At 40.4% G+C, this 144,179-nt stretch overlaps 6 protein-coding genes and 4 non-coding genes across 14 annotated transcripts; 5 read left to right on the top strand and 5 right to left on the bottom strand.

Moving 5' to 3' along the window:
• Positions 1-46,798: 46,798 nt before the first annotated feature.
• On the bottom strand, positions 46,799-46,883 carry LOC128851935 (small nucleolar RNA SNORD100). The gene has a single exon (XR_008449465.1). It is a non-coding gene; the product is annotated as a small nucleolar RNA SNORD100 (small nucleolar RNA).
• A 321-nt stretch (positions 46,884-47,204) lies between these two features.
• On the bottom strand, positions 47,205-51,134 carry RPS12 (ribosomal protein S12). Of its 2 annotated transcripts, XM_054061950.1 has the most exons (6): positions 51,072-51,134; positions 50,882-50,933; positions 50,418-50,534; positions 48,647-48,749; positions 48,057-48,158; positions 47,205-47,291 (listed from the first exon to the last, which is right to left on the bottom strand). In XM_054061950.1, the coding sequence occupies exons 2-6, from the start codon at positions 50,893-50,895 to the stop codon at positions 47,229-47,231; spliced, it is 399 nt and encodes a 132-aa protein (XP_053917925.1). In that variant the 5' UTR covers positions 50,896-50,933; positions 51,072-51,134; the 3' UTR covers positions 47,205-47,228. The 2 variants fall into 2 exon arrangements, with proteins under 2 accessions (XP_053917925.1, XP_053917924.1); XM_054061949.1 differs by lacking the exon at positions 51,072-51,134 and having other exon boundaries at positions 50,882-51,065.
• LOC128851932 (small nucleolar RNA SNORA33) lies at positions 47,614-47,748 on the bottom strand. Its single transcript, XR_008449462.1, has one exon. It is a non-coding gene; the product is annotated as a small nucleolar RNA SNORA33 (small nucleolar RNA).
• On the bottom strand, positions 48,228-48,314 carry LOC128851934 (small nucleolar RNA SNORD100). Its single transcript, XR_008449464.1, has one exon. It is a non-coding gene; the product is annotated as a small nucleolar RNA SNORD100 (small nucleolar RNA).
• LOC128851923 (small nucleolar RNA SNORD101) lies at positions 49,633-49,707 on the bottom strand. Its single transcript, XR_008449453.1, has one exon. It is a non-coding gene; the product is annotated as a small nucleolar RNA SNORD101 (small nucleolar RNA).
• Positions 51,135-58,114: 6,980 nt separating the features above from the next.
• Positions 58,115-76,587, top strand: SLC18B1 (solute carrier family 18 member B1). Of its 2 annotated transcripts, XM_054061816.1 has the most exons (14): positions 58,115-58,270; positions 58,774-58,913; positions 59,974-60,069; positions 61,722-61,795; positions 62,559-62,706; positions 65,105-65,261; positions 66,708-66,844; positions 68,504-68,605; positions 69,467-69,558; positions 71,948-72,043; positions 72,805-72,879; positions 74,352-74,445; positions 74,549-74,595; positions 76,064-76,587. In XM_054061816.1, the coding sequence occupies exons 1-14, from the start codon at positions 58,234-58,236 to the stop codon at positions 76,134-76,136; spliced, it is 1,368 nt and encodes a 455-aa protein (XP_053917791.1). In that variant the 5' UTR covers positions 58,115-58,233; the 3' UTR covers positions 76,137-76,587. The 2 variants fall into 2 exon arrangements, with proteins under 2 accessions (XP_053917791.1, XP_053917792.1); XM_054061817.1 differs by lacking the exon at positions 74,549-74,595.
• Positions 76,588-77,261: 674 nt separating this feature from the next.
• Positions 77,262-85,096, top strand: LOC104058238 (pantetheinase-like). The gene is given in 11 exon segments (XM_054061818.1): positions 77,262-78,330; positions 78,426-78,560; positions 79,354-79,454; positions 79,457-79,498; positions 79,501-79,525; positions 80,054-80,140; positions 80,142-80,224; positions 80,227-80,331; positions 81,982-82,157; positions 82,160-82,369; positions 83,247-85,096. Coding segments are annotated over 11 exon segments (1,338 nt in total). The 5' UTR covers positions 77,262-78,121; the 3' UTR covers positions 83,412-85,096.
• A 148-nt stretch (positions 85,097-85,244) lies between these two features.
• LOC104058237 (pantetheinase) lies at positions 85,245-94,603 on the top strand. Of its 2 annotated transcripts, none has more exons than XM_054061814.1 (8): positions 85,245-85,382; positions 87,113-87,344; positions 87,444-87,574; positions 88,643-88,835; positions 90,274-90,565; positions 91,741-92,114; positions 93,822-93,992; positions 94,250-94,603. In XM_054061814.1, coding segments are annotated over exons 1-8 (1,536 nt in total). In that variant the 5' UTR covers positions 85,245-85,380; the 3' UTR covers positions 94,391-94,603. The 2 variants fall into 2 exon arrangements, with proteins under 2 accessions (XP_053917789.1, XP_009558013.2); XM_009559718.2 differs by lacking the exon at positions 85,245-85,382 and adding an exon at positions 86,992-87,009.
• Positions 94,604-96,345: 1,742 nt separating this feature from the next.
• Positions 96,346-106,654, top strand: LOC104058236 (pantetheine hydrolase VNN2). 2 transcript variants are annotated; one of them, XM_054061815.1, is made up of 8 exons: positions 96,346-97,184; positions 98,551-98,667; positions 98,767-98,897; positions 99,997-100,189; positions 100,779-101,070; positions 102,095-102,468; positions 102,635-102,805; positions 106,245-106,654. In XM_054061815.1, exons 1-8 carry the CDS (start codon positions 97,083-97,085, stop codon positions 106,362-106,364), a joined length of 1,500 nt encoding a protein of 499 aa, XP_053917790.1. In that variant the 5' UTR covers positions 96,346-97,082; the 3' UTR covers positions 106,365-106,654. The 2 variants fall into 2 exon arrangements, with proteins under 2 accessions (XP_053917790.1, XP_009558012.2); XM_009559717.2 differs by lacking the exon at positions 96,346-97,184 and adding an exon at positions 97,962-98,097 and having other exon boundaries at positions 98,436-98,667; positions 106,245-106,651.
• Positions 106,655-121,776: 15,122 nt separating this feature from the next.
• Positions 121,777-122,976, top strand: TAAR1 (trace amine associated receptor 1). The gene is given in 1 exon segment (XM_009559699.2): positions 121,777-122,976. A coding segment is annotated over 1 exon segment (1,071 nt). The 3' UTR covers positions 122,848-122,976.
• Positions 122,977-144,179: the final 21,203 nt, after the last annotated feature.

The raw sequence follows: 144,179 nt of genomic DNA, 5'->3' as shown, positions 1-144,179 counted from the left end.
TGGGAAGGGCTGATGGTGGCACTTGAAAAAATCTACGCTTAAAGACTCTTGGGGGAAGAAATCTATAGCCCTTGGAAAAGATTGACGCAGGGAGAGGATTTGTGGAGAGAGAGGGTGGTCCCTGCAGAGCAGTCATGAGCTGTGCAAATCCAGTACCACTGGCTTGCCTTGCAAAATGAAAATGTTCCAGCTCCCTGCCAAAAAATGTCATGTGGCAGCACACTGACATCCTATTTTTAGCTGCAAAGGCAGCTATGAGTTCAGTTCTTTCTTAGCTGAAGCAAGGCTCTTAAATTGCTGTGCCATGAGCATGAAATGGTGCATGTTGGTGAAGACTGAAGGCACATTATACAGAGGCTAAATCTCTGCCCTAGTGACCTTATTTTAAGTGACCATATTTTATTTAATACCAATCCTATTTTAATCTCTTGCATATTTTTTATTCATGAACCTCAAATCTACCCATTTCTGTGCTGGTCAGGCAATAGCTTCTCTTCTCCATCATGTTTCTTCATCTGAGCAAGGAAAAGAAGGGAAAAGGAAAGGATAGAAGACGATCTCTCCACATAATGATACACAACAATCTTCTTCCAAGCAACTGTTTCCATCATGCTGCCTTTATGGTTATCTAGACCTTTTAGAAGAATGTCCTTTGCATAGCAAAACAGAAAGAAAACCAATAACAAGAAACAGGACTCCAAAATTTCCAGTTAGAAGCTAACAAGTGAAAGTCGTTAGCTTCATAATACTTTCTAGTTTAGGTTTGCTAAGTTGTCTTGCCTGGGAGACTCTTGCTTTGGTGATACTTTACTAAGGTGTGATCTCTCCTTGTGCTTTTCAAACTTCCTGCAGTCAGTGGATGCTGTTCCCATAATTTCCACATTTACTGTTATTCTCAAATTATATTAGATGTTTTCCTCCGTTTATTGTTGCAAGCTGCATTAAAAATCAAGAATCATGAAGCTGAGACTGTAACTCAAGTCAGGATGAAAAGTCTGACCACAGTGCTTTAAATATCTTCCATCTTCTAGTCAGTAGACTTTTTTCCTCTAAGGTAAAAAGCCAGTGAGAAAACATTGATCAACTACAACAGTGTCAGATGTTGGGACAACACAAGACAAAAGAGCAAATAAATTCTTGTATCCAGTCCATCACACCTGGTAATCAGTGCCACTATCAATTCAGTCTTGCTTCCCTTCTCCTAGCTTCTTAATAAATCTGAAACTATTTAGAAGAGAAACAGACACGTAACCTGGCTGGAACATCTCCTTTGCTGTCACACTTCTAGAAATAAATGTACATGTGTTGTTTTGATTAAGCATTTTCAATTAAATAATTTCATTTCTTTTGACAAAAATATCTCAGGGAATTATGGCAACTCAAAGCAGCTGAGGATTTTCCTCCCAAAACGGTCAGTAGGAGCCCATATGTACAGGTACGCATGTTTAAGAGGATAAAGAAAGTATATTTGGTGGGCTTTCCTTTAAAGAACAAATATAATCGTGGCCATTTTACTTTCAAACGGGTGAAGTTAAACCTGCTGCATTGCTGCTGGAATATAACATTCTCTAGAAATGAAGACTTTCTATGCTTTTATAAGTTATTAAAATAACAGAAACTGTACCCAGCAAGATACGGTAAGTTAAACTTCCTGTCTGAAAGTTGTTGCATGCATATCTTTTGTACATGTTTTGGCTAATTAAAGAAATAGAATCAAATTAACCTTAACATAAATCCTTAAGAATATTACCATTGCAAAAACTGTCAGGAAAAGATCCTTGTTTAAAACACTTCAGTCTTCTGCAGCACAGGTATTTTTAGAAGCATTTTTACATTAAACACAGTTCTATGTTTAAAATTTTTTATGTGGTTTTAATTCTGAGTTTTGTAGGACTTAAGGTAAGGGAATGGGGTTTGTTTAATTTTTTAACTACACTGCTTATTTATTGATTTCTGATAGAACCTGAAACAAAACAAAAATTAGTGAAGTTTTAAAGACTTGTTTAAAATGTTTGTCAGATTTTAGGTTAGCAAATTAAGAACACATGGCAAAAATGTTAAAGTTAACACATAAATTAGCTATGACATATAAACATAAATCCTTCTATATATTTCCAAGTAGATTTAATTATTTTATTTCCAACTGGATTTTCCTTGAGATCTGCATCCAGAGAGTCCATCAGCTGCAGCTGGAGTTTAGAGTGGTACCTTCTGGTGTGATCATTTCTTTCTGCTAGTAAACTCTGCAACACATGCCTTTATTGCAGAAGCAGGGCCAGCTCAGCTCCTCATGCTCTCAGCTCCTAGGCAGTGGTATTCATACGCCTGCCTCTTCTCCAGTTTGCTTCAGTAGCAACAAATGGGAGATTTCAAACAATATCTCAAGGGTCAGCCACAATTTGAAGGCCAAACCACTACTGAAAATGAGCTCAAGCTATGCCACTGTCTTGGTGATGTGGTGGCTGAGCTACAGCTGGTGATACTGTTTAGCTACACTGTGTATGGAAAAAAAATTACTTGGTATTTCTCTGCCCTGTGCAAGATCTGTGGACTCACAAAGCAGAGTCTGAGGAAAAGATGAAGAGCGACATTCAGACTGCTTCCTGCAGTGCACAAAGCAGGACCAAAAGGTTTTAATCCCTCCAAAATGCTAGGGAATTATTCAACCAGCTCCAGAAGTCCTTCAGGACTGGTGCCACCCACGCTCATTAGATGTAGCTCATTCTGGACACAGAATTCCTGGTGGCTGTGCTTAAGCTCCCAACCATGCACAAAAACACTTTTATATGGACCACATACAAAAGTTTAGCTTCTGCATAAGCAACAGCACTGTTAGAATCTGTGCAGGATAAGGCCTCAACTCTGCCTTATCCTGGCTGCTTGGTAGATTGCCTTGGGCACAGCTCATGCACAGTACAAAGGAAAACAGTTATTGCTGCCTTTGTTCAAAATCACAAGAGAAAAAAGTCGATCCATGCCTGGGATTTTAAAATACTGTAGAAACTGCCATTTCAAAGCACCATTAGGCTCCAATCGATGCTCAGCATCAGTGAAGGACATCAGGCCAAGATGAAAGCTAAGGAAAAAGGGATCTCAAAACCAGGGCACTCAGAGAGCAGAGCTAGATCTGTACCTTTTCTCTTGCCTCCAGAAAAGCCTCACAGAGAAAAGGATGCAGGACAGAACCACAGGCAAACTCAAGGATTGCCCCAACTCCCCCATCACGTGTTTAGGTGATATATAGTCACATCCCAACTCCTTGCCCTGGAAGGATGAAAGTGACCCTCAGCAGGTACCTCCAAAGGTCAAAATATGAGCAAATATGAAGCTGTGACGTAGAATTTGCTAATGGTTATCTCCTATTTATTTGAGATATCTCTTCAAAGAAACTCTTGCACTGTCCGGTGTAAAGTTCTAAACTGAAATTCTGGTGGAGGAATTCTAAATCCAGGAGTGAGGCTGGAGATGAAAGTTCACCAGTTGAGTCCTAGGCAGATAGAGAGAAATGAGGTTATTTTACAAGCAACCTATACTTAAGAACATAGAATAGAAAAAACAGTCATCTAACCCATCAGATACAGCAAGTTTTCACTCTGTCATCTCCCTCCACTCTATATGCTTTCCTAACTCATTCTTAATGTATTTTCTTAATGTATTTTCTTAATGTATTTTCATTTGTCTATTTCATAGAGTACACCAAGTGCTGTATATATTTCTCTAAAATATGACAAATGATGAGAATGCAAACGCATTGATTCAGATCAATATCTACTTTTTGACTCAAATACAAAATGAACAAAGGAAGCATCAGGTTCTCCTGATACTCCTTGTCATATTATACCTTCATAACAAAATGGCAAAGTCTGGAAATAGCATATAATCAAATGTTCACAGTATGACAAAAAAATGGTGAAGTAGCAAAACACAGCTATGATGAGGTCTGGTTTGCAGCATTCAAACTGTTGTTAGTGGATCTTGGGAAGAAGAAAAATCTTGCTTTTAACATGTTGGAAAAGCAGCAATCTTAAATCAACTCTGCTAGTTTTGTCTGAGAGTTGTCATGGATTTACTCAGATAACTTCATCCAAGCTCTGTTGATTGGCCAAGGAGATCTTAAAGTTAAAAACCAGATAATCTAGTAAAACAAAATAAAAGGCCTAATTAGTGATGGTAGCTCTGGCCTCATAAGAAATAATGTGATGGATTTGGAACACAGATCAGAGCACTGGTTCCACAGAAGTGTTATTCCAGCCACAAAAGGTCTTAAATACACCTTTTAAAATATATAATATAATGCCAGATGGTTGAGCCACATCTGAGTTTTTCAGGGCATTCAGTATGCAATCAAATTTATGAAATCACTGCAAGAGAGTAAAGTTGCTAAGGACCTGTCATTATAGTTAATGTGAGCATGCATATACTGATTCTTGATCTTGTTCAGAAAAACTCTTAGTGGGTGGCATTTCTGTGGAATAGGTGTTAACTGGAACAGCCCAGTTTCAGGTCATGTTTTTCAGCTGAAAACATAGTTCTTTCTAGTACTTTAATAAACTAAAATTAATATAAAGCAATAGTTTGTCTGACTAATAGCCAAGCTTCTGATTTGTCTTATTATAACCAAAATTAGAACCAGCTCTGAATGAAAATCTGGACAGTTTCTCTCTTGAGCACTACTAGTCCTGGGATGGACGGCCTGTCTGCATCTACACACTCTTTTGACATTCTTGACAATCCTCTATATGCAGGCTCTCAGATTGTATTGTACCCCATACGGCTCCTTAACAAACAAATCCTACAAAAGTAAGTGTAAACACAGAGGCAGCAGAGCCAGATGACAAACAGCTGTCCATCCAAAGGATGTTCAAACCAGCACTAGGGGCCAATGTGGACCGAGATCACAGACTCTTCCCCTCCCCATGGGCTTTGAACAGCCCATGTCTGAACAAGTGCACCCATATGGCATGAAGAGTCTTCACATGGACGGAAGCCCAAGCTCATTCTTGTTTCCCAAGATTATTTATTCCTCAGTCCCAGAAATCCACTGGTTACATGCAACACTGTAGAATGGAAAGAAAATTCATGAAAAGCAAACAGGACTGCCATGGTATGATGGTGACCACGGACCATGTCCTTGCTCACCACATTAGTGCAACAAAGCAGGAAGACACAGGAATTGTCTGGAAAAAAAATCACTTAGAGCATGGGCATTATGAATACCTCGCCAATTGGCTTTAGGTAGTCCCAGTTAAAATTGCCAAAAGAGTTATCCTTATATAAAAGTCATGTAAATAACAGGAAAAACACCTACATTTTTGAATTAACAGTGAAAATGAACAGGTATATTAAGTAACAGGGATACAGGTATGGATATACCATTCACAACAATAGCAGAATTTTCCAAGTCAAGAGTTTAAAAAAAAAATGCAAAGGAATTAACTGTTTTGTCTTTGTGCCTTTATCCTTCCTTGACCATGGTTCAGGAAGGAACTAATGAGAAGCATTATTGGGCAAGGAAATAGTTTGACAGTATGTTACTTATTTATTGCCCCTGCCTCCCTGGTATTCAGCTTGTAAACAATAGCAAGCACAGACTGATCAGCAAGGGCAAAGATCAAATGTTGACTCCACAGCCCAGAGGCTGGGTATATATATATTTCAAAGAGATGTTCAACTGGATCCTCAGCAGGTGTTCTTCACAGTAGCTCCATTAACGGCCCTGCTAATGCCTAATTAACCCTCTCTATATGTCTAATCCTGATGTGAACTTGATTGATTGAAGATTTTTCTGGGTTTATCACATGAAGTCATGACTTGTGGTTCTTTCATACAGCCCTAACATTCTGGTAGTTCATTAGTAGTAAATACAATTGTTATAAAGATGTAGAAGTTATAGCTTAGGGCATGAGAAGCAATTTGGAAGGATCTTCTGTTTATATTTCATTCTGTTTTTAATGAGAGGCTTACACAAACCCTTAATATTAATTTTCCCCATGACTTCCAGATTTAAGTCATGCAAATGTGTCAAACATAGCTAGGACTTTTTTATTTCTTTCCTTAATAGAAAGCTTTATTTTTAAATAGATAGTAATGTACAATGTTTAATTTACAGAGTACAGATTCTGTTTCTCCCTCTAAAAAGCATTTCAACTTTTCCCAGAAAACAAATCACGCATTAAAAAATCATGCTGTTAAGATTTGAAAATATCTTTACATTTTTAGTGAGAAGGAGGAAAAAATGGGATTTCCTCCTGCTCTCGCAAATAAAGCTAAGTTGCTTTATTATTAAAGGCTTGAGTTGACTCTGCTTCCCACTCCTAGTAAGAATTCTTAGGTAACTAGGTGAGTTGCTCTGGACATGTCTAGACTGTTACCCTCAGCAACACCGAGCAGCTTGGCACCTCTGTCAGTGATATCTGTCGAGACCACCCTACAAGATCTGACCAGCTAGATGGTCTCACAGCACACCTCAGATTGGTCCCTCAAAGCACAGAGAATTGGGTAGCTGCTGCCTCACTTATAGCTTCTGATGGAAAAGCTCCTTACCTGCAGTATAGGAAAGTCGTTCCAGCTCTGTTTCTCCCAAGTTCTACAGTTTCCAGGGTTATGTTCCTCCCTGTCTGTCCTCCTCAAGCTGTTAGACTTTTCATTGACTAAGTCATCAAGTAGTCACTGAAGAAGGGACATGCAAAGCCCTAGCTTCAAGATGAGTCACTGGGGCAAACACTTGGGAGAAGTGAGACCTATAATGTTTTGAGCTGACTGATGATCAGCTCTCCTGTGTATCATCATGATTAGGTTTCCTAATTACTGCATTGAAACACAATAGCAGGAATTAAAAGAGATCCCCATCAGAATGTTGTTGGGCATTTGGAGAATTTGTCGAGGTTGAGGGAGATTCAGCTTTACATGTACTCCTATGTCCATGGAGGGCCAGGACAAAAGGGATTCTTCTCCCCTTTGCTGTCATTACCAGTGGCAGATCATACCCTCGGTCAGGAACTCAGGACCAGAGACAGACATACGTTCCACACACAGCAGAGAGGACCAAGTCCTTGAGATGGAAGTCTCTTCAGAAAGACCATGTTTCACAGTGCCTTTCCCCAATAGAGCCTCAACCTTAGCCACTGTGTGGTAAGCCTGCTCTCAGCACACCCCAACATTCCATTTTCCTGGATCCAGCAGGTCTCTGGTTGTCTTCAAAATGTGTAGTTTTACTGCCAAACCCTGCTGTTTTTCCACAGTGTTCTGCAAGCAGGAGAGTAAACTATGTGCAGCACTTCAGCTCCTTCAATCACACTCTCATCATCTCTGTGCCTTGGTCCATGCAGCAATGTGCTACTTTCTCTGCCTCTCTGGAGAAACCGTTCTACAGCGTAGTGATACAAGGATGCAGGTCAGCCTGGGTCTATATAATTTGCAGATATCGCTCAACGGTTTTCTTCCTTGGGGCACTGCAGTGTGTTTTAACGAAGTCTGCAAACTTGCCAGCTGCCCAAGCCTCCCTAATTAGGCACTTGCGATATGACAAGCTTCTTAGCATTACTATTTACTTTCCCTGAGACATAGCAAGGCAAGGATATGTTTCCCTCCCTGTAGCATGAAACCAGTAGCATGATGGATGAAACTTGAGGAAATAGTATACTGGTTGGTTGTTTAAGTCTTAATATAAAACACACTTTTGTCTGGGCTGGACTTGAGTTTTTCAGCAACCTGAATTCCTGTAAGGATATTTTAATTTTCTCCCTTTGAAGAAATAAGGTTTTAAAATCTTTCAGCTCTTCTGTTCTTCTAAGAAAAAAAAAAAGTAATTTTAATTCACATAGCTCCTTTTGATACTAAACTAAGATGTAAAATGGGAGCCCTCTACTCCATTGCTGGTGTTTTACCTCCAACAAAAGGAAAAAAATCCCAAACTGATTCAACTAGCTTATCAGCTGTGTAGACAACCATGCACACAATAACCAAAGGGGAAAGAGGAGAGTGCAGGTACCAAGGTGAGGAGAGAAGCACCTCCAGGGGTGCCACCATCTGCAGTGTTTTCCTGTGAGGGGAGTAGAAATCCCCCAGCTCTTCCAGCACTCCCTCTTCTGCCCCCAGCCAGAGCATGGCCTTATCATAGAATGCTTTGGGTTGGAAGGGACCATAAGGATCATCCGTTTCCAACTCCCCTGCCATGGACAGGGACAACTCCCACCAGAACAGGCTGCTTAAGGCCCCATCCAACCTGTCCGGGTCCCTCTGGATGACATCCTGTCCTCCTGCTGTGACAACCGCACCACTCAACATGGTACATCAGCTTAAATCATAGAATCACCAGGTTGGAAAGGACCCACTGGATCATCGAGTTCAACCATTCCTAACACTCCCTTAAACCACATCCCTAACTTCATCAACCCGTTCCTTAACACCTCCAGGGAAGGTGACTCAACCACCTCCCTGCGCAGCCTGTTCCAGTGCCCGATGAGTCTTTCTGTGAAGAATTTTTTTCTGGTATCCAGCCTGAACCTCCCCTGGTGGAGCTTCAGCCCATTCCCCCTTGTCCTGTCCTCAGTCACTTGGGAGAAGAGGCCAGCTCCCTCCTCTCCACAGCCTCCTTTCAGGTAGTTGTACAGAGTAATAAGGTCTCCCCTCAGCCTCCTCTTCTCCAGGCTAAACAACCCCAGCTCTCTCAGCTGCTCCTCGTGAGACTTGTTCTCCAGCCCCCTCACCAGCTTTGTTGCTCTTCTTAATGTAGAACAAAGTCATGTTTTCCTCAAACTGAGAGAAACAGTGCACTTCCCTGCAGAATCTGTTTTCCTTAAGACCTCTTCAGCAAAATTAAACCAAACAGCATTTGGAGATTTCCTGGGATAGAGCCTATCAGTCTTCAACATCAAGTCCCTGAAATGGCAATAAACACAGATACAGCATCTGAACTACTACTCCCCAGTAAAGTCTCTGGGAGCAATGTAGAGCTGCTCCTTGCTTACCAAGGAAGCTAGAAATACTCTGCTGATCACAGCTCTGCTACAGCCTTTCCAGGACTTCAAGTATCTAGGCATCACCTTTGCTATGCTACTAAGATGTTTTCATGACTAACAGTTTTTCCAATAGTCTTTTAATCTCAACCAAATTAGTAGCCTCAGAAAAAATATTTAAAAAAACAAACCGATGGTCGCATTTCGTAAACCTCAAAAAAGAAAAAATCTTCAGCTGATGAAATGCATAATTTTACATCTGTGGATCAGCATTAAAGTCAGGAGGTGCTGGAAGATGTCTTTTCTTACATTATTCCAATGGGCAAGAAATATATCCCAAGCAAATTTAGAGAGATGGATGGATGGATGGATAGATAGATAGATAGATAGATAGATAGATAGATAGATAGGAATTGCAGGGAACCTAGCACTTTTCAATACACACTAATAAACCACCAGCCAAACCAATTTAGTTATGTAACAATGCTTGATTTCTCTCCTCTGCAGCACTTCATGCCAATCAAGGATTATAACAACAGCAATTTGTTTCAGATTTACTCTGTCAGATCAGCTGCTGATAGCTTCAGACCACCCTAATCTGGGAGAGAAAATGAAGATATCTGTTGACAGAAGAGCTGTTTGTGATTTTCCTGAGGCATTTTATTGTTTATGTAAAACCATTAAGGAAGCTGGGGGTGATATGAGTTCAAATTCCTTTCTGAAAAGATAACCAAAGAGACTTCAGATTTACAATTCTCTCAGTTTTCCTCATGAGATGCTGCAATCTTCTTGACTCAGTTGAAATACAAGTCTAAATACCAACTGGGACCGCAGTGCCTGCTACTACAAAATATTTGGTTTCTTTTCATAGAACACGAAACAGTGGCTTAGCTTTGGGGGCTGTAAATAAATTAATTGCATTTTGAAAACAACCCCAGAATTTACATCATCTTAACTATAAACTCCAAATTAGGTGCAATAGAAGTTACATTATATCTTTATATGCTATTTAGAGGTAAAGCTTTCAAAGATGTTTAAGGAATTTGAATATCCAATTCCTATTAATTTTAATAGCAACCTACGCTCAGTTCCCTCAGGTAGTTTCAAAACCTTCATCTTAACAAACTGTGTTGTAAACCCTAAACTTATTAGATCCTTGGAGACATTCCAACTGAGTATAGGAGATTCGGATCAGGCTCTCATTGCCTTTCCAGGCCAGGGATCTCCTCCTTGGGCATCAATTGTAATGACAATTACAATCTCCTAGTCTGTCATTGCAACTCTTTTTCCCTAGAAACAGAGTGAAAAAGGCAGTGTGATGCACAAACAAACATAGAAAGCTCGCATACAACTCCTGCACCCAGATAAAGCCTGTTAACGTTTGAGGAAGCCGGCAGGTGCTGTAGCTTCTTTGCATGCCTGGAGAAAGGAAACCAGGTGATCTTATCAGGTAACTTCAATGCTTGAAGAGAGACCCAGAGGAAAGTATTACATTTTATACCAAGTTTGGCAAGAGTGTCAAACAGCTTACATCAATGACAAAACTCCCATTGCCTGTGGTGGCACCAGATTTACCCCACCTGAGCGCTGAGGGGAATTGCAAATCCCCCGTCACTGCACACTCTCTCAAGGCTGAGGTTCATCTCCACATCTTCTTACTGTAAACTCTGACCAACCTGGGGAGGGCACGTCCTCAGGTCCAAGCAGTGCTGATACACTGTAGATGTGTTACCTCAGGACCAAGCCTTGGCTGAGCAGCGTGTGTCCATTACCTACAGCACTGTTTGAGGGAACTAGCTAATCCTCCATCTTTCCAGGACCGTGCTCCTTTTCCACAGGACTCACTGAAAGCATAAGATAAAGTGAAGTTTCTTTCATACATGGGAATTAATTTTGCTTTTTCATCATAAGAACAATGCTTTTTGAGGATCCAGATGACATAATGCTGTGTATTGAAAAAATTAGAAAATAACCACAAGTAATTTTAAACTAAACACAAAATTATATTAGTTGCACTTGAATTTAAAGCCAAATTTTGGATTAGGGCTCCATTTACTGGCAATTTGGGGAAAAGGTTTCAGTATAATCCCCAGTTAATGAAACCTTTGCTAGTGAATTTCCTTTGTCAACACTGCATTTAATGTGAGAAGTGCTTATACCTGCTAGGTCATCAAAACCTGCAAAGCTAATAGACTCAACTGGAATGTAAAAAATAGGGAGGATTTTCATAAAACTTTAATAAAAGGTTTTGGCCTAGAATGGTGTAGGATGATTCCTTTAAAAACAATTCTACTATTACTATTCTCCAGTTTCCAAATACTTTTTTACCATGAAAACTGACAGACAGCTATGCTAAAAAAATACATATTGTAAAGTATTTCTTGGAAATACTGCATAAATTAAAAGAAAAAATTTAATTGTAAAACCCTAGAAACCTAGCCAAGCTGAGCCTGAGTTTTAGAGCCTTTTGGTCTTGTGCACTGCCTACAGAGTCAGAGAGACGCCACGACCCAAATAAACTGGTCAGAGAGAAAGGCAATCCTGATCACTGCTAGCAAGAAGCAAGAGAAGAGGCTGATTTAGTTCAGTGAAATGCCATGTCTGCCCTGCTGCAGTTCCAGTTGCCTTCAGTGTCAGGACACACAGTGACTGACAGGAGTGTGACAAACAGGAGATCTAATCCAATTGCCATCCAGCACATCCATCCCACCCTGCTGCAGGGGCTGTCTGGGTTTAGCTAGGTAGGGATAGCCACATGGGAGGCATTTTAGAAAAGCTGCTTTTCATGTAAGAGCTGTAGGGTGCTATTTTCCTGCATATTTTTGTGAGACTTCTGTGTCAAAGGTGAAGTCGCTGATTCTGTTTGCATGTCAGTCAGAAATGCTCAAGGGGTGTCTCTTGCTGGTAGTATTACGGCATAGGAAAAGTGTTCCTCTTTTTCACAAATTCAGAGTAAAAATGCTTTTGAACACCACTACAAGACTCTCTTTCCCACAATTTGGAAAACCGCAGTTTTGTAGTTAGACCCAACACTATTTTGTTTCCCTTTGTCTGATGAAACGCCTCTTGTGCTATAGCATCATTCCCATAACTGTTTATCCACCTGAATTTTAGTACTCCCTTCCTCCTCCAGTACGAAGCCACCTGCCACAATGACTTGGGATACAACAGTAAGAGACCTTTAAAGAATCCTTCCCTCTGCAGGTAGCATGTGCTGAGACAGGACTTCGGAAACTCAACTAATGCTTCCATGAACACAAGCAATGTGTGAACGTGCCTGTGGCTGTGTACTTCCCTATGAAACCTTAGAAGAAGGATTAAAGTGACTTTCGGGTCAAGTTGGATGATTGCACTAAAAAAGTAACACTTTATTTTTCCTTTAAAATTTTAAACTCTTCATTTCAACTGTGTTGACTTTGTGTTCACAAAAACAGGAATGCTCATGGAAACAGTATTAAAATATTTTTAAATACTTGGCAAAAGCAAATTTTGAAGTCCTACAAAAAATATTTGCAGTGGAAATCTCATTCCCATCATCCAGTCAGGAAACACAAATACACCATAGACACTATAGAGCTCTTTGAAGTGTGCCAAGAACTACTCATAAATTAACTACAGACATAGGATTTTGTAAATAAGTTTGATTAATAACTAATCAAATTCTTCTCAATGGCAACTCAGCTGAAAAAAGTGGAAACATTTGTTGGAAAATAAGGTATTACATACTGCCTCTCTAGCTTGACTGCCTAGTTATATGAACAACTGTGTTACTTTCTGCTAAACATAGACCAGCTGATTGGTAAGAAAACTGTTTGCTTTATTTTTCTTCCCTTTTGCTTGCCTTATTGCTACCTGAGTTTCTCACTACAGTGCTGCCCGAGTGGGATCCATGTGTCTGCACAAAGAAGATCCTAGGAAAACTGGGGAACTGCCCTTCAACGAAGTTATGTCCTTGGGTACAATCGTACATCAGCATACAGACCTCATTCTGACTTCTTGCCAAATTCCCTTCTCACATTTATGCTTGAAGTCTCCATTTTGAAAAACACCTATTTGCGTGCTTAAGTTTCTCTGTTTTTGAAATGTGTTTTAATGTGGTGCAGACCTGTGACTAATGTTAAGCATGCTGTAAGCTTGCTTTCCTATAGAAACACTTTCTTGAATATGAGCTTAAGCACCCAGTTACCAGAAAGATAAACACTTTCATAATCTTTTCTGCTTCTGGTTTATTATAGCCATGATCACCACAGTGCTGTATTTTCTAATACTGTACAACAAACCATACCCTGAAAAAAAACATATCATTAATTCGATATCCAACATTAGGTCAGAGAATGTCAAAGGCTGGATGTCTGCAGTTGGAGTGCCATTTAAGCATAACATCACCACTCTTTTCATTCTTCTAGCCATGGGTGGAAGACATGCAAGAAGAACAATGGAGTTCAGTGATGGACGATGGGCATATGAAACTTCATACACACTCCTTGAAATATGGTCTTGTCCAAACCTCACTGCAAACAGTTTGATGTCAATGAATTAGGGGGTTGAATTCTTCTTCAGAAAGATTTTCTGGTTGGTGAGGTGAAGCAAGCATTACACCTGACAGCAGCCAGTGCTACTTAAGTGAGCAAGATTAAGGGCAAATTATTATCTATCTATATTTGAATTGTTCTGAAACCCCGAGGTTTCTAAGTGCACAGTTTTTGTTCCTTTCTCATGTAAGCAAAGCTTTCTGTGATGCAATACAGTTATTTCAAAGATTCTGTATAGGATGAAAGTTTAGCAATAGTGTAAAACTCTATTATGAGCTATATTCTGGTGAATAAAGGTAAATCAGTTACTGGGCTGAAAATGACGACTTGTCTCAGATTACTTTCCACAAACAGATCGAGTTGGTCCATCAGAAAGACTGCTTTTCAGAAGTAAGAAACGCTCTACTGGCAGGAGAATAATAGATGGTAAGACCTAGAAGTGCTTCTTAAAAATATTACATTATGAGAAAAAGGTCCATGAACACTATTGCACAACCAAGGATAACAAATTTGGCTACAAATGCATTTTGACTTTACCAAAATAGTAGCAAAGAGGAGGAAAAATCCAGAAGTAGAATCATAAAGAAATCCAAGACAAAGACACAGCAAGCAAAACACACTACAAAGTGTGGAATATTGATAGAGAAAATGATGCTTACCTGACTAGGCCGGCGATAAAAGCAATTGTAATAAAAGCAAAAGCAAACATAACATAGAATGAGATAGAAGGGGTTAGAATATGTAATAGAAGTGCTGAAAAAGCCAAATAAATAATACTTTTTCTCTATTTAAAGACCCAGAAATATGCAATATCAATACAAATACAGATACCAATACAAATGCAGTGCATTTGTAACTCAGAACATCTCTTACAGAGAAGCTGTTTATTCTCAGACAGCTTGTACCCCTTTTCTCAAAGGAGACATTTTAAGTGGCCACACGTGAATGGGTACATCTAGAAATAAGGGGTGCAGGTCACAGATAGCAACGTGGGACTCGTGATCCTGGAATAAACTGATGTTTGTGGAAGCCAAAGGGTTAGTGTGGCTGATCCTGCATGGGCCTCATTAGAACCACAGCATCAGCTGTCAGCCTGATTTTCTAGGAAAAGGGGTGAATATGGGGGTGCAGCATAACAGGGTGAATAAAAAAGACAAAGGACAATGTGAAGGGACCAAAGCAGGAGGTACAAAGGAACTGGGGAGTAGGAGGAGGGAGTCTCAAGCTCTCTCATAAGGCAACCATGTTCCACCAGGACAGTAAGCCAAAGTGCGGGCCTCCACCTTCTACTTCTTGCTGAGGACAGGGACCTCACCTGTGGACAGAGGAAATTGGGGCCGGGGAGTCCTCTGCTAGGTACTGTACTGGTTTACAACAATGACACATTGTCTTTCCCATACAGGTCACGATCCCGATACTGTCCTGATATTTCTTTTAAGTATTTACCAGTCAGTCATTTTACTGCATTTGTAGAGCCTACAAATCCATTTGTACCTCCAGCAGGATCCCTGTGCACCCTAACCCTGGAGGGGCTCACAGATTTTCTCCACTCCCCCATGAAGGAGGCTCCTCCAGTCCAGTGCCTTTTTGGCTAAGGGAACAGACCCCTTTGATTGACTTTCTGAACACTGGGATTTATTGTGATTTGCAATGATTCAGCTCTCAGCACTTGAAATGTTTATGACATTTTAAAATATTAAGAAATATAATAGTCACAAGTATAACATAAATAAATTTAAATATAATAAACTTCTCTTGCTTCCAGCCAACGCAAACTATGAAATAAGAAACTTGAGGACTGTCTGCCTGAGGAAAAAGAGACTAAATACACTTATACACACATGGAAGCCAAGGGATTTCTCCATCCTGGGAAATGTTTTGAGGCATAACCCCACATGCCAAGAGAAGTTTCTTGCTGTTGGTTTAAAGCAATATTCCTTAAGGCCCTCTTTCAGAAGCCCATCACGGTTGACTCAGTTGAAGGACAGCACACCCTCATACAGCCCAGTAAACCACTGCTCAAAGCTTGGACAAGGAAGAGCCTTTCCTAAGCCCTGGATTTTAAGCATTGACGACTCATCAGCACTTCCCTTTCTCTTCTGGTATTCCCCATGTTGGAGTCTGTCTTCTCATTTTATGTCCAGTTTGCAAATTCTTCACAGCAGCTATGGTGCCTTGTTTTATGTTGGCATCGCATTTAGTGCCGCGGGATCATGACCCATGACCACACTCCCCAGATGCTATTGTAAGACTGGAAAGTAAAGTCTGCAGGTGTAGAAACACTACTAGCATGTACAGGTGATAAACATAAAGAGCAAAATGAGTATAATGTAGCTACTGCTATTTCAGAGATAAAAGTAACTTAGAAATATTTAAAAGATCTGCTACATCTCTGATAAAAAGACATTATATGTAAAAATACACAACACTGTATCAGTGAACAAGAAAGGGGAACACTAGAGCAAAAACTGGGGAAAATATACTCCTCAGAGGCTAAGATATTAGTGTACAAAAGAATTTTCTAGGAAAGTAATATTGTCTTCAGCTTATAGGATGTTAAGTACTGTATTGGACAAAACCATTTATAGATATATAATAAAGAACAACCTAGCGCTGTCAAAAAACCAGAAGAGATGACGGAGAATCTTCTTCCTCTGCAACTGATAAATGTAAACAGCTATGTTCTTTTTCCTCTTACGTATAATATAATATGAATATAACTTTCTTTTAAATTCTTCAGAAATATTGTCAAAATAGTCTAGAAGAATTTTCAGCACAAACCTTGCTTGTTAATATTTCACATTGACTGAGTGACACAGTGACTAAGCCACTCTCCATGATATTTGGAAAGCCATGGCAGTCAGGAGAAGTCCCTGGTGACTGGAAGAAGGGTAACATTGTACCCATTTTTAAAAAGGGTAGAAAAGATGACCCTGGCAACTACTGACCTGTCAGCCTCACCTCTGTGCCTGGGAAGATCATGGAACACATCCTCTTAGAAGCTATGCTAAAGCACACGGAAGTCAGGGAGGTTATTAATGGCAGCCAGCATGGCTTCACCAGGGGCAAGACCTGTCTGACCAGACCAGTAGCTTTCTATGATAGGGTAACCACAGCAGTGGACATGGGAAAACCAACGGACGTGATCTATCTAGACTTCTGTAAAGCCTTTGACACAGTCCCCCACAACATCCTTCTCTCTAAATTGGAGAGATATGGATTTGATGGGTAGACAGTACAGTGGATAAGAAACTGGTTGGATGGTCATATTCAGAGAGTAGTGGTCAATGGCTTGATGTGCAGATGGAGATCCATGACAAGTGGTATCCCTCAGGGGTCCGTACTGGGACCAGGACTGTTTAATATCTTCATCAATGATGTAGGCAGCAAAATTGAGTGCACTCTCAGCAAGCTTGCAGATGACACGAAGCAGAGTGGTGCCCTTGCCGTCCTTCCAGGATGGGATGTAATCCAGAGGGACCTGGACAGTCTGGAGAAGTGAGCCTCTGAGAACCTCATGAGGTTCAACAAGGCCAAGTGCAAGGTCTTTCACCTGGGTGTGGGCAACCTGCGGTTTCAATACAAGATGAGGGATGATGTGATTGAGTACAGCCCTGTGGAGAAGGACTTCAGGGTGCTGATTGATAAGAAGTTTGACATGAGCTGGCAATGCGTGTTTGCAGCCCAGAAGGCCAACTGCATCCCGGACTGCATCAAAAGAAACATGGCCAGCAGGTCGAGGGAGGTGATTCTGTCCCTCTACTCCTCTCCTGTGAGATCTCCACTGGAGTATTGTGTCCAGTTCTGGAATCCTCAATACGAGAAGGATATGGAGCTGTTAGAATGGATCCAGAGGAGGGCTTCAAGGATGATGTGAGGGCTGGAGCACCTCCCATATGAGGACAGGCTGAGAGAGTTGGAGTTGTTCAGCCTGGAGAAGAGGGGTAGTACCTGAAGGGGGCTTACAAGAAAGCTGGGGAGAGAGTTTTTACAAGGGCATGTAATGATAGGATGAGGAGGAATAGATATAAATTGGAGAGGAGAATATTTAAATTAGACATTAGGAAGAAATAAGGATGATCCAAGAGCTGGAACACCTCTGTTATGAGGACAGGCTGAGAGAGTTGGGCTTGTTCAGCCTGGAGAAGACTCCAAGGAGACCTTATAGTGACCTTCCAGTACCTGAAGGGGCTACAAAAAAGCTGGGGAGGGGCTGTTTACAAAGGCTTGTAGTGATAGGACGAGGGGCAATGGGTATAAACTGGAGAGGGGAAGATTTAGACTAGACATAAGGAAAAATTTCTTCACTATAACAGGTCACCCAGAGAAGCTGTGGCTGCCCCATCCCTGGAGGTGTTCAAGGCCAGGTTGGATGGGGCCTTGGGCAGCCTGACCTAGTGGGACATGTCCCTGCCCATGGCAGGGGGGTTGGAAATAGATGATCTTTAAGGTCCCTTCCAACCCGAACTATTCTATGAGTCTATGACTGATCTGTGTTCAAAGATAACAAGAAATTTCTTTGCCTCTTCTTCTATTTATGGAAAACATTTTACACTTACAAAAACAATATATAAGAAATAATTATTCTTGCTTAGCTGAACACTCCACTGGATTTTTCACCCTTACATCCATGAAATTTGCAAGAATCACTGACATTTACATACATATTTTAAGGCACAGTTTGGCTTCATGAAAAGGGCAAAGAACGCTATCTGTTCACATGACATCATTCACATTTAAATATACTTTGAATTGTAATTTTTATTTTCTATAATCATGATTTTTCCATCACAGAGAATTTAAAAAGAAAAATCTCAATAACTGCACTCACTGTAACAAGAAACAGAAAACTGGAGTTAAACCAAGGATTTTCTCACTTGAATATTCAGATTTCTTACTTATGGATTAAATTTGCATAGTACTCAATTACACCCAAGTTCATATTAAGCTTTTTTCAAAAAGTCTAGTTTTAATGTTTGACAAGAACAATGCCACCATTAGACTAGACAGGGTTAAACTTGTCTGTGAGCACAGGACTAGCAAAGAGGCTAAATCCTTCACCATGCTCTGAAATCCTCTGAAAGGGCCAGATTCTGCATTCAATACCCATGTATCACGGAATTACATTTTATTTGAGTATTTTTAAATTTGCTGTCTTTAAAAAAAACAAACACCAACCCTTTATTACTTTGAAAAATGAAAGCTTTTGTTAGTAAAATATCTTCTTGCAGTGCTCAAGCTCTTGAGTTCAACAACCTGAACTAAAGCTGAAAGCTAAAAATGTTCTTGCAAACACATGAAGAAGTGGTTCGTGTCTCTGCTTGAAAAGAACCCATTTGGTAGAGTGAAACCTTAGCCAAATTTGTTTTCTTCTCCAGCAAAGAGAAATAAAAATTAATCCTTGTATCCCTTTCTCCCAGTGCATAACAATCTGTAAATAAGTTCTCATCACTTTATTTTGCAGAAGTACAAATAATGCTTCATAGATGAGTTTCCCATTTATATTCACAATTGTATAGTGGCCCCACTCTCTTTCATGCAGCTGTTAGAAGACTGAATCAAGTTATTGTCCAGTATTTAACATTTCAGAAAGAGTGTGAAGTATTGCCCAGTTCTTCTAGACCAGGCTACCTGGCAAAACTGGCTTAGAATAAAATAAAAAGAAATACAAACAAATCCTGGAAAATAAGATTGTGTAAGAATTTTAAGGAGAGTTCAGAATAAAATTACTTGCTTTTTGTATTCCAGAAATTTTTTCAATCAAAAACCACGGGAGCTTCTAGTCTAGAAACACATTCAGAACAAAGATGACTTCACATTGCAACAGTAAATATATAAAAATATTGATAAAAATGATAGAACATGTTAATAATCGCTACATAAAATTTCGTGCCTGTGAAGACAAGACCTTCTAAAGAAAATAACTTGCATAAGGTAAAAATACTTCATTTACTTAGCTAAAATAGAAGGTAAAAACTAAGGCATATTGCATTACATCTGCTATGCTTATTAACAGCCAACCTCTCTGTCACTTTGGTCCCATCAGGTAGTACCTGAATTCCTTAAGTAATCCCACCAAATCCAATGGGAAAGCTCACAGAGTAAGGTACAACTCTTGTGATTAACAGTGGCAGAATCTGACCTTAAGGTCATTTTAATAACCATTCTGGTGACTTGCTATTTCCTAAGGACCTGTTTTCATAATACGTTTCATAAAAATAAGCTCTCAAAAGATGCAGTTTCTCCTGCTCCAATATTCAAGACATTTGGAAATCCTGGTGAGAAGAAAATGCCATCTGCTTGTTACAGGTATGGAAATGCCCAGCAAAACACCTGTATGCCAAGGGCCATGTAAATGATAATGTTAAACTGTCCCTGGGGGTCTATCCTGGAGCTGTTCTGTTTTTTTCACCACTGCCAAACCACGTCCATAGGTCTGATGCTGAGGGTTTTTTTTTCGCAAGACACAAAAGTCCTTACCTGGACAGTATCTACTTTAGAGAAAAAGGAAAGATAAAACCTAAAGATAAGGAAGCTTTATTAGATAGTTTTGTTCACCATCATCCCAGGGCAAGATTATTCCCTACAGGACAAGAGGGAATGGCCTGAAGCTCCGCCAGGGGAGGTTCAGGTTGGATATCAGAAAAACATTCTTCACAGAAAGAGTCATTGGGCACTGGCAGAGGCTGCCCAGGGAGGTGGTCGAGTCGCCTTCCCTGGAGGTGTTTAAGGAAAGGGTGGATGAAGTGCTTAGGGACATGGTTTAGGGAGTGTTAGGAATGGTTGGACTCGATGATCCAGTGGGTCCTTTCCAACCTGGTGATTCTGTGATTCTTTAGTACTGTGGTTTAAAGCCTCTATGGCAGAAGGAATATAGTCCAAGACCGAGCAAGCCTTGCAAAACTGCATGGGGAAACACGTTATCCCAGCTGCAAGCCAAAGGGTATTAGTCTATCACTTTTAAGAGCACAAAACTTACTGACATTTTAAGCATTTGATTCACATCAGCCCTCAGCATGGCTGCAGCTGCACCAGGGCCACGAATAACACGTATACCTTCAGGACCAGAACAGGGCTGGGGAGAGTGACCACACAGAAAGCAGAGGAGAATAAGTTGGGTAAAGCTTTTAGAAAAGGACAAAATAAAAGTGTTTAATCTTCAATATCAGGAAGTAAAGAGACTGTAAAACACACACTTAGCTGCAGAGCAAGCTATATGGCTGCATTACCGAGGTACTAATTAGGCTGGCAGCTAGAGAAGTGATGAAGCTGCAACTGTTATGAAGCTTCTCTACAGCAAGCAAATGCTCATAATGTAGAGACTTATTTCCATCTCGGTGCTACCTTACTGGGTGGAAAATATGCTGATAACATTGTTCACTTTTCCAGGGCAAAACCACCTAACTTAGGGACTATTGCAGGGAAAGAACCACATGATCTCAGAGCAATTGCTGCCCTTGCAGCTTCCCACTGTTGATGGATGGCTCCTGCAGCTGGCAGGCTCTGCTGGATTAGGTACTCACAATGGAGGACACTCATAGAAAGTTAAAGATGACACCCAAACATATCCATTCCCCTCCAGTATCTTTATTAATGTGTCTAACCCAAAATACTGAAGTTTTAATTTGCTCCTGGTTGTCAAGATACTTCAATTTCACGATAAATTTATACTCTGAGGTAAAGGTTACACACAGAAGTGTCAGACTGTTCCTGAAGAACCGATTTAAAGTTCTGGCATATCAACAAAAAGTGTCTTCCACAGTGTAGAAATATCTTATTTAAACAGAACTTACCGATAGAATTCCAAAAGTAGAAAATATAAATGTGGCCTATTCTCTCTCTGCATTACCTTCTAGTTGTCTCTGAGCAATAAGAAAACAGCACATGGTTTATGTACTGACCTATCTAGTACAGAAGAAATGGAAGAGGCACAAACCAACCAGTGCGTTGCTGAACAAAATACTTCAGGTCTTGAGTGCAAACTGTAATATGCTACCAAGATTAATATAAGCATGTCAGGTTTATGGTTATTCATTATTAAGCTTCTGGGAAAACTGAACAATATATCCTGATAGTTTTAAATACATATGAGATCTACTGAATCACTGCTGATTATTTAGCCCATATTTCTGTCACTATACTTCAAAATTACCTGAGAGAGAGCATTCTGAATTTGTGAAGCTACAAGAAAAATTGGCAAAAATAATATTTTTACCCTCAAAAAGGACACTTAAATGCTGCTCATATCAGATTCTCATCAAGAGACCAGCCAGAAAATGGAAGGCAAGAGCAGGAGACAGCTAACAATAACTTCGAACTGACCTTAAACGTCCGCTACCAAACGACGCCCTCAGGATCGCATGGATTGTATTTCCCATAATGGGAAATAAAAGCCCATCATGTTCTGCTCAAGTGAATGATTTGCTTTGGTCACAGGACTAAGCAGCTAAATATTTCTAGCAAACATAGGTACTTACAAAGTCCTGTTTTAAAGTCTGCTCTTATATTGGCCTTGGGAGGGCAAGAGTAACCTGGCCCACTCCATTTCAAGTGTAAACAGATCTCTCCTCAGCTGCGGGGAAAGGGTAAATTAATTAGCCAGCTTTTCTTTTGTCTTACAAAGCTGTTTGGGGGGGGGGGGGGGGGGGGGCGGGGAAGGCGCTGGAGAAATAGAACAGTCCTTGCATAAGGGCCTTCAGCAATACACCTGAGTAAGGGAGGAAGCCAACTGAATTCAGAGAAATAGCCGACACACAAATCCTGAGCAGAATTACAGCAGAATTTCAGTAGAATTTATGTTAACTGAGAATGATTTTTTTTCATATCAAAGCAGCACGTCATGGCCTGGCTTGGATCAGGCACTATCCTGGTAAGTACAGAAAACACTGCTGAAGAATTCACCATTTCAGTAGGCAAGACAGAGCAAGAGTGCGGGAAAATGAGTGTATATAATGAATATTGCAATGATAAAAAGGGGATTAGGTAGACCATAGACGGGTGGTTCAGAGGAAGATACAGAGACTCACACTGGCACATGTGATTTCCCAACACACTCTCTTATTGTGCAATTTCGGTGTGATAGGTTCAGTTGGGGGAAACAAGTGTTAGTCCTTCCTATGGACCCTGGTCTAGTGAATGGTGAAGCCCTCTGGGCACGTAACCACCTCTGAAAGCCTGAGCCTGTGCTACCCACAGACCACAGACGTAGCTGCGGAGAAGACTGAGGAACAGGCTGGTAACATCCGCAGTGAAAAAGTAAAACTTTCATAATCTGTTGCCTTCATTTTGCTCTCACCTCATCTAGCCTGTCTTCCTTGTTTCCTGATGAAGATGTATCTGTGATCATTAAAAAGCTGTTGATTATTTTGTTCACTACACATAGTAGCTCTGATTGTAAGGACATATCGAGCATCCCTTAGCTCCAGTTTTCCCAGGATTTGTGCTGCTTTTACAGCCCTGAACCTCTCCTCTTCCTTAGAAGACTGAGAAGGACTGTATGTTCTATACGCAACATTGAGGTTGCTAAAACAATCAATCCACCACAGTTTTCCTCCCTAAAGTACGCAGTTCTTTAACCCTCGCTTTAGGTTGATAATTCAGCAATTCTACTGGAAAACAACCCAACCCAAAACCTATATTAGGTTAGAGGGCCATACTCTGAACTCAGTCAGTGGAACACATCCAGTTTTATTAATATATAGCTGGATGCAAGACGAGAATTTGATTCCAGCATTACCTTAAGTTTAAACAAAACCTCGAGCTGTTAACAATGAGGGCTGAGACATGCAGGTGTGCTGCATGTCCCCCTGCAGCACACCTGATGTCCTTGGCAGTTCCTATCTGGAACCTTAGATTCAGATGTTACCAACAAATGCTCAGAACTTCTGAGTGGATATCTTGTGGGAACTCTTGATAATCACTGATGTGCTAGCCCCCAGAGAAAAGACAAAGATGAATACTAAGAAGCAGAAGATGAATGAGACAAAGATGAGGACAAAGCAGACAGAGATGAAGAAGCAGAAGACGAAGAAGATGAAGACAAAGATGAAGAAGCAGCAGCAGCAGAAGCAGCAGCCTTGGATTTAAAGTTTCTCAATATTTCAGCCTGGAAATCGCACAGGGGTTAAGGAGTCTGCCCAAACTCCCCCTCCATCTGCATCCGCATCCAGCATTCCTCTCTCTGTTTACAGCTGTGTAGAAATTGAATTACCTACATAGTATTATTTTAGCATAAATGGACAGGAAGCCTGCACCAAAACTGATGAGCCAGCGGGTGTTGCCCATCCCTGATTGTACCGTATATGCAGAGCTTTCTAGACTCCAATTTATTGGTTTGTCAGAAACTTCAGTTATTTTCATCAAGTTTAGTTTAACATTAAACATTCCTCCACTTAATTGGAACCATGCGCATACATTTGGGCAGCATCCATATTCCTGCTCAAATAAAAGGGGTACTTTGTTACAAATTCAGCATACTTTGCTGTTAAATTATATTTTGCTAGCAATTACAATTAAATACGAAGTTCACACTTAATAGCAGACCTTGTAATCATGTGGGAGCAGTTCTCCTTCCGTGAACATCATGCGTGGGTGGGACAAGGGAGAGCTCTGCAGCCTCATTTTAATAATGAAATAAACAGTTCTGCTGGTGAGTAATTTGGGGATTTTAAAAGAGGGCAGTGGCAGGATGGAAATTGTTTAAGAAGCTTGTTTAACCCTCTCACCTGCTACTTCTTGCTCTCTCAAGAATTACCCACCACCCAACTGTAGGCAGGCAGGAGCAGCACCAGGAGATTTGGGAAGGGATCAGGAAGAAAGGCAGGGGATTGTGTCATGCCTGGTTTTATTCTTGCTTTTCGTCCTCTTGTAAAAATTGTTCAGGATAGCAAAGCCATATTTGCAGAAAGCTTTTAAAGTTCTATTTTTTCCCACAAATGAATTCTGAATTATAACAGTAATGTTTCTCTAAAAATATTCTGCTTTTCTGGCATTTGCCTTGAAAAACAGGTAATATTCTTGTGCAAATTGAGATTTCATTTCAAATTTCATTTGTAGTTTCATATTTTTACACTTTTTCCTGTTAGCAATAAATGTTCCTGTTATGGAAAGGTATCAAGTGATTTCATTAGAAGATGAAGAGGAGACATTTGCCATGGAAAAGAGGGTTTGATACTTCAGCCAGTACAAAGCAGGCTCTTTCAATTTTAAAAAGGGAATATGAAGTGCTGCAACTATTACATTTTATGGTGGCATTTCTACTACCCTGAAACATGTTTCTACTGACATGTCATAAAACTATAGACTACTAATTACAATGAAAAATACAAAATATAAAGCTTACAGGAAAACTTTCATTCTAAATCCTTTTTTTTCTGAAAACAAAGCTTTAAATATAGATTTGTATGTGAAAAAACTTATTAAAGAATCTAGCAGACTAGGTCTGAGGACACACTGGGATGAGATCTGCTTTACTAAAACAAAGAAAAAATAAGATTAACCTGATGAAAATATTTCTGTCCAGCTTAAGTTAATTTCCTAGTCTTTGCTCTTAAAATATCTTTTGTCTTGCAAATTAACCTAATTTCCATACCACTCATTTAGAAGCAATTAGAGCTTGTCTTCCATGTACAGTTGACACTGCTCAGTTATTATCACTCATCATTCAACTCAAGACATGCCCTGCTTTCCCTCTAAACCAGGTTCAGTATGTTTGAAAGACAGCTCCACACACATTCAACTAAGAAGAAAAGCAGATGACAAGATTGCTGCTGGGCCAGCAGTTAAAAGAAACTGCCCTTGCTGATGACAGCAGCTGCTCACATTCATGGTCACATGTTAGTGGCCAACTGGAGAGGCGCATGTATCATGGTGGCTGTGGGGACACAATTTATGTCCCCTGATGCATAACTTTCACACCAAGACTTGCTGCACATACTGCAGAAATCTGCACCAAACATCTCCTAGCTACAGCATGGAATTTAAAGGAGCATGCATATCCTGTTTCTTTCTACCATAGTTGTTCCTGAATAAAGTACACTTGGAGAAGTCAGCTCTGTGGAGGCGTAATTTTTTCCGTTCCTTAGGATGGGGGAATTAAACAGCTGTGAAAACTACCGAAAGTACCATCCTACAATGTTGTCACCCTATTTCTGTTATCACACCAAGGAATTAAATCAACATCACTGTAATGCCCATCTTACCATTCTCCTGGAGTGAACGGCTGAACTCTTCTGGCTGTCTTTTATTTGGTAAAATTTAGCTCCATCTTTTTCTCATAGCACTGCTTTCCAGTCGTGGTTTCATTTTAAGCTGGGAAAAAAATTTTTTTATACCGGGGATTTTCTAAAAAGGTGACAAACATGAGTGCACAGACAAACTCATCAAACATTGGAATCTGTGATGTTTGACTTCTTTTGAAATTTTAGAAAGCAATGATACTTAAAACATCCTAGAATTGCCCTGCTTTGTTAAAAGCCCTGATGGCTCCCAAAGTACCTCCCTAGCCAGCACCTCATGTCTTAATTCAGTGCTGTGCTCCAGCTTATTCTTCAGAGGTGGCCAGGTTTCCCTGAAAGCAGACAATGGGAGAAAACTGCAGCTGAAGAGAAAAACCCAGAAATTTTCTACTGAGCCCAAAGCACTGTTTCCATTTCAGAGCTTGAATCCAAGTTCCAATCATCCTGCAAAAATGCCTGAAAAGGTACTGCATTGAAAATTACTCTGCTTTGCAGTGACAAATGCCTCCTGCTCTTTAAACAAGTTCCCTTCAACAACACATATTCTCATCTGTACATTTTTAATAGAAGTATAATTTTTATCATATGTTATAATGAATAGCATACAACTAAACAGTGCATACAAGACTGTAATTCCATCTGGGAGTTTGTTGACATTGACAAACCACTTGGGTTTTGCTTTTGTGGTTCATGCCAGTACAACAACTCAACAGGATCACAGTCCTGTTAGGTATAGCTGGTTATAGGGATCATATGAAAATAACTGCATGCTTTACTAAATAAAAATTTAGATTTAAATGTGTAACTGAAAATTCTCATCAGTGGTCTGATAATATTGTGTTAAAAAAAATTATATTATTTTATGGTTATTTTATTTTAAATTCCTCATCTCAAGCAACAAAAATACTTTAGTTGGATTTAATTATACCTATACTGAGGGACCAGAGCATTTCTCTTGTAATTTTGTGGCATCACTACTTTTGTAAGATACGAAAAGCAGAACATTGCAGTGCCCATAAGGGAAAGTGAACAAGACAAGTCTAGTTATTTCATAGTCTAAACTAAGAAAAACAGATAGACAAGCAGATAAACAGTAAAAATTGCATGTTTACTTTTTTCATTAATGTCTGGACACTAACAATAATAGTAGTGGCACTGCTAAGGACTGTTTAAAATATATATCAACATTATCCTTTTTTTTGAGTATAATTAATAGATTGGCCGAACCATGCGTGCATTTCCCCCAAAATGAAGCTTATGTTAAGACACTTTTCCCTCTTGTCTGTGAGTAAAGCTATGAAATCTGTGTGAACAGCAGCTTCATTCTTTTCCACTTTACTTCCAGTTCGTCTAGATGGCTCTGGGTTTTAAAAATTTCAGTCATGCATCCTGTTTCTAGTGTGTTCTCACTATGCTAATTGCCATTAATGACTTCAGCAAAGTCCAGATGTTCTAGGTTGGACAGAATGGAAATGTATTTATCCAATTTCTCCTACTTACAGAAATCACTGGAAATGGCCACTCACTGCCTGACAGAAGACCGGAGGCTCCAAGTCTGATGTCCTGCTAGTTGGGTCTGTCCAGTGTGCTCTGTAGAAAGGTTATTATCTGTAACATCCCCTGTGTTGGATTTCCAGATTTCACTTTTTGCCTCAAGTAAACAAGTAGAAGCACCAGCAGGAAAATCACCAGGACAGGTCATTGCAGCCCATAGGCGCAAGGCACACAGTACAAAGTGCAGCTGCACTTCTTCCCTTTCCCACCTGTGATCTTATCAAGCTGCTGCTCATCTAATGCCCCACACCAGCATCAAGTGCCTGGTCACTGCTCCCAGATGTTCTGTTCTATCACAGGCAGTCTTGTATACCAGGAGAGAACAGAGATACTTGTACAATCTTCAGTCAGAAAAAATAGGGGAAGAAACTCAAGGGCAAGAGCGCCCAAAGAGTTGGTGGAAATTCTCCTGCTGGAGCCTGTGTGCTCGGAATCTGAGTCCAGAGGCTCTGCAGGTGATGAGAAGCTCCCAGGCAGAGCCAATGTTAACAAAGCATCTGGTCTGAAGGCCAAACTACTGTTTAAAGTATTAAGAGATATTGGAGTACATTTGCCCATTTATCCCAATTTCACACAGTTTCAGAGTCCATTGAGAAAAAAATGAAACTTAACTTTCAACACAATGGTTCTTCTACCCTGTGGCTAAGGTTGCCTCTGTAGTCCAAGGTCTTTGCAGACCTGGATTTCACAACAAACTTGGAGTGGTGTATACCGGCAAGAGATTTTTGCTAGCAGTGGTTATACCAGCTACCCAAATGACTTAAGTTATACCTCTCAACAGAGCCTTTTGCTGGTATAAGAACATTTACCAGAAGTGATGATTTAATTACTGGTATGTTTCTTTTTCTCTCTTCCCGTACTGTTAGCTGACAAAGCTGTATATGTAAAATGTCTCAATGCAGACAGACTTATTACTTCTAGGGAAGCTGTGCAATGGCCAGCAAATGATTCCAGCATTGATAGGGGAGTGGAAGGGGCTGAAGAAATACAGCCATGATGTGCAATGAAGCAGCTTTCTCATGGATCCTGGGCAATGTCCAACAGTAACACACAAAAATCTGGTATGGGATTTAGGGCTGCAGGTTGCTTTCAACAGAAGTTCTCTAGAGCCAAGGTGGAAGGAAACAAGGCAACCACCAATGAAGCTAGTTTCTTAGTGATTTAAGACATCTAAATCCTCTCACTCAACATGTGTACTAAATTCTCATTAGTCTTAAAATACCACAATGATCAGAAAATCTTCAGTATGGCACCTTCCCACAAAATGCTGTCTTCGTCATCCAGTTATAACTCTGCACTCAACCAATGCTGATTTTGCCTATGTTAACATTCAGGAGAAAGGGATGGAAAGGGAGAAAGGCTTGTGGGGCCAGATTCTATTCTCACTTGCACATCATTAATAACATTGTCAGCTAAGTAATTAAATCATCCTCATTATAAATGCAACACAAACCACACAACTTGATTCCAGGTGTATTAAGAACACTTTCAATTTTTATAAATATTGTTTAAAGTAGGCAAATTCGATCTGGAGTCATTGAAAGAATAAATCTGGAAGACCACCAGTGAAGTTTTACAAAATCCCTTTTGTAAATGGAATGGCACATTAATGCAAGTTACACTATATACACACATAAGAGAAAATTGGTATATGTCGCTATGATAATGTTTTTTGTTGAGTACTGCAAAAATACTGGAAAGCCACTTAATAACTATGTAATGTTTTATACTACTGTCAGCTACGTGATTTCCTGCTCCAAGGAGAGACATGGCCCTGCAGTTAATTTCACCGGGTTGCACTCAGGGACTGTTCCTGGGCGTGCAAGTTCTCTTAGTAGCTACCCATTTCTGATGGCATAAACAGAAGTACAGAACCCACTCTCTGCTCTGCCAAAATCCAGAGGCATGAGATAGTTTTGGTACTACACATAAATGAGAGGAAAACCCATCAAGAAGGATTGGGTATTTAATTTTGAAGCTTTACTTTTATCCTAGGATGACGGAGCCTGAGCACCTTTGCTGCAGCAGAATCAGGAGTACTCCAAGCTTTATTGACAGCATCGCTAGTGTAATACAGCTGCTAATAATTTGCTTACCTCAGGACTGACAAAAGCTTGTATGCTGAGAGCAAAACTGCAACTTAGAACAGTTTTTAGGTGGTTGTGGTCAGGGTAAAGCGGTCATTTGGTACTGTGTACACACTACTTTTAAGCACTGACCCTGACTTTGATCCTCTTCCATAGCCCTCCCCCACATACAGCTCATGAATTCCTGTAATTTTTAGTTCTTAAGGACCACGGCAGAAAAAAAAAAAAGGAAAACAGAAAACTAAGTCATTCAACTCAGGCTTTATCTGTAACTTATTAAGTCAGGGCTACTTAAATGGGAGACTGACCCAGATCTGGCCTGAGGTAGTTCTGCTCACAGAACCACAAGGACCCATGCACCAAAGATATGTAGAGATCTGGATCAGTTGTCAAAGGTTCCCTTTCCAGTTCTGGAGGAGTAGGTGCTTCATGTCACTCACCATTTTAAATATCTAGTATAACACGAGAATAAGAGACCATCATATTTTGTTTTCCATTAGCAATAAGGAGACATGGGGTAATAACTTTACCTTGTAGATACATTGGTTTGATAGACCAAATCAGTAGAAATCACTGCTACAGAAACTTGCTGATACAGGAAACAGCTAATAAAATGGACATTCATTTGCTAGAATAAAAATATACCTTGTTAGACTATTGCACATTTAAAAATTCCTAAAACCTTTGGATTTTCAAGCACAAATGAGTGTGAATCTCTGACATCACTATTATTAAAGTAAAGAAATAAATGGGTAGAGATGAGTATCTGCAAGTCCATTAGCTCCTTCAGGGAGGGAAACGTGTGTGTACATGTGCACCCATATGAGTGTGAACACATGCAGTGGAAGAATCAGGAAAAGAAAGGAAACAATTTTATTTTCTTAGACTCCCCAGGAGAAAGAAGTTCAGATTATGGTGTATTTTTCCTTAAATAAACAAACCAAAATAACAAAGTAGAATTTTCTCCTCTGTATCAGCACAGATTTCTGAAATTAATATTAGACTACTATACATTTTATAATATGAAGTACTTGTAAATGTTTTCAAGAGTAAAACAAACATTAATCTAATGGAGTATTTTTTTGAAATATAGCTAAAAGAAAATTAACTGCTTGATGCAAATGGTAAATGCTGTCTTGACTTTTTGCATAAAACAAATTAGCTCATGTTTAAAGCTGTAAGGATGTATTTGGACTTCTCACCATCTTCCTGTTTGCCCTAATGTTATCCTACTCCACTACCTTCTAAGCACAGGAACTTTACTTGGAAATGTTTATCTCTCTTTTAAGTTGACCGCAATTCATTGAGATAGTTGCTTTAAGATTGCATTTTTAACTAGGCTGTTTCAAGTCTGTATAGCATACCAAAATTACCTTTCGAGGACCTGCTGAATTTCTTTGTGACTTTTCTCCCAGGATCCAAAACTCATAAAATGCTCTTCTTTTCTTCCCTGAGGTAATTTTCTGCTGATAAGAACTAGTGGGTGTCGAAGGTCTCTTTTCAAAGCATCTTCAAGAACATCCTTCCCCCTTCATTGTTTGTTTTATGAGTTTTCTCAAGGCTACCTAGGTAATTTTCAATAAGGTTTAGCATAAAATTTCACTAAGGACACTTCAACAACTATCAGTGAATGAAATCCACGTTTTCCAGACCATTCTGATGCTGCAAATTGCCTTCAGACCTGGGAGCCACTACAACCAGAAACTGCCAGTCCCTCAGAGACAAAGAACATGAGTGACCACAGAGACTCCCTACAAGAACTAAGGGACGTTGCATGGGTGAAATTTGGGTAGACCTGAGTAAAATTAATTCACGATCTTGTTATAAATCAGCTCATCACCTACATAAGCCTGGGTTAGGACAACAGAATTGGTAGACACTGACAGTGTCCCAACCTCAAACATTGCGGTATTCATATCACAACCGCGAATCTCTAGTTCACACATCATATTACTATCAAAGTACACAATGATCATAGAATCATAGAACTGCTAGGTTGGAAAGGATCTTTGAGATCATCAATCCAACCATACCTGTCCACTAGTAAATCATATCCCTAAGTATTTCATCTACCCATCTTATAAATAACTCCAGGGATGGTGAGTCAACTACCTGCCTGGACAGCCCGCATTCTGTTGTCTGACAACTCTTTTAGAGAAGAAATTTTTCCTGATGTCCAATCTGAATCTGTCCTGGTGCAAGTTGAGGGCATTCCCTCTCATCCTATCACTTGGGAGAAGAGACCAACACCCACCTTGCTACAACCTCCTTTCAGGTAGTTGTATGCAGCGATAAGGCCTCCCCTCAGCCTCCTTCTCTCCAGGCTAAACAACCCCAGTTCCCTCAGCTGCTCCTCATAAGACTTGTTCTCCAGCCCCTTCACCAGCTTCCTTGCCCTTCTCTGGACATGCCCCAGGACCTCAATGTCTTCCTTCTAGTGAGGGGCCCAAAACTGAACACAGTATTTGAGTTATAGCTTCACCAATGCCAAGTGCAGGGGCACAACTACTTTCTTGGTCCTGTTGGTCACACTGTTTCTGATAAAGGCCAAGATGCCATTGGCCTTCTTGGCCCCCTGGGCACACTGCTGGCTCATGTTCAGCTGGCTGTCAACCAACACCTACTGGTCCTTCTCCTCCAGGCAGCTTTCCAGACACTCTTCCTCAAACCTGTAGCACTGCACAGGGCTGTTGTGCCCTAAGTGCAGGATGCAATACTTGGCCTTGTTGAACCTCACACCGCTGGTCTCAGCCCATCAATCCAGCCTGCTCAGATCCCTCTGTAGAGTGTCCCTACCCTCAAGCAGATTGACACTTCCTCCCAGCTTAGTGTCACCCGCAAACTTACTAAGGGTACATTCAATCCCTTCATCCAAATCATTGACAAAGATATTGAACAGAACTGGACCCAGCACTGAGCCCTTTTGGGAGACTCTATCAAATTATCCATAGATAAAACTTCTGTTCCACTTTTACCTGAGATTTTGCATACTGGCCTATCCAGGATTGCAATCCATGATACATACTTATAACATGTGGACTAGAGAGCTTCCAAGCTAAGTAGATGAAACACAAAGCAGGAATAAAAAGCCACACTACCTTCACTCTTTGTAGTCGGTGAGCTGAGGGACAGACTTGCTCTAGGTTTCACAGTCATCACCAGCAAAGCTGGGAAGCATTTGAAGGCCCGAGTTCTAATCATAAAACTCTGCTTGCTCTCCTGGCAGAGAGAGAAACAGGAACATACCAGAGATGCAAAGCAAGCGCCAAATTGCAGAATAGGCCCCTGAAGTATTTTGTTCCCTGGAGAGAGATTAAAGTCTTGCAGTACATATAAACACCTGCCTAATGACGACAGAATTGAATTTACTGCTTCATGCTGCAAAAATGCCTCAGAAATAAGATACTAGACTTACTATTGAGATCATCCAAAACATACCACGTGTTGCAGTTATCACAAACTTCAGGTGATCAGCCTAAAACATCTGTAGCACATGTACTATCTGGTGAACACAAGGCACAGCTCATAGAAACTCTGTCTCAGACCCTCCTGAGATTGTAAATTAGCTGAGACATGATAGATCCGAAAGAACACCTCACCTCATGAACTTCCACCACTACCCCAGCACAGCAGCTCTGGTAGAAGCAGTACAGAATGCCTAGGCTGCACACCCTCTCCTTCAGCTTATCACAATCCTAGGTTAGTGAAAACACATTTCCGAGGCTGGGATAACAACTTTGAACAGAGACTTTAATACAGAACTGCTGCACCTTTCCTTTGGGAATCAACTATCTTCCATAAGCACTTAAGCCACAAAGCATTTCTAAAAGAAGAAAAACAGGCTTCAAAAATGTAAATCAAATGCAACGTTTAAATAAATCTTTCTAATTTCTCTTGATACATCCACATGGTTTAAAACCAAACCCATATCGTAACTAGCATCAGTTGGAACAAGTAGTATCATGTCCACATAAAAAAAGCTTTCTACTTCTACTGGGTTTGACTAAGGGTAATTTCCATTAAACTGCCTATACTAAATCTGAAAGTCTTGTTAAATGTGAGGTATTTTAATCTATATAATTGCTGTAACACAGTTAAAACCCTGGTATAAGTGGTAAAACAGCCTACACTGCAGTCTTAGATATTGTCAGATTTCTCTTATGAAAAAAGGTTTCACAGCTTTTATCAATAGAAGATGGTCCCTCTTGACGGAAGAGAGTTAATCATGCAGGTTGAGGAGGAACCATATTTGCAGATCATAAACTAGGTGAAAAAGATCTACGCTAATTTATTCTCATTACTTCTCCTCCGGACAAAAATCACTATTTTATTATCTGGAGCAACTGGCAAATAGTTGAAAATACAGTCCTTACAAATTGCAAATTTAGCTTTGCTTCTCAGATCTCAAGCCAACAACAGCTATAAGAGAGAGAAAACCAAATAAATCCTTGCCCCCGCTCACCCTTTCACCACCTTCATGATTCTGTTCCTTTCAGAAAAACTTAAGAGTACTGATGAACTTTGCAGTGTGCCAGAGACATCAGAGCGCACAGCCTATCTCAGATCAAAGGGAGAGATGCCTTCTGAAGTGCCAAAAGTTCCCTCACACACCAAAAAAGTGCCAGCTCATCTTTTCTGCGGGATGAAATATCACGGAGAGGGAAGAGCTGGTGTCTAATATGGGCAGGTCTGAGTCATTGAAGACTCAATGGAGTGGATAAAAAACTTCCAGCTCGTTCTGGAAATAGCCCATCCTGGTGTACAAAGGCAATATACTCATGGGGCAAGACTGTATGCACCAAATTGTGCCCTAGACTGGATTCCGTCTCTGAGCTGGCTTGATAAGTACTTTCAAGTGAAAGGCATCACAGCAATGTAATTCCCAAGATGATAAAGGAACAGAAGGTATGTCCACTGCAAAATTAGAGCAACCTTAGAGGGAAAAAGACCCAAGAGCTTTTTAATAAGATTACCTACTAGTATCTAGATAGCTAGCTGTATTAGATTATGTTTACAGTTCTATATTTTCAGTTTACATAGTAAAAAGGCTCATTGCTTCTTTCATTGCTACAACCTACCACCCTGAGTCACCTTCAGTCTCTGCTAGCCTTCAGCTTTGAGTTGGCTGCTAATTGAGCAGATTCCTGAAAAAGCCTACTTTTTTGACTTCTAAAGGATCGGGGTAGCCACCTTCTCTTTGCTTGCTTTCTCTGCAAGTGCTAGCAATTCCTTTTGTACATTTAAATGGTTGTGACCATGAAATCAGAGGTTTTAGGCATCCGTCTGGCTTCTTTTAGTACTTTGGAAGCTGGATTGGGGCAATCCATGGTTTCAATACAAGATGGGGGATGACGTGATTGAGTGCAGCCCTGTGGAGAAGGACCTGGGTGTGCTTGTTGATGAGCAGCTTGACATGAGCCGGCAATGCACGCTCACAGCCCAGAAGGCCAACCATATCCTTGGGCTACATCAAAAGAAGCGCGGCCAGCAGGTCAAGGGAGGTGATTCTGCCTCTCTACTCCACTCTCATGAGAACCCACCTGGAGTACTGTGCCCAGATCTGGAATCCTCAAAATAAGAAGGATATAGAACTGTTGGAAAAGGTCCAGAGAGCCACAAAGATGATCCAAGGGTTGGAGCACCTCCCATATGAGGACAGGCTGACAGAGTTGGGATTGTTCAGCCTGGAGAAAAGAAGGCTCCAGGCAGACCCTATAGCAGCCTTCCAGTACCTCAAGGGAGCCTATTGGAAAGCTGGAGAGGGTTTTCTATGAGGGCATGCAGTGACAGGACAAGGGAGAATGGCTTTAAATTGGAGAGGGTAAGATTTAGACTAGACATTAGGAAGAAATTCTTCAGGATGACGGTGGTGAGGCACTGGAACAGGTTGCTCAGGGAAGTTATGGATGCCCCCTCCCTGGAAGTGTTCATAGGCAGGCTGAATGGGGCCTCGAGCAGCCTGATCTGGTAAGAGGTGTCCCTGTCCATGGCAGCGGGGTTGGAACTCTATAATCTTTAAGGTCCCTTACAACTCAAGCCACTCTATTATTCTATATCTTTTCCTATCAGATATGACCCATAGGGTAAGACTACTGTCCCTTGCCCAGTTTTCTGTCTCCCCCAGTGGCTGTTGCAGAAGTTGCTTAGGATGAATATGTGAAACAAACAGCTATCTGGGGTCCAATTCTCATGCTTCTCCTGCACAGTGTTATTAGATTTCAGATGTCAGAGGAACATTGCTGCTTATTCCCAACAGCATCTGTTTTGCACCTTTTAACCATTAACTCGTCTAATCCATTTTGAACCTCTTTATATGTTTGGATTCCACACTTTCTTACAACAGTAAGTTGTAGAAGTTTATCACATGCTTCAAAGAAAGGCACTTTAAAAAGCCTGTTTTAAATTACATCCTATCAGTTTCAATACATGTTCCCTGATCTGCTATTGTAGGATTTGGTAAACAAGTTTAGCACCCATCTTCTGCGTTGCCTTCTCAGTTTTGTAAATTAGCTCCATCCCTACTTAGCCTTCTTCTCAAACTGAAGTGAGACCATAAGCCCACTATTACTTCCCCTTATGATGTTCTTTTCCACACCTTTTTTTCTTCTTTTTTTAAATTTAAAAAAAAAAAAAAAAACAACCAACAAACCCTTCCTGAGCTACGGAGACTAATTATATGCAGTACTCAAGACGTTGAGTCAAGATTATTTTCAACAGTGGCAGAATGTAATCTTTGATGATGTTCTCAGCACCCTTCCTGATACAGGCAATTTTGGCTGCAGCTGAACTCTGAGGCAACAGTGACATGGCTTGGATTATTCTAAAGTACCACAGTGTTGTTTTGGAGATGCCCAAATTAACTCCAGATAAAAAACTAGATCATACAACAATACCGGTTAAAGCCATGCAGAGATACTTGCTTAAACCCTGGAACATTTATAACTATATCAATGCAGCACGCAGATTCCTCCTGGATTTGGCAGTACCCTGCCCAGTTCAGGTGCCTGAATCACAGAGCATCAGGTAAAACAGGCAGGCCAGCAGTCCCTCCTCTGTATCTGATATGTCTTCAGAACAATACCTCTCTTTTGGTGAGCCTTCTTCCCTCCCTGCAATGTGTTCAGAGCTGTCTATCTGATATGAACAATATCCGAAGTCCATGTGCTATAGAGTTAATAATTAGAAGTAAAAATCAGTGACTAACAAATGCTCCCCAATTTAAAACTTGTTTTCTGTCACTGAGAAAATTTATCAGAACCCCATCTGAAGTCCAAGGCATGGCTGTTATGTGACAGAGGAGAATGAAAAGTATCAACTACTTCCTCTTCACCCAGTGCTGCATGTCTTCTCTCTCCCCATACACACCACTGATGCACCTCAAAAAATATTTATGAGTCCTCATTCAAATACTTCAGCTGATAAATTTAATATCACATTCCCCGGGGGTACGCAAAAAATAAAATATTGCATTGGCCTTTGCACATGTGGAGATTATATTACTTTACAATGACACCCAGCAAGCTGCACATTACAGTTTTTACCACAATCTCCTCAGTAGGAATGTTTCAAATACATTGCATATGTGTGAATACAATATAAGCATACTGAAATGCTTTAAACGTGGTAATACATCAGACACTTGAAGCAGCACAGGGGGGAAAAGGGCCCTTCACCTATCTTGGCTCTTATCTTAAGGCTATATTGTTATTTAAGTGCTTAATTTGACACTGGTGTTCTCTAGTCTCATAGATGGTGCTGCTTACAATGTACAAAGTGGACTTCCAAACAATTGACTACTTAAACATATCTGCCAAACCTCTGCAAATTTTTACCTTGCTCATGAAATATCTCTGTGAAAGAAAGCAGATGAAAGCGCTTGCTCTGCGTGGCACAACTCCGAGAAAAACAGATTAAAGGAGTCACAGCTGTATAACAAAGTCCTTTGGTTTATACAAACACATTTCTACACGCCATAAAAGTCTAAACATCTGACTGACTTGGATTTTACAAGGCTACAATACTGGAAAATACGCGTAGCGATCGACAACATTCAAAGGCATAAAAGAGTTTCAGTTCACATTTGTTTCCTAAGTCGCCAGCTTTCTGGCATTACTGCAGCACCTGCTCCTATAACTCCAGGCCTGTTCCTTTTTATTATTTTTTTTTTTTTTGGCAGTGGCCCTTTAGCTGCAGCACGTGTGCCATCTCCTGCCTCGCCTGGGAAGCGCTGTCGGGCTGAGGCTCCTCAGAGCTGCCCATCGACTGGCAAGCCACCGCTTGTTTTTGGAGTTGTGGATGCTCCATGCCTGGAGGCCAAATAAGGCTTGGAGGAACCCAGTCTAGTGGAAAGTGTCCCTGGCCATGGCAGGGTTGTGGAACTAGATCATCTTTCAGATCCGTTTCAACTCAAAACATTTTATCAGTCTATCTTATTGGATGCAGTGACACATCAGCCAAACCCCAAAACACATCCCTGGTAAAGTGTTTGACAAGCAGAAAGACACTGGTCTTCACGGTCCCTCCAAGTGGTATTATTTCCTCATTCTACACTTTGGGAAATCATAATACAGAAGCTACAGGCACCTATCCATGTAGTCTAGCCAAACGGAGGCTCTTAAAAACTTATGTTTCGGGAAAAAAGCATTAGGCTTTACAGGCCTAAACCAAAAGGTCAATAGCTGTGAACATTCATTCTTCCTACAGAACAAGGCACAGGCAAGTTGGCACACCCAGAAAAATTAAAACACACCATCAGTCTCCCTTTGTGACTATTCTAAGTGACTTGCCAGCTTCCACATAGAAACTCAGTGGCAGAGGTAAACCTACATCACCGTTTTTAACCACAAAACCATAGTCATAGGGTTTGGGCTTTTTTAAGGGGGGGAGGGGTGAGGAGAAGAGGAGGGGGTGTTGGCTCAGTTTTTCTAATACACATGAGCCTTCTTCACAGTAGAGCCCTGGGCCGTTTTCAGAGTCTGCTGGTGTACTTTGCCTTCAAATTACATAAGACAACTGTAGAAACAGCAGCACATGACTGCATGTTCAAAGAATATACACCTGCCAAGAGACTCTAACAGGGCAGTACATGCAACCTTTTTCCTTCCCCAATATTATTTTGAGCTTTATAATCTGCCTTTAAAATTGCACATTCATGTGTATGTGTGCACGCACCTTCACTCTTCCACTGAATTCTTCTGTCCCGTGACAGTAATCCTCCCTATGGACCAGTGCTAGAGGACAATGAGAAACAGTTTGCCACTTGCTTCATGAATGACTATTGGCAAGAAATCAATGGTGAGACAGGGGTCTCCTCAGGCTCAATAATAGATTCTCCTGTGTCTCATTAACTCAGCCACCTGCTATTCCTGCTCTACCCTCATCTGCTATTAAGACTGTTGACCACTGTGCCTTTTCTTTCCTACACATCCAGTCTTCCTCCTGCACTCATCCAGAAGTGCTCCCCTACTTCCCTACTACATCTCAAGTCCATGAATAGAAATGCTTGAACTTCCCAATGAAAATATTTTAACAAGTAAGCTGGAGTTAAAAGGAAAAAGTAACCCCCCTCCCCCGTAAAACAATGTATACACAACAGAAGTCTCAGAAACAGCTATGTTGCTGCAATTAAAGCTAAAAAAAAAATAAATCAAAATACTTGAAACGGTCCCTTTACTAGGAATAATTCAAGGCATGGAAAATTAGCAATAAAACAATAAAGATCTTATGAGAAGGACTAGCTAACATTAAATTCACAACCTTAGTCAGTAACAACATCATGGATTTTATCATGAGATAATGGAGACAGCCATACAAAGCAGACTGCAATTCTATTCTCATTTCTTGTCTGTAGGCCAGTTTGGCTAGAAATCTTTCTTCTTTTCTGAATATATGCAAAAATCACTTATAGCTCACATCCAAGCTGCATTTTTTAGTTGTGTGTTTAACCAATTGCAAGGAGAAGAGATGCTTACACTGCAATTCACATTCATTTGAAGAGGGCATCTAAATAGACTTGAGGGTCAGAGAGAATGATAATTCTGTTCGCAATGTACAAAAAAGGATCAAGACATGCTGGTTTTAAAAGGCAATGTTAATACCAAGTTTAAAACAGACTGTTAGATAGACATGAGGAAAAAGCCAGAAAGGGCTGAGATTTTGATTTAAATATAAAACATGTCCATGGAAGGAACAAAAGGGTGAAAGTCAGTCTCTGCAGAAATGGTAACTGAATTTACATGCTTTTAAATGTACAGTAGCTTGCTAAATTCCATGCACATAAAGGCATTTCTTGTACACATGCTGACAAACATGGGGTTTTGCTGCCCTGAAAAAAGCAAAGCTATATAGTGTTACTTGTCCATTCAAATAAATAGACGAAAAAGAGAATATATACCATAGCTTGTATTGACATGCAAACACTCTTTTATATATGGATATCTGAGGGTGTTTCATTTTTTCATGGAGGGGTTCTACAAAACATGACCTTTATTCCCTCAAACACGTACTCTTTAAAAGTAAAAGTATTTGGGACTTTTCCCCCCTGCTATTTGCCTTCCTAAACCTGTCCCAAGCATCTGTATTATGTTATCCAACACACTGGCTGCTAACAATACAATCAATATAAAAGGTTACTTGGGGGGCATAGCTTTTTTTCTGTCCTCAAAATTCAAAGCTTGTTTTAACAGGGATTTGAATTCTTTCACTGTGGAAAACGTCTTAGAACCATTTTGAAAAAAAGTGAAGCATACTGGAATTACAGTATTTTTCAGTATGAACACATTTGCTTTAATAAACATCTGTCTGCACAGCAGCATAAATTATATTTTTTCAGTTTCATAGCTTGATTGTAAAATTTTAAAGGGCAGGAACTTAGCATGACAGGCACTGAGATAAACCCACATTGTTTTGTTGCTTTTAGAACAGAATATCTGATCATTTACACATTGGTATTTTTGTACAGTATTAACACAAACTCAACCATTGTGCTTCAAACATTAAAACTTACTCTTACCTTACAGACACTAACCTCACTCAAGCTACAGCAAAAAAAGAGCAGATTCCTGACATTTACTGAGCTGGCAGACTATTGAGAAAATAAACTTCATATAAGATAAGCAAAACAAGGGCCAGGTTGATTTTGCACATAAACAAGTTTCCCCTTGTGGATACATTTCTACATAACTCTTTATGCTTTACATTATAATCTTTCAGCAATATGAAATACTAGGTGATCATTAAAAGGATTTTTTAAAATAAATTTGTAAAATATATCAGTTTGTAAACTTCTGAAAAGTGTGGTTACTTTACTCATAGAAAGTAGTACCATTTCACGGAATACTACATTGGTCATACAGATCTCACTGAAAAAAATGTTAAGGCCTCTCCAACTACTTTTGAATTGGAAGATAAAAGCTTCCGTCCTGTCAAACTAGTTTTCATTTCATATAAAGCTATGTGACTCAGACACTTTTGGGATGGAACGGAGGACACAGTGGCTCAAAGTTCATGTATTTGTACAATGGTTTACTTCCATTGAAGATTCTGTCATCATTTATAACAGGCCAGCTATGAAGCTTATGTAAGAAGCTTATGTGGAATTAGGGTTTTTTGTAGGTGGACTTTCATTCAAAAATAACGCTCATGCATAAGAAAGTTTTGAATGCATGTAGGATCATTATACACACCAGCATCCTAACCATGTCACCTGCTGAGCTTGTATGCATGTAGGATCATTATACACACCAGCGTCCTAACCATGTCACCTCCTCAGCTTGTATGCATGTAGGATCATTATACACACCAGCATCCTAACCATGTCACCTGCTCAGCTTGTTAAAAGGAGTCTCAAAATAAACATTTTTTTGCTGACCAATGGTAAAAAACATCTTGTTTATTTACTTGACTGTCTAAAACTGTTGTGAAAAGTAATTTGCCATTTCTTCTGTTTTCCTTCAGGCCATGTAAACTAAGCCACAACTATGCTCATCTAACATCCATTCTCTGGTTCAATGGCCCAACACAAAGTTGGAAGACCTACTGAGGCTTCACATCCCAACCACATCTCCAAAGGAGAAGATAAGGCTGACAAATGGATGCATGCTCAGAATTCCTTTACAACACAAAGGACGAGACCTTTGTGATGTCTCCAAGTAAGGGAACATGTTTTAGGGACCACGTTTGCACCAGCTTCAGTAACATGGACACAAGAAGGGAACTGTCTCACAGCTGGGATATGCAAGTTCTATAGTACAAAAAGGAAAAAAATGGATGGAAGCAATTCTAAATCAGGAACATTGGTCAATATACTGGCATTGACGCTTATTTGTAACAATAAGTGTTAAGGATACCATGTGGTTTAATACTCAATGTTTTTATTTCATGTAGGATTAGTGCTCACACTCCATTAAATATTTTGTATTGGAGAAGACTGGTGGATACTCCTCTCTCAGCAGAGCAGACAGAAAAAACAACGCTCTCCAAAGGAGCGCACAGAAGTGCTTGTGCAGCATGGCTGTACCCTGATCCCCCAGCCTTTGTGCTATTGCAAAACATATCAGCATTATTATAACGGGAGATCCCGATGTGAATGAGCTGTCCTGATAAGAATTTTACCAGAACTAGCACCAAGTAAGCATGGAGCAGAACTGCAACTATCCCAGAGTCTTAGGTACTGAAACAGTAAAACAGGCACCATCATGGGAAAATGCAGAGGGCAGGTACAACAAGCTCTGCTATGGAAGACACAGTAAGGGCCACAACTTCACCAAAGTAGGAGCTATGCAAATACATGGTGGTGGCATCATCCAGATACTCAAGCTTATATTATTTAAAGACAAAAAACACAAGACTCAGAAAAGCAATACTAGCCAGGATGACACACAGGTGGTTCCAAAACAAAATTGAGCTTAACTGTTCAATGTATTTTATTCCGAATATCACATGGGATGGTCTTCCAATCTTGTCTAGAAGTCTACTTAAAACCTTTAGCAATGACTTACAGGCATTTCTTTAAAGGTCATTGTTAGCTTTCTACTTTGCATAGAAACATTAAGAACTCTAGGTCTGGAAAGGACTACCAAACCAATACCAAACTCACAAAAACCTGGAATTATCATCCAGAAAAAAATTCATTGGTTCTTCTGCCAACCAAACCCCATGAAACATGCATCATTGATCAAACTACTCTCCATTATCCCCGCTTCACAAGGAAAACCTGAAACAGACATTATACATGATTAGCAGCAAAGGAAAATTCAGATTCAGTCCTGAAAGTCTTAAGTCCAGATTTTTAATTCCCAGTCTCATGTTTTAAGCTGCCTAACCACATTCTTTTCAAGGGACAGGTAGCAGGTACCTTTAGGGTAATGACTACAGATGGTTATAACTTAAAATTAATCCCAAGCCCATTTATGTGAAATCTTATGTGAAATACCACAGAATACATCAATATCAATAAATCCCCTACATCAAAACAAAAATACCACCTACCACAAGAAAGTGTGAAATAACAGTGTCTTATGTCTACAAAGCAGAGGTCTCACAGAAGCATATGCTAAGTCTTCCAGTACAAACAACTAGCAATCACTTGTATTATCCATCCAACTTGAATAAAATACAAAACCAACTTTCATAGAAGATTAAGGTGAACCAAAAAAGTTTGTGTGGAATTGAGTTCTCAGGAAGCTTTTGAAAATAAATCAAACACGAGGGGCAGTCTCCAGGAATAATAAGCATAGAGTCTTAATCAGCTCTCCAATGCTGACTCTATATAGTGTGTAAGGTCACTTCCAGGAAATGAAACATTACAACAAAAAACTTGACACCGAAGCATTCTGATCAGCAAATTAAGATCTCAACCCAACTCCTAGCAAAAATATTTAGGAAGTGTTGGTTCTGTTCCAATGAAAAAAACCTTGGCATGAAAAAAAGTGTTGTCATTCCCTAGTATTAATATTCATTTCCATGTAAAATGATCAGGCATCTTTTTAAAAAAAAATCATAACCCTGAACTTACACTGAGGTATTGTTGCAAAAGAAATGCCACCTAACAAACTTAATCCTAGACTAGAGCTCTCCTTACTTGAATCCCTTCTCCTAGAAGTTAACTGATCATACTTGACAGCAATAAAGAGGAAATACCTAGCTACTGCTGAAGTAGCAACTCCAATATCACTGATATAAATGAAACAGAAGATATTTTGATAATGAAGGTATTTGTCCTCATACTGAAAATAAACATTAAAACCCATTAAATAAAGCGGCATATTCAGTGAAGCTGAATAGCTGAAGTGTGCTGGACTCTCACTTCGCAATTGTTTACAGGTTTAAAAATATGGAAAACTCCTTAAGGACCTACTTACATTAAAACTAGACTAATAACTTGGCTAAATATATCCATTCAAAATGCAATAACAATTCTACAGATTGTGCGCATCTTCCCCATATATGGCCTACAAAAAAAAACTTGTACAGAATTCCAATGCTCCCATCAAAAAGCTCCAAATCCATGAAAACTGACATCTCGCAGATGATCAGGTTTAGAAGAGACCTCTACAGATGATCTAATCCAATCTCCCAGCTGAAGTAGGTTTACCTACAGCAGGTTGCAAAGAAATATCCAGGCATGTTTTGAGTATTTCCAGAGGAGATTCCACAACCTCTCCAGGCAGCCTGCTCTGGTGCTGCCACCCTCACTGTAGTTTTTTTTTTTTTTTTCCACATCCAGGTGGAGCTTCCAGCGTTTCAATTAGTAACCATTGCCCCTCCTTGTCCTGCTGCTGGACACTGTTGAGAAGAGCCTGGCCCCATTTAGCATGAATCTGAAACTGGTGTTATTCCAGCCTAATCAAATTAATAGGATCTTATTGCAACCTTCTTGTAGGTTGGAAACGCTCACAGGGCATTTTTATTTACCCAGCATATTCTACTTACCAAAGATCTTCCTTTGAAGCACTGTAAATGAATATGTCTTGAAGCAGGCAAATCTCTCCTCACATTGCTATAGATTGTCTATCCTATCAGATTCTCTTCCACTTGTAGGCCATAAAACTCCACGACTATGACCTTCTTCATAAAATTCAGAACCCCTGAACTAAGAGTGTAACAAATGGACAGGAAATCCAGTGATGGTACTGGAATGCAGCATTTTACTTCACATTAGCCTTCTCATAAAGAAATGAAGGGAAGTGCAGAGAGCAACAGCTTTAGATATTAAATACAGAACAAGGTGAACTTCCACATCCTGAAAGTATGGAGGTAAAGTAAAAGCCAGACAACGTTGACAAAACTTTGCAGCAACAGATTGTCACTTTTATTTTTACCCATCCTTTTCAGCAATAAATTTTACTTTCACTTCAAGATCTTTAATTACAGTTCACAAGGACACAATTTATCTTCTACCGATATCCTTTCTATTCACCCCAATGGCAAATTAGGAAATAGGCCCCACTAAACTTACATGTGTTGGTATCAGTTCTTCACATTTGAAGACACCATTAGGTTATTAAGAATGTTGTACCTGCAGAAAAGTTCCCATGTGGAGTTGACCTCAAGCTTAATTTTCACTTGGAAGGGAAATAAGTTTAAAATAACCATAGGTCTATTGTTTACTCATGCTAAAGCAACCACTATTTTATCAAATAGCACTAAAGACTTCAATTAAGTTAACTTCACATAACTATAGACACACAACGTAAATACCTAACCAATTCACTGACCCAAACTCCATTTGTAGTCAGTGAAGTGCATCTGAATTGCGGACCATGTTGTTCTCTGTTCTTCTGGGTCATTTTGCATTAAACAAAATGAAAAGCTGTATTTTAGCCCCGCAAAAAACCCAACTGTCTGGAAAAGCCAAGTTTGCTTGCACAGGATTTAAGTCTACGGATTTAATCTTTTAAAAAAAAAAATCTTTACACTGTCCTGGAAGAGCTTATTTGATTGTGCATTCATTACTCTGCATCTAGAGAGGCAAAGAATTAGGTTTACTACTCCTAGCAGTTAAAAAATGTTCTACAAAAATATGTTAAATTAAGAAACAGGCACTCACAAGCCACTGAACCCTGGTACTGAACTCCAATTTTGGATCACAGTTCCCCTGGTGAATTTAACTCTGATAACAGCCAGTCAAGGAAAACCAAACATGAATCCTGTTAAGACTGCCAACGCTACCATCAGAAAGGGCTCTAGAATGTAGCTGCAAACATTATATAAATAAATAGCATACATTTTATCCATTCTTAGAAGATGCAGCTTAAGACACAATATGAAGTGTGCTTTTGTGTGCTTCAGTATACAGAAGTCAGATCGACAATATCATTAGCCAAAGACAGTTTCAGTGGTGTCCTTCAACTCCATTTAAAAAGGAAAACTTCTACAAACTATTCCTACTCTCAATGTTTAGAAACCTACAGTCATTTAATAAGATCTGCAACCAAGGCTCCTATCTACAGAAGGATGTTTAATTTCAACTATATTCAAAAACATCCAAATGGAAAATAATAAAATCCATACATTTAAGAACTTCATTCTATTTGTAATATTAACTTGCCATTAACCAAATTAACAATTAACTAACAACATGAAGTGTTAAAAGCTAATGTGTTTAACTCCCTTTACTGAGAAATTCATTGACATGTTAGTTCAGCACAAAGATACATTTAAGAAGACTTAGAACAGGCAACTCCATTAGAGTACACCTGACAAGGACACTACAGCAGGAACATCAAAAAATCAAGTCACCCGGATCAAGCTTCTAGAAAGCTGTGACAGGGCAGAAATCAAGATACTTACAGAGCATTAATGAACTGCAAGAAAATTCATCTGAGGTTAGCATCTGAAGAAGATGCCTGCACCCACACTGCTGAAATGACTGGAGATGTCAAAAAGGCTTACAAATTAAAATGAAAAGTCAAGCTCAAGAGCCTGAAAAGTAAAGCAATGCATCCCCATCTCCTCTGTTTACAGGTACCCAGTCCCACATACTCACAGTCATGTCCTCGTTATCAGCGTAATAGAACTCCTTATGACTCCTTAGACTTGCTCCAGAGAAAATGTATGATACAAAACAAGTTGGAGGAGAGAAAAAACAATCTTGAATTGCTGTTCAAGATTACTGTCAAAAAGCAAAAAACTGACAAAAACAAGTTCTGTACATCACCCAACTACTAGGGAAACCAAGACAATGAGCAAGTCAGAGTTCAACACTGCCTTGTTTGAGCAATCAGATTTCAACTACTTTGCTACCTTGATTACTGAGAACTACAGTATACAGTATATAGAATAAGATCTACAGATACGACAGTACTTAAAAACAGTTAATTCTACCCACAATTTGCTTCAGAACTGACCAAGGAGCAGGAAAACCCAACAAAACATGTTGTGTCAAGTAAGTTTCCCAGAATAAACTAAGACAGCATTGAAAAAAGTCCTGCAACATCTCAGAAGATTTGGGTAACGGTTAAGGCTGTTTTCCTCATTTGTTTCAGTAGAGGGAGCCAAATTTTCATCACAGATGCAGCAGTACTTCAGACTTTTCCGTAAGTTACTCAGAATCCTTTAAAATGCACAAGCCTATGCACAGGCAAAACAAGGTACTTATCAAATGTCAGTGTTTCCACACTTGAGAAGCTGTGCTAAAGCTCAAGTTAGTACCCTCTGGGATAGCAACAGGTAACAGAAGCACAGGGACTGCCATTATCTTTCCAGCAAGCTGGCAGTTAACATACTACTATACCACACCAAGATCTGCCAAGTTCCTTCATCTTCTGATGTTATCCTTTGCAACCCACAGAACTATTCCATAGATACCCACCCATTAATCACACACACAGACACAAGTCAGGTTCAAAATTTATTTTCCATTTACTTCTTGCACTTGAAGTACTCTTCAATGACATCTTTGGCCTGCGATTCCTTGCCGTAGTCCTGAAACACACAGTAACCCATGAACAACAAGACCCATTCAAAACTTCACAGCATATTTTCAAAAGGAAAACTGACACTGACTTTCTTCTCAAGGCATTCAGAAACATTCCCAAAATTTCAAGCAATCTGCCAGCTGCTTTCCCTTCATTCTCTAATAAAATGTTCCTTTATAAGAATAGTCTTTTATTTTGTCCAAATCTAGCACCCATTGGTATGAATCCAAATCAGATTTCCATTGCTGACTAAAAAAAGCCAAGTAAAGCATGTGAATCAGTAACAAACGCACAAAAACACACTGAAAAGGCATTAGTCTTAACTGCAATGGTGTAGCCATCTTTTGGGACCTCAAAGACAACAAAGTCTCCAAGGCTCGTACTGTGGCTTTACTTTACCAGTGTAATTTTTAAATATGCTCTGCAAAACATTTTCAAGTTGAGCAGACACATTGAACTGGCATTTTTTTCTTGAACCAAAACTTCACCTCTTCTAGTTAAAAGACCTTTCCATTAATGCTTACTGGCAAGTGGGTGCAGATACTCTAAGGACACAACCATTAACTCACAAAATGAATATTTTAAATAAACATGAAAGGGACTATAAATCAAAGAAGCAGTTTGTATTCATGATTAACAATGTTAAATTGTTAAACACTGTTTAAAAAGATAAAACTTTAAGAGCTCTGCTTAATAGTCCCTTATCTAAAGCAACCTTATCTTTACTGCTTATTTTCAGAAGTCAAGAAATAAGCAATTAGCATCATCTTACTTTGACAACCACACAACTGCAGCCCACTACTTTGCGGGGTTTTCCTTCTCTGTCGATCTTGCAGAGACCTACCCATTCACCCAGTTTCTTATTGTCATCAACCTGTGTAAGAGATTGCATCACATTAGAACTAGCTGTTTTCTAACATAACTGGGTCCAACAAAAAAAGCTGCTGTACTCTCAGAAGTATTGGGTAACGGATGGCTGCTTTCCTCACAATTATCAGTAGAGGGAGCCAAAGTATCATCACTGTACAGCTTTTAAGTATTTTTATTTGAAGCTCTGTTGAGACTCCTCCCATGTTCCACAACCACTTGCTGAGTTATTTAATTATACAGGACAAAAATTTGTTTTAGCTTTATAAAATACGTGATATACATCCTTTTGCCACCTGCATCCAGTTTTTGTACTGTTTCTATGACAACCACAGAGAAATAAATCTCTGCTAAGAATAATTTTCCTTAGGTAAGCCATATACAGAATCAAAGCATACTGTTTCAAAGGTTCAGCACTCTATCTGCTGAAGCGCGCAGCTTATATTGTAAGCAGGACAACTACTCTAAACTTGTGCATAAAGTTCTAACACTCACCTTTATTAAGTTGATCTGATGTTCTGCACAAAGCGCTTCAACTAATTTTACATACGTGGGTTCATCACAATTTGAAGCCAGAACACAAAGATGGGCTTGGCGTCTAAAAACAATGAAAACTGACAAATGTAATCTCAAACACTGCTTAGACTTTAGTAATCAAAATCATGAAAAACAAAATTCAGCGCATGCATTTCTAGACAACCACTTCCTAAGTTTAATTTTTGGTTTTGAGACATTATATGCTTTTGAAATGCCAAATACGCTTTTGACAAGGTCCACTAATTTTGTTTTCATATACGTAACAGACTATTCATACACTGATAGTTTTATTATCAGACTCTACTCCAATTTTGTAAGACTAAAAATCTCAATAAAATTCTCAGCCATTGAAAAAAGATGTAATGACTAGACAAATACTAGCTCTATAAAGAGCTGGCGTCAGTATTAGAAAGCAATCAAGTTACAGGTTGCTTTCTTGTGTTTACCTCAGATTACTACAATTTAATGGTAGAACTATAATTACTAAAAGCTTGAATTTCCATGCCAATTTATTGTAAGTTCTTCAGAACAATCTTTTCTACTTACATTCAAGGAAGCTGCTATGACAGTGCCCCAATTCTAATTAGGATCTTTGTATACTGTGGTACAGTGTTATGAATACCAAAGGGATACCTGACAACAGAGAGCTGTATAGGTCTTCTGTGCTTAACCTGATGTAATTTGACCACTGCAAACAAAGTCAGATTTTTTTCTATAGTCACCTTCATCATGAGTCTCACCAGAATGCTTCAGAAACTACTTTTCCAAGCAAGAACCATCACACACAAATGTATATAAACCCTGTACATACATCATCCACTTAACACACAGTACATTAAGCTGTAGCTCAACTCAAAAGAACTCTTGCAAAGTAATTGTCAATCACCTAAATTGTAATTATCTCCCATTATTCTGTACTCTGTCTCAGAGCTTTTTGCATACAGGTTTGTCAGACTGTAGTTCTCACTCATAAGAGGAGTGAAGGGGTATCCGACAAATCGTTAAGTCATCACCCAAACACTGTAGCATTACGCTAAAACCCTGTCTATTCTTAGAGGCACATGCCTATACACAGACACAAAGAGGCATGCATGTATGCATACAAACATGCACACATACATAACGCTTCACCCTTCCAAGAAACCAACACTAATTATTATGGTAGGCACAAATATGACAAGTTTAATATAGTTTTGATGTTGCACCATAACAATTATTTACAACTGCAACACAACAAATGAAACTAGCAAGTAAAGGCAAGCTATGAATTTCAATTTTTCTAACAACTAAACCAACTCTTCCAGGTTAAGCATGATGTAAATATCAACCTTCCAATTAAAACTGTTAGAAAATTTTGAGAAGAAGAAATTATCACTTCTTAAAACGCAGGATTCTTGAGCTCCAGATGTCTATAGTTACATACTGGAAGAGCCATTTCATTTTCTTCACAAAATCAATCCACATCTAAACTCGATGACACTGGAGTTACAAAAAACCAAGATCTAATACACTACATGCTGTTATTCTTCAGTCACCAAGTTTAACATCTGTGCTTTAAATCACAACTAAAGGTCCCCATACAGAAATTGCAAAAGATAAAACACCTTAGCAGAAAAACATTGCAAAAGCATTCAACTAAACATTAGGATAAAGCTAACACCGTATGTGTACAGCATACCCCACCCACTTTTGCTATCCTCCCCAAACAAAATAGGAAAACACCACTTACTTGTCCAAGGCTTTGGCTGCTTCACGAATACCACGAGCTAGGCCATCATGAATAAGTGCTGTCTTCAGCACTTCTTGCAGGGCGGTGTTAACATCCATTACACCTCCAGCAGTAATGCTGAAAGAAGACAGATATTAGTGCGTTGATCGTTTCAACGTCTTGCAACTATAATCAAAAGCATGCCGTTCACGTGCAAGCATCCAGTCATTACAAGCAGAGCAAAAGGGTAAGCTAAAAGGTTAAGCCAACAGAAACTGGAGAGGAGACACTAACACAAACAGATTAAACCCCCTCGAGTCCACCATGTGCTCTCTCCACAGCTCCTCACAGAGCAGGGGAAGCCATGCACACACCCATCTTGGCCACCCGGCCCCACGCCGAGCACCCACCCCGCCTCTCGGCCGCAGAACCGCGGGGCAGCACTGCCCGCCCCGGCCCCCGCCCGCCGCCCCGGCCCCGCTCACCCTTCCTCGGCCATGGCGCTCTCAGTGGGTGGTGTTCCCGCCCGGCTTCCTGCTGCAAATACAGACAGAGGCGGCCCCGGTGAGTGCCGCCGGCCGCCCCGGCGCCCCAGCCCGGCCCGCTCCCGCCGCGATGGGCCGCCGTCCGCGGGGATTCAGCCCGGCGGGCCCCGCCGCCATGGCCGCTACTCACCGCGAGCCGCCCGGGGAAGAGAGGGCGGGCCTTCCGCCGCGCGCTTTTATAGCGCGCGAGGACCCCGGCGCGCGAGGCGCTCGGGCTGCCCGCGGCGCTGCCTGATCCACAGCGGCGCCCGCCTACGTGGAGCTGGAGGTGGCGTGGGAGGGCGCGGGGACTTCATTCATTCTTTCCTTTCTCCATTCCTCCCTCCGTCTCTCCATCCCTCCTTCTGTCTCGCCATCCCTTCATCCCTTCTTCGGGGTCATAGCAGACCCGGCCCAGCGGCAGGGAGTGTAGCCTCCTAGGGGGAAAGCCAAGTACAGTGGCTGGCTAGGGGTCACCTGGGGCTGAGGGGACACCTGGACAAGAGGAGATGTGAGGGAGGTTTAAACTGGATACTGGGAAGAATTTCTCCACGGGAAGGGTTGTCAACCATAGGAACAGGCTGCCCAGGGAATCATTGAATTGCTAAGTTGGAAAAGCCCTTTTAGATCATCAAGTCCAACCCTACCTGACCACTACTAAACCACATTCCTGAGCCCTGCATCCACCTGTCTTTTAAATATCTCCAGGGATGGTGACTCAACCACCACCCTGGGCAGCCGGTTCCAGTGCCCAGTGACCCTCAATAGAGTCACTACCACTGGAGTTGTTTAAAAGAAGTGTAGGTATGCTTAGGGACATAGTTTAGTGGTGAATATGGCAGTGTTCCCGACAGAGTTTCACGTTTGGACTGGATGATCTTAAAGATCTTTTCCAAACTGAATAATTCTGTGACTCTGTGATCCTCCTTAGGTCTGTAAATGCACCTGTTGCTGCTGGAGTGGTCTGGCTTTGAATGTCACTGTTCCTCAACACCTGGTAGCCTCGAGGAAGACAAGGAATGAACTTACTCAAATGGCCACTGCCCTTCAGCAGGGGTTACAGCACTGAGCTGTACCTCAGAAATCTTGAAAGTGCAACTGCATATTGCCATTCCTGTCAGATGCTCACACAGGTTATGTGGAGGGGGGGCATCCACAAGTGGTTCAGTTGGTCCGTGCTTGTGCAACAGGGCCACCACATCTCAAACATGTTACTTGCTCAAATGCTGTCAGTCTGACCTGGAACTTTGTCCATCCTATCTGCTTTACAGGTTGTCCATTGGGTACTCTACGTGTTGCCATCTTTGTAAAAAATACACAGTGACAAAATATAGCAAAACACATAAAATACATACAAAAAATATAACAAATATTGATAGCTATAGTTTGTGGCTAATGCCATTAAGCATGTGTCACTAACCTTGTCAATCACTGTTTGGGGTCGGACGGGCCTTTTAAAAGAACTCGCAAGGAACCACGCTGGGGGCTCTTTCAGTCTCCTTTCCGTGCTCTCTCTTGCCCATCACTTCGATCAGACCAGTCTGAACCACATGGCCTGGAAGAAGCTGCTGCTGCGACCACGTGTTCCCGAGGAATTGCTATTACCCATCGATGTGGGGATTTCTTTCCTTTTCCCTTCTCTCTCTCTTTGTCTCCCTCCCATTACTTTACGGTGTGCGGGTCAGATTGGATCTGACCGAGTCACCAGTCAAGTGCATAACCTTTATATTACAGAGACCCAGAAGGGGCAGAACCTAACCAGAGCCCTCCAAAACCAGCTATGGTGACAGAAGTGTGGGAGGGACGGACACTCCTCTCCCTGCACTCTGAGCTATGAAGGAAGCCAGTAGGAACAATGCTGCTCATTACTTGTACTGACAGCTCCAAGGTGCATATGGCCACCTCCAGTTCGTGCCATATATTGCTTGAAACTCTGAACTGCAACCCCAGTTGCAATACCCCAGTGGGTTACAACTACTGCAACCCCAAGACAGGTATTCGCATTTAGCGGCTCCTGTGGGACATGTGGATGTGACTTCTCCCTTCCTTACTCCACAAGAACTAGGAACATATAATTTCCTTCATGTTGCTCAGACCCCAGAAAGCACACAAACATGCATAAATTATAATGCTCACCTTATTTACCTCTCACCAGGGAGAAGATTATTCCCTATATGCACCTATCACTTAATCTTCCTATGACCCCTAAAAAGCCCCAAAGACACCTTATCTACAGAGGAAATTTTGCACTGAGCGGAACAATAAACCATTACCTCCCTCAAGGTCATCAAAAGATAACAAGAAGTCCTTAGTCAGCTGTAAGACTGCTATATATGTTCTGTCCAGGAGGTGGAAGTATATGCGTATGAAAGATTTGTATTACTGCAAAAGTGATAATCGCAGGCAAATCATAATCTAATATTCTAAAAGTTGAAGATGCAAAAATAGCTTTACTAGCACAGTTGCAAGAAAACAAAGCTGTGCTAAGATAAAAGTTATGTAGATGTAGACGGGAGGGTTGCACTGACAGTGCCCTCTGTGTTGAAATGATGGTATAAGATAGTAGGCGCACATATTTGTATGTAGTAATTAATGGAAGTGTGTGATCCTGTTTGAAAGTCCACTCCACTGCATAGTGTGTTAATATGAGCTCAGTGTTCCTATGAGCACTCTGCACACTGTTGGCACTACCCTACCTGCTCCACCTTTCTGTCTGCATTCCTATAAGAAGTAGCTAGTTTCTTAACCTCCATATTTTCTGTTGGAGTTATGACGACCATATAGCACCCTGCTGTTTACATACCCAATGGGTGTGACACATTCAAGTCAAGGATTGCAATTCTCTGCTAAGAAGTACTTCCAGTCCACTCAGGGATGGGTGAGTGGGGTAACAAGCTGAGTGCTAGAAAACTGAGGAGCTGCCAAATGCAGTGCAAGAGCCTGTCTAGGCTCTAGAGGGCTGAGGTGGCATCAGTGCAGATACTGGCCTGGTGTTTCACTGATCAGCCAGCCCCAGCAGAGGAACTTGGTCCTCTCAAGATTTGCTTATATTAACCCTTTCCAGCCAGAGCCAGGAAAATTATAAACAGCATAGCATGCTGTCTATAAACTTGGATTTAGGTAGAGGAACGGTAGCCACAGGCTGCTGTCACATGACATTCAAAAATCTGGATTCTCACCCACCTGCTGTTCTGGGCAATCCATTTGAACTCATCGTCTTGCTGCATATATTTAAAAATCCTTTAGTTATAGCTACTACTGTCAGTGCTTTCCATTCAGTTCCTTGACTCCTTCTGACTATCTCTCTTTTCCGGGGTGGCAGCCGCCTTCTTTTTTCCCTGTAACATCAAAATAACAACTGAACCTGGGAGCTTTTTCAGAAGAGTGGTACTGTAGTGAAGATATAGTGGTTCACTCTGTCTCAGCCATCGTCTTCCTTCTCCTTTTTGCCTTCTCTATGTCCTTGTCTCTCTCTGTGGTAATCTCTTCCTTCACCTTGTGCTTTCCCTGGCAGCTATGACTCCTCTGACAGCCTAATTGAAGTGCCAGGTTGTGAACTGTGGAGACTCAGGAACCGAGTAATGAGCAGTTCAGACAGTAGCACAGTACAGTGAGGCAGCCAGATAGGCAGGTGAAACTGTCAGGTATTACTAATTTCCAAGAGAGATCCACGACACTGCTACACTCTGAACAATCAGTTGTGAACAATCCTCGCAAAACTTATTTCCCTCTGACATCTGTTTCTAGAAATACAAAGCACAGGCGTGTGCTACGAATAGATTTTAATGTCACAAGACAGAGTTATGGCATTTTCATTCCAAAACAAACCTGATTTCTCAGCCTGGTTGAACTTTGAGTTGGAAGCCTTCTTGGAAGTAACACCAGTGCACATTTTGTGCTACTCCTCCTAAACAGTTATCTTTTATCTATTCGTTTCCTGGTTGCACAGCCCAGGAAAAGGTTATGTATCATAAAGATTTTTGTAGACCAGCTAATCGACAGAAGTCCTGCTGACCCAGTCACACGGGAGAGGTGTATTTCCAAGCGCCTCCAGATATTGGTTCAGAACAGACAACCACGTACTGTTACTCAGGAATGCAAGGGATGTCTGCAGCAAGTTTCAGGCCTGTGGAGAAAGTATGGCAAGACCATTCTGGGGTCTCATAAAGAGGACAAGCTATGGCATTTCAACATCTATTTGAAAAGAAGATTTTTTTGTCATGATAACTGAACAAAACGGTTTGCTGGTTTTCATCGTCTTCCACAGATTCTGCACTAGACTCTCAAAGGATGTGGTTACCATGTGGTTACATTAGAGCAATTTAAAACTTTCCAAATAGATATGTGCAGCCACTATGACCTCAGCAAGAGAAATAGTAATATGATGCAAATAAGCACTGGGTACGTGATTTCTGGATTGTAACGCAGACGTATTTCTAAAATCTCTACAAATATACTGAACAATAACAAGGGCTATGTACTCCCATGTATGATGAGCATGTCAATGTGTCCTGGATATCCATGAAGGAAGCTGTTCTTAAAGCAATTGTTCTTAATATGCTTTTACCTTATGGACATATGCAATGGATGCAGACTCTATTTGTAGTATTTACCAAGGGCTCGGTGCACCAAGGCTTGAATTCTAGGACCTGAAAGGAAAGATACATTTTTTTAAAGTTGTTGCAGACATGACATAAGAAAAGCTTGCATATTTTTTTTAAATTATTTCTGTTAGGCTTGAAAAACTACTGTGACAGGCTGGTAACAAGTGCCAGTTCAAAGGTTAACAAATGTTTACAGTTGGTTTTATAGTTTCCTTTTTGAAAATATATGGAGAATTATGATATGAATGTTCCATAAACCAGTTTATTCTGACAATAATGAGCAGTGCATAAATAAGCTGTAAGCACCCATAGCCACATTTCTGTATTGGAGCCATAGTTCATGCTGACATAGCTGCTACTTCCCACTCTTCAGCCTTCTACTACACACATTGACATTGTGGAAATCTGACTCCACAGGCTTTATTGGATTACTCATTACTTGCATGTAATTGTTAGTGAGAGGAAGACTGGCTTTTGAAAGCAGTTGGAATCTGAGAGTCGAGACTGAAAAGAGCAAGTAGTTGGGAGTGAAAGCGATTTCATCTCCTGAACATAACTGATTGACTGTCTCTAGCCACAAAAATGAAAGTTTTATTCTATATTATTTTAATCTTTCTCTACAAGTTCATCTTATTCACTCTGTTTGTGTGTCATGCTTTGCATATATCAGCTTTTTCTCATTATCCTTTTGCTGAACTCAGGATGACTTGCAAGTGCTCTTCCTCTTTTCTAGGGAGGTAAGGATGTTTTATGACCAATATCTATAGAAAGGATTTGCACTTCTCTCTTTTTCTAGAGGCAGACAGGAAAAAATCAAGGTAGTTCATATGGATTTTCCAACTTCACAGCCATAATACATGCCACACACGATACATTGTCAAAAGTGCCTTCAGCAAAGGAATGTGTGGCAGCTGTTCTTTTTGGCTGCTAAACAGTTTTTTAAGTTTCCTTATCTTGTCATAAGAAAGTAATTCTGCTTTTTCCTGTCACACGGAGTATGGGATTCTAAAGTTAGGCACATGGCAACATGTGATCTGGAATGTCCTTATTATGACTCTTAATATTATAACTGGTGACTAGATGGACTACTGATGGCCTCGTTAAAATACAGCTTTTAAGAAGTAATTAATATTTTTTCTCTTTGAGAAGTAGGTGGTCTGTCTTATATTACATTTTTAAAAGGTCTCCAGCTCATGCTTGATCTCCTTCCTCACTTTCCTCCCCTCCTGATATCAAACGTGTTGATTATGCCGTCTCTTCCTCACCTCCAGCTTAAATTTACTCCGGGCCAGTTTGCACCTATTAATTCTTATGACAATTTTTTTTTTTTTTTTTTTTTTAGCTCTTCTATTACTGTTTTATGGTTCCTATAACTTGCAAGAGGCTGTGTAGATGATGGTTGGTCTTTCTTGGTCTATTAGTTCTAAGAAGCCATCCTGAATCTCCTGTTAGTATGGAAGACAGAGGCAGACGGCAGATCAGCAGTCCTATAGTAACTGCCAGCTACTCCTGAGGAAACTTAGCAAGGCTAGGCCAAAGTGGTTCAGTTTTCAGGAACTGTAATTAGGTTTGTCAGCCTAAGCAAGGCTCCTTTACCATCCAGATTTCCTGGGAGGTACTTGTTGGGTCCTTTGCTCCCCATGGTCCCTAACAGTAAGAACAGCATAATATTCATAAACTGTCTGAGCTCCTGTTTTAAAAGACTTGGAATTTATACTTGCATTGTAAGGCTTTTCTGTAATGTGTACTATGCTGCTTGTTAGAAATATCTGGAATAGGTTGCCCAGAGAGATGGTTGATGCCCCATCCCTGGAAATATTCAAGGTCAGGTTGGATAGGGCTCTGAGCAGCCTGATCAATTCAAATTGAAGATGTACCTGCTTATTGCAGGGGGATTGGGCTAGATGACCTTACTGGTGCCTTCCAACCCAAACCGGTCTATGACTCTACGATTCTATGATCTTTCCAGTGTCCAGGTGAGGTACAGTTGTATTCATCTTCTTCTGCCACCTCTTCAGTTTTCTTCACCTGTAACCTGTCATAGAATCACAGAATGTCCTGAGTTGGAAGGGACCCACAAGGATCATCAAGTCCAGCTCGTGTTGAAGCCCAGTGCATCAGCTCCATGTCACACTTGTATCCACTCCAGTAAGTAGAATCACAGAATCATAGAATCATAGAATAGTTTGGGTCGGAAGGGACCTTAAAGATCATCCAGTTCCAACCCCCCTGCCATGGGCAGGGACACGTCCCACTAGATCAGGCTGCCCAAGGCCCCATCCAACCTGGCCTTGAACACCTCCAGGGATGGGGCAGCCATCCCTGGGCAACCTGTGCCAGTGTCTCGCCATTCTCATGGTGAAGAAATTCTTCCTTACATCAAGCCTAAATCTGCTCCTCTCCAGTTTATACCCATTGCTCCAGCCTTATCACTACAAGCCTTTGAAAGCAGTAAGTGAGCAGTTCCTCGGGGCCAGATGTGCCTACAACCCGGCAGGCGATTATCCGACTGCCCAAAGTCCGGCTGCTGCCGCCTCCTGGGCGCCTCCCCCGTGTGGCCCGGCCCGGGGGGCGCACCCCGCTCGTGGCGTGGCTCCGGCCAGCGGCCGCGGGACGCGGCAGCCCGTTCCCGCGACCGAGCATGCTCAGTGGCGGCGGCCGGGGCGGCGAGGCACCGCGCCGGCCATTGCGGGACGACGCTCGCTCCCCATGGGCAGCCGCGCGGAGGGCGGCGAGCGGCCCCCAGGTGCGGGGGCCGGGGGCTACGCTGGGGCAGGCGGCGGGTGGGTTCTGCTCCCCGGGGTCGGGTTCTGCTCCCCGGGGATCGGGTTCTGCTCCCCGGGGTCGGGTTCTGCTCCCCGGGGTCGGGTTCTGCTTCCCGGGGGTCGGGATGGTCTGAGCGGCGCAGTGGGGGAAGCGCTGTCCATACGGCGAAGGCTGCGCTCCCGTGTGAGGAAGAAGCAGCAAGACTTGGTTTAATCACCCAGAGCCGAAAGGGTAGAAGTTTTGTGCGAATTTCAATGTACAAGTTGTAATTCCTTCTGTCAGTTTGTAATGCTATTTTTTTTCCTTTCCTCCTTTCCTTTCCTTTCCTTTCCTTTCCTTTCCTTTCCTTTCCTTTCCTTTCCTTTCCTTTCCTTTCCTTTCCTTTCCTTTCCTTTCCTTTCCTTTCCTTTCCTTTCCTTTCCTTTCCTTTCCTCCTTCTTTCCTTTCCTCCTTCTTTCCTTTCCTCCTTCTTTCCTTTCTCAGAAGATGATGTGCCAGAACCACTTGGTGAGGAATCAGGAAGGCTTACCAGAGAACAGCTATTTATCTTGGCTGCGACAGCTTCAGTAAACTTCAGCTCAATGTTATGCTACTCAATTCTGGGACCTTTTTTTCCTACGGAGGTAAATAGCAAATTCAGCCAGCTACTATTTAGGGTGTTTTTTTGCATGTTGACACTTTAAACGTTATCTTGAACATCTGGCACCTTTATAGCTGGCTGCAAGCCCTGAGTTAAGACTTTTCGGTTGTGGGAATTCATAGTGATAGCCTCATGCTGGCTAAAAAAGATTACAGCATATGTAATGGTGACCTGGATCCTGTTCGTGGACTAATTACATTTTCCTTGGGGCTGTGGGGAAGACAGGAAACTAACGATATGAGATAGAAGTATAAACATATGCTTTGAGAAATGAAATAATTTTTTACCCAGTGTTGTGCAGTGGTTTGTTAGTAGAGCTGAATTTATAACTATGGCCATGTCCTCCCAACTTGTCTGTCAGTGCCTTAGTCACTCAATGACTTTTTATTTATAGATACCTTTTTGTTAACTCATCCTATGTTAAACTGCCTTGCCTAGCAACGGGAGGGTGAAAAACTGTCTGCTTATATTGAGTGAATGCAGGTAAATATGAGATGGGAAAAAAAAATTTGGTGCCTTTGCAGCAGGATTTCATTTCTCTCACGACCAAGTTGTTCCCAAATATTAGCAAAGAAATGTTAAGATTATTTTTTCTGGTGAATACTCTGATGTGCACTGCTGGTACCCAAGGAATTGTATTTTTCCAGTTGGATAAGTCAGAAGTTTGCCTGTTGTGTGTTTTGCAAAGGCGTGATTCAGTGATGATAACAGGTATCTGCTCACTGCCCTCTCGTCGTGCAAGGGATCAAAGCTTTATAGTTCACTCTGTTTTACACCAGCTGAAGCCACCTTTATAAAGGCTGGTTGCCTGCTAGCTAGTTCGGCAAACAGTACAGTGTTCTATGCATTGAAGAATGACTGTTGCTTTTCCCTTGATTACAAATAGCTTAAGTAGAAGTGGAACAGTTTAAATTGCTGTTTTGTTACCTTACGAGCCCCTGTTGCCTTTGAGAAAGGAAATTACTTGATAGGCAATTTAAAAAAAATGTGCAATGTATGAATGTTATTCATCTCTCTTTACTCAATTATGATCTTTTTTACAGGCAGAAAAAAAAGGTGCCAGTAATACCATAACTGGCCTGATTTTTGGATGTTTTGCTTTGGTCAATTTCTTGACGTCTTTAATCTTGGGGAATTATGTAAGTATAGTTGAAGCTGTAACTTCTTTCTGTGATGACACAGGTTGATACCTGGAGACAGTTCTCTAAGACTGAGAAAAGCGGTGTCTCTTAGGTTGTACTCCTGCTTGCTTGTGTATGGAGCAACTGGAATCTGTCCAGGCAGTCTGAATCTAATCTAGGTCTTGTCATTACAATTTAAAAATTACTGTTTTGCAGTTATTGAGGGTAGGATAGGGTGGCAGACGTAGTTTCTCAGGTTAACTGTTCTGTTTACTTCTGCTGATCAATTCTCCTTGCTGTTACAATTTTCTATTCTGTTTCTCCGTTTCCCCATTTTGTTTATTGCACTTACTTAAATGTTCTGTTTGCTTTTGGCGATGTTCTTAAGGTATTTTGTTTTGTTTTCTTTTTCTTTAGTTAGCTGCACCCCTTCTTCTTTTCTGGTATGTTGTCTTTTTCTTAACATTTCCTCCTATTATGACTCTGCTGTTTAACACTGTTTCCCCTTCCACCTTATTATACATCAATATGAGATAAATGTCTCCAGTTCTTGCGGCTTCAGTTTTCCCAGATTCGGAATTTTTATCATGCTGGAGAAATTACGAAAAATTCTGTAACAGTTTGCTTATTTATATGATGGAGCACCACTGCCTCTGTATTTTTGGCTAGGGCTCAGGATCATCCCCTAAGTTGGGGCTGCTGCAGTTTCACAGTCTTCTGTTTCTTTGGCTGGGCAGTCTCTTTGCTGACCCCATGGTGAATGATTTTCTCTGGTGGTGAGGTGGCTCATCAAGATGCCAGGAAGGTGCCATTGATAAGTCCAGTCTCGGTGCCTGTGATGTCATTCAACTATGGCACAACCCTCCACGAGTACTTTGCAAGAGAGCAAGAGAGTGAATGCAGAGGGTTGAAGTGAACACCAAGAGGTGGACAGTCAATAATCAGAATTTCTAAGAGTTTCAGTGAAACTCAACAATGTACAGGCTTTAGCAATAATGGCTGAAACTTAGGGACTTTGTCCAGGCCTGAACAAGAACAGTGTCTGAAATACCTGCTGCCCTTAGGGGAAGTTACAGCATGGAATTAGAAACTCAGATGTACTTTGTTATGGGATTGAGTTAGCTTTATGACATGCCTCTCATGGTCCTTTACTCTGGTGATGGAGTCTGAAATGAAGTAAGGTGGGGTCTTTTCCCTTGTAATGAATGGGGAAGCCTGAATCTACTGTGCTTCCTATGCCAAATCTTTGTGCTATTAGATGTTGTGATAAATTTGCTTTAAAATCAGCTTCTCTTGACTCTTCTGAGCCATATACATGGCAGATACTGCTGATTTGGCATGACTGACAATGATGGATAGGGAATGTATTGCTCTCTGTCTGCTTATAATGAGGAATGCTGCTATAACCTACTGCTCTGCAGAAGCTGAGGCGTGAAATAGTTAACTGTACCATTGTCTTACCATTCTGAAAACTGGGTTAAGTCACTTAACCGTTTAGAATATTTTTAGGTTCAGTATTACATGAAGGCACATCGACAGGAGCAGCGTCTCCAGATCTTCTAGTCAGATATGCTATAAAGTGTCCATAATGTTTTGATTTCTTAACAGTAACTTTGAAAGATTTTTGATCTAGACTTGAAATAATAACATGCAAAAATGCTATTTTACAGCTTACACAGATTGGAGCAAAATTCATGTTTGTGGCAGGGATGTTTGTTTCGGGATGTGTGACTATTCTGTTTGGGTGAGTAATTTTTGTTGGTTGGTTTTGTTGCATAGGTCTTCTAATAATTTTCACCCCTATGAAAGACTAGACACAAAACAGAACTGGAAACTGTTGGGCATCTTTCAGATGTTGTTTAGGTCACCTGACTTTTTGCATCTTTACTTTTTGTCTTTCCCTTGTAAAGTAGAACTTCTCCTTTTCAGTAGGTTTCAAAGCCTGTTTAGTACTTTGAAAGCAAAGGAGGAAGGTTATACGCATTTGAATAACTAGCATAGTTGATGAACAGCAAAAAGTCTGTGACAGTGCAGCAATAAGGGAACTATTTATGCATAATGTTTTAATTATACTATTCCTAAAAATACTGAGTGCACATGAGAAGCTTTGACTGGCTGATGAAGAGGCTAAGCCACTCATTTTAGCAAAATAAGTTTTATTAACAGTGACAGAAGCTTTTATTAGGTAGTTGTAACTCATTGCATCAGACTCCTTGCACAGTTGCTTGGAGAAGCTATGAAATACAATAGACTATAGTATTGGAGTTTTTCACAGGCTTTTCATACTCTTTTCACCACCAAACAAAGGGGAAAAGGAGAAAGTTGCCAGAAATAGTTTGGCAGACTTTGAATGACTTCAGTAATGTGATTCAAAAAGACATGGTAACAGGAAGCATTGAGCGTCTTATAACTGTATCCTTTAATGTGTAAGAAATGATGCTTCAAGGCCTTTAGTAGATGACTTGCTGCACCCTGAGGGATGTGTGTACTGTTTGGCTTTTTTTCAGAATGCTGGACAAGGTGCCAAGTGGACCGATGTTCATTGGTTTCTGCTTTTTAGTAAGAGCAATGGATGCAATAGGTTTTGCAGCAGCAATGACAGCATCGTTTTCAATCCTTGCAAAGGCATTTCCCAATAATATAGCTACTGTCCTGGTAAGTACAAAAAACAGTGTTACAGCTGAGTACTCACAATATGATAAGTTGCCAGTAGGCAGTCTAAAACCAGGAGGAGAAAATCTGCTGTCTCATATGCAGGCATATTTGAAATCATCACGTAATGATTGTATCCCTGAATCACAGTCCTGGAACAAGCTCAGACCTTAGCAAAACTCCAATTAGATATAATTTAAGCAGTATGTATTAGCTGTTTTATCTTTTGAAGACCACTAAGTATTGATTGAAGTAATTACCTCTTCAGTTGAAATCAGTCTATTGAATCACTAATACAGCTTTTAGTGATTACTCCTATATGAATGGTAAGAATCCATGTGGATTGGTTGAATAAATTTAATTAGTTCATTTAAATAGTGTTGATTTAAACGACTGAAAGACGCAAAACTGGAAACAGTTTTGGTTTCACTCTTCTAATCTATTGATAAAAATATGTATTAGAAGACAAGAGCTAGAATTTCTTGTAATCTGGAGGACACTATTTCTGATTATCAGTGATTCATTTTGACCTTTATTTACTCATTTTTAAGAATGCTATGGAAAAAAGAGGGTTTTTTATTTAATAAAATGCTGCTTTTTCTTTCTCTTTTTCAATTAATTCTGGTTTCAATTCAAATATGATGTGTAGCTGAAAGCAGTGTGTGGTGATGGTCACCTCAAAACCACAATCAGAAATGCTACACAAGCTGTGGCTTGGTAGCTGCCCTTGTTTAAAATCTAGGGAGAGTGCTGCCAGAAGACAGATCACTTTTAAATATTGGTCTGTTTGCCATATTATGTACTCTAACATCTTATTCTTCATGAGAATAAAAGCTTTTCAAATTAATTCATTTAGACTTACTGTCATTAAACGGGCATGATGGAGAGTTCTTGTTACTGTGACCTCTGCTCGTGGTAGTGGCAGAGGCAGGAGGAAAAGCTGATTAATTGAAGCAAGGTGCATCGTGTGGTAAAATCGTAGAGCCTAAAGGAGTGAATGAGAGATTTTTAGCCTTTCCATAGGTTTTCTTGACAGTGCTAGATATTGAAAACCAGTTTCCTCTCCTTCCCCTTTTGTTAAGTTTTCAGCCAGCATTTCACCCGTTGGGTAACCTAGAGAATGTATGAGGAAGTTAAATAAATGTAGGCATGTCAGCATTGTAAAAGTGTGAAGTTCAGTATCTCTCAAAATGATTCTGTCAAGAGGTATAAACTTCAGAACATAAGCAATATCACTTTTCTTACAATATCAGATTTACTTTATCCTCCCCTTATCTGTAATAATGCAATGCCTCATCTCCCTCACCCTGCAATAGCTTATTAACTTAAAATGATTATATGATGTACAGCCTGATTTGAACTGAAGTCTCACCAATCAGAAATATTTTTTTATGGTTGGTGAGCAACACAAGCAAAAGCATTATTTGGATGCAGCTGTGTTAATTCATGAGCATATGTTGAATTTTACCAAAATGTCTCAAATCCATCTAGAACTAATTTTGAGGACTTGCTAGTCATGCTGTTAGTAGTTATTTCCTTTCCTAGGAAAGGAAAATGGTCGGACCCTAGGCTGATCTAAAGTAAGGAACTTATCTCTTGCTGACCGTGCCTTCTTTGAGACCATTTGACCACTTTGACTTGTATCAGTAAAATTAAAGATATGGATGAATCTCTGTGCTATCTTTCTGGGTCCCAGAAGTTACCAAGACTTTAACTGCGGGCAATTATCACCACTAGCTGTTATTTGCTAGAAGGGGGTGGTCTGAGCACTGATTAGTCAAGTTTTGAGACAGATGTTGACAGTGGTGACTGTGGCGTAGTAACACAAGATTTAAGTGTAACTGTTACATTGTTATTTTGAAAAAAAAATATAGAAGATGCCATATTATTGAATTCTAGCCAAATTAATCTGACTTATGCCCATTGAATTTTCACTGTTATTTCCTGCCCCTAGTTAGTGAATCCAAACAATCTGTTACAGAGAGGAAGCTTTAACTCAGCACATGTGCTTCATCCCACGAGATAGCTACGCATCCAAGTAGGCTTATTTGGGTCGTCCCCCTCAGGCTGGAGTGTAACTGTGAGGTGAGATAGATGATCACTCTAGCCCAAGCTGACTTAGAGATTCTTTCCACCAATAGAGCATTTGCATTGCCTCAGGACTGGGATGTGTTGGGTGACAGCATAGTGGCTTATGCTGCCACACAGATGTTTCCCCCATAGTGAAGCAAAGAAAGTGCTGTCTTGTAGACAGTGGTGAAATTCCTCTTGCCACTTTATGAAGGTCTGTACTAGCCCCTTAGTCATGCAGTAGCTTTTTCTTTTTCAGTTGCTTTTATTGTTACACTAGAGTTTCTCAATGTTTTGGGTTTTGTTTCTTGCTTTCTTTTTCATCCTTTAGGGCAGCCTTGAAATTTTTACAGGACTTGGACTGGTGCTCGGCTCACCTTTGGGTGGCTTTTTGTATCAATCGTTTGGTTATGAGGTCCCTTTCATTACACTGGGATGCTTAGTCTTGGTCTTGGTGCCCGTGAATATGTGCATTTTACCAACGTATGGTAAGCACCCTTCTTCCTGTATCCTTCACACACCTTAATTTCTCATGCATATAAATACGTTTTAGAGAAATATTAGTTTCTGAGGTCTGATACAACTCAGATAGCAAAGCTCCAGCTGAATTAATTTATTATCTTGATCAGGCGTGCAGATGGCCTGGAATAAATCCAACATCTAATGCTTGTCTCTGCAAACACTAGGAGCTCTGTGTGGAAGTGATCTGAGATAAATTTTTGTTTTCTTTTGTCTGTTTAGCTTCAGGGCTTGTAAAGGATTAGTTTTGTCTTCTTTGTATCATCTTGTCATTGAAGAAAAGCTGGAGATCGATTTTGCCTAAAACAAAAGAATTTAACATGTTTGAGGGGAAACAGAGGGGAAGAAGAATTACAGGGAGAACAAAAAGGGTTTATTTGTAATGAATGATGCAGGATCTTATTTACATGAAAGAATGCTAAACATAATAAATGAGGGGTTTAACTAAAGTGGTGGAGGTCATATAAATTTGATTAAACTTTAGATGGTCCTGCTTTGGATAGAAAGTAAGACTTAAAGATAAGTTTTCACACGGGATTGTAACTACAAGGTTACAGTTCTATTTCTAGCTTTTATTAAAAACTAGTAACTTTACATTTTAAATATGTTTTACTCTTAAACATTAAAATCTTGGAGAACAACTTAATATATATGCTTTTAGAAGAAAATTACTGTGATTAATCATGTGCTGCTACTGCTGGGTTTCCCCCCACACCTTCCCAAGCTCTGAAATTGGATGGAGTCGTGATATTACTAGACAGTCTGAAACCACATTAATATATGTCAGCTCTGAGCTGGTGGATGCTAATGAATGAACATTTAGTTCTATGTATGCTTTGAGACCATATTCAACTATTAAAGCACCAACAGCATCGGGAAGGGAGCTTGTCTTAGAAATGACATCTGAAAGAAGTTTCCTGTCTAGAGTATAAACTGAACATGCAGGAGACCCAAATGACTAGTTGCTTAAAAATTCAGAGAGATTTCAACTGGTAAATAGCCATCTTTTTATTTTATTTTATTTTCAAAGCGTGCTTCTCTGATTGCACATGAATGGTTCATGCATGTGTGCATGCTGTTTTCAGACATATCCATGAGATATTCATTATATGAGGGCTAGTGGAGAAGTAACCATATTTTTACATAGTTATGAATACTATATGCATTTGGGTTTTTTAAGCTGGGGATTTGCAATGCCAGAGTCTTAAGTTGTTTACTTCTCTTCTTTTATTCACCTGTCAAATTTTGGGTCTTTTTAAATACAAAAATGGTATATTGCATGATAGTCTACTCTTGACTTTCGTTTGTTAGATAATGAGTAGTAGGCCTAGAAAAAGGGAAATACTAATTTATTTTCTAAACCAGTTTATGCTGCTGAAAATAATGCGATTTCCCCACTTTTTGTCTTGAAACAGATTCAACGCCTAGCAAGGACTCCTTTTGGAAGCTCATTCTTCTGCCTAAAGTCTTAATGCTCTGTCTTACTATATTTTCTCTAAGTGCATGCTTGGGCTTTTTGGATCCCACAATGTCTCTATTTGTCCTAAAGAAGGTAAGTCCTGTTAGCATGCAGGAAATTTTTGAGTTGCTAAAGAGTAAATGACTGGTTATAAATGTGGTTTAAATATCGTAATGAAATTAAGCCTTATCCAACTACACTGCTGTAGTTATCTGTTAATAATATGATTTCCAAATAACTTGATTTCCACAGTACTGAAAAATGATGGTATTGACATCATCTGTTCTTTCTGGATCTTGGTAGCTTTGAGAATGAGGAAGTGTAAGGTCTTTAAAAATGTCCTTTTTCCACTTAATTGACTGTCAGCTGCAGAGTACCTTCTCTGAACAGGGCATAGCAGCTGTTTTTCTTTTAAATGAGCGACTTTTTTCCTCCTTTCTGAAAGCACATTCTGTAAAACTGCAATATAATGGTGTTATATTTTGTGATGTGGACGCTTGGTTTTGCATACAAGATTGAACAGCTCTGCTTTCTTTAACAGCAATGTCAAAATTAAAATGAGAGCAACTATGTAGCCTGCTAACTGACTTCAACACTCATTTATTAAAAAGGCCGTTTTATTTATTTAGTATTTATTTAGTTAGTTGTTTCCCACTTAATTTTATTTATTTGTTTATCTTCCCCATGGTGTTTAAGGTAATGAATTTGAAGTAAACAGTTCAAGATTCTGTTCCTCTGTGAAATTAAGCATTGCTTTTTGAGTGGTTTAGCATTATGCAGGTTGTTGTGCTCCTACCTTTTGTCTGTCTAGTCCAGTACTTAGAGCACTCATCCAGGGTGAAGAAGATTTGATGCTAACCTGTTCCATAAGTGAATATACATCTTCCATCTCCCAGGAGGGATCTGTAATTATTCCACTGTAGAATATTGCATGCTGGTGTGTCTGTTTGCTTTCTGTCTGCTCTGTGCTAACAGATAACTTGCTGTGAAAGCATCGTAGCCTTCTTGGCAGATATTCTAACTACTAAATTAGAGTTATTATCATGTGCTTGCATACAGCAAGGAAATAGTGAATATTTGTGGAGTTCATGCCACAAGAAACATCTTGGAATACCTTCTAACTGGAGTTAAAGCACTTATTTGAGACGAGTATGCTTTTGGTTCATTACACATTTTGTTTCAATACAGAAATGTGACTGCATTAGGGGTGCGTAGACCTCTGGGCATTTGCAAAAAGCCTCTTACTCATTCTTGTAAAAATCCTCCTTTAGTTGAAAAGCCAGGGTTGTTTTACAGCACTGCTTACATTTAAGATGCACTGATTAACAGTGGATGACTAGGGCGCTTATGCTTTTCTAAGTGGAAATAAAACTAAAGACTGGAGAGGTAAAGACTATATCCCTCTGAATGTCAGGATCTGAGGTGTCTATTTCAAATATGCCAGATATTATGTTAGAATCCAGTGTACCAGTGTAGGGACACAGCATAGTGTTTCCTCCTGAGATTATTTAGGAGTACCGTTGTGTACAGAGTACAGAGATGTTTCCTCTCCATGCTTAGAAATGGATGTGGAAGGGAACTGTAAGTCAGCTGACTCCATTAAGTACTTGAAATACATCTATATGGTATCAGTAAAATACTTAAAATCGTGCATTTAAGTATTTTGATCTAAACAGTAATTCTTAGATTGTCCTTTAATGACTGTAGAGTATATGTTCTGATGTTTTATTTTATTCGTCTTCCTTTCCATAGTTCAAACTCTCGGCTGGTTATGTCGGCTTGGTATTCCTTGGTTTGGCTCTCTCATATGCCCTGTCTTCTCCCCTCCTCGGACTCCTAAGTGACAAACTGCCAGTGAGTGTTACCCTACTGTTTGTGCAGGGTTAGTAAAGCACTCTGTGCATTTAGTCAAAACTGGAGGACTCCCCATGTTGAAGAGATGGGCATAGATCTGGTTCTGTAAAAGAATCTGTGTTTCAAGACCTTGTGTTCTGAATACTGCCAACGTGAAGGTCTCTTTTGCTGTGTCCGGGTAATGTCTAAAATAGTAAAGGATGTCAGACAAGTATCCTGTAGCTGAAATGTGTTGAGCTTTTCCAGTGGACTAAGCACAATCTGTTCCCAGCCCATATTGAGTGTATAGTGGGAAAACATGTCCTAATTATCTATGGTTTCAACCACGTGTAACTTTCAACAGCTTTTGAAAAGAGGAGTAAAGTTATTCTGGTTAGCTGTATTGAGTATAATATCCAAATTAGATCAGCACAGTCAGTGGCAGCCACTGCTAACTGATCAAGAAAACCTACACTTAGAATGCTGTGCGTAAAGGACAGTGCCAGTTTTCTGACACTGTGTTTTTTGCAACACAAACTAATAATGGGTTTTCTACATGAGAATTATATGCAATGCTATACGATATTCCTTATAGTAGAGACTTTGCTAATAGAGAAGCACTGTTACTCAGTATCCTGAAGCAATCTCTGTATTAAGCAGCTGCTGCCAGTGGTTGCATTGGTGGCGAGGAAGCATACATTCTGTGTTTCTTGATGGGGTTCAGAACTGGCAGAGAAATTGTGAATTCCCAGTTTGTGTCTAATGATGGTCTCTAAAGGAGCACTACTTTTCAGGAGATGAAGAGTGGTATTAGGACAGACAAAATAGTTGTATTGCAAATTCAAATCTTTAAATTACATACCTCTTCCTTTTCTTTCATAGTACCTCAGGAAGTGGTTGCTGGTATCTGGAGGCCTAATAACAGCACTGTGCTTTTTCATGTTAGGACCTGCTCCTGTACTGCACATTGAAAGGTACAGAACTGCCTCGTCTTGAACTTGCCCCCTTATGCCCTGTTTCTGTGACAGCTATCACGACCATAGTCGTGTATGTCCACAAGTCTACAATTAGCACCTCTGACTATGAAAAAGCATTTTCTTAGCTTCTAACATAAGGCTATGAATGTAAAGCAGTGGAAGCGTTTTAAAATGGAGGTTGTTTATCTTCATAAAATAGATCCTTTTCCTTTACTTTTTGCTATATTTGTTACTATGTTTGTTCATGTTAATGTGTGTGATGGGAAGAATGCTGCTTTTTGTTTTCCTTTCTTCCCAATTCTGTGGCCTGGCTGAACAGGGAGCTTTTGCCGGGACTTGTTGGGGGGGAGGTCCTTCTATGACCAGGTGACCCACCTAGTGGATGAGGGAAAGGCTGTGGATGTCACTTACCTGGACTTTAGTAAAGCCTTTGACACTGTTTCCCACAGGATTCTCTTAGAGAAGCTGGCAGCTCATGGCTTAGACAAGTGTACTCTTTGAGTGAAAAGCTGACTGGGTGGCCAAGCCCAGATAGTTGTGCTGAATGGAGAGAAATCTAGTTGGCAGCAGATCATAAGTGATGTTCCTCAGTGCTCAGTGTTGGGTCCAGTCATGTTTAATATCTTTATCAATGGATCTGGATAAGGAGATTGAGTGCTTCTTCAATAAGTTTGCAGATGACACCAACTTAGGCAGGAGTGTTGATCAGCTCGAGAGTGGAAAGGCTCTGCAGAGGGATCTGGATGGGCTGGATTGATGGGCTGAGGTCAGTTGTATGAGGTTTAACAAGGCAAAGTGCTGGGTCCTGCACTTCAGTCACAGCAATCCCATGCAATGTTACAGGCTTGGAAAGAATAGCTGGAAAGCTGCCTGGTAGAGAAGGAGTTGGGGGTGTTGGTCAGCAGCCATCTGAACATGAACCAGCAGTGTACTCAGGCAGCCAAGCTGCTGGCTTGTGTCAAAAATGGTGTGGCCAGCCAGAGCAGGGAAGTGGTTGTTCCCCTCTACTCATCACTGGTGAGGCTGCACCTCTAATATTGTGTTCAGTTTTGAGCTCCTCGCTACTAGGACACTGAGGTGCTGAAGCACGTCCAGGGGAGGACAACGAAGCTGGTGAGGGGGCTGGAGAACAAGTCTTACAAAGAGCAGCTGAGGGAACTGGGTCTGTTTAGCCTGGAGAAGAGGCTGAGGGGAGACCTTCTTGCTCTCTGCAACTACCTGAAAGGACATTGTAGCAAGGTGGGTATTGGTCTCTTTTCCCAAGTGACTAGTGATAGGAGGAAATGGCCTCAAGTTGTGCCAGGGGATATTTAGACTGAATGCTAGGAAAATTTCTTTACTGAAAGAGTGGTCAAGCATTGTATCAGGCTGCCCAGGGAAGTGGTGGAGTCTCCATCACCAAAGGTGTTCAAAAAGCATGTAGATGTGGCACTTTGGGATATAGATTAGTAGGCATGGTGGTGTTGGGCTGACAGTTGGGCTTAATGATCTTAGAGATCTTTTCCAACATTATTGATTATATGATTCTATAATTTCCAGTAAAGCAGAACAAAATTCTCTTTTGTCTAATTTTCTATTTTCTCTTATTTCATCAGTGTTTGTAACTATGGGTTTTGTTTGCATGGCTGTGCAGCAGTGTTGATTTTTCTTCTCTCTCTCTCTCTAGCTTGCTAAGGAAAATGCCAGATTATAGTTTTGTTTTCAGCTGGCTAAATAAAGACAATGTCTCTTGCACCTGAACACTGCACTAACATATCTCTGAAGTTGATTCACAACAAAACACTGCTACGTTTACAAAGCAGCTGTACAGTCCTTTTGTGATTGGTTATATACTCTCTTAAAGATGATGATTAGCTTGCTAATGTGCAGTATTAGTGAACTCCTTCATCCTAGGCTTCTAATTCTTAAAGAAGATTGTACATCTGAAATTGGTGAGATTATATGTTTGATCTGGTGATAAAAAGAAATCGATAACATCTTCTTCATTCTTTTCTTTAGCCAGCTGTATTTGGGTAAAATATATTAGGCTACAGGATTTTAGCTGCAAATCCTTCACTTGTGCAACAAACCAAGTCTGAAGCTTGGGTGTATGAGTTAAGCTCGTCTGTGTACCTCTTGTCTATGTGCCTCTCTTAAAATGAATTGTGTTTGATAAGGAAATATTTAATTTGAGCACAGGATTTTCAAGTTCTTTTATAAAGTTTTTTTTTTAAATATAGAACTGTATTTTCAACTCTTAGTGTTCAATTAAATTACAACTATTTTGGGGTTCAAGAAACATAATTTTCTGGTCAGTCATGGAAAGCTGATATAACAGCCCTAAATAGGGCACTTACTTGAAGAGAGTCTTCAGCAGCTAACTTCTTTTAAATGGCTTTTTTTTCAGTCAGCTGTGGATGTTTGTGCTAATGCTGGTTTTGATTGGCTTTTCCCTTGGCATGAGTGCTATCCCATTGTTTCCAGAGGTACTGCACTGTGCACAGTAAGTAACTCAGTCCAACACATCTTTTTATGTTACTGGCAATTGGAAACTGCAACTAATTTTCAGAGGTGAATATAAAGTGGGATTTTGGTGGGGCTTTCTCCCCTCTTTTTCGGACAAAGGTAGCAAGTAACTCTTTAATGCTTCCACTACCTTTTTTTGTCTTACTAGTTGTTATACTCCAAATATGATCTTGTAAATGTGTACCTATGAACACACTGAAGTCTGTCAGACTTTACATCTTATAGCATGGGGCAACCTGTGTGTGGTTTCATATACAGAGGATTTATTTCAGCTTCTGAGGACAACTAATAGTGAGAAGTTTTGACCAGATTTTCAGACTGTATTTGCTTTAACAGCTGTATCTACAGGGGACGTACTTGCTCAAAGTACAAGTTCTGTGATGTGGCTTGGCAGTAATGACCTAAAAGAGTCTTGATTTACTCTTTATTAATATGTTCCTCCTGGAACAAGGTCTTTTATTCTTACACGCACTGTTTTACACTTGCCATATGAAACACAGGGAGTGAGCAACGGTGTGATGTTAGGAATCTCACTTAGAAGACATCAGAAATGAGAAGTAGCACTGCAATCTTCCAGAGAGGCAACGAAGGAGGAAGTACAGGGTAAACAGACATGATTCTTGTTAACTATTTATATTGTGTGTAAGTGAAAATGAGGGAAGGAACTTTGCAGGGGAAGGCTATAAACTGAGACACAATAATGTGTTGTACTACTCCAAGTGGTCTGTCTTTCTGCAGTGAGAATGGATTTGAAGAAGGTCTGAGTCTGCTGGGACTGGTGTCTGGACTCTTCAATGCCATGTGGTCTCTTGGGTATGTATACAGTTGCCTTTTTGTAAGCTCTGAGTGTTCGGTTGTTCTACACTATCACCACATGAAAGCCTGCTGAATTACAACTGAAGTTTTGCGTTGCAGTCATTGTGTTGACCTTGATTCAAAAGGTTCTTTCTAAACAGGAGTTTGGTGGACATGTGAAACCAAAGCTTTTTGTACATCAAAGGGACAACTGAACTTGTCTTCCTTGAAATGTATTGCCCTGCTATTAAAAAGCTGCAATGATTAAGTGGGTGTTATCTTGCACTTCTGCGGGATCATTTTCTTTGTCACAAACCAAGATACTTAATCCTTAATAGGGAGTCGTGGACCCTAATTTTCTACAAAGTCTGCCCACATGAAACGAGCTAGAAGATATCTGCTCCTGACTAATTCTGTTCCACCTTTTTTATTTTCCACATTCCTTCCTTTAGTATGGGGCAGCTTAGGGTAGAATCTTGTCTTTCAGAGACAGCCATTATTTAAGTTCTGTGTTTGTGAAGCTTAGGAGTGTGTCTGTGTTTATGACCCATATGTTGTCACAGAAATGATTGAAAGGCACTACTGACTGAGTGACCCTTCAGAGTTGTCATTCAGTGAGAAGTGAGTCTCCCTACTGAGACAGAGTCGCCCTACTGAGAGCCACTTCCAGGACTTTTTTTCATCTGTCCTTGTAGTCCTCTGCGACTGCAAGTGGGTTTCAGTGGTACACATTTGTGCCATCTTTCCCAACCTAACTGAAGTTCTAGCTGTCCTGTTTATTTGACATAGGATTTAGCACAGATATAGGTAGTACAATGTTACAAACCCCTGTTTTTTTAATGCTATTATCACACATGATTTTATTACGTAACTTGGTTCCAGGAATTTTTTCTAGTTTTATGCAATTTTGTCCCTTTCTCTAGTAGGGGATAATATCACATGAGACCTTTCATAAAGAGACAGCAGTTGCATAACCTTTCTTGACATTCTTAAACAGACATGAAAAGTGCCAGGCAGTTACATACAGCTCAACCTTGCAGTGACTGCGTTTGTCATCATGTGGTTCCCCATATGCCTATATCCATCAGTCTTTTGTCTTGAAGTTTGGAAGGTTTACGTTTTGAGGGATGTGAGTTTAAATTTCTTGTGTGGTAGAAGTGGTCTGTGTAGATGCCCTATTCAAACGTGGTCCTTAGTGGAGCCTCTAAGCCATTCCGGATACAGAAAAGAGCTTTCAACTTTCTGATGTGATTGCCATTTCCAGGTAAGGAGGTAACTAGACAGGATTATTGGGGCCAGGGCAAGCAAAGAATTAATCTTCATTGAGGATTATAGGAAGATTAGGTCTGTGGAAGACAATCTCTTTGTTGACAAAGGATAGAGAATTGAAGGAGGAAGGCCACAAACCAAAATAAAAAGGTTCTCTGACAATATGATATGTTACTTTTTTTTCATATGGGATTCCAATACCTCCTTTTGATTTATTGCAGGGCATTTGTAGGTCCCACTCTAGGAGGATATCTAAATGAAAAGCTGGGTTTTGAATGGGCCTCAGCCATCCAAGGAGGATTGGCACTGTTAACTGTAAGTGAATACACATTTTTTGAGTTTTATATCTATTGCAATTGTGAGCTGTTGCATAAGGTTATTATTATTATTACAATTGTAACTCACTGTTTCCTCAAAGGGTCTTGTGGCTGGAATATTCTATATCACTGAGGCAACAAGGAGAAGGTATGCTGAGATACCTATTCTTTATTTTACCTGCAGCCATATAAGAGAAACCTTTGAAAGCTCTGCTTCTATTTTTCTTCACTACTGAATTGATAATGAATACAAACATGAGTAGTAAAAATATTGCTTAAATACTTTGTCTGTATGCTTTCCTGAATCCCTACTGACCTAAACTGAGCAATGCATTTTCTATACAAGCAACAGAACTGAGGTATTAACGAGTAAACCCTGCTGACAGTTCTTTCAGAAGGGTGTCTGTGAGCCGGAATTGGCTAGATGCTCGCATCCAAAGAGTAGTAGTCAATAGCTTAATGTCCAGATAGAGATCAGTGGCAAGTGGTGTCCCTTAGAGGCCCATATTGGGACCAGTGCTGTTTAATATCCTCATCAGTGACATAGACAGCGGGATCAAGCATGCCCTCAGTAAATTTGCAGATGACTCGAAGCTGAGTGGTGTGTTTGAGACACCTGAGGGACAAGATGCCATCCAGAGAAACCTGGACAAGCTTGTAAAGTGGGCCCATATGAACATTATCAGGTTCAACAAAGACCAGTGCATGGTTCTGCACATGGGTAGGGGCAACCCCTGCTATCAGCACAGGCAGAGGGATGGACCAATTGAGAGCAGCCCTGCCAAGAAGGACTTGGGGTACTAGTGGGTGAAAAGTTCAACGTGAGTCAACATTGTGCTCTCACAGCCCAGAAAGCCAACCATATCCCAGGCTGCATCAAAAGAAACGCAGCCAGCAGGTGAAGGGAGCTGATTGTGCTGCTCTCCTCCGCTCTGGTGAGACCCCACCTGTAGTACTGTGTCCAGTTTTGGAGTCCTCGGCACAGAAAAGACGTGAACTTCTTGGAGCAAGTCCAGAGGAGGGCCACAAAGATGATTAAAGGGCTGGAGCACCTCTCCTGTGAGGAAAAGCTGAAAGAGTTGGGGTTGTTTGGCCTGGAAAAAGAGAATGTTCCAAGAATGTCCCATCCTTTCAGTACTTAGAAGGGGTTTATAAGAAACATGGGAACAGACTTTTTTAGTCAAACCTGTTGTGATGGAGCAAAGGGTGATAGTTTTACACTGAAGGAGGGTAGATGCAGACCATATATGAGGAAAACATTTTTTCTAATGGGGGTGGTGAAACACTGGAACATGTTGCCTGGATAGGTGGTAGATGCCCAGTCCCTGGAAACAGTCAAGGTCAGGTGGGACTTAGCTCTGAGCAACCTGATCTAGTTGGAGATGTCCCTGCTTTTTGCAAGGGGGTTTGACTAGGTGACGTCTAAAGGTCCCATCCAACCCAAACTGTGATTCTGTGAATTTATAGGTGTGAAAGCAATTGTACATGTCCAGTGATTCACATAGCTCTTTCCACATAAAGTGTGGCTTTTTTGCTATAATGTTGGTGTTACATAGATGTATCTACAAAATATTAAACGTGTTTCTTCCCTCTTGCTCTTTTCCTTGTGAAAACAGTTCGAGTTCCAGCCGGCAAAATCCTCCTGGTAATAACGAAGAAACAACTCATCTGATGGGCAGTGACACATAGCCAGACAAACTTTCAATTCTCCATTTTCTATTGTGGTTTAACTTAGTGTTGAGATGAGTGGATTTAATAGTGTTTCATTATTCTGGAGCTGGGATACACGATCCCTTAGTGGACAACCAGTTGTGGTTTAGTTGTAGCTGCAACTGTTTTGCAACACTGAACACTGACTGCCTTTCTTTTGTAAGTCATCATGTGGATTGGCTGAAGTGATGAGTAACCCTCAGATGTCTGCCTATTTAATTGCATTCTGTATACGGTGCACCACTCTATGTGAAGAGGTGTGTTTTCAAATGCCTGGTTTCTATACTTGAGCGTGCTGTATATTATTCTTGGGTAAAGCTACTATTTTACTACCATGATTTTCTATATTTTTTTAAAGAAAGTTCATTATCTTGTAATACTTTAACTGATAACATAAAATGTTGAAACAAAATTTGAAATGAAAAGCATTAAGCACAATATTGTTTTAAATAAAGCAACTTTTTTCCTAATTTTCTTAAGGCAACAAGAGTCTAAAATAATTTGTGTCTACCAGCATTTAATATTATCTTGAAAACACCTGAAGATGGGAGGCAAAGGTAAGTGAAGAGAAGACTTAGTGTCTCCACACTGAACTAACTGATCTTCAGTCCTGGAGGAGACTTGGAATTGTGTGTGCATGTGCGTATACGTATGCACAGACATATGTATGTCTGTAGTATATATGAAGATTCAACGTGTATGTGAGACCTATTTTACCAATATATGCCAGCTGGAATATTTGTGCTGATTGCAACTCAAAAGTGTAGGGCTGCTATTTTCCAACAACAGGAAAGAAAACTTCTCGTGTCCTTCACATGCTCATCAGAAAAAGTCAGTTCCCAATCTGTTTCTCTCATAACTACTGGAATTTGTATAAGAAATACTTCTTTCTCTGCCAGAGCCCGTTTTGGGGTGCTAGTATGAAAAATTGCTCTGGTATCCAGCTGAACTGAGAAGCATCCAGGTAACAAAGGGCAGGCTTCCCCTGGGAACATCCTGGCAATAGCCAATCTCTTTGTGGAATGATTATCTGACTGGTGCTGGTATTACCAATACGAGCATAAATGCCATTGAATTTATGAGCCGTCCTGCAATGTGTGACCTTCACCAGAAATCCGGCAGAAACTAGACAGGCTTAACTAAGCCCTGTAGTTCTCTGGCAACACATCTCCTCTCTTCATTCTTTTATGTACACAATGGAAGCAAAAGAAACTTGAAGAGGAATCCTAGGTTTGGTTTTCAAATTGACTCAGAAGCAATTTCCCCTAACATGATTATCCAGGAATCCTGGAACACACAGTTAATGCAAAGTAGTGTAATCTCCTATGGGAAGCTCAGCCATCCCCTGGCTAATATTGTGCTTATCTCATGTAGTGGCAGGTTTAAATACTCATCTCCTGTTACTAAAACAGTTGTACAATCTGTGAAGCTGCGATAAGTAAGGACTGGGCCAGGTATAGCCAAATTACACTCGGCTGATTGGAAGCAGCCCTGAGCTGGGGTGGCATAGACAGTGCCCATGTGGCAACACCAAGCTCGGAGCCATCTGCCTGTGTCCTGCAGCCCTGCCTGCACTCCGCATCCTTGAGTCTGAGCAGGAATGTGTCTGTGCTGGTCTTTGCTCAGATTTCCCAAACTTTGACTGCTGTGACCTCAACTTACCTTGAACTGCATTACTACAGCAATGCTACACCTGAGTCATTCGCAGATCTGGCAGACAATGTGTTTCTTTGGCTGCAGCACAGTGGTGACTTCCCTGCCAGTGGCGTAAGGCAGAATTGCTCAGTGCTGGTGGCTCTTTCGCCTTTGATCTTGTAATATGTTCCAGGCAAGGTGATTGCATCTCCTGGTGTCGGCTTTCTGCCAATTGGGAATTCCCAGGTTTGTGCAAGACTTCCCCCTTTAAAGCGCCTTGTCCTTGAGTGCCCCTGATCATCCTCTTGGGTGACTTCCAGATACCAGACATGGGGCTTTCTAAAGCTTGTGCCTCTGCTGTGCTTTTGGAGCTGTCTGCTCTGGAGACCTGTGCCCTGGACAGCTATGGTGCAGCTGTCTATGAGCACAACGTGGTCTTGTCAGAGGATGCTGAAGTGCCAGTTTCTCCTGAGGAGGCCTTGATGCTGATGGACAAAAATATGGCATTTTTGGAAGCAGCCATCAAAGAAGCAGCCAGACAGATATTGTGACAAAGTTCGACATATTTGTTTTGGTAAATAGTAGCCATTTATTCGTTTTCTTAATTATGTTTGTTGGGGTTGTATGTTGGTACCAGGGTGCCCATATCATTGTGACTCCTGAAGATGGCATTTATGGCTGGGTTTTCACAAGGGAAACAATATACACTTGTCCTGAGGATATCCCAGACCCACAGGTGGACTGGATTCCATGTGCTGATCTTGAAAGGTATTACCCCTGCTGGGCACAGAGGACCAGTCCAGTGAGGAAACCTGCTGCCTTTAGGAGCCATTGTTGATAGTTTTAAATGACTTGGAATAACTGCTGTGAAATCAAGGCAGAATAGACATCAAGTATTGCCATAAATAGCTTCAGACAACATCATTTTTTCCTGTTATTTTTTCTCACTAATTATTTTTATTTTAGTACGCTCATAAAGATTGGTGTTTGTTAAAAAGAAAAAACAGAACTTAGAGAATATTTTGGTAATGTATTCCTTCAAGTTGTATAAAATGATATCCGGAAGACTTGTCAATGAAATGACAGCTACTACCAAAAGGACGTGCTGCACAACTTCAAATTTATATTTTTGATTCATGATGTGGTAGTTCTTCTGTTATTTTCCTTAATAAATTGTACCATTTTTTGAAGCTGCAGTTTTTGGTGAAAGATAACAAAACACAGCATATAAGGAACAAATCCTAAGCTACTTCAGCACAGCAGCCAAATGGAGAGCTGAAGAATGGCTGAAATATACCCATGTGTTGATTTAACATCAAAGCTGTAGCACGTGCTGGCAGCAGAAAGGAGACTTGAAGGTGCAAAGATTCACTTTCACCAGAAGGAAACCCCTATGTTCCTCACGTAGTGAGGTTCAGCACACTCTGAAGCACAAAACTGCTGCCTTCTGTTGAATAGCAGAAAACAACAGCCTCATGTTAGATACGACAAACCTATCACTCTTAGTGTCAGCATTTTTATGGATTGACTGTTTTTGATATTCTGTTTCTTTTCTTCTTAGGTTTACTGCCTCACCAGTGCTGGGAAGACTGAGCTGTCTGGCAAGGAATAACTCCATCTATGTGGTTGCAAATATGAGAGACAAGAAGCTGTGTAATTCTAGTGACCCAAGCACTATCAGTACAATACCAACATTGTCTTTGACTCAGAAGACTGTTGGCTCGTTATCACAAGGTAAGAGGATTTTTCAGTGTTCATGAAGTGTATGATCCTTCGGTGATTAAAACTGTGAAACAGGCTGCTTCCCGGGCTTAGATGTATTTGCACACAGTTGTTATAGAGCAGGTGACAGAGAGCAGGTGAAAGTCATTGCCTTAAGGTATCTTCATTCCTGCTATTCTGAATTTAATAGCAAGTAATTAAATTAAATTAATTAAAACTCAATAAGCCTTCTACTTTTACTGCTTCTCGTTAGGAGGTAACACATGAGATACTAAAACATCAATGTCTGAAACTCTTGCTAAGTAAACAAATCCCTTCACTGGTATAAAGCAAAACCATAGGTAATGGGTATTGTGCTTGACTCCTTGCAGTGGTATGAATTCTCCTTTTCGAAACTAAAATATAACAAGTTCACAAAATGTGTTCTCCATCATTTTTATTTAAGTGAACGAGTATTATATTCAATATTAGTCTGATTTAAATTGTTTGATTTCTTTACTAATTTTTTTTTTTAATCCATTCCTTCCTCTACATGAATGGTACAATCTTTTTGTGACAGAGAAACGGTTTTATTACCCCAAGGATCTAGGATTTGTGACTTTCAATACATCCTTTGGCTACTTCTGCAGATATCCTCTATCATGACCCAGCTGTGGTCTTGGCAAGCAGATTTCAGATTGACACCATTCTGTTCCTAACTGCTTGGGGTAACATCTTCCACTGTTGTCAGCTGTCCAGTTTCACTCAGCATGGGCCGTGGAAGTGGGTGTCAGCTTTCTTTCAGCAGATACACACAACTCCACTTTAGGTATGACAGGTAATGTGATATTACTCTAATTGATCTTGGTCCCATGGGCAACTTTTGTATTTATGTAGCGCAGTTGACCTGAGCAGAAATTTCTGTCAGCTTTAGGCATGCATACACATGTCAACAGGATTAGGACAAGAAAGCTTGTACGGATAAGAACAAAATCAAAATGTGATACGTGAAGAACTCAGAAATGCTTAAGTTGATTAGGAAACCTTTAGTTATTTGTTAAATTACACTCCTGAGAGTTTATGGAAGTGATTCTTCAGCTTCTATACCCCTAGTGTTTATGTATGTTTTGGTCATGTGAAAGCCCAAACCTTTTTTCTCCACTAGGTGGTAATGTGACTCTGGAAAACGTACTTGTGAGTCCTACAAACATTACTTCCGGGCTGGAGACCTTGTGACAGGTTTTCTTCGCGGGCTCTGTTTTCAATGTATATTTTTCCTGAGTGGATACTGGAAGTCAAGCACAAGTTTTGTGGTCATGTGCTTGCAGAAGTGAAAGAAATTTCCTGGTGTTGCTAAAATGTAGCTCTAAACTTTGCTTTCCAGATAAAAGCAGGTATGGGTCATTTCTTTATTTGTTAGTTGATGACCCTGTGTCATACAATTAATATTTTTTATGGATAAGTTTTACTCTGGGCTTCAAAGAGTAAGGTATTTATGTAAAGAGCTTGCATAAAGATGTGACTTTTAGTAATATCTTTCCCTTACAGAATTTTTCTGACTTGACAGTAATACTGATGTCTAATGCAGCTAAACTCAATAAGGAACGTATAGGTTTAGCTCCTTAAATCATTTGTAATGGCATACAACACAGAACTCCCAAGGCTGTGCCTGTACTTCTTTTTATTTAACAAATTAAGAAAATCACCTGTGATCACCTTCAAAATAGTTTCCTTCTGAGTTGGCATGCAGCTGCATACCATGCTGCCAATGTTCAAAGCAATTCCATAGATTGTTTTCTGAAAGGCCATTGAGGATATCCATCATTTTTGCTTCACCTCTTCTACCAATAGAAAATGGGTTCCTTTGAACATCAACTTGATCTCTGGGAAGAGGTAGAAATGACAGGGAGGCAGGTCTAGTGAAGAGGGTGGGTGCTCAAGTACAGTGATGTTACTTGCTAAAAACTGCTTCATAGGCAAAGTGTTTTGGGCTGGTGCATTGTCTTGATATTAGCTCACTGTTCACTCTTGCACACTCAACATTTTCTGACAGAGGGTAAGAAAGTGTCTGCGTTTGAACACATGTTCACTTATACTGAGTGAAGCAATCGAGTTGAGCTTTGTCTCACTGTGACAGGTTAGAACATGTTTTATAACCATCTTTTTGTCTCTTCCTTCACACTCGGTTCCTGAGCTATAGGGTTAGTCTCGGGGGCTTCTTCTGTTGAACCTTCTAATTGGCACACTTGACTTGTTACTTATAATAGATGAAACATCAGAGTTTGGTCTACTTTCCATTGATTGCAAAAAAAGCTTTTTAGGTTAGGATTGTAGTCTGTGAAGGCCTAAGTTTACCAGTTTGCCTAAGTTTCACAGCAATCTGGTAAACATTAGAATAACATTTGGCACATGTGTAATTAGTGAAGACTACTTACTTGTCCCATACACTTGCTTTCAGATTAAAAGCTTCCAAGTGTTGTGTTTGCAGGCAGTGATATTTTTGCCCCAGATGGTCCAAGAGCATATTATTACAATACAGAAATGGAAAATGATCATCTTTTGGTGACAGAAGTGAGTTCACACCCACAACTGTCTCCTGGCTATACTGCTGCTGTTAACTTGAAGTTGTATGCCGGTAGCATCAAACAGCTTCCATCAAACAGCTTCCATCAAACAACCATAGTTTCAGTGGGGTCATTTACCATGATCTCTTCTCCTCCATGGAGCTCACTGAACCTGAGGGCAATCGTGCCTTTTGCCAGCAGAACCTCTGTTGCCACCTGAGTTATAAGATTACAGAGAAGCAGAAAAAAGACGTTTATGTTCTGAGTGCCTTTGATGGGTTACATGTTGTTGAACAAGAGTATTATTTGCAGGTAAAGGTTTTCTGTTCTTAAGTGGATAGTGGGAAGGCTCCAAAACTCTTTTTTGCAACCCATTTGCATTTGTTTCGTTTTTGGTTGAGGCGTTTAAGAGGAGGCATTTTTTAGGCCCTTCTGAGAATATTTGTTTTCTTCATGATGCATTTGACTTCATTAGGGGCATTGATCCTGCTTTTCTGCCTGTGTTATAAACAATAAAAATGAATACTCTGAGTTGACTCTCTGCTGTAGCGCTTCAAGGAGGTTTCCATATGTATGTACAAAAGGGAAAGAAAATTGTTCTCCCTGTTTTCAGAAGGATGCTTTTGTCACAACAAAGGGCTGGTTTTTTCTCAGTGGTTTTTACCGTTGTGCTGATGTGATTCTCTAACATGCAGTTATCTAATAAAATTAAGAAACTAAATATGGATATAACTTTTGTATTCACATGGTTAGACAGCGTATTCTTTTAAATTTCACTTTTAGTTTGGTTTTTTTTTAATGGGCTATATCTTTATATCTTTTCTCTATATGCTTAAAGTATTCCCACTAGAGTAGGCAAATATGTATGGCTTCAGTTTTTTAGGAAACTCAGCTGGAACTGAAGTAACTTCCCTAGGTCACACTCTATTCCACATCTATGACTAAATGTGTATGCATTATGCATGAATGCACACATAACTTACAAACTCACGTGTGTACACACAGACACAGTGCTGAAATGACTTTTTACAAAGTTTCAAGTGCCATCCACAGATCCTCTTGGCATAAATACATGAATAGATGTATTGGATCATTTCTTCATCATGACAGCTTTTCTTACAATCAAGTCCATCTCTTGACTGTTGAAAGCTTAGCAGTATTTTGCCTTTTAGTATCCTTTTCCTTGCACATATGTACACTGCTCAAGTGCAAGAGTACAGACCTGAATACGTGTGGGCAGCCAGTGGAGACAGCTCAGACCAAGTTTGACATGTTCTCCCTCAGTGGCACGTTTGGCACTGTGTCTTTCCAGAGTCTTGTGCAGTGGGGTGCAGCTGGCCTATGGGGAGTTTGAGGTAGTGGGACACCATTGTAAGTTGTTAGACTTGTAACACAAGATGTCAGAAAGCTACTACAAGACACTGGGGCAACTTGGTATTATCACTATCCTCTATTTTAGTAACTGGCTTGAGTTTAATGAAGCTTTATTTCTGCCTTATTTCCCTGGTTGCATTCATACAGCAAATCCATTTTGCCAGTTCCCTTCTTCCCTGTCCCCTGAAATCCCCTAGAACAAGGTCTTGCTAAAGACAGAAATGTAGTTTTGCTCGGACTTTGTGATAGCTCCAAGTGAGCTATCACATCTCTCAACTAAGTCAACATTAATGAATATATTATTCTGTGTTTGTCATATAATACTACTGCTGTGCTGATATTCCTGTTTATTTTACTTTTCCATAGCTAAAAGTGCTAGCTGATGGATGTCTGATAAGTTGGACTAGAATATCAAAGCCAGTTTTGAGTGTAACACTCTTTGGGAGGGGGCATGGAAAGGACCTACACACACAGAGCAAGTTTCACTGTGATTTCACTGCAGAACCTTTAAGATCTCATCTGCTTGTTTCTGTAACGCTAATTAAATATATTTAATAATAATTCTAATTATGTCAATTAATATTATACCCATAATTATAATGACATTCTATTTCTGAAGTTCCCTTATCTATCAACATAGTCATTGCACACCAATTTGTTTACTTGATTTTTCAGCAAAAATAAATGATTCTGCTAAACAGTTCTGTATGTTTTTATATAATAGCATTGGTTGTCAGACCTCAACACGAGAGACAATAGAAAATAAATTCTTTGACTTTAGTGGTGTAGTATTCAGGCACATAGCAGTTCATTGTGGCCCGATAACAACAGATTTCTAATTCTTCGAAAATTTTTAGTATTAGGAGTCATTTCCACAATACTGTTCTGCCCCACTTCTGAACACTTTTCTAAAACAGAGATTAACAGAACCTTTGAAGGCCAATAGTTGAACTTTTATCATTTTCTATGAAAAAGAAAACAACACTCGAAACACCATTGCTTCAAAACCAGTTATTCAACTCAGCACAGAATGTAAAGTGTTATCATGCCATAACCTCACTTACAGCTGGAGGACTCTACTTGAATCTTTCTGGCCAGAGTTTTACCAAGTGCAATATTTCCTTTCCATAAAACTATTGATACCTGTGTTACCTTTTTCAAGCATTCAGGTGGATCCATATAAAAAAAATTCTCAAAATGAGCAATTTTGCAAGTGCTTACGCGTCTTCCAATTAAATGGTTGCTTGTGCTGGTGTGAGGAAAAGTCTCGAGTGTGCAGGTAGGTGTGTTGGGAAAGGCTGGTGAACAGATTGAATGCACCAGCACGTGTGCGGGAGCAGGCCCTGCAAACTGTACTTTCTAAGCAAGTGGGCTGGATTACTTCACGTGATGCAGCTAAGATTTCTATGTGGGGTTAATTCTGTTGTTTGTTCTGAAATAAAAACATTATTCACATTTAGTCTGACCAATGTAATAAAAAGTAAACTTGCACGATGCAAAATACATTGGGTTTGAACAAAGTGAACATTGTAGAAACAAGATTTTAGTCTATACATGTATTGAATTGTCACCCTCTACAATTCATATAATAGAAGTAATGGAAAACACTCTTACTTGTTTGTGGAGAAAAAGTACTCTATTTCTAAATTTATTTCTGTGCCGCAGGACATTGTGTCCTGTTACCACTAAGTAAGATAGCTATGTGCTGTTGCTAAACATGAGTGGTTTCTGGTTTCCTCATCCCTACCTACATGTCCTGACTGCTTCGCAGTGTTTGCAGGGTTGTAGGTGTGACCCTTCACACAGGCTTCTCCACAGCAATATTAACCTTTGAATAAGGATTAGTTTTCCACGCAGTCTCGCCTAGCACAAGAAAAGGAACATAATCTGAAGACAGACTACCTCTACAGCTAAGCTGAGTTAGCATCGAATTGCATCCTGTTTCACAAATGTGAGTCCTCAGATAATTGCCATCCTCAGGCAATAGCAGAGATGAGAGTGAGTGTAGTACAGGATGGGGAGAGGGGATTGGGAGGATAGAGGTGTGAAAACTAGAGGGAGCTCCAGGATATGCTTCGTCTTACATTGCCCACAGCAATGTGTAGCTTAGACTGCTGTAGATCTGTTAATATTTATTCAGTGGGTTTGGTGGTTTTTTTTTTTCATTTAACTGGAGTTAGTTCCTTGTTCCTGGGTGAGTTCTGAAGCTGCATGCCACTGTATTACAGAAACCCCTTGTCCTAGCAGTGACTTGCACTCTGCGGGGAAGCACCCCCAGCCCTGTACTTGTAACTTTTTCTGCCAGGGTAGTCACCTTTCTGGGCTGAATGTTGTTCTAGCTGTTGCTAAACAATGAAGGCTTTGCTGCTTTCTCCTTCAGACTTACATCAGATTGTGGTTAATGTGACTCAATCTATATTTCCTTTGGTAAGCAAAATGGGGGGGGGGGGGGGGGAATGCTTCCAAGCTACATCAATTATCACTGAAATCTCTATTGCAGACTTTTAAAAGCTTGTATTTAAGGCTCCCGAATGAGCATGCTGTGTCTAGTAATGTATGTAGAAAAGTACTTAGAGGTGAAAGTTACCAGATGGAAAGTAATGTTCCTAATGGTTAAAAAAAACCCCGAAACATCAGTGCTGTTGCAGGGAACTCGCTGGTGCTTGCATTCCCTCACATTTCTGTCTTTTCTGAGGTAACACTACAATGACAGCCTGCTCTAACTAAAGACAGGCAGCCTGTTCTGCTTCCCATTAGTCAGAAAACCTCTTCCAAATGAGAGTAGTGCAACCACTAGAAAATAAAAAAATGGGAAACGTCATAGCAAAACATGCTTTTGAACTGAAACGAAGACTGAAAATGAAGGCCTTTCAATACACAGTGTGTTCGTGGTGACAGGAAAGGTGAGCAGAGGAGCAGGCATGCCACTGCACCCAGTGAACTTAGCCTGCCCTTCGGTTTCAGGCTAGCAGCAGCCAGGCAATGAGGTACTTACCTGCCTGATTTCAAAGGAAAACATTCCCTCCAGATGCATATTTTCTGGTGGAAGGCTGTTTGAAAGTTTATATACAGCTAAACAGAAGTGGCTGGGAGAACCACTGGGATAAAAAAAAGGGACAGTTCTGTTGCTGGCATGGTAAGCTTATGACATCCAACTAGAGTGAGGAGCTACTGTAATGACTTTGGTCTAAAGAAAGTCAGGGAAGCAAACTACACATAGTGACATATAGGACATGTATTGAGGAATATGAAAACACTGGAATAGAGCGGTTTTAAGACTTCCAGTTTTGCCACTCAGACCTCACGGAAGACTAGCTCCAGGGGTGACATATCGACTTTTCACCTCAGTGTCAGAGTTGAGCCAACAAAACTAGCAAAAGTCAATTGTACTTTGTGACAGAGAAAAGTGTAACAACAAAACTTGGACTGTTCTTTCTAGCCATGTGTTTAATGACTCATTTTTATGTTGACAGAGTTACTTGTAGCATTGCCTAGTTTTTTAGTCTCATTGAATTGCGACACCCTTACTATGTATTGTTATGCTTTCCTGTATGTCACGAGCAATACTTGATTCCAAGGTAATGCTTTAACAGCTCCTCCTTCAAAGTTAAACTTTGTCCCTCTCTTCCTTTTTGTGCATGCCCCTTTTGCACTGTTTGTTCATGACTCAAAATATTCTAGGAGCTGCAAGACACCAGCCATGCTCCCTTGCCGGCACCTCCTGCACGCTGCAGTCTTTGCACTCGCAGTCCTTCAGGCCCTTGCTTCTGACACCTTCATTGCAGCCGTCTACGAGCACTCGGTCATCCTGCCAAATGCCACGGACAAGCCTGTTTCTCCTGACGATGCTTTGGTCCTGATGAACAAAAACATGGATGTCTTGGAAAGAGCCATCAAGGAAGCTGCCCAGCAGGTACTAGATGAATTGTATTGTTCATTAGCATTTTCTTCTCCTGCTGACCATCAGGTTGTCTATTAATGGGTAAATTGTTAACGGAATGTGTTGTGTCAGGGCGCTCACATCATTGTGACTCCTGAAGATGGCATTTATGGCTGGAATTTCACAAGAGAAGGCATCTACCCGTACCTGGAGGATATCCCCGATCCAGCAGTGAACTGGATTCCCTGCACCGACCCCACAAGGTAATTCCTTCTGCAGTGATTTATGTGGTTTCAGACTAGCCTTTTATGGACTCATGAGCTGTGCACAGTAAATGCCTGAGAACTGCTGATGCTTTTGACATCAGGGTAAGTTTCAATTCAAACTGCATATGAAGTTAAGTTACGTGATAAAATTTATAGTGTGTCTGTGACTAAATGACTATGGAGGCCTATTTTAAAAAAGGCTTTTTGAATTAGACACTTAAAGGAGAAATCCAAACAATACACAGAATTTGGGTCACTCAATATAGAGGAAAACGTCTTTTTGCATTTGGAAAAGTTTTGATGCCAGAATATGCTCCTTCTCATTCTGATTTCAGATTTTTTTTTTTCCATTGTTTTGAACAGAACTCATTGGAAATACTTCACGCTAGTTTGTATTTGCTCTGTTGGTTTGTTTGCTTTATTTTTTTTTATAAATGCCATACTCAAATAAAAGCACACATAGCATTTCTTTGGATAGGCAAGAACTGGTTTCTGAGCATCTTGAAAGGAGTATCCCACTGCTGTTCATGCCGTGGCTAGAGGATTGTGTGCTCCTGCACATGGGAGGGGATGAATTGCCTTGACCATATCAGCTGCAGTATTCTGCAGCTTGACTGTACTTAGTGTTTCAAGGGCCCAAAGCTACGATCCTCAGGTGCTGCTACACCAGACATTAAGATATTGTCTTGTGTGACACCAAATTAGTCTTTTCCTCTGTCCAGCAATTCCTCTTCTGCCCTTTTCCAGTCCCACTTGCTGCAGGGCATGTTGTGGGTACCAAGGGGTGCTAGCAGACAGCACAGGAGTGGCATGTCCATCCAGAAACTGATAGGAGGGCTCTAGAACCTGTCTCAAGGTGCGGGAAAAAAAACTGAGGGAGTGCTGCAGCCACCCTGTTTCTCAGCACGCTCTGCTGTGACTGCAGGATAGGAGGTTATGCTGTCGGCACTCCAGCAATGTGCTGACCCACAATGTGCTGACTCCAGCAATGTGCTGACTGCTCCACCACGGACAGCACAGTTTTTGTTAGTCTTTTTCTTTTCCTTTCCTCTTAAAATGCATTAGATTTGCTCCAGCACCAGTGCAAGAACGACTCAGCTGCATGGCCAGGAATAACTCCATCTATGTGGTTGCGAACATCGGGGACAAGAAGCTCTGTAACTCTAGTGATCCCGACTGCCCCAGTGACGGTCGCTATCAGTACAACACTGATGTAGTCTTTGACCCAGAAGGGAAACTGGTGGCTCGTTACCACAAGGTAAAATGGCCTTGGAAAGTCAGGAGCTAATTTATCCACTACTTCTAAAATGTCTGAGTTTGGAAAAAGCATTGTCCTGTGGCAGATTTTTGCTTCAGTTTTTTAATTTGAAATCTCTGTTGCTGTGTTGGCTCCAAATTGCTGTCATATTTCTCAAAACAGACTAGAATGAAAAAAATGATTACTCAGGTCCAATTTAGCAGGATATGTTTTTTTGTTGACTTCCTCAGTTCATTAACTCCCTATTACTGGAAATCCTGCTGCATAAACAGCTTTATTTTTCAGTGCCAAGTTTTCACCAGACCTACCGTTTCATGTTCCAGGATTTTAAAATGTTTGTATGCATCTCATCTTAGATGAGCTATCTAATCTAAGGAAAACAGGGCCTTTTCTATATTATTTTTATTTTCTGACGATGTTTCCGCACAATTTTTACATAACAGGATTTATCTGGACAAAACTATGGAGCTAAGTTGGATGTAAAAATAGATGAGTGCATTGAAACATTTGCACCCAAAGAAAGTATCTTCTTTGATTTTTATGTGCCTACCTGCAAGGTTCATCAAAGTTGTTTGGGGATCATGTGCTACATATGTCAATGTGGCTAGACCAAAGTCTGTTGTTTATTCAACGCCTGTCAGGCCCACTATTTCACCTGATTCTTCAGAGATGATGCAAAGATATTTCTTCTTTGAACAAACTGGGCATGACTATGCTAGCCTGGTCCCCCGTGTGCCAGTCTGGCATGGCCAAGGCGCTGAGTTACAAGTTCAGTGAACTTGAATCTCTTTTTCTGGCTCAGTGCACGTGTTTATTGTCTAGGCCACCTAGAGGTTAAAGAACTCTTTTAGTAAATGCGAATATGAAGAAAGAAGGAAAAACTTGGAAAGCTGAGAGTGTTGCAAGCTTGGATTTTTCTGTTGGCTGAGATTATCTGCCTTTACCCCATCACCACAGCCTTTGTTTTCTCGACCCTGCAGTGTTCCAGTACTGTCTCACACTTCCTGATGATGCTATATATTTCCAGTTCCTTTGTGCATCTCTACACCAAGGCCACCAGTCTTGTCTCTTGGCACCAAATCCTCCATGCTCTGCTTCCACTATTATTTCTCTTCTGCGTGTCTTTTGGTTCACCAGAATTATGAACTAGTAGGGGAGAGTGGAGAGATTATTTTTATGGGAGTTGCAGGTGGCTGAGACCAACAGACCTGCAGACAGACAGCTGCTTTCCTAGCTAGATGCCAGGGCAATATGTCTCCCCATATCTACCTTCTTGGCACTATGGTGATCATACAGTTTTAGCCTGACTTCCCACCTGTAAAGGCTTCAAACACAGGCCAAAAAATCTTGTTTAGTCATTCTGAACAGCTTTAGGAAATGACTTTGGGATATTGCAATAAGTGTCTAAACATATGCTCTTTTTTTCATTCCCTTATAGTATAATCTATTTATGTCAGAAACACAGTTTAATCACCCTAAAAAGCCAGAAGCTGTTACCTTTGAGACCCCCTTTGGGAAGTTTGGCATTTTCACTTGCTTCGACATCCTTTTCCGTGAACCTGCTGTGGTCCTGGTGAGTGAGTTGCAGGTGGACACAGTGCTCTTCCCAACAGCTTGGATGAACGTTCTGCCATTTCTGACTGCAGTCGAATTTCACTCTGCCTGGGCAATGGGCATGGGTGTCAACTTTCTAGCTGCCAATACACACTACACCAGCTTGTCTATGACAGGTAATTAATTCTCACTCTGTCCGAAAAACCTTTATAACCATGCATCTTTATTGCCTGTTCTGCAAGGTGATTTGAAAAGGAATATAATATATTTATCTGGAAGATGCAAGGTCTAGTCATCGGTTCTAAACCTAACAAATTCTGTCCCTACTGGTACTATACAAGTCACAGAGAAACTAGTGGTGTTTTATTTTCTTCTCCCTAGCTTCTTAGGATTTTTCCTTTCCTTCTTGTAATGCCTCTAAACAAGTAGTAAGTTACTGCCCCTTCTACCTGAGGAGAAACTTGGAAACTTAGGCTCTTTTTTCCCCACCTCTATATCCATTGTTCAATGCCAAACTGTCAATATACTTGTAAACCACATACGTGGCTCCATTTATGCTAACCAAATTAAAGATTTACTTGTAGCTGTGCTTAACACAGTTGTAGAAATTGCTAAAACCATTTTTAGACCTATAGCAGTAACACTGATAAGGAGTCTGCATTTTTCTTAAGAGACTAACATTGATTTTCTGAAGCTTAGCATGTGGAATAGTATAGTTTGGCTAGACCAGTATCTTTACTGAGCTGTGAAACCACGATATTGTCTTGGGACTTGTCATTTGAAATGCCTGACAGGCTAATGGTTGCTTATAAAATGGTGTAAGGCCACCATTTTATATGAGTCTTTGACAATGATGGGTATGACAGATCTTTGATTTCCCTCTGTCACTTGGTACTGGTCAGGTGTGAGTTCCTGACGTGGAAAAGAGTACTCAGCCAGTTTAAATGTAGCTGAGCAGCTTCTGTCTCCTGTGTTCACCAGGACGGACCTGTGGTACTTGCTTGTGTTGTGTTTTTTATGGTCTCAACTGGTAGATGTTCATTTTGCATCAATTATCTGAGAATTGTCAAACAAATCTGTTGTGTATAGGAGAAAAGAGAACTGGAGGAGGCCATAAACACAACCATAACATAACATCTTTTGCTTTTGGCTACAGCGAGCAGGCCTCACACAAGGAAATAAATGCTATTCTTTGCCAAAGCATGAGCTGTATGTACTGAGTTGCTAATGGTAACCTTTGAAGAGACTACAATTTCTGTAATATTTACAAAATAAGCTGGCAGTAGGGGCAATTAAAAGGACAATATGAATTTTTTTATTCTTTATGGACTGACTGTTGTGCTCTCCTCAGGGAGTGGTATCTATGCACCAGATGGAGCCAGAACATACTACTACAATATGAAAACTGAGGATGGTCACCTCCTCATTGCTGAACTAGATTCACACCCTTGCCTTTCTCCTGCCTCCCTTCCTGCTGTCAAGTGGAGCTCATATGCTTTGAGCATCAAAAGATTCCCAGTGAATGACCGTGATTTTGAAGGACTCATCTTCCATGATCGGTTCACTTTCACTGAGGTCACTAATCCTGAGGGGAATCTCACCATTTGTCAGAAAGACCTCTGCTGTCACTTGAGCTACAAGATGGCAGGGAAACAAGAAGATGAACTTTATGTGCTGGGTGCTTTTGATGGGCTTCATGTTGTTGAAGGACAATACTACCTGCAGGTAATGATTCCTTGGGGGCGAGGTGTCATTTATTTTAATAAGCTTCTTTACAGGGAGAAATCTTCAGTTCTGTGTGGGGAAAGAGACGACAACTTTCTTTTATGCTGGAGTCCCGGTGTCCTATTTGTTAGCAGTGGGAAGTAGTTATTAAAACATCCAAGCTTGATTACCTTTAGATCCAAGAAATGCAGTAGAGAGGTGTCTAAACCTCTTTTAAGTTCCCAGAGTGAGCTGTTTTTTTAAGCATGCAATATTGGCTAAATTTAGGTCCTGTAGTAAGTATGCTGAATCTACTCTGTAACTGTCATAAAGCAGTTGCTGCTAAAAAAAAATCGGTTGATGATGCTCTGTTAATTTAGTCACAGAGATGTGACTTTTTTTGTCATTACTCAAATGATAGCAATGAAGTTTACTGAAGTGGCAAATGACTTTAAAGGAAAGTGTCCACTTTTCCTCTCTTTTATTCAAAGGTTTAGGAAGACAGTGAGTTACATCCTGTTTGAATGTACTTAGAACCATATAGGAAAACTTTATTTGCTTTCATAATTAAGCTCCTGTGCTAGCAGATTATTCTTTTTTTAGTTATTTACTTCTATCTGTCAACATGGCCTTTGAGTATCAGCTGGTACAGACTTCATGATATGGGAGGAGGTCTTAGCTAGCAATCAGCTCATCTGATAAATTGAGACAAGTTGAATAAATAAAATAAATTCAGTTCTTGATAAGCTCACTTGGAAAATTTATTTGAGTGATTGTGGAAGCTGCCAGATGGTTTCTACCAGTGTTGAATTTTCAGGAGAAGACGGGAATTTCTTTCTTCCTTTTCCCTTCAATATTTTTTTCCCTTCATCAGAACACAGTGAGAGAGAACTTTATTCTTTATTTCTCTGCTTATCTGCATTTCAACAGAAAACTGTATTTGCTGATGAATAATGCTTCTGCTGTTTGCAAATATGCTTATTTTATTCCACCAATATCTGACACAAATGCAAAAACTCCTTCATCACCTGTCAGGAAAACCGGCCAACATACTTTGAATACTCACAGAACTGCTAGCCCTAGTTCATATTTCTTCATGATGTCCATAAACATTTATCAGCTGGATATATAACTCTATGAATAAAATGAAAATATTGCTGTTCCTCTGTGTGCTGCAGCTACTACCACAGAACTGTAACAGAGCGTGCTAACTTAATCACCTTGACATATATTCACCAGTAATTGGATGGTGAATATCAAATTCAGATTTCTCATGGGCTACCAGGCAATCTAATGAATTGTCATTAGCAACATGTACCAATACCAGTAAGAGGACCTGTGTGTATAACTGCACAATGTACACATAAGGAGGGCTTCATTTCATTTGACTAAAATTTCCATTCACAAACACATCTTACTAGGGCATATGGGAAAGAAACCTTCAAACCAGAGAGCTGGCAACTAGAAGTCTTAGTGGAAGTGACAGGATTGGGCTTCAGGGATGAAATAAGGTGCTCTGGCAGCACTTTCATCAGAAACAGGTTATTTCTAACTACTAAAGCAATGCAGGTCTGGAATACCTCCAATCAGATCAAGGGATGAAAAAATAAGCAACAGCTGAAAACAAGTTGCTTAATGATTATGAAATAGATCCTGTGACAGTCACCTGCTCTATACACTACCTTTGATGGCACGAGGCTTGCTAAATATGCTGCTTTCTCCTTGCAGATATGCACATTGCTCAAGTGCAAGAGCACGGATCCTAACACATGTGGGCAGCCAGTGGAGGTGGCTCATACCAAGTTTGAGATGTTCTCCCTCAGTGGCACATTTGGCACCAACTACGTCTTTCCAGAAGTCTTGTACAGCGGGGTGCAACTGGCCCCTGGCGAGTTTGAGGTAATGACACACATTGTAGCTGTGCCATGCCAGGTTCTCTGTGGGATAGTAATAGAATAAGCTGTCTCAAAACAGCCAAAGTGAACTTACTCATAGTGAATAATCAGATCTTTTAAATACCTTTTAATGAAATCATTAGTTTGAGCAGATATATGGTCTGATACGCCTTCTTCCTGTTTGTCATATCTTTCTGAGCTTTTAACGTGTTTGTGTGGTTACTACTCTAATCATGTCCTTCCCTTACCTTTTTCAATCAGGTATTGAATGATGGGCGCTTGATAAGTAAGACAAAGACAACAAAACCAGTTGTCACTGTGACGCTTTTTGGACGGTGGTATGAGAAGGATCATCTAAAACAAGACCCACAACCAGCCTTCCCATTATTTGACCATAATTGAAGTTATACACTGTTAATCATATGTCCAAATGAGATACATCATCCTCTACTAAAACAATCCCTATTATGCTTCTTGTTTCCAGTTGTACAAACTTCTTATCAATGTGCTTTTTTTAGTGATAATGCAGCAATATTATTTTATTACTACCATTTATTGAGAACTACCTATTTCTGTATCATAAGATTACTAATCTTTTATTAGTGCAAAACAGCAGTAGTGTCTCTCTCTCTGTTTTCTGGATTTTTATTTTTCTCACCTTAAGAAAACCTGTATTGTGGACCAGAGGATAAATTCTTATTAAAATAGCATCGCATATTTTGCAATTGCAGATTATTACGAGACCAGCAAATAAAGCAGAAAGATATGATTGCATCTTTATACACCAAAAACTCTCAATAATGCTTCGTCTTTCATACACAACTACTTACGCTAATGTATGCAAGTGTGCTCTTTTACTCCACTTACACATTGTTTTTCTTATTTGCATTGCTTTGCTTTTATTGCCTTTATGCCATTGGTGGACATCATGTGGCATCATGGGGGGCTAAGCAAGGATTTCATTCAAAGGGCTAGGCCTGAAACAAAGCCTGCCACTGCTTCTTGGTCAGAATTCGACGTGAACCGTAATTTCTTGAAGGAGCTGGAGCACAAGTCTTATGAGGAGCAGCTGAGGGAACTGGGGTTGTTTAGTCTAGAGAAAAGGAGGCTGAGGGGAGACCTTATCACTGTTTATAACTACCTGAAAGGAGGTTGTAGTGAGGTGGGTATTGATCTCTTATCCCAAGTGATAGGCGATTGGATGAGAGGAAATTGCCTTAAGTTGTGCTAGGGGAGGTTCAAATTAGACATCAGAAGAATTGTCTTCACTGAAAGGGTTATCAGACACTGGAACAGGCTCCCCAGGGAGATGATTGAGTTACTACCCCTGGAGGTATTTAAGAGATGTGTGGATGAAGTGATCGGGGACATGGTTTAGCAGTGGACAGGTACAGTTGGACTTGATGTTCTCAAAGGTCTTTTCCAACCAAGCGATTCAATGATCCAACGATTCTTCAAAATCTCTCTTGAACTTTTTCTGTTTTCAAATGTAACTAGATACTCATGTGTGATATAACACAGTCTCATGTCTAACATAATTACATGCTTATCAAAAGCCCCAGGCAATATGCTCTGACTCGTGGAAGCTCAATGTCAGTGCTGCCAGAGCCACAGTCTCTTAAAGCCTTGTTTACTGTTGGAGTCAGTTGTAGTCTCATCATAGACTGATCTCAGTCCACCTAGGGATTATCCAGTGTGATCCTCTTCCCATTGGTACAAACTCAGTGCAGACACTGTACTTGTCCTACAGGCACCTGGTGGGTAATATTGCAACTCTCTCCCAAGGAAAAGATCTGGATTTAAGGGAGGCTGTGGCACACAAGAAAGTCTTATCTTGCAAGGCAGAAGGGGTTCAGCAGGAGTATGTGTCTGGTCCAGGAGCTGAGAGGCAGCTCCTTCAAATCTGTTCTCTGCTGCTATCTATGCTGTGGCTAAGGGAATGTGTATGCAAGTAGTATATGATCCGAACCCTGAATCTAGTGAGTATCTTGAACTCAGTGTTTGGTTCAAGGCCCTTGTGGTTCGGTTTAGGTGTATTTGTGTGTTGAATATTTTCTTACATAAACTGTCATAAGCCATCATGGTACCAAATTATTTCTGCTGCAAAGACTGCATAACATTCATCATTGTGAATTGTATTATTGTGTGGAATGAGTCAAGCACACAGAAAGTAATCCTATGCAAGTCTATGCATTATCCATGTACCGACTTGCTTTGTATAAAGGCTGCCCATAACCACTGATAACACTAGATACTTCTTCCGGGGAAGTGCAGCAAAAAAGCATTTCATCACCTGACATTTGAGTCAAACCCAAAGAAGGTAAAAAGCTTGGGCAACCAGATACATGGGATTTTGGGGAAAGTGAAGCTTTACCTTTAAGATTTTTGATGGACTGATCTGTAGAAGTCAAAAAGCAGGCTGCAATAGACAAAATTTAAAAATTGTGGCTTCCGTTCATGATGCTTTCCAATAGAGAGACCTTTGGGGACCTGATACTCAGTCACTGAGCAGTGTGCTGATGCATTTGCTCAGATAAATAGCCTGCCTGGCAGCCCCCTGTGATGTAGAACAGCCCAGAAAGGCCACACAAATCTGGGCCAGTGCTATGCTGAGCTGGTGTGGCACAGGAAGTGCCCGTGTGGCAGCATTGAGCTCAGGGCTGGGCACCTGCCTCCTGCAGCCCTGCCTGCACTCTGCACCCTTGAGTTTGAACATGAAGGTGTCTCTGCTAGTCATTGCTCAGATTTCCCGAACACTGGCTTGTTTTCCAGCTGTGACCTGGGCTTGCCTTGAACTGCATTACTACAGCAATGCCATGCCTGAGTCATTAGTATATCTGGCAAGCAACAAGTTTCTTTGGCTGCAGCACAGTGGTGACTTCTCTGCCAGTGGTGTAAGGTAGAATTGCTCAGTGCTGGTGGCTCTTTTGCCTTTGATGTTGTAAGACTTTCTGGGCAAGGTGATTGCGTCTCCTGGTATCGGGCTTTCTGCCACTCTGGGGAATTCCCAGGTTTGTGCAAGATTTCCTCAATCAAAGCGCCTTGTCCTAGAGTGCCCCCAATCATCCTCTTGGGTGACTTCCAGATACCAGACATGGGGCTTTCTAAAGCTTGTGCCTCTGCTGTGCTTTTGGAGCTGCCTGCTCTGGAGACCTGTGCCCTGGACAGCTATGGTGCAGCTGTCTATGAGCACAATGTGGTCTTTTTTATGACAGTTAGTATAGAATAGAATAGACTTTTTGATTTGGAAGAGTCCTAAAATAATCACCTAGTTCATCTGCCTGACCAATTCAGTGCTGACCAAGTTAGAGTATGTTGTTAAGGGCATTGTCCAAATGCCTCTGAAACAATGACAGGCTTGGGGCATTGACCACTTCTCTACGAAGCCTGTTCCAGGGTCTGACTGGTCTTGTCAGAGGATGCTGAAATGCTGATTTCTCCTGAGGAGGCTTTGATGCTGATGGAGAAAAAAAGACTTCTGGGTGAAATTATATACTGAACAGGAGGATATTATCCGGATGAAGAATATATTCCTTGATTTCTTATGAAGCAGTAAATATGATTAGCCAGGTTATGTTCATTTTCCTCTCACAGACATACTGCAGGCTCAAACAAAGGCATTTTTTAATGAAACACAATAGTACTAATATGCTATTTTCAAAATACTATGCAAAAGTTACTTTCCAGAAGAAAAAAAATTGCTTTGTATAAGCAATTTCAAATGGCTTCTTGTACAAAAATTGTTTTTCACCCCAATAATAGTAAAAATAAAATTATGATTTTAGTTTTTTCTTCACAAAACAAGCAAATATGTTTGCTCTAGGCAGAGAGATCAGCACAATTCAAGTGTTAGTTTGTATTTCAGGATGAGCAGGGGGAGGGGGACGGGGGGGATACTGTTAAAGCACCTGCTGCAACTGTGATAGGCCATTGGGCAAAGACAAGGCACATGACCAGGCCACGTGCCCCATAAGCGTAGATGAATTACGTACACTCTGAAGCATGAGGGCTGTATTTCACACAGACAGTCTGCCTCCAGCAGTGCCTCACTTTTTAATTGATGGCAGCCACGTGCAGTAGGATTATATGGAGTTGTGTGCCCTAACCAGGTGAGTCTGGCTTGCCTCGAGATGGACTGGAAACCTGGAGAGAGATGGACAAAGAGTGTACAAGTGCTCCTTTCATGCTGCTCTCGTAGAGCAGCAAGACTTCTAACATAATCTCTTAGTCTTTTGTTCACATTTTATTTATAGCATTTCAAATTGGGAAAAAGATCGAATTCCTAGCAATGTTTCTTTGACTTCTTGCTGTAAATACATGTCCTCGTTGTTGGCAGAACTACACTGTAACTGCCCAGATTGCTCAATAGAAGATTATTTCCAAAGCAAACTTAGTAGTCATTGGTACTCCTCTTTCTATCCGGTTTATATTCTCATGTCTAATCCAGGAGCTGCAAGACACCAGCCATGCTCCCTTGCCGACACCTCCTGCACGCTGCAGTCTTTGCATTCGCAGTCCTTCAGGCCCTTGCTTCTGACACCTTCATTGCAGCCGTCTACGAGCACTCGGTCATCCTGCCAAATGCCACGGACAAGCCTGTTTCTCCTGACGATGCTTTGGTCCTGATGAACAAAAACATGGATGTCTTGGAAAGAGCCATCAAGGAAGCTGCCCAGCAGGTACTAGATGTATTGTATTGTTCATTAGCATTTTCTTCTCCTGCTGACCATCAGGTTGTCTGTTAATGGGTAAATTGTTAACGGAACGTGTTGTGTCAGGGCGCTCACATCATTGTGACTCCTGAAGATGGCATTTATGGCTGGCGTTTCACAAGAGAAGCCATCTACCCGTACCTGGAGGATATCCCCGATCCAGCAGTGAACTGGATTCCCTGCACCGACCCCACAAGGTAATTCCTTCTGCAGTGATTTATGTGGTTTCAGACTAGCCTTTTATGGAGTCATGAACTGTGCACAGTAAATGCCTGAGAACTTCTACTTTTTAAAATATACTAAAAATCCCAAGTATCATAGAAATGAGACACATCAAAAAGAACTCTTATTTAAGTGGTGATGGTCATATCCCAGGTAAAAAGCATTGACACAGTCTTACTTTTAAAAATTGCAAAATGGAGGAAAATGAGGAAATTTTTGGCAAAATCATTATTTTAAAAAAGATAAAAATTTTCACTTCAGATCAATTGTGGAAATCTTCTGTAAGCATAAGCTACTTTATTATGTCAGATGCATAGATTAGACAAGGTGATTCAGTCCTCAGTGCATGTGGATTTCTAAATCAAATGGTACAACATATTTCTCTAGATCTGAAAGAAGTGCCTTTTAGAAATTCAACTGCTTACACGGTCTGCAGTGTTACAAAGAACTACTCAGAATGGGTGTCAGCAGGGGAGACCAAGAGGACCACATTCATGTCTAAGCTAAGCTTTAGTATTCTTCTCTCCTGAGACTTACGAAGCTGGATATCAGGAGTCCTCAGCTCTGTGAACGCTATAGCCACTTTTTTCTAAAGGCTTATGTGAAGCTGCTCTAAACAGAGTGAAGAGTCTTTTAAAAAAGCTAAAATGGTGTTTTGGAATCAGGTATTAGATCTGCTTGAAAAATTACTTTGAAGCTATTTTAAGCTTATGAGTCTATAATGATTTATTCTCTCCATTGTTTTCTGTCCATAACCTTGTATGTGTGTTAGCTGTGAATTATATCCGCATAGAAAACAACATTGTTGAGGGTACAGGTAAGAAGAACATGGGGAGACCAATTTTTAAAGCAAAAAGAGACCAGCAGTTTAAAATTATGCTGCAAACAGAGGAGAAAATGAGCAGAAACTATGATTTGATCATATCCCTCTTTCTGCACCTGGGGATGTGCAATTGTGCAGTTAGTGGAACAATAATTTTGAATGCATATCTTCCACATCTGAACTTAAACTCGTAACATTTTGGAAGGTTTTTGTTGTCCTGTTTTTTTATGCTTTCACCAAAATTGCATTAGATTTGCTCCAGCACCAGTGCAAGAACGACTCAGCTGCATGGCCAGGAATAACTCCATCTATGTGGTTGCAAACATCGGGGACAAGAAGCTCTGTAACTCTAGTGATCCCGACTGCCCCAGTGACGGTCGCTATCAGTACAACACTGATGTAGTCTTTGACTCAGAGGGGAAACTGGTGGCTCGTTACCACAAGGTAAAGAAGCACTTCAGCATCACCTTGTAATTGATTATCAGTATACACTTCATCTCTCTGGTACCAGTTTCTGCTGGTTTATACAATAATTTTACATAGCTGTAGAGAAACAACCAGTCCAGGATGATCTGATGCAAGGATTCAAAAGGAGATGTTGGAAAGTGCTGGATTGATCAAGTATTATTCCCAGGAACACCTCAACTGCAGAGTGCATGCCTGATACCAGACACCTAATGGCTGCATTTATGACAGCAAATGGGAAAGAGGTAGTGACAGACTTCCGTACTCAGTAAATGTTAGCTGGTCCTTGACACAATTTTAGCCAAGCCAGATAGCGCTTTAGCAGGTGATGTCTTGACAGGGTTTAGCAGTTTATATTGACTGGATGTGGCTCCCAGGAGGCAGCTGGAGTGAGCCATCCTGTTTTTCAGGGGGAGGGGGTCAGCTGGATGGATGCAAACCTGTTGTGCTGGCCAGCTCAAGAATTTCAGCCCCCAGCTTTGCCTTAAAGCCTATCTAAGATACAAAAGTAGTTGTTCAAAATCTTGCCTTTTTTTAGCTTCTAATATGCCATTTTCTTCATTTGCAGTACAACCTATTTAGAGGAGAAACTCAGTTTAATTATCCTAAAGAGCCAGAAGCTGTCACCTTTGAGACCCCCTTTGGGAAGTTAGGCATTATCACTTGCTTTGACATCCTTTTCCATGAACCTGCCGTGGTCTTGGTGAGTGAGTTGCAGGTGGACACTGTGCTCTTCCCAACAGCTTGGATGAATGTCCTGCCGTTCCTGACTGCAGTTGAATTTCACTCTGCCTGGGCAATGGGCATGGGTGTCAATTTGCTTTCAGCAAATACTCATAACATCAATGCGACAATGACAGGTGAGTTCCATTTGGGAAAAGGAAAATTGTCTTCAAAATACTGGATCAAGAGGCAGGCAGAAATATTTTATGAAGAAGGAATTATGTGGAAAATATTTTTTTAATCAAACTAAAGAACTCCTTGATGTGATAGCAAATGTAGTAAACAGCTTCAGGGAAGAAAATGTAGACTGCTCTGGGAAAAGTAAAATTAGAAATCCATGACATTAAATTTTGATCATTTAAAAGTGAAGTATTATTTAAAAAATAGCATAAAGTTTCACTTAAATTTTCAGCCTCTTGTTTAGAAGAAGCATTTTTTTAAAAGAAATTAAATCAACAGTTAAATGGAAAAAATTATTTTATACAGAACATAGTAGCCTAAAAACAAAAGGAGGATCTTTCTTGCATATTGAATAAAACATTTTCAGGTTTCTTTCAATACTGAAAAATTATAAATATTTATGATTTGAATTTCAAATATTTATGAAATTTTGAAATATTTATTGTTTTATCTGAATAGATATTTACTGCCCTTTTTTCTCCATAAACCAAGTCAAATTTATTCCTGTAACTGCATCGATAACTCTCCCCTGAAACCAATGCTGAAGCCAAAGCCACAAAGAAGCTTTTTTGCCTGCCTTAAATAGACTGAGCAGAGTTTAGGCCACAGCCCTGGGCTTGCTTCTATGAAATATAATTACCCTCATTTTTATCTTCTTTGGCAAATATGCCACTGCTAGAGCTCTGATTTATATTTAAATTGACCTAAGTTCTTAAAAAAAGGGATGGTCATCTGCCGGTTACCACTCAAGGCTCAGACAGAAGACCCAGTAAAGCATAATATCTATGAAGTTTATGTATGTATTTACATCATAATGGCTATTTTAGCAGTTCTGTGCTTTAAAATTCTTCCAAAATTCTCCGTAACACGTTGACTGAAAATAGCATCACTCAAGAAGCCTTCCTGTGTAGCACGGGGGGCAGCTGAACCACTAGCCAAGTCATGCTCATGGTGCCAGCTGATGGTGGGTGTCCTTGGCAGGTAGCGGGCTGTTCACACCAGAGGGACCCGCCGCCTACCATTATGACAGCAAGACAGAGGAAGGACGTCTTCTGGTAGCAGAGCTGAGCTCACGTCCTCGTCTTTCCCCCACTTACCCACTCAGTGTCAACTGGAGTTTGTATGCCACAAGCATCAAGAAATTCCCAGGAGAAAAAGACACTTTCACAGGAGCTGTCCGGCGAGATATATTCACATTCATTGAACTTGGGTACAAAGCTGGAAATCACACAGTTTGCCAAGGAGAACTCTGCTGTCATCTGGTCTATCGGATGTCAGCCAAGAGCAAAGATGAGGTTTATGTCCTGGGTGCATTTGATGGGCTTCACGGTTCTGTCATAAAATACCATTGGCAGGTAAGTAGTTTTGTAGGGATGAGTGCAGGTTGCATATGCCTACATCCCAACCACCCCAAAATGCTTTTCCGCTACTGTATGGTGAGGCCTATTTTGCTATCAAATCCAGCTCTCAACTGTTGAAAATATAGCAGTATTTTGCCTTTCTGTGCCCTCCTCCCTGCAGATATGCACACTGCTCAAGTGCAAGAGCACAGACTTGAACACATGCGGACAGCCGGTGGAGGTGGCTCAGACCGAGTTTGAGATGTTCTCCCTCAGCGGCACGTTTGGCACTAACTATGTCTTCCCAGAAGTCTTGTACAGCGGGGTGCAGCTGGCCCCCGGGGAGTTTGAGGTAATGGGATGCTGGAGCTGTTTGATGCAAGGTTTTCAAGGCTGTGGTGCTGGAAACTAATATGACAACTTTCTATAGTTCTGCAGACCATAACTCAAGGGGACATTTAAACAAATTGAATTAATCCTTACTGATGATAACATATAAATGCTAAGGCTTAGAATCTCTTCAGACTTTTGTTTAGCAAATATGCCTTCCCACTTCAGATTTCAAATCACCCAGACATCTGCTGGAAGAGTAGCATGGTAAGCTGTAGGCAATCCAGGAGACTCCTGGGATGCATCGAAGGCAACTTTTTAAGCCAGGTGATAGACATGCCTACCAGGGAAGATGCCATACCTGACCTGGTGATCCCCAGTGTAAGTCATCAAGGGACATCAAGGGACATCAAGGGACATCAAGGGACATCAAGGTTGGAGGCTGCCTGGGATGTAGCAATCACACACTGGTGGCGTTTGCAGTCCTGAGGGATGTGTCAAGTGGAGACTAAAGTCAAGACCCTGAATTTCAGGAAAGCAAGTTTCCAGCTCTTCAAGTAGTTAGTTGATAGGACCCCCCTGGGAAACTGCCCTCAGGGACAAGGGACCACAGCAGAGCTGGCAGATCTTTAAAGATGCTTTCCATAGAGTGTAAGACCTCTCCATCCCCAGGTGCAAGAAGTCTGGCAAGAAAGGCAAGAGACTGGAATGGCTGAGTTGTGACCTGTGGCAAAAACTAAAGGGCAAGAAGGAAATGCACAGGCAGTGGAAGCAGGGTCAGATATCCTGGGAGGAGTGTAGGGGTGCTGCCCTGTTGTGTAGGGATGGGGTCAGGAAGACCAAGGCACAGCTGGAGCTGAACTTGGTGAGGGATGCAAAGAATAACAAGAAGGGCTTCTACAGGTATGTAGATCAGAAAAGAAAGGTCAAAGAGAGTGTGGCTGCCCTGATGAGTGACACTGTCTAGCTGGCAACAACAGACTAGGAGGAGGCTGAACTACTCAACAACTTTTTTGTCTCAGTCCTCACTAGCAACCTCTCTTCCCACACTTCTTGAGGGGATGGGCTGCAAGATGCGGACAGAGAGCAAAGTCTCTCCCGCTGTAAGAGAAGATCAGTTTATGACCACCTGAGGAACCTGGATGTATGTAAGTCCATGGAACCAGATGAGATGCATCTGAGAGTTCTGAGGGAACTCACTGATGTGGTTGCCAAACCACTTTCCAATGATATTTGAAAAGTCATGGCAGTCAGGGGAAGTCCCTGGTGACTGGAAAAAGGGTAACACCACACCCGTTTCAGAAAAGGGTAGAAAGGATGACCCAGGGAGCTATCGACCTGTCAGCCTCATCTTTGTGCTTGGAAAGATCATGGAAGAGATCCTCCTGGACACAATGCTAATGCACATGGAGGACAGGGAGTTGATTCAAGACAGCCAGCTTCACTTCACCAAGGGTAAATCCTGCCTTACCAACCTAGTAACCTTCTATGAGGGAGAAACTACATCAGTGCACAAGGGAAGACCCACGGATGTCATGTATTTGGAATTCTCTAAGGCCTTTGACATGGTCCCCCACATCTTTCTCTCTAAATTGGAGACATATGGATTTGATACATGGACTGTTTGGTGGATAAGAAATTGTTTGGATGGTCACACCCAGAGGACAGATAAATAGCTCAATGTCCAGACAGAGATCAGTGAGGAGTGGTGTCCCTCAGGGGTCTGTTCTGGGACCGGCGTTGTTTAATAACCTCATCATTTACATAGATGATGGGATTGAGTGCACTCTCAGCAAGTTTATGGATGACACCAAGATGAGTGGTGAGGATAACATCCCTGATGGATGGGATGCCATCCAGAGGGAGCTAGACAAGCTGGGGAAGTAGGCTTGTGAAAACCTCATGAGGTTCAACAAGGCAAAGTGCAAGATCCTATATCAGAATCGATACAGGCTGGCAGATGAAGAGATTGAGAGCAGGCCTGTGGAGAAGGACATAGGAGTACTAGTGGATGGGAAGCTGGACATGAGCCAGCAGTCGTATCCTGGGCTGCTTCAAAAGAAGTGTGGGCAGCAGTTCGAGGGAGGTGACTGTGCCCCTCTGCTGTGGTGAGATCACACCTGGAATACCGTGTCCAACTCTGGAGCCCTCAGCACAGGAGGGACATGGACCTGTTGGAGTGGGTCCAAAGGAGGGACACAAAAATGATCAAAGGCCTGGAGCACCTCCCCTGTGAAGAGAGGCTGAGAGAGTTAAGGCAGTTCAACTTTGAGAAGAGAAGATTCCGAGGAGACCTTAATGCGGCCCTACAATACATAACGAGGGCTCATAAGAAAGGTGGATAAAAACTTTTTAGCAGAGCCTGTAGAACAGGATGAGGGTTTTGAATGAAAAGGGGAGAAGTTTAGACTAGATACTAGGAAGAAATTTTTTTTGCTGAAGGTGGTGAAACACTGGAATGGGTTGCCCAGAGAGGTGATTGATGCCCCATCCCTGGAAACATTCAAGATCAGGTTGGATAGGGTTCTGAGCAACCTGATCTAGTTGAAGATGTCCCTACTCGCTGCAGGGGGGTTGGACTATATGACCACCACGGTCCTTTCCAACCCAAGCAATTCTATGATTCTTTAAATAGCAGCTTTCAAGGAGCTACTTCAAACAGGTTTCTGCTGATGGGCATTTTAGGAAACAAAGAAATCATATACTCTGTGAAGATGTCCAAGCAAGAAAAAATACTGAGTATCATGCATAAAACCAGAGATCCTATGCAGTTAAAAAATGTTAAAAAGGATTTTCAAGGGTTTTGTGGGGATTATTTTTTTTGTTTGAAACTTCAGCATATGTTTTTGCCAGAACATGTTGCATTCATAAACCTTATACTGTGTTTATGTAAGAGGCTAGATGAAATCTTAATTCATTTGGAGGAGGTATTTAATAGCTTACAAGAGACAATGAAGACAGTGAAAAAATGTGAAAACTTTTAAGGGAAATAATGTTGATTTTCTTAGAAGGTAGAGAATGGAAAGGAATTGCTTATTGTGTATATTTTGAATGTGACTTTTGTAAAAACATACATATCAAAGAATGTACTGGTATTCTAAAATAGGATCATGGCCTATTTTTTTAAAAAATATATATATTTTCTTAACAATTTTTTTTGTTCTTGAGGCCCTTAAAAAGTTGTCACTTTCACCTTCTTATAAGGCAGAGAAAATGGTTATTTTTATTATTTTTTCCAAAGGTGGAGCTGAAGGAAGTTTTCAAGACCTTTGGGTCCGAGAGAAATGTGTGAAGGCTATGGCAGAGCCAGAGAGAATTCTAGTTTCTTTCATTCTCCTGATTGTCTTTTAAAAGTTCTGCATCAAAATATCAGCCTCTAAGGCCTGTCCTTTCTGTGGCGTGCAATATTGTTACTTTGTTGGTGACATATTAGTATTATTATTCTTTCTCTTTTCAACTAGGTGCTGCGTGATGGACGTTTGAAAAGTAAGCACAGCACATCGAAACCACTCTTAACAGCAACACTTTTTGGAAGGCTTTATGAAAAGGACCTGCCACATCCCCTGCGAAATTCCCTGTAGTGTAACTCTTAGCTGTTACACAGTAATCACAGAGAAGAGAATTTCATACAATGATCCGAATCCTCTTAAGCCATGCCAATTTTCCTGTATCATTCCTGTTCTGTAGTTTTGCACTTCTCAGCAGCTGCAACAGTTGAGATTATTTAGAAGCAAGCAATGTGCTCACTCTGTTATATACCTGTATTAATGATATATTTTTAACAGTGCTTGAGGCAGTGCAATTATCTTTTATTATGAATTCTCTGTCATGTGATAACCTTAATTAAAAGTTAATTTTTTCCCAAAGATACAATGTACATTGACGGCTTACACTACAAAGGAGTCTGATACTGAAATGTGAAGTTTGCCAATTTTCTGCAGAACAAATCTTCCCGGTGGAAGAAGCCTTTCTGTCCCTTTCACTGCTTCCTGGTTTTCAGATTGTGTAAGCACTGTCTATGTTTTTCAGCCTTGCACACCAATCAACAAGGCTTTCCTAATGATCAATGGGTCTTGCCCCCATTCTGACCAAGGGACTGTACAAAGAAGTGAAAACCAGATTTGGAAAGGGTTTATGCGCAGCCTTAGAGAAAGTGATTCTTCACAATCCACACAGACACTGAGTCTGGCTGAGCTCCATATAGCCTCTTCAGTTCTGCAATCTCTGAGCTTGCACTGCTTTGTGCATGGCATACACATGGTGGATCCAATGCATTTCAGGTCATACTTACTATATAAACAATGTACACCAGCACATTCTCCTAGGTATTTGGAAAACTTCTTCAAAACTCTGAAAACATGGGAAACAGTTTTAGCACCTGAAACATATTTGACAAAGTAGTGTGAGAAATGGGCATTATTTAGGACTTCTAGCAAAAGCATGTAAAACTTGACGATCCTGGACATTATGAGTGTATTGTTCTGCAGCAAATGGGCTTCATTCTCACCGCATATACCTTGGAGTGGTCCCTACCTCAATTCTCATTCCATAGCCTTTTGCATCTACTGCCCTTCACATCACTGGCATACATCCTGCAACGTTCTTACCTTTGAGTTGCCCCTATATATGTTACATGAGAAACACAATGCACACCACATGCACACCAATGTATGTCATCTAGAAGCTGTTGAAATTACATATTTCTCTTTTCCCATGTGCTGCTGACTCTCAGCACACAACTTTGGAGGGTCTTGCCAGGAGTCGTTTCATTCAGGAGATAAAACAGCTGAGCTCATACTCAGGGGAGGGACTGTACTGCTTGGGAGCAGTTATTCAAGACAGGCAGAGCCTTGAGGTTGTGCTTACTGGTATCTTGTCCTCACCCTTTTCTCATCTGACTGGTGGTTGTAACCCAGACTAGTCTTTCATAAAGTAAAGTCTTTCATAAAGTAAAGGTGGTTCTGATCAAGAAAGATTATGACAGACCTATGGCCGTATTAATTAATGTAATTGTTGAGTAGGTAATGCATATGAGATTTCAAGAAGTCAGAATTTCAAGACACAGAGGACCATGCTGAAGGTTGGGAGTGGATCCCTGCTGCCCAGGACAGTCTGGTACATTTCAGGACCCCCTTGTCTTGTCCATAGTAGGCGACAGTTTGGGAAGGGCAAATGGTATTGAGCATGCTGGCTATGAAGGTCTGCAGTGTAGGTCTCTTGGTTTGCATTGGGGTCGGTACAGACAGACACATACAGTAGAAAGTCTCTCTGCAGCAGAGCAGATGGGAGCTTGGCCCTGGGGGTTGTCCTCAAGCTGATGCTTCCCTGTCCATTCTCAATGCTGCTCACTCAGCTATCTGCTTCAGGATAGGTCAAGGAAACACTCTGGGAAAGGCAAGAGCTACCCTGACATGTAAACCTCGGTACTGAAAAAGACCCTAAAAAGGTTTTTAACTTGAAAACCTGCCCCAAAAGAAGCATCTCTAATACCTTTCTGTTCCAGTCATGGTCACTGTTTGAGATAGCTCAGGCCTTGGCTATAGCAGGATAGGTGCTGGAAGAAAAGAGAGAGCCCTGCTGGAGAGGGATAGCTGCTGCCTTCTGCTGTTGCAGGAGCTGCAAACTCAGGAAGACAGCACCACAACCCCTCCTTGTGTGTTCTACCACTTACCTCTGTCTCCCGTTTGGCTGCACTTCAGGTGAAATATGCTTTCATAACCTGGCCTAGCATTCCTTATGTAGGAAAAAAAAGAAAAGAATGAAGGAATGGCTGTTATTGGAGTAGCACATGAATGAAATTTAACTTTCGTTCTTGTTGTGGCAGTCGAATTTTTTGATTAAGATCTTTGTTTTCACTGGATGGCTCAATAGCTAATCCACAAAAAAAAAGAAGAGTCTGGGGACATTTTAGAGATTGGCACTCTTGAAACAAATATTTTGCAGATTGCTGGTACTCTAAATCCTATTTCATGTACTCCAAGTGAGTGTGGAATTTATAAAAGTCTTTCTGAAGCTGAAGAGGAATACAGTCAGGAGAGCTGTATTGAACAGAGTTGTAGACATTCAGTATGTTATTACATTTTCACATTTTCCTTATAGGAGAGAATTTGAGTTTCAGAAAGACCGGAAATGTTCTTTCTCTGGGACAGATACACTAGAAGAATCAAATCAGTCTATATGTAATTCACATCAATGACTCCATCTCTAAAGCTGCTCCAGATGGTATCCTAATGAACCCCATCCTTTTCAGAGCTGGAAAAGCCTGCTCTTCAACCATCAATATTTCTTCCTTATACTTTGGTGCTGGCCAAAGCAAACAGGACCCACCTGTCCACAGTGTTTCTGATCACACAGGGAGAAAAACAAGTCCTTAATAGATTTTATTGATGCAGGGCTTCAGAGACAGGTGGAAAAATACTGAATTAAAACAAGTGTGATCCAAACCTTATGGCTGACTTCAGTAAGAGTGGTCACAACTTTAGGAAGACTTTAGCTCTGAGTCAAATCTAATGTACTTTATTGAACACGTTGGATTAATGCAAGCAGACCTTGAGCAAAAGCAGAGTGACAGATTCTTAATAATCTATTGTTTTTAAAGAGAGCAGGAACTACAGCCATAGCTTTGTATGTGTATTTTAGTCATCATAATCTCAAGTTATCCATTAAATAATGTGGAATGGTAAAGTGCAATCAGAAATTGTGCAACTATTAGGTCCAGTAATACAACACTAAATGTTTATGAACAAAACGCGTTATCATAGATGAGTTACTGGCAGTGCAGGACACCGTTCCTAGGTACACCGCATCAGTACAGATATAGTGAGTGATACACAGAATGACTATGACCTGAGTTTGAACTAAAAAATTCAAGTTAACTGAGAACCAGGTTGTAACCCCACCTTATCCAGACTGTTTGCAATGTCACAGTCCACCATCAGGGCAGGAAAGAAAAAAAGAATTAAACTGCACAGGTCAGTAAAGACATATTATCTTTATAGCTTACCATAGCTAATACAGGAATGCTTCTCAGTGGGTTATGATGGACTATAAGATGTCATGGAGTGCAAAAGAAATATAATTCCAGTACACCTTCTAAAAATGAACCTCTTGAAAACTGACACTGTAGGCAAACAGCACCTCCTGCGGTATTACCCAGTGTTGTCTACCTGTGGATTAGCCACAGCTAGTAATGGTTGTGAAAGAGAAGCTTGGCATATCGACAAGTTGTCTTAGTTTCTGATTCACTTGAGGAAATCATTAAGTATTAGCAGAAGCATTTGGAGCATCCATCTGTAAAAATATTTGATGTTTCTTTTAGCTATTCATTATTATAGAGTTGTAAGTGAAATACTCTATTGTCTGTTTGCATATTCTGATGGCAGCAGTGAATTTTCACTACAAATATGTACAATATAAGAAATGCTTTGTAACTACTTGATTTTAACTTTGCCTATCCACCTTCATTTGCTGCTTCTAATATTAGCATTAATTTTAATGTATTCCCAGTCTTGTAGCTGTGGTAGTGCCAGGATGCAAGAGCAGCAAGGAACGTAGGAAGCAGTAATATCTTTTAATGTTGGAAAAAATAGTCAATCTTTTGGAAAGCCCTTTGCAGAAAAAAAAAGGAAAATAAGTATTTGCCTACAATTGATTGCCAGGCGCTTGTACAGAAAAAATTAACGCAGTACCTTAGTGATAGTCTTCAAGATCAAGGGATGTCTTCTGTATCAGAATTTTTTTTGAACATTCGCTTCATCTGTTAAATGAGTATTAGGAGTACAAGACACAACTGAATTTATCAAAATCAAATATGGAGAAACATTAAGGTTAATTTTTACATGATGGTTATTTTTCTATTCTGCAATTTACTTTGCTGTGTTTCCCAGCCATTTAGGATTGCTTTTTATACTCTGAGAAAGAACTATTCAGTTATAGTTTTTGGATTCTTTAAGGAAAAGAACTTTCTTGGTAATACATGTCAAATTTATGAATGATGTTTGAAAAATCAAAAGCTCATTATGCAATATTTATGAAAATCTTATGCAAAATATAATTATAAGTAGTTTTAATGCCTTAGCATCAAATCCATTCTATTGAGCAAAAAGAGTACAGTGAACTCTAGGCCTATGCCATTACTACATTACTTACAGACTCTTTGGGATACAATTCCCCATATTTGTTAGAGACAACTTTCTAAGTTTTCCATATAGCTTTTTATTACTGTGCTGGCTAAGTGCTACTATATGATACCTAAAGCCCTTTTCTTTCTCTTCTACTTTTGGCTTCCTTAAGAGCTAGAAGTCTTTCAGGTCCAATAAAGTCAAATGGGGACAGTGATTTTGGTATACTACATCTGCTGATTATGCACCTGCAGAGACAGAGATGTTCTGAATTTAGTTGTGAATTCAAACAGTTGGGTTCTATGGTTTTTTTAGAGCACTCTGCATGGAGGATCTCACAACACTTGGCCGGATTTGGCTGTGGCTGAAAGTCATCAGCACTGTCCAGGAGAGTTCATACAGGTGGTGATCCATATAGCTCCCACCTGAGCAGAAGTAAGGTGCACTGGCCCTGCAAACTCCCCAGTATCATGGTTTGTGAGTCAGCTGACAAACTGTACAAAAACTGATCAAAAATTTACAAACATTTGGGGGTTTTCCACCCCCTACTTGGCAGTAGCTGTCTTCTCCAGTTTTCTCAGAGATTTTTTATGCTGAGTTGACTGCAATAGTTAACCAAATTGTGAAAACACATAATTCATTAACGGGAACTTCAAAGCAGAATTATGCCTGCTTAAGTAGAAATCAAATATATCCTGACCCTGAGCTATGAAAGGATCGAGCAAGCAGTAAAAACATGACCATTATTGGACAGATGTACTTCCTGGTAGCTAGACTGATTAAGACAGAAATCTTTTGGCAAGTGTGGGTAAAAGGCATGTGTGGTGCCTTTCATAACAGATGGCTGTTAGCTATATCTCAAGAGTATCAGATGGCTGTATATATAAGGACTAGAGCTATAAAACAAACCGAAAAAAGCTTACGTTCGTTCGGTCATCATTACCTAGCAACAGGCTTAAACGTTCAATATGTTGAAGATTTTCTGAACTTATCTTTAATCTTACACTAGGCATTTTAGATTGTTTATTCACGGTAACATTAACCTCTGTTTGCAGGGATTTGTCTAAGTTCAGCATTAAACTAAACAAAAACCAGGCACAAAACCTCTTACAATTTAGGGTTGTGCAACACTTACTGTAACCACTCTTGTGTTTTGCTAAGGGACGCTATAGCACCAATGATTTTCCAGTAAGACTTCTTATACACAGTTGCTCTTTTCTCAACAAGGATGCAACCCATACTATTCTTTGATTTACCAAGGCTCATCATTAGATAATATCTTGATGTCATATGAACATTTGCAATCACAGCACTTCTGTAAAGCTAGAGGTTGTTTTTATCCCATAACATAGATCAGATGAAATACAAAGAAACTGTTGTTTACAGGAGTCACTTATTTAGGCAGCTAACTTGACATGCCAGAATAATTCATATTACAAGAATACTGTATATAGGCAAAACATGTTTGTTACTGGCTTTAGCTGCAAGTCGTAAGTACATGTAAATGGACATAGGGGAGTTAGGCTACTTGTGTTTTTACAAAATCAAAGTTTTGGCATTAAGATGTAGTGCCTTGCTGAACTGAACTTATAACAGTCTTGCAAAAGATGACTGTGCGCTCTGATTTTCACTAAGAAATAGCTGAATAAGTAGTTTGAGAAGAGGAATATTATCTCCTGGTCCCTTTCTGGTACAAGATGTACTTAGGAATGTAAGAAATTATGAACAACAGATTGGTTAAAGAAATCTAATATGTAAAGAGTAGCCTAGTAGCTGCCTTGTAATAGCTTTGTTATAGGTTGTAAATTTGGGGAGAGGATGGTCTTACCCTGAAAAAAGCAGTATATAAACTTCTTTGTTTGTCCCCAAAGCTTGAGCACTTTCCTTCTTGCCAGAAGCAGTCACTACCACAATTGCAATCACGAATAAATAAATAAATAATGGTGCTTCACAAGAAACATGCCTCAGTTTACCTATTCAACTCATGTGTGTTTCTCACACACATAAAATGAGGAACACACATTCAGTGAAATTTTCACAAACCTGCAGCATGAAATGACCCACTCAATATCGTATGGTAACAGATACACATAAAGCATGTTAGAAAGAAAGGAAAGGAGGAAAGGGATCTGTATGTCCATTTAGGACATTAGCCCAAGGAGGCAGTTGAAGCAACAAGGCTTGCAAGGCACAGAAGGAAGATACAGCAATAGCTACAGATAAAGAATGAAGTAGACTTCAGGACGCAAAAAAAAAGAGAGGGAAAACAAAAAGAAAGAGGTATTTGCTCTCTTCACCAATCCTCACCTGCATAAATAAAAAGTTATGCAGGCTGGTAAAGGCACATTTAAACAGCTAAACCTCCTGATGGTGATGTTTGTTCCCTCTTAGTCTCACATGTATTGGGCAGAAGATGGCTAGGAAGCGGGAACTTGATAACAAATCAGAAATCAAATTCAACATTCAGTGATCCAAAAAAGAATATTCAAATGACATACAGCAACTACTGAGAAGATAAATTAAGCTCTTCTGGTGGAAAGTCATGCTACATATGCATATCTTCCTGAGACTAGGCAGCAGAAAGCAGGCACAAAAGTGCATAACCTGTGACACTGGTAGTTTCTGCAAAGGCTGCGTAACTATTCCTGCAGTGTCATGGTACCCATGATGCTTGTGCACAGGAAACAAGTGTGGAAGCAAAGGATGGCACTGGCAGGTAATCCTCCTTAAAAAAGTCTCACAGTACAGCAGCAGTGGCAACTGCAGTCTGTTGAGCTTGTAAGCTGACAATTAGAAACAATCAAACTTGTTCAATATTTCTAGGAAAAAAGCATGTGCCTATTGTAGTCAAATCCAGCGTTTGCTAAAGGCAACAGAGAGCAGTACACGAGAGTGGAGCCTCCAGCATATTGTTTACTGACATATAAGCCATTATTGACAATTTCAGGCCGCAGTGCCTTCCAGTAGGGTAGCCTGACTTCCAGACCAGAATGTGATGTTTCAAGACCTTCATTTCACCAAGGATTGTTCCTCTTGTTAAGCCTAATGTTCCCTGAGCCACCTTGCCAGAGCCATAGTTTCCTACCTCCCAAGCCCACCCCAATCCCAAATGCCCAGGTAGATGCCACAGCCCGAGCCACGTATGTCCCACTCAGGGCTCAAAGAAACATCTGGGGAGCAGGACCTAGAGGGCATAGCTCTCCACCAATGCAGTCCACCAACAGACGCACACAAACTGACTCAGAGTAAGCCAGTTCTCCTCCTTTGGATTACTACTTTCTGAAAGGAGTCCCTTCTCTGGACACAACAGTAATACTAAAACTCTTACTGTTCAAAGACGTGTTAGTCAATGAGCTGTGCTTTAAAAAGCAAAAACTTGCACCGTGGTCGCTGCTGATTTGTAATTTGGTATAGTTCCTCTGGTATGATAAAAGATATATCAATAGGCAATCAGCACCTCTTAAGTCCTTGCTACAAAGCATATAAACAGCAAAGCAGTAAGTGAAAGACAAGAACAATTTTTTAATCAGGACTAAACAATAGCTTTTTAATAAGTGTTGTTGTCAGAAAATAATGAAACCTGTGGTTGTGATTTTTTTTTGTAATTATCCAGTCTGAGATAGGCACGTACAATTTTGAAAGATAACTAAAATTGCTAAAGTTTGGCAACATTACACAAAACTGAAAGGAGGGCAGGAAACATCAGGCTGTCTTAAAAACAGTTGAGTGCTGTTAGCTATATCTGTACATTGACCATAATAAACATTTGCTTTATTTTGTATGCTTTCCATGAGTCTGGCTCTAACTTAATTCAAATGCAGTTGTCTTTGCACATGCTAGTGACTTGTATGAGAACAGATTTATTATCTGTTTATCTTTGCTCAATATTTAATATTCACGTCATCCTATTGATGAGATTTTTCCAACAGGCTGCAAACCAGAGTCAGATAAGTGTGGGGCCGCTCAGCTGTGGGATGAGTCACTATTGTGCTGTATCTACAGGCTGCACCGGCTGATAATGAGAAAATAACTCCTGATCAGGTACTGTCTCCATGTCATGCAGTCTGAAATACGGTGAGCCACTAATACGCTAGCCTGGGATATTATTTTGTTTCAGAGACATATCTTATGTGGTTAGCTCTGAAGATAATAGTTGTTATTCTTCACAGATCATTCTTTCTGTAGTGAACCGCAATAGCACCAACAGCAATGAGATTTTTGTGGTGACTGAGCTGATGATTTAAAAAGCCATTCTTTCCAATAGCTGAAAGAGAAGCATAGTGGGGGGAACGGAACTCTCTTCAGGCATAGCTATGAATTTGCATAAGGCTTTTTACTTTCTGTGAAGTTATTCCAGGACCATGAGGATGCGAAATGACAAAGCTGGGATTGTACCTGCTTACTGCTCACTGCCTCCCTCCTCCACCCTTGCCTTCATGTTGCAGATGGTGTTCGGAGGCTACCGAAGATCCAAAAACCAGCCACAGTCCTAAATTCACTCCTGTGAGATAGGTGCGTACACAGGAGCACCACAGAGACACAGGGAACCTGCCTGGCTGCATGGTGCCTCTGTTCTGCACCCACATTACAGCTCAGGAGAAGCACTTGCCCTGCCAGGTGAGAGGCAAGGGGCTGGTCCTGTCCTCCAGGGATCCTGGATGCTGCTGTCTGCTGGAGCAGCTCTTGCTACTGAGCAAAGGCAATAGACTGTGTTACAGCATATCTTAGCAGGGCTATCACATACTCACCCTCCCTCCCTACTCCATGCAGACATAGATTATTGGGTTTAGATGGATGTGTTTTGCTATAATATAAAAATATTATTTTCTTGTAATCTTTTCTGTGCATGTCAGAGAATTTGTTTATCTTACGGTTTGGATTTATAGTCCTAATCCTAAGCACTGCACTCTGAGAAAGTGCATAAATATCACATTACTCTGTATAAACAGTTATTTTATTTGGCAAGGAAAAGAGAGAGTTCTCACTGAAAAGGAAGAATATAAACCATGGGAAAAGATCTAGATAGAGGTCAGTCATCTCATTTGTTCTTTAAATTCCTCTTGTATAAATTTGGACTAATTTCAGATTGTCTTCAGGGGAATTGTACCAGGTTGGCAGCAGTAGCATACAGGTTAGTAGTTGGCACATCTTCTCATTTATGTCATATAATTAAATATTTATTTGGAACTAATATTTCAATGGAAATTTTTGCATTTCCCCCCATATTTCAAACTTACAAATGGAAACATAAGATAAGAAGATAATTTTATTGTAATGCTGTGCTTTTTTCTTGAGGACTGCATAGATCATGAGTTATATACTTTCAAAATTTCTCTCCGACCACAGTGCCATGTTATAGCCTCTGGTAGTTTTGTGAGGATTCCCCTGATAGAGAGAGAGTTTTTTAAATGAACCACATTAAAAGGAGAAGCTTTTCTTTGTCTAATTCATACTGTACAATTATATTTTCTGCCAGATGTCCAAACTGTACCCATAGAAATTGATGCTCTCCTGCCTTTTAATTTTTTTCATTTGTAACAGTTCTCATTCCAGAGCCACATTCTGTTCCTTCCCATTTCCAGTGTCCCTTTCACAGTCTTGTCTGAGAAGGACAGAACTATTTTTTAACACACTGTTCAAAAGTGTTTTATGTCTGGCAAAAGTGATATTCCCATTCTCTTCTGTGCTGTTTTCCATTTCAATTATTTTACATTTTAAAAACAAGCAAACAAGAAGCATAGATGACCCAAGGTGTGCTAGACAGTGTGACAACATCTTTGTCTTAATTTTCCAAAAATCTGAAAACCAATAATTGCAGAAATATAAATTTTGCAGAAAAGAAAGCCACAGCAACAATTTCTTAGACTTAATTTCTAGTTTCTACTTTGAATTTTGATGTATAACTGCTTTGTTATATTACAGACTCAAAGGACTGTTGAACACTATTTATAAATGTTCTGAGGTCTCCCAAAACCAGAACTTGACATATTTATCTCTGATGTTATAAATAGCAAGATTGAGAATATTTTAATGATCCACATCAGTGGCAAGAAAATGCCTGTTTGATGCATCTGCACCAGCAGCATGAAAACGTGTTACTAAAGTATTGTTTATTGCTTTACATTAGTTGACAATTTGGCCTGCTTAATTACTAACATATTAGTATCTTAAAACTGTCGCTTTATATTCACTTCAGTAAACATACCATTAAATAGCACCCTTCCCACGCTCGCAGCTTCCTCTGCGTCTGTGGTCCATCCCTTTCCAATATGTATGGGTCCTGTGAGTACAAGCTTGTATATTCAGAGATAATGAAGGCCATGTACTACGCTGGTGGGTTGGTGTTTAGTAGAAGAGTGAAAGATGTCTCCAAAAGAGTCTATACAGAGATATCCTGCTGTGCCTACCAGTGGCTCTGGCCTCAGGCAGCCTCCCGCTGCCATGAGTTGCTGGAGGGTCCTGTCCCTGCCATAGGGAGTCAAGGTCATCAGCCAGGTCCATTATACTTTCTCCCCTATCCTTCACAAAGTACACGGTAGGTGTTTTGCAGCCCTCAGCCCTGAAAGTATTTTGGTAGGAGCAGGAAGGCTGGCCAGCCCCACAGATGAGTCTTTTCTTCTTTGTAGGTGAAGTCAAAGTGAGTGCCCAGCCACGTGGATATCGGGTACAAAACTCACTTTAGTGTCACTGAGTCCCTTTCTATGTATTTTTTCTTTTTAAAATACATTTAATTATTTTAAACTTATGTAGGTGTTGCTAGTAGTCAGCTAGAGAGCAAACATGGCCTGCCCCAGGGACCTGCACGCAAATCCCCGCTCTCAGATTTGTCAATTGAACTTTCCCTCTGTCAGCATATTCCAGGGCTCAGTACACAGTACAGGCACAATGCAGACAGTCAAGATATGACTGTCACACAGTCATCTGATAAATATAATATCAGATTAAAACACACCATTTTGAGTTATCACGTGCTGACTCTTCCCCTTCATTTTATTTTATCTCCCTGAGGGCTCCTAAGCCTTCCAAATTCCTCAGCAGGTTTAAAAAGGAGGGGGTTGCCTCCTGGAGAAATGTCACATGCGAAAGGAAAAACGGCAACTTGTTCATGCATTTTATTGCAAGTCAGAAACAGGAGGAAAACACTCCCTGACTGAACTCAGAATCTGGTGATGAAGGGAGACAGAGCAAAAACACAGACTTCACAGCTGGCGGCTTCTTGGCTGCTTGCGTTGGAGCAGAGCTTCTTACGGTAGAGGAAGGCTTCCCAGCCCCAGAGGGTCCTCCAAGGCCTCAGCTGGTAGCTGCCAGTTAGCTACTTCTGAAACAAATGCTTCATGCAGAGCTACGTTTACGGATTGTTCACTTGAGTTTTGACCACTGAGTCACTCAGAGGAGAGGCATGGTAGGAGAGCAGGGTGTGTGCATGCATGGGTGTCTGTTGGCCACCAGACTCCTTCATAACTATGAGTTTTGTACTGAGTAAGACAAGGATTTTCTCCCCTAAATTTTACCTTTCTATACTTCAAGATGGTAATTACTAAGGCCAAAACTCTCACTCCTCAAAGAGAAATTACTGGCTCCAAGGCCCACAGCTGTGAATCTCAAAAGGGTGAATGTCCCTCTTGGAGGTTAACAGTGCCTCTCTCAGATGCTTAAGTCTCTTTGACATTTCCCCAACTCTGAGCAATTGGAACTGACTCCTCTCCTAGAAACAGCCTCTTGAATGGCTCAAGTGCTTTCTCGCTTAGGCTGATGGTTGTTTCTGCACATTTTTTTCAGCTGACAAACTTTCTTCCCATAGTAAGGAGAACACCCCAGCCCCTCTATGAATGCAGCCTCAAGAAAAATGAAAGAATTGAGTTGTTTGCATATTTTTGTGCTCATAGTATTATGAAGCAAATAACCCGCGTCTTGCAGCAGAATTTGCAAGTATTGTCGTAACCTGCCTTGTTACATATGTTCCTGAGGTATCCAGCACAACTGGGCTTTTGCTAATGGTCACTGCATTACAGTCTTTTCTGTTCAGCCATATCAGTGTTTTAAAAGGCTTCGTGGTCCTTTGTGGAGAAAAAACCTGATGTTCCTCATCTGTGGCTGCAGTAGAACCTATAACAGGTGTTTACTTTAAACACCTTTTTGGTAACAATATCCTTCAAATAGCAGTTAACTGATTAGTCTGTTAGATTAAATCTGTTTATTCAGTAGAGTAATCAGAACTAGGCTGGTAAATGCACATCATGTCACTCTGTACACAATACATCTTTTCAAGGAAATCTTACATGCTGCTGTAACCTATCTATACTAGTGTATTTTGCTGTGATTTAGAAGCTTACAGAAGAGACACTACATGGCAGTTTTTGTTCTGTTCCTAGATGATCTTGGGCTGCACACAATGTGACCACGATATTTAATCAAAAAATTAAACTTATTTCAAATGAGCTCAATTTACCTATAAATAAAGCCCATTAAACAAATATGAGCGTCACAACCATGATTCTGTTCTTAAGTGGTTGACAAATTAAACAGTTTGAGCTACTATTCACATTCACAGTTGCTCCTCAGATAAGGAGCCAGGAACAATATTCATTGTACCCAACCTCCAGTAAAGTGTCAGGGGTTTCTGTAGGCTTCTCTGGCTGTGAATTAAGCCTCTGTCCTCTCAAAACTTGTGTTACCCAGAACTGTTATGATGATGAAGGCGCTCAGCTCTCTTTTGAGACAGTCTTTAAAAGGGAGGAGAGACACTCAATCAGCCAACTTCTACACAGCGTGAAGGAAGAAAGGTAGGAAGACAGGTTTTTATAAGTATGCTTCTTATTTCCACTTCATTGAATTTTAAACTCTGTAACTAAATATGGAAGGGAAACGTTCTGGTTTCTTGTTGAAAACTTCAGTGTCCAATTCATTTGAACAGTTTGCCACAAGAGATTTTTTATTTTGTTTCCATTTCATGCAAAGGTACACACTTGATCACAGTTTGCTCAATCTTTTGGATGTACGACCTTCTTTCTGTTTAACAAAAAATCAGAATCCCCTGAAAATAAGATATTTTTATATAAAGTAAAACAGTTTCCAAGGATGATCATATTTCTTAGTCAGTTTCTCTGTAAGAGAAAAATAAAGTAGTTATTAACCCTCTAAATCTGAAAGAAAACTAGAGATAACATCTTAATTCTTTTTGGTTGGCTTCATAAACCATTCTACATATTTCTTTATTTACACATAGAACAAATGAAGGTAAAAATCCATGTGACGCATTTGCAGTCTGAATGGACTTAAACTTTCACGGCTCAGCGTATATGGTTAAATTGGTGCTTAATTATTTCTGCTGTGAAAATTGAAAATTTGGGTTCATAATTATCCAACTGGGTGTGCTTTTCTGTACCTTGGGTGCCTGTTGAAAAAAGGAATGACAGGCAGGAAGAGAAACATGAAGAGATTGACCAAAAGTGAAGGAAAAAAAATATGAAATTGTAGTTAAAGTGAGGTGAAAAAGAGTAGAAATGTTGTTAAACATTAGTAGGCAGAAAAAAATAGTAAGCAACTAGTAATCCCCTCGGATTCCACGTGTACTGTACTCCTGAGAGCACCTCTGGGTGCACCCTGTCTCTGGTGCCTGGAACTACATGAAAATCCCTCTATGCAACACAGGGTGTTAGTGGTAGCTGCCAGAGTTTTGTAAGCTAAAGATTATTTTCTGTACTGAGCTTCCATTTAGCTTCTAACAGCATGTTGTGCTTATAATATCATTTATTTTGATATGGGAAAAATATTTTTTTCTGTTGTGTTCTATCCAGAATAACCAAAGTCAGGAAAGTCCCAAAGCAAATGGGTTATATTAGTACTGGCTGAATTGCCGTGTCAACATTTTTCTGACTTAAACAACCATGTCAACCATAACAATAAAGTTAGTGAACAGCATATGCTAACATTCTTTATTTTTCACAGTAACATTATTTTTTCTGTTAATTAAAGGAAAAGCAGATCTTTCAACAATGAATATTGCTTGCAGACTGCTTAAATACTTCCTTTAAATGCTTTCATAAGAAAGAGAGACTTGTAAAAGCGAAATGCTACTACATTCACAAGAGAAGGACAGCAACATTTGCGTCCTCAGTTGCAGATTAAACCAATGTTCAGAAAATGTTTCCACATTCATGCCTTGGCTAAAACACCTATTAACGTAATAAATACACATAACAATGCTGAACTACTAGCACTGAAGTAAACTAGAGCCCAACAGAAAAGATATTTGCTTATACAGGTTAGTCAGGCTGTTCCATTATATTTTGGCAGCAAAAGAGCAGAAAAGTTTTTTCTCCTCTTGGATCTTTCCTTACATGTCACTTTACAGCTAGAGTCTACAAGAATTTTGAAGTAGGACTTGATCTGGTGAGTCAGCGCCATCTGCCTAAAAACCAAGGGCTCATGTAAACCTTTTGGTTTTGTCAGGCTGCTCAGGAGGTTCAGTTAAGGCTATCAAGACAGGACTGAAGGAGATGTTGAGTGTGGGCTCACAACCAATTTTAGTGAAGAAGGTTAGGACTGTGTAAATAGAAAATTAAGAAAAAGGCTTCCCACTTACCCAATACACAAGACATGGACAAGTGCAGGCCTCTGGGAGCCACTGCTGTTCTGGCGTTTGGACATCCCACTATACAGTTTATTTCAAGGAATGAGATTTCCATTTCAAGGGAAATCTAATAGTAAAAGCATCATTCTGTTGAAAGCATAATTACAAAACAGTTTCATCTTTCATACATAGTGAAATGTGAATTTCCTATACATCAAAATAAATGAAGGTGTTTACAATTGCTCTTTTTTTCCCCTTCCTGCAGCTATCCCCGTGTAGAAGAGAAAAAAACAGTTGTAAATGTATCTCAGCATTTGGAAAAATAGTACCTGTGCTGCATACCTTCGTGGATTTGAGATCTAAGTAAAGATGCAACTGTGTTGTGAATCCATAAATGGCTCTTGCATAAGGAGCAGCTGGTCAAATAGTATCCGTGTTTCCATGTATGTCTTGATGGTCTGCATTATTCTGGCCACAGTGATTGGAAATTTGATGGTTATCATCTCAATATCACATTTCAAGCAGCTCCATACACCTACCAATTTCCTGATACTTTCTATGGCTATAGTAGACTTTCTGCTGGGATTCCTCATCATGCCTTGCAGCATGGTGCGTTCTGTTGAGCACTGCTGGTACTTTGGGGAGCTCTTCTGCAAGATCCACACAAGCATAGACATCATGCTGAGCACAGCTTCCATCTTCCATATTTCCTTCATATCCATCGACCGTTACTATGCTGTGTGTGACCCTCTACGATACAAATCAAAGATAAGTACTTTTGTTATCCTGGTCATGATATTCATCAGTTGGATGGTCCCTGCTGCTTTTGCTTTTGGGATGATCTTTCTAGACCTAAATTTGAGAGGGGCAGAAGAGATTTATAATCATGTCCATTGTGCAGGAGGATGTTCTGTCATTTTTAGTGAAACTTCAGGTGTTGTAGCCTCCACAGTGTCTTTTTACATCCCTGGATTTATTATGCTGTGCATCTATAGGAAAATATACTCTATAGCCAAGAGGCAAGCAAGATCCATTGATGCAATTAGCCAGAAGAAGATCCAATATGAAATGAAGCACCACATTTCATTTTGCAGAGAAAGAAAAGCTGCAAAGACATTAGGCATAATAATGGGAGTGTTCCTCATCTGCTGGAGTCCATTCTTCTTTTTTACAGCAACCAATCCATTTATGAATTATGTGATACCTCCTATTTTCATTGATGTTTTGGTTTGGTTTGGTTATTTAAATTCTACATTTAACCCGATTGTTTATGCATTTTTTTACATGTGGTTTCGCAGGGCATTAAAGATCATTTTATTTGGAAAAGTTTTTCAACAGGACTCTTCTGGGACTCATTTGGTTTTAGAGTAACATGCTTACAATGGTTGGATAAATGGCTTTGAATTTTTGTCTGGAGGCTGGACTACAAGATATAAGAGCTGAAAATGAAGGAAACATCTATTTGTTTGCTCATTTACCAAATCTGATTCAAGCAGATAAGCAACCACTGCACTTTAAGACTTCTCTCATTCCAGACTGGGAATTGCATGTAGTGTTCCATTTATAGCTATTTACATGCAATGCACAGGAGAGCAAGACTTCAGTTTAGAAGAACTAACAGCAGTTTATATCCTTGCTTATAAACACTAAGAAATTCTTCTAGTACAACAGATTAATTTCTTGAACAAGGGGCATTCATATCACAACATTTCAGTTTATTTATTGTCCTCTAGAAAGAGCAGAAAAGCTTTTATTTTTTAATTTCTAAAGGCCTTTAAGTAACAACTCAAACGTTTCAGGTTTTGTCCCTGCCCTTCAGTAGGCATGCAGAGGTCAACACAGGTCTATAACCAACCATATCAGCACACTCCATAGAGGGAGGATGAGACAGGGAAAAGTCCTGCTGCTCCTTCTACTTGTCACTTATGAGTTTATCACTTAAAGGCTTTGCTGCTTACTGCAATCAAAAGCATGTTTAACTAGATCAAAGACAAGAAAAGAAATGAATGAAAAGCAAAAGCTAAAAGAGATATTGAACCTGACAATTACAGAAAATTACTCTTGTCTAATGAATGTTTCAATGTTAAATATTTGCCAATTTACGTTTTACGTAACTTTCTTTTGATCTTGGACATATTGTTATTTTGTCTGATGGCAATGCTGTGTTAGCTGGTGAGAAAAGTATATGAAAATTGTGATTAAACTGAATAGAGGATGAATGGGGCAGGGTGGATGTGGAAGCAGCAGAAGTGGCAGGAAAAGGGCTATAGGAATGACTTGGGGTGATGACGCCTGGATGAGCAGTCTGTCAAAGTTACGTCTGTGAGCAGCTTCTCAGGACGCCCAGATTGGGCCACAAATAACAGGTGAGATAGTAAAAAAACTAGCACATGGTCAACAGCTGAAGAAGACTGTCATTTTTGTGATCTATGACCTGGTTTTTCTAGAGTTAACATAGCGTCAAAGAGAAGGAAGTAATACCTCTGGCCTGATCCTGTGACATTTGTTTGGAGCATGAAGTACTAGTCCTGGGAACGGACAAGAAAGGATTAACACCTGAGAAGAGACTATGGAAAGAAACTCATGACTCTGTACTGAAGTATCAGCTTTTCTCAGCAGTAAATTATGTCCTCCATTCATGTTGCTTGTAGAAGTGCACATTGTATGTGTATCTTTTCATTCTTTCCTGTGCTTTGTAGAGCATTGAAGCACTCTGTGCTCTACCTCATAAAAGTTTGATGATGATACATTTCAGAAGAGCAAAATATCAGGATCTGAGATTGTGTCTTTCACTGTTTTATTGCCATCTTGTAAGTTTGCACTCTCCAAAATGACATAAAAAGGAACAATGAAAAATATACCACATCAACACTTGTGCTGTGGAAGATAACTCTTATTAGTGACAGTATCATAGAATAATAGAATCATAGAATGGCTTGAATTGGAAGGGACCTTGAAGATCATCTAATTCCAACCCTTCTGCCATGGGCAGAGACACTTCCCACTAGACCAGGCTGCTCAAGGCCCCATCCAACCTGGCCTTGAACACTTCCAGGGACGGGGCATCCACAACTGGGCAACCTGTTCCAGCCCCTCATCATCCTCATTGTGAAGAATTTCCTCCTAATGTATAGTCTAATTCTGCCCCTCTCCAGTTTATACCTATTGCCCCCAGTCCTATCCTACAAGCCTTTGTATACAGTCCCTCCCCTGCTTTTTATAGGCCCCCTTCAGGTACTGAAAAGTTGCTATAAGATCTCCTAGGAGCCTTCTCTTTTGCAGGCTGAACAACCCCTACTCTCTCAGTCTGTCCTCATATAGGAGGTGCTCCAGCCCTCTGATCATCTTTGTAGCCCTCCTCTGGACCTGTTCCAACAGCTTCATATCCTTCTTATGTTGAGGATTCCAGAACTAGACACAGTACTCCAGATGAGGTCTCACAAGAGAGGAATAGAGGGGCAGAATCCCCTCCCTTGACCTGCTGGCCACGCTTCTTTTGATGCAGCCCAGGATAAGGTTGGCCTTCTGGGCTGTGAGTGTGCATTGCCAGCTCATGTCAAGCTTCTCATCAATCAGCACCCTGAAGGCCTTCTCCACAGGGCTGCTCTCAATCACATCATCCCCCATCCTGCATTGAAACTGCAGGTTGCCCTGACCCAGGTGTAGGACCTTGCACTTGGCCTTGTTGAACATCATGAGATTCACACAGGCCCACTGCAACTTGTCCAGGTCCCTCTGGATGACATCTCTTGTTTCCAGTGTGACAACTGCACCAATCAGCTTGTTCCCTTACAGTACAGCAGTGCCTCTTACGATTAATTCTCAAAGACAATTTCTAAGGTCCTTTCTGTATTCTCTCTTCAAATGAGTTAAACATTTTCTTTTATAAAGATTTTCATTCCTCTACTGCTTCTCCTTAGCAGTTTTTAGACATCTCATTTCTGAAAGATGAGGAGTTGAACCGTTCCACCATCATGGTTCTCTGTCTCATGCTGAAGGATGACCAATGGTGAGGAGAAAGGGACGGTGCTTTCTGAAGGTAGTGCTTTTTGAAGTGTAGCCTCTATCCACAGATTTCTTTACTTTTTAAATCTATTTTAATTGTGTCTGCACTGATTTCTGCATGGATTTAAGTTTTAGTAGCTTTTAATAACGGATCATTGTTGTGAAGCTTGATGTTCTAAACTGCCTTGGTTATTTAAATCCGTTCTGCAATCCACTAATATGCAATTCTTCTATCCACGATTTCAGAAAAAAAAAAGTAAACATATCTTAAAAGGCAAAATATTTAACCCACATTTTCATACAGTAAAACTTTAATCTGAAGATCAGTCAGTAATAGATTCTGCAGCTGACAGTAGCTCCAGAAATGAAGAAGAAACAGCGGATTACTGGATATTCATACTTCAGTAAAAGCCTGAAATATGCAGTATAAATTTTACGAGTCAGTCATATAGAATTATCTCATCAAATATTTCTTTAATAAAACAAGACTCATTTTATGTGATACTTATGTACCAGTGGTGTTCACTTTCAATGCCTTCATAGTGTTTCAGAAGTTTAAGTCTTTCTAGAACCTCTTAATACATAAGGTATTTTTTTTCTGAAAGTATTTACATACAGTCCACACACTCGATATTTCACCTAATCTTGTATGCATGCGGCTAATCTTTATTTAGGTTCATCATCAATATTCTCCTAAACTGAGTACATCCCAGGCCAATATGGTGACAGTCCTTTGTGCCTGAGACGATATAGAGTCTGCTATTATTTCCAAGCAAATAGAATTTTGAGTGTAATTTTGGCCTGAGGTTGATCTTTTCTCCTGAAAACAACAGAATTGAGTTTTCAGCCTTTATCCTCCATTTGCCTTGTACTTGGGAGGAGTACTGGAGAACAGGAGTACTGCACACACTCAGGTATGTGCTAATCCTTTCTTTGTTTAGACATGAGGCTTCAGATGTTATATAATATTCTTGCTGACAGGTCATTCCGTATTCACCCCACCCACTTACTCAGTGAACTGTAGCCTCTAATTGGGGTTCTTGCTATGCTGAACTCTCTCTGGTGTACGTAAGAGTCACTGCCAGAATCAACATCATTTACATACTTAAAATAAGGCAGGCTGAGTTATCATTACTGCATGCAGCTACTGCAGTCTTTTTACTGTGAATTGCATCTGATACCTCTAGAGCAGGAAACAGAGCAGGGCTGGATGCAATAAGGACTTTAAGCACCTAGAATTTGGATAATACATTGCCCATATTATTGGTCAATACGTGTACTGGGAAACCCCTGGATTAAATATGAGGGCAGTGGGAATCATTCTCAGGGAGAGCAAGAAACCTGAGCAGCAGGTTGCTTGCATCCAGCAGTCCAGTTCTGGAGAGCTGCATCTCTTCAAGACAGCCTAGCCCTGACTTTAGAAGCCTGTGCTGTTTCCTTGGGATTGTCCAGACTCATTTTAATCTGGTTTTGCTCCCACAGTGCTTTCCTGGGGGACAGCTCTCTGGAAGCACTGGTGAAGCAGAGGGCAACTCTTGCACATATTTCACACAACACCGTACTGGGCAGGGTACCATCTGGGATGCCATCACAAATTTCTTTCTCCTTTTGGAGCTGATACACATGAAATACAGAGTATTTGAGAGCAATACAGAGAGCCCACAGTGTGCTGGTGCTGGCAATGACAGGGAAACTCTATTCCAGGTGATGAGGATGTAGCCAGCTGTGCCAGGTCATGTCTGCATGTGGCTCAATGTGGCTTCTTCAGAGAAACTTACATGACATCACATCTGTCATTGTGTTAAAACTAGTCCATGAAGGGTTTTTACTCAAGCCTCACCAATGTTAAGTGCCCCTGACAGCCTTCCAGCAATGAAACCACAAGTCAGATGATGGGCCACAAAAATAAATATAATATCAAATTAGGTGGCAGCTACAGATCTTTGTAAAGTGTCTTCACAATGTTTGCAGTCAACAGTGTTTGTCACTGTACTCAACTCTTCTGCAGAGTATGTTTTAATCCCTCCTGTTAGTTACACAAGCATTTCTCAAAATTCTTCTATGTATTAAATGTCTAGCTGGTGACACATGATGCAATTTGAGATATTTTAAGTAATGATTAACTTAATTAACATATAGCTTAAATCATTTGGAGTCAGCCGAATGCATTACATCTCCGACAAAGACAATATTTCTTCCAGATTGCAAATTTTCAGGGGAAAATTTTGAGCTATCTGTGAGGCTTCAGTGTGTCATGTCCTTGCATGTCTTCATTGTGTGCCCTTGGGTGTTAGGGGGGTATCTACTTACTTAATCTTGCAGCCTGCAGCTAGATTTTCTTCAGTAGTTCTTCTGGCCAAGGGGTCTTGCAGATCTGTCAGATGGTTGAATTTGGTTCCGTCTTTGTGACGTGCCATGTTGTTCCATCTGCTGTTAAACTTGATGCTGGTGCTGAACTTGTTGTTAAACAGATCACTGTTTTGCACAAAGCCTAAATCATCAGAGTCACGGGGATTTTTTTTTGTGGGCCACACATGCTGGTGCATGGGTGTGTCTCTGCTTTTTGCTATAACATATTCACCACATTCAAATTCAACGGGGAGCAGCATTTATGTTCAGGTGTGAGCACTGCAGATCTCTTCATTTCTTCCTCTCCACAAATATCATGGTAAGTTGTTTTGCGTTATTTTTTTTCTGAAACACATTCTCACCCGCTAACCTATTTTTCCAAACTACACAATGAACTGTTTTAGCGTGAACTCTGTTCTGTATCAAATTCAGACCATGTTCTTCTCCTCAGGGCAGCAGCCAGAAGGGTTAGGACTTCTTCTGTCTTTTTCACTATGAATGATTCCAGGAAGAGCTAACATTGCCCTCAGAGGATGCATTTCCAATTCTGAATTCGGGAAGGAGTTCAAGCTCCCACATCCAGGTGGACCTCAGTCCGATAGTACCCCTGTGGTCCTCTTCCTCTCTGGGACATCCCAGTTTAAACATGCAAGACAGCAAGACATGCTTAAGAGCATTCCAGCCAACTCAGCATCCCTTTTGCAATGCTCCTAACTGCAACATTCAGAGCTGTCTCCAAAGACAGCGATCTTTATTCAGACAGTTGCCGTATTTTTATTCTTACACGGTTTGCAATTCAGCAACTCATAGATATTACCTGCAGTGCCTGCTTGCGGTCAGAATAGTTATATTCACTGTTGTGGTCTGGGGTTTTTGATCTCTCCTGCCACAACTTAAGCTGTGAGAAGAGATTTCCTACCCCCTTGTGGAGTCCATGGGCAAAGGCAGCTTTAAAGAAAAAAAGTCAACATCTATTATTAAAACAGGGATTAAAAAAACAAACCCCAAACTTAAATCTTGGGTTGCAAAAACATGAGCTGAGAATTTTTTGAGAAATAGATTGATTTATTGTTGCAAGCTCCATGCTTATTTTTATTCTTTACCCTAATACTGCAGAGTACTTAAATATATATTTCACATGAAGTCACTGATATAACTTTGTTTCCGAAGGCTGGTGTGTTCTGGAGGTGAAGAAAGTGAGCAATAATATAAAACATCCAAATGAAAATTCTCTGGAGACAGTGGAATTGAATTTCCAAAAGAAGTTCTTCAAGATTTAAACAAAAAGTTTGTTTTACAGGCATTAAATTTTCTGTTCAAAATGGAAATATGCCAAAGATGTCAGAGAAGTTCAAGTAAATTAATGCTCAATAATCAGCATCCAATTTTAAGTCATAGATCTTTTTGACAAAAAACCTCCACTTTTTAATCAGTTTTAGTGAAAATTAAGTAAATTATAATAACTGTTCCAAGAAACTTCTGACCAAAGGGCATATACAACTGCAACATATTAAAGTAATTTATTTATTCTTCCATTTAGGTAACTTAATCAAATCATCTTCCTAGTGGATTGATTGCATGTCAGTCTTCAAGACTGCAGCAGTAATAAAGCATCCATGAAGCTTTACAGAGAAAACTGGCATAGAAAATAATGTGCAGTTTCTGAAGAGAGGCATGAGCCTTAGCTATATGAACCAAGGACATTCCAGTTTTCTTGTAAGAAAGGAGGACTGTTTTCAGCTGCATTTTTAGTTACGCATTTCTACTTATGCCAAAATGCAGGATGGAGAAAATCTAAAGCAGCTTAGATTTTACAAAGAGAAAGGATATTTAAGCACAAAAAAAATAATCTGGTAGTGTTCTGGGGTGTGGACACGAGCAAGATGCAAAGGCAGGGGCAGGGTGCCTTCTGAGGCAAGAAAAGAGAGTATAACAGGCGTATGTTCCCTCTGAAAGGGAGCAGCTTTCTCTTGCTCCATGTCTGCAAGCAGAGGCTGTAGCTCCAGCAGATTGCAGGCCAGGCCATCTGGAAGTGGAGCAGCTGGCCTGTGCCACCAGCCCATGTCAGCATTTTCATACGGGGCAGCTAGGAACGTCTGAGCTCCATCCTGCTCTTGGGATCCTGCCCTCAGATACTTCAAATTCAGAGACCACCTGTGATGGAAGATACTTCTGAAGATACAAAGGAATGTTTCAAATAAACCAGGAGAGGCAAGATTTAACCCAAAGAAGGTATTGCATGCTCAAGAACATTTTTTTTTCCCCAGAACTTCCCCCTACAGATATTGTTCTTCGGTGTCTAAGCAATTTTCTTAATATGTTTTTCTTCCCCAGGACTGGTTGCCTTGCAATACATTGCGCTGCCAAATCGTTACTTTATCCAGCCTCTGAGCTTGCAGCTGGTGTAGCATTGCTTTGACTCTTTTCAGATTTTAGGGCCTAGTAATGCAAGATGTGGGATTTGCCCCTGTGCTATGCACACTGGTGGAACCACCCTGCCCCAAATTCACGGAGAAATATGTCTGTGACTGCTTACATCCATAATCTCCAGTGACCCACTCTCCCAACAAGTTTCCGGTCTGCTCCATGGTTAAAACTGTGTTTTCCTCAGTATCACATTATGCCTCAAAGCACAGTCAGCTCCATCAAATCATGCTGGTACCCTGGGGCTCTTTCCTGCAAACTCTACACATCTTCTGACACAGTTGTGTGTAGCACCTTTCCTTTTTACCTGATTTCTTTCTCTTGATTGTAATTATATGTCTTTGACCCACCGCGTTATATCACCAAAATGATCTTCTCTATGACAGAAGTAATTTTCTTAGACAGCTAGTCAATTTTGTTCTTGTTCACCTTTAGCATGATTTTCTCAGGGTTAAATACTGACATTAGAGAATATACAGTGCCTATTGCTGCAGCAGTTTCCATGTTTTTCTCATGCTTAACAAATGCTAAGGAGTCCTGGCCTCTCACTTTTCTTTCTCTTTTCCAGGTACAGTGATGGTAGAGATGTAAGTCCACATATTTTCTGTAGCAAGAAAACTATCCAGAAAAATTACAATTTATACTATTATTTTTTGTTTGAAAAAAATTTTTAAGTTGTCATTGCGGGTGATGTACCCTACAGCTTTCCTGTAAAAACTTGGTTAATTAGTCACGCTCTTTAAAAATTAATTAGCAACTCCTGAAATTACTTTCAGAAAACTTTGCAAGTATTTATATGTGTTCTTTCATCTTTACGGTATTTGCATATACAGCCAAACACCAATAGGTATTACCAAAATAGGTAATACCAAAATAGGTAACTCATGGGTGAACTTACACTCAGCAAGACAATACAATACTCTAGGAAATGTTGTGGCCAGATGCTGGGAACTGACGCAGCACACTGATAACCTATACAGGCTGCATTATCCAGATTTTCTGCCATGCCCACAGAAACACAAGCTATGTGGTCACATCAATGAAGAGCCATTGTGTTCAAGCATGAACTCTCAAGTTTAAGCTGCACGAGGTAAATATTTAGATATCATTGTCAGAAAATTAGCACTCTATTTATCCTGAACTATTAGGTGAAATTTCCAAATTAACAGGGGGAAAAGAACGGAGCCAAAACACATTTTTGCAGCTGAAAACACTCCATTGCCTTTACCTACTCACAGGACTTCAGACACAGCCTTACAAGTGCTCATAAGCCAAACTCAGCCTGCTTCTCTAAATGTAATTTTTCATTCTGTAACTGAAAAATATTTTAAATGTGGGTTGATTTAGGGTATAAAGATCTAGGCTCTGAACAACTGCCTCTCTCTTCATGTGCTGTCCTGCATAGCTTATGAAAATAAGTTATCATCAAAATAGAGGTCTGAAGGTGAAGATGGGTACATTCCCTCAAAGGAAGTGAAGGTTAGATTTTTTAAAAATTATTAAGAAGTCAAACATAAATTTAAAAGAAATACAAAATGGATATCTGTCAAAGGTTTTATGGGCAAAGCTTCAAATGTGTCTTTTGAGCAGTTACTGCACAGTGGCCCTTACCCACACTCAGGATGACAAAGTGTTGGTCAGGTGCTGCCATGCAGCTGCTCTGTCATGTCAGTATAAAAGGGGCATGCTCCACTTTGGGAAAGCAGGACATTACAGTGCATATGTCTTTTCCAATATAATTATGGGCAGAAAAGTGATTTTTATTCCTTGTTGTGACAATTTAGCAGGAATCAGTATCTCATTCAGTCAAGTCAGACAGGAAGAAAATGTGTTTCTACAGTGTTTGAAAGTGTTGTTTGATGTCCAGCGAGCAGCCCTGGACCAGAACATCTCCTCTAGTCTTGCAGGCCCACACCTGTGAAGCAAGGAAAAAATTGTGTCATTACATTGGCCACCTCTGCTTCCTTTGGCAGAAATTGAAGGAAGTGATCTGGGTCTGGGATCAGTAGTCTGACTGCACGTCAGTGCTCTGCAAGTACCTCAGACCAGAAGAACACAGGCAATACAGACGTCTGCTTTAACCTGCCCTGTGCTGTCCCGCTTCTTGCACTACCTGGAGTGGCAGGACCTGCCCAGGAGATTCCAGCTATCTCTGCCCACTTTGTGCAACTAAGAGTTTGCCCAGTCTAAAAGGGCAGCTTTGCATGGGCTACGTCCAGATGCTTAAATGTCATCTGATGCTTTTCAAAAGCTGATTTACTGATGGCTCTTATTTCAGTATTAACTCTACACATTTTCTTCTGCCAGTGCTGTGCAGTACATTACCTTACTTCTTCCTCTCCCTTTCCTTCTTAACAGCTTAAAATATATAAAGTTTCTAATTTTTCTTCTGAAATGTGGATTCAGAGGCCAAGTTAGCATATTGCTTGTTTTGGTTAGATTATTCCCACTTGCCATGTGCTTTGCTCACTGCAAAGAGCAGCAAAGGGAATTGGAAGCTCTGGGCAATGGCTGTATCAGTTGCTTCTGCAGCATTCTTTTGCACTCTTGGTATTATCTTTAACTCCTATTACTAATGAATTCTTCTGCAAAGAACTCTTGAACTAGAGTACGTCACATCCAACTTTTTTCTGTGTGTATTTTGACTTTTTCTGTCATATATTTTGCAATTCCTCTGCTGCATCACTGAGTTCACTAAAAACTGCACTTCAAGGTCACACTCAGAAAAAAGTTTGAACAGAAAATATCATGAGAAGGAATGTTCGGAAGATGATGAACTCTTGGGGTTTTCTACTTCATTGTGATATTTTAAAAATCAAATTTGACATAAACGAAAAGAAAATGAGACAATGGAAGGATAACAAGATCAAACTGAAAGAAAAATATTTTCTAATGTTAAAACAGTCCTAAACTAAAACAAATACATGAACTGCTCATTTCAAAGAAGTTTATTAATTCATTTCTAAATTTCCTGAACTAAAATAAACATTTTTCACCTGTTCTGTAATCCACAATCTTCTTAGTTTTAATCCCTTAGGTAACTAATTTGGACAAAGATTCTACAGATGGGGACAACGCCACTGAGTTGTCCTCTTTCCATCTTCACTTCTATTTTTAACATGGTTTAAGCTGCCACAGTTAACTTACAGAGGTGCCGCACACAGAGGTGTGTCCTATATGAGCATTTGAATGGACAGAAGAACCCAGATCAGTGTAACTGAGAGAAAGAAAACATAAAAGCAGAAGTTACATAAAAATGGGGTGCAGCAGGTAGAAAAATTTTGTGTGCCATGCACAAAAACTTTCTATAGTTACAAAGCTGAAGGCCAAATGCTGCTATTTGTGTACAAAAAGTGAAGAAAATATACATACCACACTCTACAGAGACCCCAGTCTGCATGGAGGTGGGGTGCCCTACGCCTAGCAGAATTTTAATCCGGACTAGGCGAGTATTTACTCCACTAAGATTTCTGTCACTCTGCACTAATGATAAAACACTCATACACACTACACTAACTTCTTCAGAGGTGATCGCTGCTTACTACTATGAGGGAGAGCAAAAGGCCGTGCTAGAGGCTGTGTGGCTGTACTACACGTGATGGAAGATTTGAAGTTTAGAACTCAATGTAGGCCATCTTAGTAAACCTATGGTCTTCTCATACCATCACATTCTATTCAGGGATCCCAGACTGACTCTTTGGGAAGCTGTGAGGAAAAATTTCACAGCAAAAGGGCATTGATGATGGCCCTCTTAGAAAATTCGTAATTCTTTGAAATTGCTTCGTTCTATTTTAAGGAACTCTAACTCAGAGCTTTTTTAGAGGAATTTAGATCTAAGAGGTTAAGTGAAGTAGTTTCAATAAAAAGGATATTGGTTACGTGTGTCTTCACTGCAGGAGATCATATCATATCATATCATATCATATCACATAGTACATTTTTCTTTCTTTTTTGTGTGTGCTTTACTGCTGATAACTGGGTCCCACAGTAAATTAAAAAAAAAAAAAAACAAACAAAAACAAAGCTGTTTGAGATTATATCCAGCAATTTTATCTGAAGAAAGAAGGGTAAAGAAAAGGAACTCAAGAATGATTGGTATTTTTCAATTTGTGATAATATTCTTACTTTTGGATCTGATATATGTTAAAAAGGTCTTCTTGTTCCAGAATATTAAGATCTACATTGTCGCTATTTGAGCCCTCCCTTAATTGTAAACTGGTTTCTTTTACCATGACTGAAATAGAAGAGAGGGAGAAAAATGCAAATCTATTCCAACAACTGTGTAGGAAGGGTGAGCTGAGATGGTTTTGTAATGTGTTACTCCCTTCAGGGGTAGTGATTATCACTTCAGAAGCATCACAATAGCCAGGCAGATAGATGGCAATAGGGTAAGCACTTTGACAAGGACATGATTTTGCTTGGAATCCGAACAACAAAGTACTTGGAAGAGAACGATACTTTATTGTATATAAAATGCAGGAAGAATGAAAACTAATGAAAATGTCCAAGCACCAAGGACAAAAAAACTATTATTAACATCAAAAGCTATCTAAAAGCCTCTGACAATCTTAATATAAATGATCACTTACTAAAATGTAGAAACAGGAAAAGGAGAAAGAACTTCTGAAGTTTCACAGCGTGTCTTCAGCAAAGCAGTGCTTCTGAGAACTATGCCCAGTTTATATCTTTTTGCACAGGTATTTTTAATAGCATGGGAATGTCACCTTAAATTGTTACAGTAAAACTAAAAAAAAATAATTTGTTGAAATAAAACTAAAAAAAAAAAATATTATTTTTATAAAAATAATATCTTGCTCTTGTAGATCTTTTTAAATCCCTACAGTAATAGCTGCTACTTGTGTCCTGACATGAAACAGAATGGTATGAAAACTGATGTTGACTTTAGCTTTTTCTCATATTAAAAATTCAGTCTAAAAATTGCCAAAGCTTTATTCTAACTGTTTCTCTTTTAGGCATTAGCAGCATTTGGCACAGAGTGCCTCAAAAATGTCAAGAGGGAGGGGAGTTGAGCAGCAGGCAACTTCTTCACTGTAGAAACTCAAAGTAAGGAAGGCAAAGGATAGTATCCACACTGGAGAGGAGAGGAGAGGAGAGGAGAGGAGAGGACAGGACAGGACAGGACAGGACAGGACAGGACAGGAGGCAGACGATCTATGAGAGTCGTACCATTGGAGTCTTCAGAGGCTGGCATGTGGTTGTGCTGACTGAGCAGGAGACAAAAGTGAAGGATCTGAACCTCAGGAAAACCTTCACTGAGAAATGAGAAGCTTTTTTTAAAACACCATATCCTGTCTAGAATGAAAACCCCAGGACTTCCCTGAGTGATATTTGTCTCTATAACGTCCAGTTTAAACTGGCCAGTTTTAAATTCACAAAATTGTCCACGAGGCCTCCATGATATGAAGGTCACTCATGCCCCAGAATAAGCTGGCATGAGCTGCATCTTCTAGCAGGAACACCCAAAGCAAGAAAATTCATGCCAAATTCTTGTATAAATCTCCAGAGATTCAGTAGCAGTTAAACACATGTGCATTTGAAAAACTTCTTAGAAAATGGCAATTTTTGCCAAATACCTAACAGTCTCTCTATGACCCTAAGGTATATCAGTCACCTATAGGTGCTCTCTTTCCATCTGGCTTACATAATATCTAACGTTTTCCACTCAGGCAGTACAGAGTACTTTGAAAAGGACTTCAGTGCATTACAGTATAGCTCCAATTCTACAAAAAGACATATTTTACTGTTAAGAATTCCTGATTTAAAAGCTTACGAAAATATATTAAAGAGAGATTTGCTGTTATGTTTTGTTGCTGCTGGGAAGGATGGGAAAGGTGGAAGTAATTTCCAGATATCATACCAATCATTTCAAGAACCAAAATACATGTATAAAAGTGTCACATATCTAAGTGTTGTTTTCTTGCTGTTAAAAGCCATAATGTTCACTTACCTGTATTATTAAAGACTACTGGAATAATCCACTACAATCCATTAATATTGTATACTTCTTACAGCTCAAATAAAAAATTAAACAACTTAAAATCTAAACAGCAATTTCACAAGTAAAAAATTGTGGCAGTCTTTAGAGCATATAACAATATTTCTGTTTGCCTTGTTCAATACTTATGTCTTCAACACAACGGACATCCCTATAGCCAGAACACCTTAAAATTAGCAGCTTGCCCTGAGGGATTTTCCTTTATGATTAGACACTATTTGTTTTATAATAATCACTTCACATGTTCTACTTAATAAAAAGAATCATAACTCAATTGGAATTTCATTTCCAGGGAAATTCAAAAGAACCAGTGTACCATTGTACTGCAGTCAGCTTTCAGATCCCTTAAGGAGGTTTGGTTTGCAAAGCCTGTTACTCAGCTCTGGTTTTTCTTCTAAGACAAAACTTCTCTTTCTTGACTGTGTGTCCACACCCCTCTGGTCTTGGTGTGTTTCCTGTGCTGCTTGTGGTATTGGCTGAAAGAAACCCAAAACGTAATAGAAAAAAAATGATGTTGAAAAAATTGAACACACTGATCTGAAGTTGCTTTACTGCAGTAGAGATGTAAAGCAGACAAATCAGTCTCAGTATTTGCTGGAAATATGGAAGCTCTCAGGTAGTTTTTAGAAAAGTATTAGATTAAAAGACGTTTCTCTTTCGATTCACCTTTTTTCAGGTTAGTCATTTGGTGCGTCTGTTGGAAGGTGAATCCTTTCCTAGGCTTGTGGCAGGGCTGAGGGAAGAGTGGGATATGGGCAGGCTGGCATGAGCTCAGCCCAGGGTTCTGGTGCTGAGGAGAGGATGCTCTTCGCCTTGTGCTACAAGGTGGACAGCTCCTGCTAGAGGAACTTACACCCCTTTAGGGTCCAGCTGGACATTTGTCTGAGCTGTGTCTTGGGCACATAGTGCTGGGGAAACTGCTTATCATCATGGTCATTTCCCATTTCAAAGACCCCACACCTCCACAATCTCCAGCACCTCTCTTTTGTCCTTGCCAACCTCCTCCTGGGGCTGACTGTGCTGCTCTTCAGCAGCATCTGGTTCACTTCCATTGATTGGCGTTGTGCCATCTCTGACCCTTTGCTCTGCTCCAACAATTTACCATGAGTGGCCTGCATCTACATTGGGGTGGGATGGTCAGTTCCTATGGCTTATACCTCTGTCTTCCTCTACACTAACGTGATTGCAGAAGGACTAGCCCATTTTTTGCTAGACACATCCTGTGTCGGTAGCTGTCAGCTGCTGTTCAGTGAGTTCTGGGGGTTGTTGAACTTCCCAGTATTCTTCTTCCCTTGACCCACAATATCAGTTTTGTATATAAATATATTTATTGTGACTGATAAGCAAGCTAGGCCACTAAACAACATTAATAGGAGTACTTTGAAAGTGCTCCATGTAGGAGCACCAAAGAGTGAAAGGAAAGCAGCAAAAACTCTTGTGGTAGCTGTACGAGTCTACCTCCTGTGCTGGTTGCCCTTTATTGCTGACACCATGGTAGACAATCTTCTGGATTTCATTATTCTGGTGAATAGAAAATATTGTAGGCTACATCACAGCATTTCTCATGAGCATTCCTCAACATCCACTTAGCTAGTATTTCTTTTCTTATTTTCTGTTCTTCTTAAAACAGATGGCTAGGGCAGGTCCCAGGTTTAAGTAGACATACCATCCTGTGACTCATATTCCAATGTTTGTCACAGCACACATGACTTATTAAAGTCTTGTGTTTGCCATGTGATGCTCACAAGCATTTGAATATTGGCTGCAATCAACTCCAAAAAGGACCTTGTCCATACTATTCCTGGGGAATCCTGAAATAGTTGCTCCCTGTTTTTGAAGAGACTTTCTTCCCAGGCAATTTTCTTATTTTTACACAAGGCAAGTCATGCTGATTTACAAAGTCATTTAAGGTATTTGTCAGTTTTTAAATACAAAAAGGCATAAGGATGCAACTACAGGTAATGTAAAATATCTGCCTAAGCTAGTGGCCAACAGCAGATGACAGGGCAAGGTTATATCAATATTTTTTATGTTATATTTTCTAGCCCATGGGGATATGCCCCTGAGCTAAAGGCTACATATGGGAGATATAATCCTAAATTTCTCACTAGCGTCCACTGTAACCTGTGGAAATCTTCATCTGTTTGATTGTGTGTGAAAGGTGGCTGCTCCATACCTCTGAATACCCTTCTTGCCTTGTTCTGTATCTTTTCTGACTCCTGCTGCATAAAGTGAGTAAAAGAAGTGGGAAGACGGAGGACAGAAACTGCACTGGGTACTACAACTCCAAATATCAATAGGTATTATGATGTTTTATGTTTTGATCTTTAAATTTCTTCTCCCTGACAATCCTAGGATTTCACATACTCTGTTGTTTGCTTGTTTCCAAGGCAATGTGCAAGTCTGATTACAGACAGAACATATGCTTACATCCTTGGGCTGAGCAAAAAATGTTAGCATAGGTTCTCAGTTTTCTTCCCCACTGTTTATGTGCTTTCATATGGAAAATTTTAAAACTGTAGATGCTGATAAGTTGAGATCTCTGTTTAACAGCAAGCTGTATGGTAAATTCTTGTACTATTTATAAGGAAGTTATTTTCTACCTCACTGTTAAAAACATTTTATCAGAAAAAAAACCATTAATTTGTAGCAAGCTGTAGTAACTCTTCTAGTAAAAAAATTAACAAGCAGCTAAATAACAGCTCTCATAATTTTGTCTTCCTCTGTTAATGGCATGGAAAACTATTTTCAGGTTTGAAGGATGCTGAAATTTTTAGTGCTTTCTAAAAAAAAACTCATTCCATCCTGTAGTCAGCTGCATATTTTCTGAGTGACAAACTCTAAAAGAGCAAAGAGCTACAGAAAGCATGTAACTAATAGCAAGAAATCAACAGATGCCCTATAGCCTACTGAAAAGAGTAGTCAATTTTTCACTAAATGTGGTAGGCGTGTGAATCAGTCCCTACATGAGTAAGAACAAAAGAAAGGAATTGCTTATTCTGTATATCCTATATTCTGTAGAAGAGTGCAGTAGAGTGATTGTTGTAGCAGCTGCATATTTAAGTGCAAGAAATAAGCCAAATATTAAAACCCTTTTCTCTCTTTTCTCTCTTTTTTCTCTTTCTCTCCTTTTTCTCTTTTTTCTTTTTTTTTTGTCTTATTTTTTTTGAATGGCAAGAACAGTTTTTTCTACTAGCACAAATGAACTACCTCTTTGGGATGTTCTAATCTGTTCTGCCACCAGTTTGTCTCAACCCCTGTTTGGTTTCATCCATTATCTTAGGACCCCAGTCAGAAAAAACATCAGATTTCAAAATACTAAAAGCTAAAGCACGTATCTGGAGGAAGGAGAAGAGAAAGAGGGCTTACGTGCTATTTTCCGGGATGTCTTAAATAGAGAGTGACCATAAAAAGTCGGTATTTTTAAACTGAGACATTTATGAAGCCTTACGCCTTGAGGAATCTGAGATGCCTACATGGGTCTAACATCCAGCACCAATGAAGCAGCAGCTGAGAACCAAGTGAGACATTTCCGGGCACTTAAAATGGCACTAGATATCCATCTGTGGGGTATTGATCTTAAGCAAGGCATATAGGAGAAGTTTAGGCATTTAGCTACGTAGAAATCTTCAAGTCTTAAACTGAGTCATGTTCTAGGGGCATCTTAATATCTTTCTTTGACATCTTTTGCTGTGAAAGCAACCACAGCCAAAACGATAGCGATAGGGAATTTCCATTGAGTTTCTAGTTGATTTTTTAGATGTTTTCTACCAGTCCTCGACAGATTACAGAGGGTATCTGCCATGAATGTATTCAATTAGCCATTTATTTTTTGAGTCTCACTGCATAATCTGGTTTTATAGTTTTTTTACTTCTGTGGAAGCAGGTAAGCCTGATTTCCTCGATGGATTACCACTGTCTATGCCGCAGTATAAGGACTATGACATAACATGGGTGATTGTTGCTAGATTTCCTTTTTGGCTGAACAGCAGGCTGGAATGATGGAGGGAGGAAAAAGCAGGACCCAGACTACTGATACATATGGTGACAGTAGCAGAGTAAACAGGTGAGAAGAAAAAGCAGCTAAAATTCTGGGAGTAGCCATGATTGCTTTCCTGATTTCCTAACACAGCATTTTTGCAAATATCATTAAGTGATGTTTTCCTCATCTTTGTAACTCCCCCACTGTCTCCTTGCATTGGAGAGGCAAGGTTTGGCTTACATAGCCAAATTCCATCAGGATCATATTGTTGGTTTTTTTCTCTATGGATTAAAAAAGCAAAGGAGATAATTATGAATTGAATAATTAGGAGGAGGAGGACCTGTAAAATTATGAAGACTGATTGCTCTACAATGATTTTTGTTTCAAAATGACAGTCTATTGGATCCTGTCAGAGCTAGCTGATGCCCTCCAAGTCCATAAATTTTATTCTTTTTAGTATATTTCCTTCTGTAGATTTTTATTTCTTTATCTGAACAAAATATTATCATTTACTTTTATGCCCCTTATAAGTCTTCATCATTTTAAAATTATGTGGCTGAAGTTAAAAAGATTGTGTATTTGCAGGTTCTTCTTAAAGGAAGACTGATCTTTGAAATGATAATGTCACCTTATTTCACTAGTGCAGATTAAATTATACTACAGTATTTGAAAAATAAAATGAAAGGCAAAGAGTGATTTGAAAACAGATTGCTACAGATTGCTAGTAAATTTCTTTATTTTATTATTTTTTTTTTTAGTAAACATCATTGTTAGGAAGAGAATTGTCCTCTGTTTATTTAAAATGTATGGCATCATCTTAGTTACTGCTGCTGGAGAGCAAGCATCAACCTAGATAACACACAAATGATCGACACAGGTTTTTTAAACAAATGGGTTTTACAGACCATTCTGCAATATAAGTAACCCACAAGCTTGTTCATGTTTGAAACAGTCTTCCATCATAATTTTGTACAGCATTGAGCATACTAGGAACCTAATCTCACTTCAGGTTCTGGAGAGGATATTTTAATTAAATTAACAAATGGAGATGAAGACGATAGTAGCAGGAATTCTGCCAGCTAGTGGAATACATCAGTAACAACCACCTGGCGAGCTCTGCCAGGCCATTTGTTATTGGTACCAAATACAGGCAGCATTGCTTTTCCTATCTAAATTCAGAAGCATGCAAGTGAAATTCAATAGAAGAGGATGCAATTTGCCCATAAAGTAAATGACACATCAATCATACCTTGGAAAAAGGAAGTGTCAGGAATAAGAGGCCAGGGTTGGGCTGCTTTGCCCTCATCTTATTATGTATGATGCAAGCATGGGAAGCTGCACAGGAATGACTGCCTTGTTCCTGTGTCACAGGTGGCCCCGATGCTTGTGCCACCCACTCTGATGGGCCCACGTGCCTGCTGGTTTGGTGCCAGGGCAGGAGCAGGAGCTGGGAGGCAGAAACAGAGAGTCAGAAAGGTGGGGCAGATTTGGATACTGGGCAGGGAGAAAGGCGTGCCCTTTCAAAATCACACTATGCTGGTTTGGGTTCAACTTCCAGTTCTTTCAAACATCAGATGCCATACTGAGTATGGCTCCTCAAAGAGCATGTGTTTGAAGTGACATCCATTTTAGCTCAGTTCTAGTTACATAACAAGAATATAAATGGTATATGCTCTGGTCTTTGATTAGTGAATATTCAGAGCATCCTCCACGGTACACTGCACTGACTAACAGTGTGGTCTCAATATAGTCTCCTTTCCTCTCCAGTAGCTTTCCTGAATTTGTTTAATCAATTGAAATCCGATTACTCTCCAAAAGCAACAGGAAAGGTCCGTAGTAGGTGAATATGAGATTACAAACTCAAACCCTAAGTAATGCTGGTATGGGAACTCTAGAAATGAGCTGATTAAATTAACAGAATTGTGTAGAAGAACCCTTCTTCAGCATCTCTGACAATAACACTTAGAGACAGCTCATTTACAACTCTGGTCCATGGATTTCACACCATTGAAAACATTCTTATTTGCTAGCAAATTTTCAGCATGTTTTGTGACACAACAAAAAACACCTGTGTAAAGGGTAGCCTGTGTATTTCAGGCCTTTAACTGTTTTGTGTGTTAGGAGCTTATTGGACTATCATTATTAGTTGATTGGGATGTTATTAAGGCAGCCACCGCTCTAGTTACTTTTAAATCTTAGCCATGACCGACCTCTATGACACAGCAGAAATAAACTTGCACTTCCCAACTTCTGCAGCTCTTCCTTAGCCAGAGCTGGACTTTGCGGAGGAGGCAGGATTCCCAGCAATCAGGTGCTGCATGCTCTGTTGTATTTAATGCACACAGGAGTATCCTGCAGATGAAGCAGCCCAACCCCTGGTCTCTGGGGGAATCTGGTCCTATAACTCTCCCTTTGAAGAACAGGGGAGGATGCAGAAGCGATGCAAGCAGCCTCGATGTTCACCTGCCCCTTCCTCTCCGGTAGCTGGGTCAGGAGGAGACCGGCTTTCCCCACGTCTCTGCTCCCATTGCTCCCTGGTGTGGTGGCCACTGGCTGCTGCCCTCATAGCCACACGTGGCCTGCTCTTCCACACACAGAACCCAGTGTCATCAGCCGTGAGAATGATTCTTCCTCTTCCCTTGTTCCTGTTATCACTTGCCCCCTGTCTCAGCTAAATATTGTAAATCTGTTTATTTAAAGGCACTTTTAAATACACCTCTAATTTCACACTCGCTTATTATTTTTTTTTGTTAAGATGAAGGAGGGTAGATTTAGATTAGATATTAGGAAGAAATTTTTCACTGTTGAGGGTGATAAGGCACTGGAACACGTTGTTCAGAGAAGACGTGGATGCCCCACCCCTGGAGGTGTTCAAGGCCTGGCTGGATGAGGCTTTGAACAACGTGATGAAGTGAAAGGTGTCCTTGCCTATGGCAGGAGGGTGGAACTGGATTATCTTTTAGGTCCAACCCAAAGCACTCCGTGATTCTGATTCTTCTATGTCCCTTCCAGTTTAGAGACAAAGTACCCAAAACTGAAGGCAGTGCTTCAGAGCAGGATATTAACATAGTAACATTGTATTTTTTGCTATAACAATGTTTCCTTACTCCCATTTTTCCTTTAAATCCTGATACAACAGCATCTTTTCCTTAAACTACACTATCCTGCCTCTTCCCTGTGGCTCCAGGAACGGCTGGCGAGGACCCAGGCTGGCCCGTTCCCATTTTGAGCACTGAGGTCCTGTCAGCAGGGACCCACCGCCCCACAGCCGCCAGGGGCTGTCAGGAATCATAGAATCAAAGAATCATCAAATCATCACCAGGCTGGAAAAGAGCTCTGAGATCATCAAGTCCAATCATGTCTATCTGCCACTAAACCATATCCTGAAGTACCTAATTTACCCATCTTTTAAACACCTTCAGGGATGGTGACTCCATCACCTCCCTGGGCAGTCTGTTCTATTGTCTCATGACCCTTTCAGTGAAAAGTGTTCCTGCAGCAAACGTGCTATATCAGAATGTTTCTTCCTTAGTAACTTTAATTTATGAAAGGGAGAAAAGGACACTTCCAAGCGTTAATTAACTATATGTAGGCATGCAAGTCGCAGAGGCTATGTTGTCTCTCTTCAGCATGCTTTGTGACACACCAAAAAACACCTGTGTAACCTGTGTCGCTATGCAGGCAGCCTTGAGGCTCAACTGTCCCTTCCTGTCTGAAGACCCTTTCAGTGAAAATTTCTCCCTAATGTCCAATCTGAACCTCTCCTGGTGCAACTGGAGGCTGTTCACTCTTGTCCTGTCACCTGTCACTTGGGAGAAGAGACCAACACCCACGTCTCAACAACTTCCTTTCATGTAGTTGTAGACTGTGATAAGGTCTCCCTTCCTGTTCTCCAAGGCTAAACAACACCAGTTCCCTCAGCTGCTC

This window comes from Cuculus canorus, chromosome 3 (genome assembly GCF_017976375.1).
Source record: "Cuculus canorus isolate bCucCan1 chromosome 3, bCucCan1.pri, whole genome shotgun sequence".
Classification (NCBI taxonomy): Eukaryota; Metazoa; Chordata; class Aves; order Cuculiformes; family Cuculidae; genus Cuculus; species Cuculus canorus.
Note: the sequence above shows the minus strand (reverse complement) of the source record. Positions and strands in the feature narration are given on the sequence as shown.

Coding starts and splice junctions, on each gene's coding strand:
- RPS12 (XM_054061950.1), bottom strand. Junction 48,750..50,417: donor GCAGCCAAAGCCTTGGACAA/GTAAGTGGTGTT, acceptor CATTGTTTTTAG/ACGCCAAGCCCATCTTTGTG. Junction 47,292..48,056: donor GCAGTTGTGTGGTTGTCAAA/GTAAGATGATGC, acceptor TGTGTGTTTCAG/GACTACGGCAAGGAATCGCA.
- SLC18B1 (XM_054061816.1), top strand. CDS start 58,234: ATGGGCAGCCGCGCGGAGGGCGGCGAGCGGCCCCCAG. Junction 58,271..58,773: donor GGGCGGCGAGCGGCCCCCAG/GTGCGGGGGCCG, acceptor TTCCTTTCTCAG/AAGATGATGTGCCAGAACCA. Junction 66,845..68,503: donor CTCTATTTGTCCTAAAGAAG/GTAAGTCCTGTT, acceptor TCCTTTCCATAG/TTCAAACTCTCGGCTGGTTA.
- LOC104058237 (XM_054061814.1), top strand. Junction 90,566..91,740: donor CACCAGCTTGTCTATGACAG/GTAATTAATTCT, acceptor TGCTCTCCTCAG/GGAGTGGTATCTATGCACCA. Junction 92,115..93,821: donor AAGGACAATACTACCTGCAG/GTAATGATTCCT, acceptor TTCTCCTTGCAG/ATATGCACATTGCTCAAGTG.
- LOC104058236 (XM_009559717.2), top strand. CDS start 98,075: ATGGAGTTGTGTGCCCTAACCAG. Junction 98,668..98,766: donor TCAAGGAAGCTGCCCAGCAG/GTACTAGATGTA, acceptor GTGTTGTGTCAG/GGCGCTCACATCATTGTGAC. Junction 102,469..102,634: donor TCATAAAATACCATTGGCAG/GTAAGTAGTTTT, acceptor TCCTCCCTGCAG/ATATGCACACTGCTCAAGTG.